The 113,475-nt window shown below is 34.7% G+C and overlaps 18 protein-coding genes and 1 non-coding gene across 22 annotated transcripts; 9 read left to right on the top strand and 10 right to left on the bottom strand.

Moving 5' to 3' along the window:
• Positions 1 to 3,629: 3,629 nt before the first annotated feature.
• LOC18055683 lies at positions 3,630 to 5,099 on the bottom strand. Its single transcript, XM_006450911.2, has 2 exons — positions 4,584 to 5,099; positions 3,630 to 3,791 (listed from the first exon to the last, which is right to left on the bottom strand). The coding sequence occupies exons 1-2, from the start codon at positions 5,097 to 5,099 to the stop codon at positions 3,630 to 3,632; spliced, it is 678 nt and encodes a 225-aa protein (XP_006450974.1).
• A 21,953-nt stretch (positions 5,100 to 27,052) lies between these two features.
• Positions 27,053 to 27,798, bottom strand: LOC18055682. Its single transcript, XM_024177382.1, has 3 exons — positions 27,645 to 27,798; positions 27,440 to 27,549; positions 27,053 to 27,325 (listed from the first exon to the last, which is right to left on the bottom strand). The coding sequence occupies exons 1-3, from the start codon at positions 27,796 to 27,798 to the stop codon at positions 27,053 to 27,055; spliced, it is 537 nt and encodes a 178-aa protein (XP_024033150.1).
• Positions 27,799 to 28,551: 753 nt separating this feature from the next.
• LOC18055681 (metallothiol transferase FosB) lies at positions 28,552 to 29,640 on the bottom strand. Its single transcript, XM_006450909.2, has 3 exons — positions 29,331 to 29,640; positions 29,108 to 29,216; positions 28,552 to 29,017 (listed from the first exon to the last, which is right to left on the bottom strand). The coding sequence occupies exons 1-3, from the start codon at positions 29,483 to 29,485 to the stop codon at positions 28,697 to 28,699; spliced, it is 585 nt and encodes a 194-aa protein (XP_006450972.1). The 5' UTR covers positions 29,486 to 29,640; the 3' UTR covers positions 28,552 to 28,696.
• Positions 29,641 to 36,635: 6,995 nt separating this feature from the next.
• LOC112096049 lies at positions 36,636 to 36,742 on the top strand. Its single transcript, XR_002904207.1, has one exon. It is a non-coding gene; the product is annotated as a small nucleolar RNA R71 (small nucleolar RNA).
• Positions 36,743 to 40,623: 3,881 nt separating this feature from the next.
• On the top strand, positions 40,624 to 45,969 carry LOC18055679 (mediator of RNA polymerase II transcription subunit 17). Of its 2 annotated transcripts, XM_024178144.1 has the most exons (9): positions 40,624 to 40,708; positions 41,045 to 41,143; positions 41,400 to 41,610; positions 42,412 to 42,525; positions 42,616 to 42,701; positions 42,978 to 43,359; positions 43,445 to 43,909; positions 44,006 to 44,308; positions 45,319 to 45,969. In XM_024178144.1, exons 2-9 carry the CDS (start codon positions 41,055 to 41,057, stop codon positions 45,640 to 45,642), a joined length of 1,974 nt encoding a protein of 657 aa, XP_024033912.1. In that variant the 5' UTR covers positions 40,624 to 40,708; positions 41,045 to 41,054; the 3' UTR covers positions 45,643 to 45,969. The 2 variants fall into 2 exon arrangements, with proteins under 2 accessions (XP_024033912.1, XP_006450970.1); XM_006450907.2 differs by lacking the exon at positions 40,624 to 40,708 and having other exon boundaries at positions 40,909 to 41,143.
• A 617-nt stretch (positions 45,970 to 46,586) lies between these two features.
• On the top strand, positions 46,587 to 49,962 carry LOC18055678 (transmembrane protein 128). Its single transcript, XM_006450906.2, has 4 exons — positions 46,587 to 47,592; positions 49,070 to 49,234; positions 49,327 to 49,378; positions 49,456 to 49,962. The coding sequence occupies exons 1-4, from the start codon at positions 47,333 to 47,335 to the stop codon at positions 49,543 to 49,545; spliced, it is 567 nt and encodes a 188-aa protein (XP_006450969.1). The 5' UTR covers positions 46,587 to 47,332; the 3' UTR covers positions 49,546 to 49,962.
• Positions 49,963 to 54,043: 4,081 nt separating this feature from the next.
• Positions 54,044 to 55,438, top strand: LOC112095450. Its single transcript, XM_024177381.1, has one exon. The coding sequence runs from the start codon at positions 54,044 to 54,046 to the stop codon at positions 55,436 to 55,438; it is 1,395 nt and encodes a 464-aa protein (XP_024033149.1).
• A 220-nt stretch (positions 55,439 to 55,658) lies between these two features.
• Positions 55,659 to 56,915, bottom strand: LOC112095449 (ubiquitin-like-specific protease ESD4). Its single transcript, XM_024177380.1, has 4 exons — positions 56,583 to 56,915; positions 56,402 to 56,497; positions 56,175 to 56,303; positions 55,659 to 56,057 (listed from the first exon to the last, which is right to left on the bottom strand). The coding sequence occupies exons 1-4, from the start codon at positions 56,913 to 56,915 to the stop codon at positions 55,659 to 55,661; spliced, it is 957 nt and encodes a 318-aa protein (XP_024033148.1).
• A 1,110-nt stretch (positions 56,916 to 58,025) lies between these two features.
• On the bottom strand, positions 58,026 to 58,805 carry LOC112095447. The gene has a single exon (XM_024177379.1). The coding sequence runs from the start codon at positions 58,803 to 58,805 to the stop codon at positions 58,026 to 58,028; it is 780 nt and encodes a 259-aa protein (XP_024033147.1).
• A 1,680-nt stretch (positions 58,806 to 60,485) lies between these two features.
• On the top strand, positions 60,486 to 64,289 carry LOC18055179 (F-box/kelch-repeat protein At1g55270). Its single transcript, XM_006450903.2, has 2 exons — positions 60,486 to 61,425; positions 62,751 to 64,289. The coding sequence occupies exons 1-2, from the start codon at positions 61,399 to 61,401 to the stop codon at positions 64,008 to 64,010; spliced, it is 1,287 nt and encodes a 428-aa protein (XP_006450966.1). The 5' UTR covers positions 60,486 to 61,398; the 3' UTR covers positions 64,011 to 64,289.
• Positions 64,290 to 64,460: 171 nt separating this feature from the next.
• On the bottom strand, positions 64,461 to 69,659 carry LOC18055178 (probable ethanolamine kinase). Its single transcript, XM_006450894.2, has 11 exons — positions 69,343 to 69,659; positions 69,088 to 69,179; positions 68,856 to 68,962; positions 68,568 to 68,673; positions 68,357 to 68,479; positions 68,113 to 68,204; positions 66,809 to 66,893; positions 65,701 to 65,806; positions 65,525 to 65,591; positions 64,932 to 65,024; positions 64,461 to 64,856 (listed from the first exon to the last, which is right to left on the bottom strand). Exons 1-11 carry the CDS (start codon positions 69,477 to 69,479, stop codon positions 64,716 to 64,718), a joined length of 1,149 nt encoding a protein of 382 aa, XP_006450957.1. The 5' UTR covers positions 69,480 to 69,659; the 3' UTR covers positions 64,461 to 64,715.
• Positions 69,660 to 73,461: 3,802 nt separating this feature from the next.
• On the top strand, positions 73,462 to 77,561 carry LOC18055177. Of its 3 annotated transcripts, none has more exons than XM_006450891.2 (9): positions 73,462 to 73,517; positions 74,376 to 74,472; positions 74,546 to 74,674; positions 74,901 to 75,016; positions 75,142 to 75,223; positions 75,743 to 75,802; positions 75,883 to 75,990; positions 76,649 to 76,694; positions 77,001 to 77,561. In XM_006450891.2, exons 1-9 carry the CDS (start codon positions 73,465 to 73,467, stop codon positions 77,228 to 77,230), a joined length of 921 nt encoding a protein of 306 aa, XP_006450954.2. In that variant the 5' UTR covers positions 73,462 to 73,464; the 3' UTR covers positions 77,231 to 77,561. The 3 variants fall into 3 exon arrangements, with proteins under 3 accessions (XP_006450954.2, XP_024033787.1, XP_024033788.1); XM_024178019.1 differs by having other exon boundaries at positions 76,640 to 76,694; XM_024178020.1 differs by lacking the exon at positions 73,462 to 73,517 and having other exon boundaries at positions 74,455 to 74,472; positions 74,560 to 74,674; positions 76,640 to 76,694.
• A 2,118-nt stretch (positions 77,562 to 79,679) lies between these two features.
• On the bottom strand, positions 79,680 to 80,459 carry LOC112095446. Its single transcript, XM_024177378.1, has one exon. It carries the CDS (start codon positions 80,457 to 80,459, stop codon positions 79,680 to 79,682), a length of 780 nt encoding a protein of 259 aa, XP_024033146.1.
• Positions 80,460 to 87,638: 7,179 nt separating this feature from the next.
• LOC18055176 (uncharacterized protein At2g34160) lies at positions 87,639 to 89,590 on the top strand. Its single transcript, XM_006450890.2, has 5 exons — positions 87,639 to 87,934; positions 88,331 to 88,379; positions 88,635 to 88,697; positions 88,785 to 88,849; positions 89,297 to 89,590. The coding sequence occupies exons 1-5, from the start codon at positions 87,815 to 87,817 to the stop codon at positions 89,390 to 89,392; spliced, it is 393 nt and encodes a 130-aa protein (XP_006450953.1). The 5' UTR covers positions 87,639 to 87,814; the 3' UTR covers positions 89,393 to 89,590.
• A 635-nt stretch (positions 89,591 to 90,225) lies between these two features.
• Positions 90,226 to 93,031, bottom strand: LOC18055175 (adenine nucleotide transporter BT1, chloroplastic/mitochondrial). Its single transcript, XM_006450889.2, has 3 exons — positions 91,942 to 93,031; positions 91,223 to 91,384; positions 90,226 to 91,114 (listed from the first exon to the last, which is right to left on the bottom strand). The coding sequence occupies exons 1-3, from the start codon at positions 92,479 to 92,481 to the stop codon at positions 90,638 to 90,640; spliced, it is 1,179 nt and encodes a 392-aa protein (XP_006450952.1). The 5' UTR covers positions 92,482 to 93,031; the 3' UTR covers positions 90,226 to 90,637.
• A 309-nt stretch (positions 93,032 to 93,340) lies between these two features.
• LOC18055174 (ribosome biogenesis regulatory protein homolog) lies at positions 93,341 to 97,061 on the bottom strand. The gene is made up of 8 exons (XM_006450888.2): positions 96,844 to 97,061; positions 96,402 to 96,552; positions 95,436 to 95,487; positions 95,087 to 95,215; positions 94,802 to 94,919; positions 94,105 to 94,288; positions 93,881 to 93,994; positions 93,341 to 93,766 (listed from the first exon to the last, which is right to left on the bottom strand). The coding sequence occupies exons 1-8, from the start codon at positions 96,930 to 96,932 to the stop codon at positions 93,602 to 93,604; spliced, it is 1,002 nt and encodes a 333-aa protein (XP_006450951.1). The 5' UTR covers positions 96,933 to 97,061; the 3' UTR covers positions 93,341 to 93,601.
• A 903-nt stretch (positions 97,062 to 97,964) lies between these two features.
• LOC18055173 (chaperone protein dnaJ 49) lies at positions 97,965 to 100,373 on the top strand. Its single transcript, XM_006450887.2, has 2 exons — positions 97,965 to 99,344; positions 99,980 to 100,373. The coding sequence occupies exon 1, from the start codon at positions 98,254 to 98,256 to the stop codon at positions 99,328 to 99,330; it is 1,077 nt and encodes a 358-aa protein (XP_006450950.1). The 5' UTR covers positions 97,965 to 98,253; the 3' UTR covers positions 99,331 to 99,344; positions 99,980 to 100,373.
• A 1,564-nt stretch (positions 100,374 to 101,937) lies between these two features.
• LOC18055172 (signal peptidase complex catalytic subunit SEC11A) lies at positions 101,938 to 105,218 on the bottom strand. Its single transcript, XM_024178718.1, has 8 exons — positions 105,048 to 105,218; positions 104,672 to 104,784; positions 104,159 to 104,230; positions 103,721 to 103,756; positions 103,305 to 103,350; positions 102,913 to 103,000; positions 102,383 to 102,440; positions 101,938 to 102,165 (listed from the first exon to the last, which is right to left on the bottom strand). Exons 1-8 carry the CDS (start codon positions 105,124 to 105,126, stop codon positions 102,115 to 102,117), a joined length of 543 nt encoding a protein of 180 aa, XP_024034486.1. The 5' UTR covers positions 105,127 to 105,218; the 3' UTR covers positions 101,938 to 102,114.
• Positions 105,219 to 108,901: 3,683 nt separating this feature from the next.
• Positions 108,902 to 110,950, top strand: LOC18055171 (13 kDa ribonucleoprotein-associated protein). The gene is made up of 5 exons (XM_006450883.2): positions 108,902 to 108,990; positions 109,104 to 109,224; positions 109,350 to 109,453; positions 110,394 to 110,525; positions 110,631 to 110,950. The coding sequence occupies exons 1-5, from the start codon at positions 108,988 to 108,990 to the stop codon at positions 110,655 to 110,657; spliced, it is 387 nt and encodes a 128-aa protein (XP_006450946.1). The 5' UTR covers positions 108,902 to 108,987; the 3' UTR covers positions 110,658 to 110,950.
• Positions 110,951 to 113,475: the final 2,525 nt, after the last annotated feature.

Genomic DNA, 113,475 nt, shown 5'->3' with positions numbered 1-113,475 from the left:
ATTAAATTTTAAAAAAAGGGTAGAAAAGGGAGAGGTGGGAGTGGATTCCCACTCTCCACTCCAAAAATAGGTGGGGCCCACGGAGTGGGATTCTCAATCATTCCCTAATTAGTTGAAGTAAACACTGGAGTGGGAGGAATCCACACTCCTCACTCCCACTCCAGAAAGTAAATACAGCATCAGTTTGTTGCATTAATTGACACATTCAAATTCAATCGTATATTTCTTGTGATGTCAGTTCATAGGCGTGAATTTGTACCGTTATTCGGTTTATACATGGGTATCATTCATTGGTAAATGGGCAAAGCTTACGTTACATTAGCTGTATGTTACAGCTAAAAATTTTTAAACCCTTAAAAAAGATAATAATTATTGAAAAGGTCAATAATTTTTATAGTTTTACTTTACACCCCCAAACTGCAGCCAGGTAATAGAACCGTTAGTCTTTTAATTTTTTTTAAGTTCTCCATTTATATTTATAACAAATTTAGTACTAAATTATTCAACTTTTTTTCTATTTTATTTAATTGAATCTCTAACTTGTTTAATCTTATATCTATTGAGTATTTATTGATTATATTAATGGTCTCTTATTTTAATATATCATGATAATCAATATTGAAGCCTTTTATGAATTGTTTAATTTTATTAAATTCTTTACTTAGTTGATCTCTTAACTTATTAATTTATTTTATATTTCCTTCATTGAAATTATTAATTTCTAATATTTTGTTTACCCTTTCTATGATTAATTTGAGCTTTCTAATTTATTTAATAAATACAGTGACATTTAATTTAATTGATTATTTCTCCACATGTTTGAATTATTGATTAGATCAAATGGTTGAAATCTTTCGTTAAAGGTTTTGGTAATTTATTCACTGTAACATCTTTTTAATAATTCATTAGAATTATAAGATATATATCACATATAATATCTCTTATAATTCAAGATACTAAATTTAGATTAAAAAATCTATGTGACATCACTGATAATATGTATTTAGGATGAAAAATAGATTGAATGTGTGTGTGTGTGTGTATGTGTTTGTTAGAAGAAAAACCTAGTCTATGTCTCAAGAGAGAAAATAAATTATAAATGTAGGTACAAAAATTTATTTAGAATTTGTGATTTTTATGAATATAATAATAATAATTTAAATCTTTATAAAAATATAGTAAAAACTTTATAACGTTTTAAAAATAATTATAAAAGAGATGGATGAGGAAACCATTAATTATAAAAAATTAATGAGGACTTATTTGAAAAAATAAGTAAATATATGATTAGAAATGAAATTTTCTATAAATAACAATTACACATGTATTTCGTTTTAGGTTAAAATTATTTTTATCCATTAGATTTAAGAAATATCAAAATCAATGAGCTATATTTATTGATTGTTTGTTACATTATTTGTAAGGTAAGCTTTGCCTGGTAAATGATCTTTTTGTAGCTTTCAATAAAAGACAATTTCTATAGTCAGTCGTGTGGGGAAGATAAGAGGTTAATTAATTAATAATGTAAAGAGGAATAGATATATATATATATATATATATATACACACATACAAGGAGCATTTAATATTCCTGGATTGTTTTATTCAACTTGACAGCTCACTGCTAACAACCCACTTCATTTTGTTTTCTTGTGCTCTCACCGTTAGATCTATTGTGGGGCTTGTTTCAACGGGAGGATGTCATGGTTTGATAATTAACACTATACTCTCCGTCGTATACTGAAATTTAAAAAGAAATCAAATGTTTTAAAATTTTGACAGATAAACCCAAATTGCTTCAAATTTGTAAATAATTTAAACAATTAAAAAAAATGGGTGGGCTGTCTCAACTTAAATAGAAATGAGTGATGACTTAATATTAAAATTCAATTAATAAATTAACTTAAAAAATAAAACTAGCATGATACTACTAAAATAAAAATTAAATAAATAATTATAAAAATTACGTACTTTATCTTCTTTCCTTATACTTTGGTTGCCACTTAAAATATTTGTAGACTGAACTTTGAATTAAAAAAAATAAGTACAATACAAATTAGTTTAAAGTTGTTAGTTACTCGAAAACAATAAAACTGTAAACTTTATCCATAAATCTAAGCCAATATGACATCAATCACTTCTAACTGATAGATTTAATTTGTTATTTTAATTTATTCAATTGCCACGCCCACAATTGCCATCTAAATATCGAGTTCAAGTTACTATATTTTTTATGGATTGTGATGTGAAAAACAATTGAGGTAATTGATTGATTGATGATATTTTTATTTGAAAGAGGTTGCTGACTAATGATTGATTAATTATTTAAATGGAGAAAATATAAGAATTTTCATTATTATGGTCCACATGATAAGTCACTTATTTAAATAAATAAATAGATTAACTCATATTAATGACCCATTTACTTGCTTTAAGAGATAGTGGTAGAATTTATTAACCACTTCCATAACGTAAGTGATAAATGTTATTAATTTCAATAAGAAGTGTAAAGTCTGAAATAGTACTATAAAAAGGGTCCCCAGCCTATCCAAATTTAATGCTTGCTAAGAACTCTTTCCATCACAAGAGAAACGCTATAAAGTGGAATAGGTTAGAAGACATTTTTATAAAATATAGTGAACATAGAGAACACTTGAAACTTGAACAATTAAGATTGGAGGTACGATCTCTATTGTAATTAATTATTTATTTTGTAAAAATAGGGATAGAATATTTGAATATCGAGGAGAGGAAAAGAAAATGAGAAAAAAAATCATAATACTTTAAATAAATTATGGAAAAAAAAGTAAGGGTTCAAAAATTACAAAAGTAAAGTTGTGGTACTTTAAAACAGTTGTAACATAGTTTTATCCCATATATTAACAACTGGTAATCTTGAATTAAAGTAGACTAGATCAACGGATAGAATATTGTCAATAGGCTGAATCTATGGGCTCCGTCTCCATTTTCTTAAAAATGTGACACTTGACACTCCTCAATAATCAATTCAGCAGCTAAAAGCTAGAAGAAGATCTATATGAACAAAGAAATTCAAGAGTCCTTTGCAATTTTCAAACTCGGTGGTAGCTAGCTATTGGACTCTTATTTAATAATCTTGGAATTGTCAATTGCACATTGTTGAATTCTAAGCTTAAGCGTTTTCTTGTACGGTATATACATTCTCAATTCATTGGCCAGAAAGGACCTGATTAAGAAATATTAACCCCTTATATATACATAACCAAAAAAGAAAAAATATTATTTATAAACCGCCCATTTGTTGCATTTCACTACAACATAGCCAATTAGCCATCAGCAGCAGCCACATGGGCACTCAAATTTTTTTTAAAAAAATTTTCCTTAACGTACCTAACACAAAAAGAAAAAAAAAAGGTTACTCTTAGTATATAAACCGCTTCTTATTAAATCTTTAATGTGAACACGACATGTCATTAATTACATATAAGTGGTGTCATTTACAAGATCATTAATTTGAATAAATAATCATGTAATAGCTAAGTTAAGTATGCACAAGCAAGGAGCAGAGATAAATAGGCATTAGTTAATTAATCAGTAGTGTTTTGAGTATTAAAATTGAATGACGATAAACTATAGTAGGAGATATTATAGTTAATTTGAGTCTAGAGCTTTCTGAACTTTAGTTTGAAACACTAAAATGTACAATTTCTCCATTGAAAAATAGAGGAAACAACCTGTTGAATGAGTCACGTACGATCCGAAACCTGAACCCACGATGCAATGCCAAGCCGGACCATACACTTTATCGAACTCCTGCATTAAGAGAGTGAATTTAATTTATTGTTAACCATATATTATAACATTAGAGCACATGATTAGATGAAGACAGTTATAGACATTGTCACTGTTGCACTTGTACACACATGGGTAGAGAGAGAGAGAGAGAGAGTTTTGATATTAATTAGCTGAAAGCAATTTACAATTATAGCTTCCACTGCTTTTGAACACATGGGTTGTTGGATCCAATATCATTAATTCTACGTTTCAATTTCAATAATAAGATAAAAAAAAGTATATGGTCATTAATTGCAGCTCCCAACTTGAAATATAAAATTTTTATTGTAATTGATACGGTAAATACTGAGTCCTGGTATAAATTACTACGTAGAAGTGAAATAATAATTAAGTATTTGACATATAACAATTTATATAAAAATACGTTATATTATATAAAATTAGAATTCTCTCTCAACCTCAGTTTCTTCTGAAGAAATTTTAATGTGATTAATAAATGAAAATATAATAGTAACCTCGGTCGTACACAAATATTAATGGATACATGAAACAAGGTCTTAAAAAATTCTAGACTCCTCATCTCATGAGGGTAAGATAACTAGGGTCACCATACGTTTAGGATGAATGGCGACCATCTGAAAGAGGGAGAGAGTTCAGAATCAACCAAGAAAATCAAAAATCGAAAATCAAAAACCAAACATGTAGCTAGATATGGCTAGCCTTTACCGATACGTACGGTATATAATGATGTAAATTTGTCGAAAGGATGAAAATCATGCAACAGTAGTGAACAAGAACATAAACACGTACCCTCTTAATGTTAAAAGCAATGTGTTTGGAGCTGAACTTCTCCAAGCTGTCATAAGTGGTTCTTGCACAGCGAAAGGCATGAACCTGCATGAATCCCGGCATATCACACGCCAAGACCTTCACTTGAAGAAATGAAATCACAGAAGCCAAGTTTGTTCCCAAATTGGTTTCTACGTGTGACACTGATTTCCTTGCCTCAGCATAATTATTAATCCCTCTTCCTCCTCCTCCTACTCCTCCTCCTCCATCTACACTTCTTCGGCCGCCGTTTTCGATTTGTTCAAAAGCTCCCAGATTCTTTAACATCAAATTATTGTTTGATCGCAGCACTGCTGGCTCAGTTTCTTGACGATTTTGTAGGTTACTAGCATGTGAATGTGACTGCTGCTGTGGCTGTGACCGTGACACAACAGCAACAGCTGGCTGGGATTTTGGCTTGTGATGGTTTTTAATGCCGGATAATTTGTAGAAAGACGGGAATAATGATCTCTTTTTCTGCTTTTCTTTTGTAGCCATTTCTTCTGAGGGCTAGCTCTTTGATCAATAAGTGGGTACGCATATATATATATATATATACATATATATATATATATATATATATATATATATATATATATATATATATATGTAGTTATATATATACATGCGTGTGATGTGTGTAAGCGAATGAATGCATTGAAAACAATGTTAAATAATGTGGATTAGAAAGCAAACCATGTGTTATTGCCTGTAATCAAGGGATAAATTTAAAAGGTGTGGTGTAAAAGAGATTTGATGCATTTGTTTTTAGTCAATTGCTTGGACTGATGGAAAATTTGATTGGTTATTGGGGCATATTTGTCTGTTACTAGGTTTTGTTTGTGAAAATGCCAGCACACACCCATGACCCCCTACCAGCCACCGCCCTGATCTTTATAAGGTACCCTACAAAATGAATATAGTCTCTCTGTCTTTGTTCTATTCTGAATTATTTTTCTAATTAGGAAAATCAACCAAGGAAATTCATTCTTCAACTTCCTTTTTAAGTCAAACATCAACGGTTGTTCTTTATAGCTAATGAGATTATGGGCTAGGTTTTATTAAGTTATTTGGTAATAAACACTTTTCTTCCACATATTTATTAGTTGAACCATCTTTATCATGTAATAAATATCACTATATATAAACTTTTATTTCCCACATAAAGTTGACTTAATTAATTAATTTCAGCATATTGAACTTGCTTCAGGATTGTATTATATTTTTATAAATGTTGAGCATAGCTTTGATTCTTGAACCAAGGGAGGAGCATGTGGATGCATATTTTCTCTTGACATTTCTTGAAGTTTAAAAGTACAGATAAGTTAATTAAGGTGGAAGGGCAAAAAGTACTTAGCTTTAACCTTTAACAACAATTAATTTTTAGAAGCGGCATGCAGGGGATACCTAAATTTGAAATGATTGAATGGTTTGAGCATGAAGGAAATGAATTAAGATTCTCTCATGATCTGAAATTCTCTTAAGTAAAAATATAAGTGTTAATCGATGATTAATAAATAAAAAAGAAGTTAAATTATATCCGTACATTATTATTAAGTAACATATGACATAAAATTATTGCAAGCTCATGAGAGGATCCTAATCCGAAGAAAATGAAAGGTTTACTGTTGATTGGACTGAGATTTATTGTCTAGTTGACTTTGTAATCAGAATTAAATCAATAATCAGGAATTATTTAACAAGGATTTCATATGAATTTCAATTAATTCATAACCATTGATTGAACACTCGTTTCTGAGCACCAAGTCCTCATATGCAGTGATTAGCCTGAAAATTAACACTGCCAAGAAGAAGAAATTGGAAGCCATAGTTGCTCAAAATATTTGCAATACTCAACACATCCCTTTCTAAGTTACTGTGTATGTGACACAAACCGTGGGGATGGCATGTCTGTTTGAAAGGGCGAGTTGTTGGGTGTATTTAGTTTTGCATTTGGGTTCCTTATCTTTGGAATTAATTTTTGTATTCATTCCAAGTGAGGTTGAAGCTCTATAGCTTTCATGGCCCCCTTAATCATAGGAATTCTGTGGGCTAAAAGCAGAGCAACTGAGCATTCATTCACACGCTCATTGTTTAATGATCTAAGCAGAAACAAGCCTCATAAAACAATCATTTTTCTCAGCTGTTGGCAATTACAGAGTTTCCACAGCATCACGATCTTGATCATGATGTGTGTCTGTGTGTCTGTGTGTTTTTACGTTGTTAAATTTTTACTATGTGAGTATGTGTTCATGTCAAAATTTTTTCCTTTTTATCTTTTTAGAGTGATTGATTCAGTCACAGCCTCCGTGCATGACATGTATTAATCCTTTAGAGTACTTTTGCAGTTGTCTAATAAAAGTGATGCTAATAAACAAAACTTTGCTTTTGCTTGTTGCTCACAAAGACAATGGGAATGGCTCACAGAAGCCAAATAGCTCCATAGTTCACTAAACCTGAAAACCATATAACATTCACATTCAACCCTTCTTTGCACATGCAGGAAACATTTCATTCCCTTCATTGATTAGCAGAAATTTTAAAACATGCAAACAACATTTAATTAAAGGAAAGTTGGAGGAAAATCTTTGTAAAAGGTGAAATTTATTTGTTCAATGTGTATTAATTAACAAAAGTGCACATATGAAAATCTGTTCAGTATTCTCTTTCGTCTAGTGTAATTAAGGATTCAGTTTTCAAGAATCCAATTACAAATAATAGAACATGAGAGATAAAGTCCTAAAAGTAAATTTATGAAATAAAAGAGAGGGATTGCATTTTATTATATTCCTATTTTCTTTTCTTTTTAAAATTTAAAATTACCTTTTTAATTGATTTGTTAACTAGGGATAGTATTTTTAAAATAATTAAAAAATTTTATTAATAAAAATAATTGGTACATATTTTTTACATTATTAATGTTGTAAAAAAAAAAAAATTATGGCATCAATTAACCCATTTGAAAAACTAAGGATTGGAGACAGTTGGACACACACAAAGACGAAGAGAGCAATTGAAGTAGAGCAGCGCCCACGGGTTTAGGAACAAGAGAAGACAGCTGTTAGGATTAATCTTCTATGACTGGTATTGTCTATTCTTCTATTCCTAAAATTAAAAATGTGTAATTAAATCTCTTCTAATATGGTTAAGGATGATATCTAGTTCAGTGAAATAAATTATATTATATTTAATTAAATTCCTTACATGTGTGCTTTAATGTTTATGTTTCTTATTTCATATGTTTAGTTGGATATTATTAAATTTTTTTACGAATTTTGTTATGTATTATTGACTGTTAAGATTAATACTTTACTAAATCTATACTTGAGTCTATAAATTTAAATGTGATTATCTTTAATTATGTGTCTTCATTAAATTATTTACATAAAATGCTTATGAAAACTTTGAATCTTGGTTATTTAGTATGTTTACATAGGATGCTTAGATATTATGATGTTAAGCAAAAAATAACATACATAAGATTAATTTTAAATAGGCTTAATAATTATATCCATGATTGTTAAATTAAATAGTGCTGGATTATGAAATCCTAGTATCTTAAATTTCTTGAATTCTCATGTTAATTTACTAGTCTTTATTTCAGTTGCATTTTTAGTTTAAATCTCTTCAAACAAAATATTTTATTTGCAACTAGGATAAAGTTTTAATTAGCTTAGCTTAGATTTAATTTTTCTAAGATTAACAATCAAATTAGATTTGATTTTTGTAAGATTAACAGTCTCGATAGATTCAACCTCGTTGTTCCGACTTTATACTCCAATAAATTCATGCACTTGTGAGTAATATTGAATCATACTTATTAATCTATTACCTATGCTGTCAACTTGCGGCTCATTTTTTTAATCGTGTGTCACAATGCTCTCACTTGTTTCCAAAATCTCAACTTATGGTATCTTTCCACATTATTGTACCAACAACATAAATTTAACTGTGTAATAATAAGTTTTTAATACAGAGTTGGGCCTTGTAAGTTTGTAAAAAAACTTTTAGCACTATTATACTCAGTTGAGATTTGTAAGTTCTATGTTAGGGGTACATTTAAAATTGAGTACAAAGGGGACGGTGGAGGAGGAATATTTTAATAAGATCTATTTACAGTCACTTGTTTTGTGATGGCCAACAAACGGCGTAAAAGCCCATCTAAGTGCCCCAACAGAATCTCCAAGGTTTGGGCCCTAAATTGTAAATGTCAGAACGTCGTATAAAATGCCGTTGTTGAATCTTTTGAAGTCGCCGTTAGCACAAGAAAAGTGAGGAATAGGCACTACTACAGTCGTTGGAGGAGGCAGCCAACCCAATAACGGAAAATGCTTTAAATGTTGGTATAGAAAATGGGTCATATAGCGTTGCTGAAAACAGCAAAAGCTAAGCCCTAGATGTAGAATAGGAGGCTCAAGGTCGGTGAACAAAAGAGGGTAAAGGCGAATTTAATGTTAGCATAAAGAGACAGATGTGGTTCAGCATCATAATTCATATGTTCATAATAAGCAATGATGGTTAAGGAAGCAATCCCAACTTCATTCTTCTGAAAAAGAAACAAAGTGAACGCCATTACTTTCTTTCCACAGAGGATTTGGACCACCACAAAAGAAATTGAGACCTGAAAGTATAACTATATAGAGACAATTGATAAAAGCAAACTAGACATTACTACATGTCTTGATATTAGACAAATAATAGCTCTGTTTATTACTTGGCCGGCCATTTGCACATTCATGCATTTATAGTTTTGGCTTGGGTGGTTAGAGAGCTTGAATCAAGGCAGGAGCCAAGTCCATTTGCACAGCAAATGTAAGTTTCAAAAGCTGAAGGCATTGCTTTTCACTCGACATATTTAGAAAGCAGCAGCTTTTGCATAGCCATGTCTTGAGTGCTACTTCAGTTCCATTATAAATTTACACTTTTCTTTCGGTCTTTCGTCTCTTAATAAAATTTGCGAAAATGGTAGAAATAGGGGTTCCTTGCGGCCCAAAACAGTTGGCTAACTCTGCTCTTCTCTCTATGTTTTGGACTGAAGGGAGCTCCTAATTCTTCTCTTTTCCTTCCATAATCTTGGCTAATTCAGAGGCCCGGAAAGTTGACGCGGATTGCCATCATTTGTTGTCAGGTATAACTTCATCTCTAAGCCATCTGGTATGAAAATCAACATCTTGTTTTTTTTCCATATTGATGAATGATTTCACAGGTTAAATCATTTAATCTTATATTACAACCATGAGATTGTGCTTTATATATATATATATATATATATACACACACCATGTATAGAATTAGTTTTTTTTTTTTTTAACGACAGAAGTGAAAGCTGGAGCATAGTTGTTCAGAACACCTTATAATACTAGTGATCTTTGCGCTCATTCAGTAGCTAAGTTTCTTGGATTAATTATAACTAACAGTATGATGATCTTTGAATTAACCGGCCAGTGATGGCCATGGCTATGGCTCACGTGTGGTCTCACGGTGATCTTTGTAAGTAACGAAAAATGGACTTGCAATAATTCAATTGTAGCCTGAATTTACATGAATAAAAGTTCTAAGCGCTTGGCCTTCCATGCAAGGTATTTGGGAAAGTAGTAACCTCCTTCCTTTGGAAATATCAGAACCACAAGTCTTCAATGTAAATCTTTCTGTCATGTTTCTTCAAGAGTCTTCTGCTCTTCAGGTAAACATCTAGCCTGCTGCAGTCCTTGTTTGATTGATTTCAATTCCTTGCTATATATGCAATTATATATGTTCGATCCATTTGATCTTTAAGTTTAACCATTTGGGGTAAGCTGCCTCTACTGTCTTCTGTTCATACAAGATGGAACTATTTATTAAGCTTCATGGTTAAAAGATTGAGCCCCTTCGTTATTGATGCATTTTCAGATCAAAGTGCATTTGTCTAGGGATGGTAAAATTTGGGTCTGAGTCCGGATCCAGTCTTTCCGGTTCCAGACCCGGATGACAATTTTGCTATACCGGACCTGGATATAACCCGAATATTTTAATTTTGGGTTCGGACCGGGTTGAACCCGGAAAAATCCGAGTTTCCGAATTGCGGGTTTCAAATCCAGATATCTATTACAATTTTTTTTTCTCTCGATGTTACTTCCTCAAATCTCCAAATCTCAAATCACCAAAATCCCGAAACCATAGCTAAATGAATGTTGAGGGATGATTGCTGAGTTTTCAGATTTTTGGTGGCATTGGTGTTGTCGTCGGTGTCGAGGAGAGCATCGTCAGAAAGTTGCTGTGGAGATTTGGCAGTTTCTGGTGACAAAAAACCAGCAAGAGTGACAAAAAATGAGGATTAGCCTTAATGGGCGCATTCCTCTTTGTCTTCCTTTCAATACAAAGATTTTTCCAAGTCATTTGAGTGAATGAAAGAGAAATTGAAGAAGAAAGAAAGCAGCTGCAGTGGGTTTAATGAAAAGAGAAGATGGAGAAGAAAGAAAGAGAAATTGGAGAAGAAAGAAGCGGTTGTAGTAGGTTAAGACTTAAGGCATTAGGGTTTTTTTTTTCTTTTATACTTAAATTATCCGGGTCCGGGTTTCGGACATCTGGGTTAAGATAAAATCGGATCCGGACCCGAAATATATCCGGGTTCAAAATATCCTTTCTGGATCCGCATTGTATTACCTTCCGGTGTGGGTTAAACCCGGACCGGATTATCCGGGTTTGTCCGGGTCTGATCTAGGTCCGGGTTAATTTGTCATCCCTACATTTGTCAAATGAACATACATAACATGGAATTAATGACTAAATTAAAGAACCAAAAGCTACTGAATCAGATAAAGAAGATCTTGATTTGAACATTGACTGCAAAGAAAGAAGAAGAGCTCAGTACATAGGATCAATTTGCTAATTGTGCTTATCAATGAGGCTAGTTGTTGCCTACTTGATCAACATCAGTTCACTCCTTAATCTTGAAACTAATAGCCTTATCATCTCGTTACTCTCAAAAGAGCCATTGTGACTAAAGTTACAAGTGTTAATTATTTCGAATGGAAGCAAAAGAAGTCTCCACACAGAAATGAAAAATAACACATCTAAATTTCCAAATCTTTTGGCTGTGTTGGAAGAAATTAGATTCCACTCTTTACTACATTCACAAGCAATCAAAATCCGCTTTGCGGGTTGTTGGAGATTTAGTCAATTAATTGTAGATATTTTTCGGTGTATCTTTTCCTTTATTATTTGATTTAGTCAAAATAGTAAAACATATATTAGTGAGATATTGTAGGATTATGTTACATAATTTCGAGATTCTTTATTTTGTTTCATTTTTTGATTGGCTTTCTAAGTGTATATATTCTGTCAAAGTTAATGAGAAAGTGGGAATAAGAATCATTCATTCATTAGTATTCTTGTTTCATAGTATCAGAGCAAGGTTATTAGTCAATGATTTGTTTTGATTTTTTAAATGACTGGAGAACCGCTAAATATGACCTCAAAAGTGTCTTCTACTATAGCAAACCAAGCATCTCTAGGATCCATATTCGGATCTTCATCTATACCTTCTTTTGACAGCCACTCTTTGCAAATCACTCAGCACAAACTTAACAGACTGAATTTTCGAGAATGGTTTCAATATGTTATTCTTGTCAACAGGGGTAGAGGAAAGGTTGGCTACTTGACAGGGGCACTAACACCTCCTTCAGATACAACACCAAATTATAGCACTTGGGAAGCAGAAAATTTGATTGTTATGGCTTGGCTCATTAATTCTATGGAGCCAAGTATTGGACGAACTTATCTATTTTACAAGACAACAAAGGAGATTTGAGAGGCAGTACAAGAAATTTATTTCGATCTTGAAAACACATCTTAATGTTTTGAGATTTGATCAAAGATTCGCAACACCAGACAAGGAAGTCTCATGGTCACTTAATATTACAATTTCTTAATGGAGTTTGTGGCAAAAAATAGATATTTTTTATGAGATGGGATGGTCCTATACTATTGATGTAGAAAAATATAAGAAAATGCTTAAGAAAAAGCGTACTTTTGATTTTTTACAGGGATTAAATCCAGACTTGGATGAAGTACGTGGAAGATTGCTCGGGATGAAGCCTTTTCCAACCCTTCGAGAATTGTTTGCTGAGGTAAAGAGAGAGGAAAGTAGGAAATGTGTGATGATGAATCCTTCCAGCCAATACGCTCCTTCCTTGGAAACACGAGGCGAGGCTCTTGCAGCAAACAAACAAGATAATGGCCATGTATCTCAGTCCAAAGACAAGGTCTGATGTTATTATTATAACAAGCCCTATCACACTCATGAAACTTGTCGAGACTTACACAGCAAGCCAACTGACTGGAAACCAAGGAAACAACGCAAGCAATCTAGATCAGCCCGTATAATGGAATTAGCTTTGGGTAAAGTTGCTGGATTTAACTTCTCAACAGAGCAAGTGAAGATGTTATGGCAACTTTCTAAACCAAAATAAGGTGTCAACAAGATCTGAGAGTCAAAACCCAAACATTCCTACTACAATTATGACATAAATAGGTAAAATAAGTCACACTTTCCGTCAAAGTCATAGTAAGCAGGTTGTTAGATTGTAGATGCAAGGGCCTCTAACCTTATGATTGGGTCAATGAATGTCCTTAAGGACTATCACAAGTGTAATAACAGGAACAATGTGTGGGTTGTGGATGAAAAATGTCACCTGCAATAGCGAAGGGCTTACCGAATATGATTTTAAAATCGATTTACATGTGCCGAAGTTGACATATAATCTTTTGTTATTTAGTAAGTTAACAAAAGATATGAATTATGTTATGGCATTTTTCTCCTCTCACTGTGAATTTCAGGATTGTTCTTTGGGGAAGATGATTGACATTGCTAAGAGAAAAGATGGCCTATACTACCTCTCAGGAGTTAGGGATTCCAGTAGAGTTAAGTCACAAAATAAAATGTCTATGTCTTCTATTATGATATTATGTTATGGCATCAATGCTTAAGGCATCCAAGCTTTTCTTATACGAAAGTTTTGTATCCAAATCTTTTCATCAATAAAGAAAAAGTTTTGTTTCAATGTGAACATTGGGTCTTTTCTAAACAATCCAGAGTTAATTATTCGTCACACATCTACAAACTATCAAGACCTTTTCAGTTGATTTATAGTGATATCTGAGGTCCATCCAAAACAGTTAATTTAACTAGAACTCAATGGTTTTCACTTTCATAGATGACTATACTAGGATGTGTTGGGTGTACTTGATGGAAATAAATCTAAGGCATTTTACTGGTTTCAACAGTTCCATAAATTTATCCAAAATATTTTTTAATCCAATATAAATGTTCTTAGAACAGATAATGGAAGGAAGTATTTCTCAAATGAATTTAGCCAGTATTTAGGGAATAATGGGATATACCATCAAAGTTCTTTTGTTGACACACTTAAACAAAACGAGGTTGCAGAAAGAAAGAATTGACATTTGTTGGAGTTGCTCGATCAATAATGTTCACTAATTTTGTTCAAAATTCCTATTAGGGTGAGGCAATTCTCACATCAACATATTTAATTAATCATTTACCCTAAAAAAAACTTTAATTTAGAACTCCTTTGAGTTTCCTTCTTGATCATTTTCCAACTGTAAATTTTTTTAACATGGTGTCCCTAAAGATATTCGGCTGCACAGTGTTTCTCCATAATAAACAATCCAACCGAAGCAAACTCGATCTCAAGGCTCTTAAATATGTATTTGTTGGATATTCTCCATCCCAAAAAGGGTACAAATGTTATTCTCCTTTTCTTAAGAGATTTTTATCTCGTGTGATGTAAACTTTTTTTAAAATCAACCTATTTATCCCAACACCCATCTCTAGGGGAGAATTCTGATGAAGATGTCATTGGGATCCTACTATATCACTTCCAATATCAAAAGATGTCTCATTTTTACCCATGAATTATGCCCTAATAGAATAAGAAAATGTCAATGTCCAACCATCTCCAGAAAACTGAAGTCTAAGTCCATTTCTTATCCCTAGTGCTGTTCCAAGTCATGATCAATGGGGCAAAGTAATTTCTGAGAGACCACTTCAAGTTTACTCTCGAAGGCCAAAAGCTCCTCAGCAAGACCAATCATTGAACTAAGAACTAGATCCTAGAGTGAGTAGTGACTTGGATTTTCCGATTGCAATACGGAAAGGGGTAAAAACATGCATGAAACATCATATTTCCAATTTTATAACCTGCAAAAAATTATCTTTGGGTTTAGAGCCTTCATAACAAAGATTGATAGTGTGGTAATTCTAAAAAATATCTCAAGACTTTCAAAGATCTAAAGTGGGAGAAAGTTGTGCAGGAGGAAATGAGAGCATTCCATAATAATGGAACTTGAGAAGTAATTGACCTACCAAATGATAAGAAAGTGGTTGGAAGTAAATGGGTTTTCACAGTGATATATAAGGTAGATGGAGAGGTAGAAATGTATAAAGCTCGATTAGTGGCACAAGGCTTCACACAAACATATGGGATTGATAAGTGCATATTTTTCATATATTTTACTATTAATTTCTCCATCTTTTTCTTGTTTTGGTCTTAAATATTCTAGTTATTTTAGTTAATTTTTAAATTATACATATTTTACCCTTAATTATTTAATTACTAGTTATTTTTATTTTTAATTAATTAAATTATTTTATTGAATAGGAAATCAATTGGAGATTATGAATAAAAAGGGCATGAAGAAGTTTAAATTGAGAAGGAATAAAGATTAAATTAAAAGACAAAAACACAGACAAAAATTGATAAAACCGAGTGGAAGAAATCAAAGTAATTAATCCAATTGAGAAATGTTGAATAATTAAAAGATTTAATTATTTCCAATTGTCAATTGGAGTACACGTGCATGGCATTGCAAAAGTAGAAAGCATTTAAACGGGCCCACAATTGACTTTCAAAAGTTGGAATTAATGGCTTTTGGTGGCATTAAATTGGAAAAGGATTTCAATTAGAATGGAAAAAAGGATTTCTTTATTCTTGTTGGAGAAGGATTCGGTCAACTAGCATTATAAAAGGAGATTGCAGCCGTTGGACAGAAAAAAAGGAGGGCAGAGGCAATTCGGCGGCAAGAAGGAAAAAAAAACAAAGGAGAAGAATTCGGGCAGCAAGAGACTTTGGAAGAGGGCAGATCCAATTCGGCAGCAAGAGGAAAATCAACAGCCGCTTGAATTAATCTCCATGATTGGTTTTATCAATTCTCTTATTCCCAATTCAATTATGTTAGGCTAGATTTTTATTTGGTTGAGGGTGAATTCAAAACCCTAAACATGCTATGCAATTAAATTTAAATTCTATCATTCAATTTATTTAATTAAGATTGTTTATGTTCTTCTATAATTAATGTTCATGGTTTATTCTTGTTTTATTTGAGTGGCCAATTAGATAGGACTTGAATAAATTTTATTGCTAGATTAAAATTCTTGATCCGTAATTGTCTTGATATTTTAATCATTAGTAGCAGGTTAGAATTAGTGATTTCAATTGAAGAACATAACCTAGGTTAAATAATCCGAGCTTGTGTGTTTATTGCCTTGATCAACCTAATATCTTTCTCTGTTTAATGCTTCCATTATCTTAATTTTAAAGAGCTTGTTTTAAATTATTTAATGGTTAGAGATTAGGTGAAGAGCTTATTTTACCTAACGACGCACTAAGGAAAGATTGAGACTAGCAGAGCTTATTGTTGTCTATGGTTGATAGTTTTAATATAAATTAATGATAGAATTGATATATTATGTGCATGGTTGGTAGTGGCGAATGATCCTGTAACCAAAGTTTTCATCATTATTATTTCTTTCTCCTTTAATTAGAGTTTTTAGTAAATTCTTGTTCGTAGTTTTAATTTCTTTACTTCTTACTATTTAGTTAAAAATTCATAAACCCCATTTTTTATTTATAATTGGCATTTTCTTTAGTTAGATTAATTTATATTATTATTACTATTATTATTACTACTATTATTTTATTTCTTGCTTTAGAGTTGATAATTAATATAACTACATAGTTTTTGTGGGATCGATCCTTACTCGTTCTGTACTAAGTATTTATATTAGTGGTAAGGTTTTAAATTTGGTGCACCTTAACGACACTACAAAATTTTTAGCGCCGTTGCCGGGGACTAGCATCTAGTTTGTTTATTATCACTCGTTTTATTTTTATTTATTTATTTATTTCTTTTCTCATTTTATTTATTTATTTTATTTTAATTAGTTATTTTGTTTTTGTTCTATATTTAGATTTTCATGAGCATAGAGGACATTCGATTGAAACTCGAACAACTTAGAGCAACCTCATCATATTCAGAACTCGATTTTGCCATCCATATTCCACTCCCGAAGACAGAGCCAAGCAGCCCAGAACCCGAACCAATGGCTCAGAATAACAACCGAACACTTAAAGAGTTGGCAGCTCCTAACTTGGACCAGCAACCCTTATGCATTGAGAATCCAAACCCTCGGGTAAACTTTGAACTCAAATCTGGGATGATTCATCTTCTTCCTACTTTTCATGGTCTTGCAGGAGAGGATCCAAATAAGCACTTGAAGGAGTTCCATGTGGTCTGCTCCACAATGAAACTAGCCGGAGTTTCGGAAGAGCAAGTTAAGCTAATGGCCTTCCCATTCTCTTTGGCGGATTCAGCCAAGGAATGGTTGTACTATCTTCCCTCCGGTACTGTCACTACATGGAATGAGATGCGTCAGTTATTTTTGGAGAAATATTTCCCAGCATCAAAAGCTGGCAGCATTCGAAAAGAAATTTGTGGAATTCGACAGTATAATGGAGAGCCGCTCTACGACTATTGGGAACGATTCAAAAAGCTATGTGCTAGTTGCCCTCACCATCAGATAAGTGATCAACTTTTTATTCAATACTTTTATGAGGGTCTACTCCCTATGGATAGGAGTATGATTGATGCCGCTAGTGGAGGAGCACTCGTGGATAAGACACCAGAAGCAGCCCGAAATCTCATTGCTAACATGGCTGCTAATTCCCAACAGTTCAATACTAGGAACGATCTACTGCCGCCACCTAAGCGAGTCAATGAGGTAAGTACTACTTCTCTAGAAAAACAAGTTTCAAATCTTACTTCTTTAGTGCAACAATTAGCTCTAGGGCAACAAGCGAGACCATGTGGCGTTTGTTCCATGGTCGGGCATGCGACTGATATGTGCCCTACTCTCCAAGAGGGATCACATGAGCAGGCCAACGCAGTTGAGGGGTTCCTAGGCCAACCAAGACAAAGGTATAATCCCTACTCTAATTTTTACAATGAAGGGTGGAAGGATCACCCTAATTTTAGGTATGGGAACCAACAACAAGGCATTCCTAATGTGGCACCATCTCGACCACCGGGCTACCCCCAACAGCGGGTGCAACAGCCTTACCAAGTTCGGCCACCTCCACCTCCTCAAAATCAAGGTACGTCTTTGGAAGATCTTGTAAAAGCTCTCGCTACTAACTTTATACAATTCCAACAGACTACCCAGACACAGCTCCAACATTTAGAGAATCAAATTGGCCAATTGGCCACATCTATGAGTATGATAGAGGCTAGAACTTCAGGAAAGTTACATTCTCAACCAGAAATTAATCCAAAGGAGAATGCTAGTGCTATGTCTCTTAGGAGCGGGAAGCAATTGGAATCATTATTAGCTAAGCCATCAAAAGTATCCATAACATCATCGCCCTCTGTGATCAATTCCTCCCCTGAGGCTCTTCCTTTAATAAGGAAAGATGATTCTCACTCGACATTGCCAGTCGATCCATCTGGCCAGGTAAGTATCCCATCACCTCGAATTAAGACTCTCTCCATTCCTCCACCATTTCCTAGCAGATTTAAACAATCCAAGAAAGAGGAGCAAGAAAAAGAGATCTTTGAGACCTTTCGTAAAGTATAGGTAAATATTCCTCTACTTGATGCTATTAAACAAGTGCTGCGTTATGCAAAGTTTTTGAAGGAGTTATGCAGCAACAAGCGAAAGTTGAGCGGTAACGAAAAGGTAAGTGTTGGAGAAAATGTTTCTGTTGTACTTCAAAGAAAACTTCCGCCTAAATGCAAGGATCCATGTACTTTCACTATCCCCTGCACTATTGGTAATACCAGATTCGAAAGATGTATGCTAGATTTAGGGGCCTCAATTAATGTTATGCCATATTCGATTTATAACTCCTTGAATTTAGGTCCAATGGAAGAAACTGGTATAATTATTCAATTGGCTGACAGATCTAATGCTTACCCGAAAGGAGTTATGGAAGATGTTCTTGTGCAGGTCAATGAATTGGTCTTTCCAGCTGATTTTTATATCCTTGAAATGGAGGATGAGTTGTCGCCCAATCCTACTCTTATTCTGTTGGGGCGGCAATTTCTTAAGACAGCCCGAACCAAGATTGATGTTCACGATGGAACCCTCATAATGGAATTCGATGGTGAAGTGATTCGCTTCAATATCTTTGAGGCAATGAGGTATCCTAGTGATGTTCATTCTGTTTTTGCCATGGATGATATTAATAGTTTGGTGCAGGATTTCTTTGAATAATCCGGTAATGACAGTTTTGAAATTGCCATAAGCAAAATCTTACGAAAGATGATTCTAAGGAACATGCAAATTTGATAAAGTTGGATGATGAGGTAGAGGAAGCTATGGCGATCTTAGATAGAGCAGTCACATTACGCACCAATGGGTATAATGTTTCTTACCTTGAATTGCCTTTATTAAACGAGAAACTTTTACCTTCAATTGTGTAGGCACCTACCTTAGAACTTAAACCACTCCTAGAACACCTGCAATATATTTACTTGGGTGATAATGAAACACTTCCAGTCATAATTGCTAAAATCCTCACCCCAGTTCAACAAGAAAAGTTAATTAGGGTGCTTCGGGATCACAAGACGGTGATTGGCTGGACCATTGTCGACATTAAGAGAATTAGTCCTTCCATGTGCATGCATCGCATTTTACTAGAGGAATGGTCTAAACTAATGAGAGATGCACAACGCCGCCTTAATCCACCAATGATGGAAGTCGTAAAAAAAGAGATACTAAAACTCCTTAATGTGGGGATTATTTATCCCATTTCTGATAGTAAATGGGTGAGTCCTGTGCAGGTAGTTTAAAAAAAAATCAGGCATCACAGTGGTCAAGAATGAAGAAAACGAGCTTGTGCCAACTAGAGTTTAAACTGGGTGGAGAATTTGCATTGACTATCGCAAACTGAATGCAGCCACTCGCAAGGATCATTTTCCTCTGCCATTCATTGATGAAATGCTTGAAAGGTTAAGTGGTCACTCTTATTATTGTTTTCTTGATGGTTACTCAGGTTATAATCAGATTGTTATCGCTCCGGAAGACCAAGAGAAAACGACATTCACATGCCCCTTCGGAACATTTGCTTACCGACGCATGCCGTTTGGTCTCTGTAACGCTCCTGCTACTTTCCAAAGGTGTATGATGAGTATTTTTTCTAATTATGTGGAGAACATCATTGAGGTATTTATTGATGATTTTACAGTTTATGGTGATTCTTTCGATAAATGTTTAGATAACCTTACACTTGTTCTTAAACGATGCATTGACACTAACCTTGTGCTTAATTGGGAACAATGTCATTTTATGGTTAATCAAGATATTGTACTAGGCCATGTTATTTCTGAAAAGGGGATTGAAGTTGATAAATCTAAAATAGATCTTATACGCTCCTTACCACCTCCCACTAGTGTGAGGGAGGTTCATTCTTTTCTTGGTCATGCAGGTTTCTATCGCAGGTTTATCAAGGACTTCTCTAAGATAACTTTACCTCTCTGCAATTTACTTCAAAAGGATGCAACGTTTGACTTCAATGAAGAGTGTCAAAAAGCTTTTAAGAAGTTAAAAGAGGTTTTGACATTGGCCCCTATGATTCAACCACCAAACTGGGATTTACCATTTGAGATTATGTGCGATGCCAGTGACTATGCTGTTGGAGCCGTGTTGGGCCAGCGTGTGGGCAAGCTTCCTCATGTCATTTATTATGCCTCTCGTATATTGAATGATGCACAACTTAACTACTCCACTACCGAGAAAGAACTTTTAGCAATTATCTTTGCCTTAGAGAAATTTCGTTCTTATTTAATTGGATCTAAGGTAATCATTTACTCTGACCATGCAGCTATTAGGTACTTGCTCATAAAAAATGATGCCAAGCCGCGCCTTATTCGATGGATACTTCTATTGCAAGAATTTGATTTAGAGATTTTAGATAAGAGAGGTTTTGAGAATTTGGTGGCAGATCATTTGAGTCGACTTATCCATAACGAAGATGCACTTCCATTGCACGAGAACTTTCTAGATGAGCAGTTATTACAAGTAGATATAGTTACTCCTTGGTATGCAGATATTGTCAATTACTTGGTTACCAGGACAGTACCAGAAGAGATAACCCGTGCACAAAAGGCCAAGATCAAGAGTGATGCCAAGTACTATGTGTGGGATGAGCCATACTTGTGGAAGTATTGTTCTGATCAAGTTATTAGAAGGTGCGTACCCGAAACTGAATTTACTTCTATTCTCACCTTTTGTCATACTTTGGCTTGTGGAGGACATTTTGGACCAAAGAGAACAGCCCTTAAGGTACTTGCGAGCGGTTTTTATTGGCCATCACTATTTAAGGACGCATATTTGTTTTGCAAATCTTGTGATCGTTGTCAGAGAACAGGTAATTTGGGACCTAGAAATCAAATGCCACAATCTCTCATTCTTATAGTTGAGATTTTTGATGTTTGAGGCATCGACTTCATGGGACCATTTCCTTTATCATTTGGTAATCTCTATATTGTTCTTGGGGTTGATTATGTTTCAAAATGGGTGGAAGCAAAAGCCACCCGAACTAACGATTCTAAGATTGTAGTAGATTTTATAAAGAGTAACATCTTTACAAGGTTTGGAACACTAAAGGCAATTATCAGCGACAGAGGCACTCACTTTTGTAACAGGTCAATAGAAGCCCTCTTTCGAAAATACAACATCACTCACAAGGTATCTACATCTTACCATCCCCAAACTAGTGGGCAAGTTGAGGTGTCTAATAGGGAAGTGAAATCAATCCTTGAAAAGACAGTTAATCCGAATAGAAAGGACTGGAGCCTACGGCTTGATGATGCACTTTGGACATATAGGACCGCATACAAAACTCCTATTGGTATGTCACCCTACAGGTTGGTATATGGTAAGCCTTGTCATCTTCCAGTGGAACTTGAACATAAAGCATGGTGGGCTGTGAAACAATGTAACATGGAACTGGACGCCGCCGGCCAACACAGAAAGCTCCAATTGCAAGAATTATAGGAAATTCGAAATGATGCCTATGAGAGTTCACGAATCTATAAGGAAAAGACTAAGGTTTTTCATGACAAGCAAATCTTGAGAAAGAATTTTAAAGTTGGACAGAAAGTTTTGCTATTCCATTCTCGCCTTAAGTTGTTTCCAGGTAAGTTACGTTCTCGATGGGTTGGGCCTTTTGTTGTTATTAATATTTTTCATCATGGTGCAGTTGAGATCAGGAGCTTAACAACAGGTAAAGAGTTCAAAGTTAATGGTCATAGGTTGAAGCCTTACTATGAAAATTTTCAAACACTCAATGTAGAGGAGGCTCCACTTTATGAACCTGCGTACGTTGATGAGTGAAACTTGAGAACCAGGTCAGGCTGAGGACAATAAACCAAGCGCTTATTGGGAGGCAACCCAATGGCTAGAGAAAAGATTTTGAGAGCACGCCATAACAGATTTGATTTTTCTCCCTCTCATTCTTATTTACTTTACCTACGTTGTGTTGAATTTTTGTTTGTTTCTGTTTGTGTGTCTCATCTCATTTTCCCATGTTTAATTCTGTCTTTTGTTAGCTTAGGCTTACATTGAGGACAATGTAAGAATTAAGTGTGGGGGGGGGTGGATTTCGAACTTAGTTTTTGTTGCTTCGTCTTTTTCTTTTTCTTTTAAAAAAAACAAACAAAAAAACAAAAAAAACAAAAAAAAATGTTTTGAATATTAGCTAGTGATAAGAATTTGATTGACAATAAATATGATTCTTAAAAAGGGTTGAATATTACCTTAGTTTATACTTGATTCTTGTGTTGATTTCCTCTTAATTGAGATTCTTTAAACCATGAGCACTAATATCAATTCTTTCATAATTTTGACTTAGAATTTGAGATTGACGCAGCCTGAGTTGAGAATTTTAGATTAAGTAAATGACTGTTTGTCTTGATTCTTATCTCCACAATACAGTGTAGTATACACAAGCACCATAGTCAGAAATAGCTACCTATAACCCTTAAGAGTGAAGCTATCCTTGAGTAATTTGGGCCTATGTACCACCAGTATGTAGAGAATAATCTACCATGAGAAGAAGGCTACCTTAAGGGGTAGAGTGAAAGCTCCTGACTAAAAAAAAAAAACAAAAAAATAAAAAAAAACTTCAAAAGAAAATGCACACAAATGCCTGTAAAAGAAAAAAAATTGGAGATCAAGATGATAAGATTAGTTTGACCTACTCTTTTCTTTGTTCAAGGCAAAGGCTGTGGCTATTGAAGATTTTGGGAATGGATTTTAATTGAATTGATTCACACACACACTATGAGAATTAAAAGAGAGATGTGATTGACTATTGAATTAAAGTTAGAACTTCGATAATATTTGAAATTTTCTTTGAGCTATATGATTTATGCAATCTTTGAGGCTAGTTTTATTTTAAATTCCTTTGTTCTTTTTCTGCTAAAATAAAAAAAAATGCAATGATGTTTGTGGGTATCATCGCTGAAGCCCTCACGAGACTATAACCCGTCCACTATGGCCGCCTAGGGGTTTAAAGGCTTGTTGCATACGCTAAATGCAATCGTGATTTCCTACGAAAGTGGTCTAGTTTAGGTTTTCTTTTTATTTTTGTTCTAGGTTTGCTCGAGGACGAGCAAATGGTAGGTGTGGGGGAATTTGATAAGTGCATATTTTTCATATATTTTACTATAATTTCTCCATCTTTTTCTTGTTTTGGTCTTAAATATTCTAATTATTTTAGTTAATTTTTAAATTATACATATTTTACCCTTAATTATTTAATTACTAGTTATTTTTATTTTTAATTAATTAAATTATTTTATTGAATAGGGAATCAATTGGAGATTATGAATAAAAAGGGCATGAAGAAGTTCAAATTGAGAAGGAATAAAGATTAAATTAGAAGACAAAAATACAAACAAAAATTGATAAAACCGAGTGGAAGAAATCAAAGTAATTAATCCAATTGAGAAATGTTGAATAATTAAAAGATTTAATTATTTCCAATTGTCAATTGGAGTACATGTGCATGGCATTGCAAAAGTAGAAAGCATTTAAACGGGCCCACAATTGACTTTCAAAAGTTGGAATTAATGGCTTTTGGTGGCATTAAATTGGAAAAGGATTTCAATTAGAATGGAAAAAGGATTTCTTTATTCTTGTTGGAGAAGGATTCGGTCAACTAGCATTATAAAAGGAGATTGCAGCCGCTGGATAGAAAAAAAGGAGGGCAGAGGCAATTCGGCGGCAAGAAGGAAAAAAAACAAAGGAGAAGAATTCGGGCAGCAAGAGACTTTGGAAGAGGGCAGATCCAATTCGGCAGCAAGAGGAAAATCAACAGCCGCTTGAATTAATTTCCATAATTGGTTTTATCAATTCTCTTATTCTCAATTCAATTATGTTAGGCTAGATTTTTATTTGGTTGAGGGTGAATTCAAAACCCTAAACATGCTATGCAATTAAATTTAAATTCTATCATTCAATTTATTTAATTAAGATTGTTTATGTTCTTCTATAATTAATGTTCATGGTTTATTCTTATTTTATTTGAGTGGCCAATTAGATAGGACTTGAATAAATTTTATTGCTAAATTAAAATTCTTGATCCGTAATTGTCTTGATATTTTAATCATTAGTAGCAGGTTGGAATTAGTGATTTCAATTGAAGAACATAACCTAGGTTAAATAATTCGAGCTTGTGTGTTTATTGCCTTGATCAACCTAATATCTTTCTCTGTTTAATGCTTCCATTATCTTAAATTTAAAGAGCTTGTTTTAAATTATTTAATGGTTAGAGATTAGGTGAAGAGCTTATTTTGCCTAACGACGCACTAAGGAAAGATTGAGACTAACATAGCTTATTGTTGTCTACGGTTGATAGTTTTAATATAAATTAATGATAGAATTGATATATTATGTGCATGTTTTGTGGTGGCGAATGATCCTTTAACCAAAGTTTTCATCATTATTATTTCTTTCTCCTTTAATTAGAGTTTTTAGTAAATTCTTGTTCGTAGTTTTGATTCCTTTACTTCTTACTATTTAGTTAAAAATTCATAAACTCCCTTTTTTATTTATAATTGGCATTTTCTTTAGTTAAATTAATTTATATTATTATTACTACTATTATTTTATTTCTTGCTTTAGAGTTGATAATAAATATAACTACATAGTCTTTGTGGGATCGATCCTTACTCGTTCTGTACGAAGTATTTATATTAGTGGTAAGGTTTTAAATTTGGTGCACCTTAACGACACTACCAAATTTTTGATTGATTATGAAGAAACATTTGCTTCAATGGTCAAACTTAACTCTATTCGAGTCTTCTTGTCCTTGGCAATTAATCTAGATTGGGAACTACACCAACTCGATATGAAGAATGCTTTTTTGAATGACAATCTTAATGAAGAAGTATATATGAAGATTCCATCGAGATTTCAATCTGAAAAAGAATGAGGTAAAATTTGCAAACTGAAAAATGTTATGGTTTGAAACAATCCCCGCGTGTGTAGTTCACCAAATTTAGCTCAACTCTCACTCGGCTAAAGTACACTCAAGGGCAGATTGATCACATTATCTTTGTTAAGAAGGGAAAAGCTGGAAAAAAAGCCATTCTTATTGTATACGTAAATGATATCATAATTATAGGTGATGACAATGTTGAGATTCACGGGCTCAAGAATCAACTGAAGGAAGAATTTGAAGTTAAAGATCTAGGACCTTTGAAATATTTTCTCGACATGGATGTTGATAGAAGTAAAAAGGGTTTTTCATTTCTTAGAGGAATTACACTCTTGACCTACGAGAAGAAATCGAGAAGTTGAGGTGTAAACCAGTAAGAACTCCACTCGAGAAGAATGGGAAGAGCAAGATTAAAGATGATGAGCCTTCAGTGGATGTAGAAAAATACTGACGCTTGGTTGGTAGATTGATTTACTTATCTCTCACACGGCTTGATATTGTATACGCTGTGAATGTAATGAGCCAATATATGTATTCACCTACTCAAAGACATTTAGAGGTTGTAAATCATATTTTGAGGTATCTTAAAGGAACTCTGGGAAGAGGACTAATGTTTCTAAAAACTGAGAGCAAGAGTATTGAAAGATATGTTGATGTGGATTGGGCTGGAAGTGAAGATTGTAAGTTAACTTCAAGACATTGCACCAAGCTATGTGGTAACTTGGTTACATGGAGGAGTAACAAACAAACAGTTGTGGCAAGGAGTAGTGCCGAAGCTGAATTTTGGGTTATTACACAAGGAATGTGTGAGGTTATATGGTTGGAAAGGTTAATGCAGGATTTGCAAATCACAGTTTGCTCTCCCACTAAGTTGTATACTGACAGCACATCTACCGTTAGCATTGTGAACAATCTAGTCCAACACGATCAAATGAAACATGTTAGAATTGATTGAAGTTTTATCAAGAATGAAATCGAAGGAAAATGTATCAATTTATGCTACAACTCTACTCGTGCACAAGAAGCAAATATCCTGACCAAAAGTTTACCTAAGTCAACTCATGAAAGTCTTCTTAGCAAGCTTGAAATGCAAAATATCTATTCCTAAACTAGAGGGGGAGTGTTGGAATTTAGTGAATTAATTGTGGATATTTTTCGGTATATCTTTTCCTTTATTATTTGATTTAGTCATATTAGGAAACCATATATTAGTGAGATATTTTAGGATTAATTTACATAATTTAGAGATTCTTTTTTTAGATTCCTTTTTTGATTGGCCTTCTAAGTGTATATATTCTGTTACAGTTAATGAGAAAGTACGAACAAGAATCATTCATTCATTAGTATTCTTATTTCACAGGTCTTCTAAATTTCACTTGAGATGTTTGTTTGATCCTTGTCTAATGGGTAACAGAACTTACTCTTGGTCTTACCCTCAAAATTTTTCAAAGGAGCTAACAGTTAAATAAATTATATATGCAAAACCAAATACATTTATCATCAAAATTCAATAACTACTAATGAAGAACTAAATGGTCAAGTTATCATAACCATGGTATTTCTAATACATACATACACAAAGAGCCTATACTACCAGGCACTTGTGATAAATATCCATAATCTATTTATTCTAATCATTTTGCACGACGAAAGAAGCCTTCATTAGAATTAGAAAGGCATTGCTGTTTCATTTGCATTATTGAATCTGCCGCTGCTGTTGCGCTGCTGGATATTGCAGTTGACAATTGAGCATGATCTGATGGTATCTCCAGCTAGTGGAACCACTGGCAGGACGTCACAGTTGCAAATCTCAATCATCGAGCCATCTGGGTCGTGAAAGAACACTTGATCAACGTAGATTCCACCCTCCTCTACCCTGCTTTTGACGTACTCTATCTTCATCTCCGTCAATTTTCTCTCCACTGTCGCCATGTTCTCACACTGCCAACAAGTAAAGTACATATAACTAATCATTTCAAGCACATCGCTCGCACATGCTTTTGAGTGTGCATATCGGAGATAAAAGAGATAATAATAGTGAAAGAAGACAAATACTTGGAAAGAAATATGATTGTCTTTGGGATTAATGATCTTGCTGATGCTGGGCATTCTATCAGGATCTTCACATTTCAATAGATGTATGCCAATGCCATAATTGAATAGCCTTCTTTTTTTCAAATCAAAATATCAATAAGTCAGTATTCAATGAAACTAAACCTAAATTCATCAATATTGATTACTGTTATATTTATACATTTCCATGCACCATGAAAATCAAAAGAACCAGGCCTCCTGATGGGAAGGAAACCAATAACATTTTGGTAGAAATCAAGAGACTTTTCAACTGATCTACACACAAGTGAGAAGTGATTCAAGGACTTGAGACTCAAAGGATTCTGCATGCTTTCCTTCATCTTTGTGTTTGCAAGTGGAAGTTTATTTAATTAGGAACAAGATTAACGGTAGAGAAGGCTGCAAATGTGGATTCATTCTATATAGAGAGACAGAAGGGAGGATCTTTCGGAGGCTTTCATGGCCGTGCTTAATTCACATATATTTATATATGCAAATCACTCTCGTCTCTCCATCCACATGTGCATTAATTTTGCTTCCAGGGTTTGAGCAATATATGGTTGCTTGATCAAGTGTTAGAAATTACTCAAAGAAGAAAAGAAGAAAAAAAAAAAAATTCAATACTATATATACCCTCAATAGATTTTTGACCCGGTTTCTTGCTCCCAGGCCCTTGTAGATTAATTGGTGGGAAAATAAGATTGCAAGAGATTTAACCAGAATTTTTGCTTCACCGGGTTTGTTGAATGCAATAGAAGTATTGAAGAATTTCATCTTGCTAGAATATGAGAATGAGACAAACAGTACACCATGCGTAGGACTTTTGTTTAAACTTAGAGCATAAAACGAGATATCTCTTAAGATATATAATTGCTTGAAAATGAGATCTTGCAGGTTGCAATGCTTTGCTTGAACCTTCATTGAAAATTTATTAAATGACGCTGTGGGTAATGATTCATATTAATGCATAAAAAAAAGTTGTAAATTCACTATCCTTTATTATCAAACTTGAAGTAATCGCTATATCTGGATAGTTCATTTACAACTAACAATTGTCAGAGATAAACTAGTCCAATATTTAATAATCTGTTATATCAATCAATCTTATGACATTCTGCTGATTTCATCCCACAAAATTTCACAAACATACGCACATGACTTCAATTACTTGATATATACTGATATAAAGAATTAATCTAGCTTTAATCATTGTGCTTTTACAAGTCTGTATTTATAAAATCATGAAGCAAAATGAAGAAAATCTTCCTTCGCATGAATAGAATCAGAAAGGCACGACTGTGGATTTATTTGTGGTTCTTGTTGTATCTGCTGCTGATGGAAATTGCAATTCACACTCGAAGTACATGATCGGATCCTCACGGCATCTCCTGCTAATGGCACCACAGGCAGGACGTCGCAGTTGCAAATTTCAATCATCGAGCCATCTGGGTCGTGGAAAAACAATTGATCAACGTTGATTCCACCCTCCTCTACCCGACTCTTCACGTAATCTATCTTCATCTCCTTCAATCTTCTCTCCACTATCGCCATGTTCTCACACTGCCAACAAATTCAACCCCATGTGGTTTAATCATTTATTAATTTCAAGCACATATAGAGATAGAGAGAGAGAGAGAGAGAGAGAAATACTTGGAAAGAAATATGATTATCCTTGGGATTAATATTCTTGCCGGCCTTGGGCAAATTGTCAGGCTCTTCAGATTTCAGGAGATGAATGCCCATGCCATAATTGAACAGCCTGCTTATATCAAAATATATGAATCAGTCGGTATATTATCAAAACATATCCAAATATTCAATAACATCAATTAAGAGTTACATATACGTAGATATACAAAAATAATAATAATACCATGCACCATCAAAATCAAAAGAACCAGGCCTTCTGATGGGAAAGAAACCAAGAACGTTTTGGTAGAAATCAAGAGACGCCTCAACTGATCTACACACAAGTGATATGTGATTCAAGGACTTGAGACACAGAGGATTCTCAACGCTTTCCTTCATTTGTGAAATTCTGACAGGAATACGCACGGACAAGGCAAAAAATGACGGAAGTGAAGAAGATCAAGAGAAGGAAACGGGGATGAAATTAAAAAGCTACAGCCAGCTACTACAAATATTGTTGATTAATTAAATTTCGCAGGCTTTTACGGGTTTGCGCGGCATCTGTATATATAGATATGGACTTGATTGGAGACTGTCTCTCTCTCTCTCTCTCGCCATCTGTACTTTTCTTGTAAGGCTTTTGGATGGATATGATTGTTACACGCATTTCCTATGTATGTCGATGACTTGGATCTAGATTGGCACTAATATGATCTGTTGACAAGTCTTTACATATCTTAATTCTTATATGCAGAGTCAGAAATTACTCAAACAAAAGCAAATATAATAATAATAATGATAATAATAATATCGGATAATATCCACTTCTTTTTTTGTTTTACATTTTTGCAATAAAGTGGAGCAATTGGCACCCCTTGTACATTCTATTAATTAAAACTCCTTTATTAAGGGTACCCCATTAAATAATATCAGAAAATTCATAACTATTAGCATCCTCTTACTCAAGTTTTGAGAAAATAAATTTAAATTAAATTCCTACAATGTGTCTGCCGAAACTCGAACAACTTCCCTCACAAGTGTGAGGGAATGACTCTAGCCACTAGGTCAAACCATAGTTGTTTAAAAATAACCTCATTTCAATTGTTCTAAACAACATCCTCTCTCTAAAAACCGCAAAAACATGCATCTATTTCTCGTACTTTTCCCATTAGTCTTTCCATCTTTAATTTGATTTAAATGTACATTTTAATTTAGAGTTTAAAACTAATCCTCAAGGAAATAATTAACTTATAAGAAAAATATTAAAAAAGAGAGAGAGGAAGAGGATGTTATTAATGTCATACTAACAATAGAGTTATCATGATCCATGAGCTGTTGCAAATTGAAGAATTTTGTTTCTATGTCATAAATCATAAATATGCATAGACCTGCTCGGAGATGCTTCGGTTCTACAACTAGTTGAATATGCTTTTAAATATTTATCATGATCCATTATTTTTTTTAATGCAGACACACTTTTAAACCGTGCAGTTTAAGATAGTTAAAAATTAATTCTTTTAAATTCCGCGGCAGTAGAAAAGGACTCTATATATAGTGCTAGCAAAGATGATGCAACGAGCAGTAGCACATTGTGCCTATTATTACGAGTAATTGTACCAAATATTATTATTTTACCAGGATTCATTTGATATTTTGATCCGATTCTCTTCGAATTTCAACTGCCAGCCTATATTGAAGAGATATCCTGATACTCAGTTTGAAGACATATGATGGCATGTAATATTATAAGCTTGATTTGACATTTGGTCCCGCGGATACAAACTTTGTATTATATCTTAACTTTATAAGTGCAGCGTATTATACTACTAATTTGTTATACCATTCCAATTTGCATGTATAAAGTTCTTACTGCATTTATGGCCTCAACCTTTTAAACATTAAGATTTTTTTTTTTGTATGGTCAAAATTGTAAGAGTTGCGTGATAAAGTTCATATAAATTTCTAACCAATGCATACAACTAATCGATCGAACTTGGCCAACCTGTCATGATTAATAAACAAATAAGATAATGACAGCTGATAGCCATTGCATATGTTTGTAATCAATTACTTTGCAAGTTCACGTACGTCAGCGAACCGCATGATTTTTTAGTGCACGAGTTTGAATTGATCAGTAACTTATAGCAGAATTTTGGGTGACGTGTGAATTTTTTTTTTTTTTCATTTAATTTTTGGGACATTGCCAATCTTTGTATTAATTGTGGGCCACTTTGTACGGCTCTGTGCGTACATCAAGTTCAAATTCACTTCTACGGCTAATGAAAGAGTGAAAGCGTACCTGCAATTTGATCGCTTCTGGGGAAGGCCATGGCTGGAATTTAACATCACGTACCTAATGCAACTTCAAGTAAAAAGAAAAAGAAAATCAATTTTGTCCTCTAATTTACAAGTTCTATTGCAATTGAATTTCTCATCAGTTTTTGGGTTACAAGGCTGACAAAATTATCCATACATTGGAGATTGCCACGTCTATCATCCAACAACCCTATTACGTCATAACAAGCATATTGAAAATTGGTAGATAAATTGCTACCTCTAATGTCACTACTTGAGCCACACTTTAGACAAATTGATAATTCAATTAAATTTATCATCCACCCCCACTAGAATGACAATCATCAATTTATTCTTCAAAAATGTGAAAATCTTAATTTATTATAATTTTCGTTTAAAAGATGAAGAAAAATAAGGAGTGCATTTATTTACTTATTTATTTATTTGTCTTTGTAATGATATATAGTGATAAATTGACATTTTCACATTTTTAAAGATAAATTAAAGATTATCATTTTAAGCAAAGAATAAATTAAGAGTTACCCTAAATAAAATAACACGTGTCATTTTCTCATCAGTTGCTTATACTACTTTTGGTACACGGAACAATATGGTAAGTGCGACAGCTTGGCATAAAGGACCGATATGGATTGTGACTGAAAGTGAGACCCCTAAGAAAAATATGAGTTTAGGCTAAAATTGGACTAGGCGAGTTTCAAAGTTTTCGAAACATATCAATTAACAGGATCAGGCTACGGTGCAACTGTGGTACCGTGCCACAGTTGCATCTAGCTGTTGGATGCATTTGGATTGGTGGGATCCATTGGCATCCAACGGTTGGATGCAACTGTGGTACGATACCACAGTTGCACCACAGGTTCCCCCCAATTAATAAAGACACTTTGAATAGTGAAATGAGATGTAGAGTGAAGATATATTGTGTTAATTGTTTACTTTATAGTTCTACTTCAGTCCCTCTTTTAGTTTTTTTTTTAATTTTTCAATAAAAAAGACTGTCAAGCATGGATAAGTGGAAATGGTGGCTTGGGTTTGGTTGGAATTGACTTGATTTAATAACAAATCTGGTACAAGTAATTGAATTGAATAACACATCGCAAGATCATCTTTATATAATAATTTCAAATTTTTGAATTTACTGTCAAGTGATGATATAAGAACATTGTTTATGGAAGCATGATGAAAAGGAGAAAAAAAAAAAAAAGAGAGTAAATTTTGAATTAAAAAATTTCATGAAATTTAAAAAAAGAAGAAAGAAAGAAAAAAAAAACAGTCATAATAAATGGGACCAAGAACTATCAAAGATCCAACAAGGTCCGACAATCTTGTATCTCTTTGGCCCAAATATAATTTTCATTAGAGAGGAGCTTTGAACACCCCTTTAAATTCTTATAACATCCCATTTAAATTTTAATTTCATACAATACACCTAAATTAAGTTATACTAACCATATATCAAAATCAATTATTTTATCATGAAATTTTCCTCTAAAAAAAATATTTCGTTTAACTTTTTTATTTTAAAAATATAAAATTTGAAATTTATTTTTTATAATTTCTATTTTTATAATTCTAAATTCTTATAAGTTTCTCAAAAAAAATCAATTAAAATTTAAAATATCAATATAAACTTTGAATTGGGATGGATGTAAAAAACTTTCTAAAAAGAAAATTTTTATTTAAGCGTTTAATTAAATTTTCATTAAAAAAGAACTGAAATAACTTAATTTAGATTATTTTGATAATTTCAATTAAAAAAGAGTTTTATGGTGAAATTTTTAGGGTTGTCAAAAGGCCAACTCTTTTAATAAAATCCGAATTTCAATGTTTGAATTTAGTCATTGAAACATTAACTAAAATTCAATAAGATGATGATAACACTCAATAATCATTACAAGCTTGACAACCAAATCGTTAATTTTCTTTTATAAACAAGGACTCACTACGTTGCAACTGCTGCAACGTGCAATACTATTTTTCGTCATTCGAAAATACCGTTGGATTAAAAGTGACTCAATCTAACACTTGGAGTTACATAAATTTTAAATGAGGAGTTGACCGGCAACCGTTGAAACCGGTTATGTATTCATGTGATGGGGAGAGTCAAGTTCACAAAATGCATCGCAATTAGAACGTATTCCGTTTTATTGATGAAAAAAAAAATTGGGGTTTAACGTATCGCAATTGAGAATTAATCTGGAGACACGTAAATAGAAAAAAAAAAAAAAACGATTGCAAATTCTTGGGGGGAAAAGATTTCGTTCATTCACGTATGTTGCAGATTGGGCTGTAAGCCGTATGAATTCAATGGCGATTTTGTTACTGCATCAGGTGTAACTGATTTCGTTTGAGAATCAATTTGGAGATAGCGAAATCGGAAGAAAACAATCATAATTTCTTGGGGGGGGAAAAGATATCAATGGTTCGAATAAAGAACATGGCTGGCATGGATATGAATCCGATTGCAAGATTGGTATTGTAGCGGGCAACTACAACCCAGACTGAGATAGGGTGAAACCAGAGTGAATATCGCGTCTGTTTGCTCTGTTGTTGTGCCGTTCAAAAGTAATGCAGTAGGTAATTCTTGAAAAAAAAATAAAAAGGTTAAGTTCCTTTGAAAGAGTATGGCGTTGGTAAATAGATTGGAGGGCCGGTTACGTTTATTTGTTAAAGTCAGAGAAGGTGAGATTTGTAGCTAGGAAGTTGTTCAACACTTTGAATATCAGTATCCATCTCAGCCTAGTAATGCGGTAGATACGATTTGGGAGGCAGTTTCATGCAAGTTGCCCGTAGTACGATTTAAAATTCACAACGTCCGGTAAATACATTTTCTAATTACAATTTTAGTTATGAAAGGACATATATTTGTTAGCCAATTACAACATTTAGCTTATAACTTAATGCTTTTAGATACATTATTTGTGTTTTAAATTGTTTCCACGTATGCCTGATGTGTCAATGACGAATCTACAAAAATAATTTACCGGGGGTTAAATTAGATAATAGTAAAATATATAAACTAAAATTTTGAATATCTAAAATATTTGCTAATACCTTTATAATTAGTCTCTATGTATTTTTATATTTTAAAAATGTTATGCAATAGACTCATTATCAATATTATTAAATTTATTATTTCCTGTATAAACAGCCAAACTATCACTTATCCCATCCGATGCCAAAGATGATTCTTCATGAGTTTTATTACTGAAAACATTCGTTCTACTATTATTATATAAACTGGAAGAATTAACCATATTTTTTAGAATATAAAATATTTTGGGTGGTGGGCTATCATTATTTTTAATTAAAATATAGGTTTTTATATTTTTTAAAAGTCAAAATTTAAATTTTATGGGGGATTATATTTTATAGTGACTATTTTAATAAATTTAATGGGAATTAGTTAGAAAATTAAAATATTTTTCTCTTTTATTTTTAATTTTTTTTTTGGCCAGTGGGGGTTTGAGCCCCCACTGGTCATGTGCTACATCCATTCCTGGCTGTAGGGGCGGAGTTAGTATATTGATTGATTGGGGGCTTATTCAACGATAATATAAAAAAATTTAAAAAGAATAAATATATAAATTTGAAAGATTTTTCATACTTCAAAATATGTTGACAATTGTCCTTTATGAGTTTTCATACATTGATAACTTTGCATTACAACATCATTATCAATATTATTAAATAAGTCTTTTTCTATGTAACAACCAAACTATCATTCATCCATTGCTCTCTCATTTGGCTTCGTAACCGATTCTTTAAAATGTTTATAGCTGAAAATGCTCTCTCTACACTAATATTAATATTTATGTTTAAAAATTTAATTAATATTGATGTTTTTGGGCTTGATTTTAGTTTGTAAAGTCCATCTCTTTTGATTTGTTTTAAAAATTTGGAGTGTGAGAATTTGAGCGTAAATATGTATTAGGGACTTGAATATAAATTATTGGGGGTTTAAGAAAAATTTATTAGAAATTTTAGGATAATTAAATTAACTAATAAAAGAATTATTATTTTTTCAGTGGGGACGTCCCAAGGGGAATCCGCCCCTGCCTGGCTGTGTGTAGATGTTTTGAGGGAGAGGGAGAAGGAGAGAGATGGAGCAACTAGTTAAAAAACATAGGGAGATGATGATGCTATTATGGTCCTAAATATTAATATTGCAAGATCACAAATATTTAGTTCTAAAATGCAGAAACAAGAGTCACCACACCATTTAGAATTGAAGAAGTCTTTTTCTTTAGAAAGGATAAACTCATTATATATATTTTGTGTAAATATGACAAACGACATCTTCTCTATTGAAAGTATTCAACTATTGGTGTAAGACCTAAGTTTATATAATTCAAGAGACAACGGCTTACAAAATTGATCTATAGCAGCTAACTTTCAGTTGAATAAAATGTTTATTGAGTTTATAAATGAATATTACAAATTCTAATCTTCAAATTCTTTATTGACCACGAGTTGTTGTTCATGGTTGTGTCACTTTGAGGCACTAGCATGTTTGTTTATTCCGGATGATTATGGTTGGAGAATGTCATATTATTATTCCTCTATCACACATATACTGCAATTTCCACTCTGCAATCAGTCATGCAAGAGGAATATAAAAAGTAGTGAGATTGAGGTATTCCGTATTCCTTTTACTCGTTTTTTAATTTCAATTGGTTGTCGTAAATCTATCATCAGTTGGAGTTGGTCAATAAGCATTGTTATATTGATGGAGTGAAGGTAGTGGTGTCGTTTTAATGCTATTTTCAACTATATGGCGTTGGTATATCATTTTGTACAACTCTTGCATATTTTAGTAGTTAAAGTAATAAAAGAGAAGATAAGACTAATATTATGAAGTCTTAATAAGGGTGTTTCAAGGGTTGTCGGATTGTATGACAATTCCATGTTTCCTTTATCTTTTACACGCCAGCATGGTGAGCAAGAAGAATCCACAAATCCGAGTGTTGACCATCAAAGAGATCGATAGACACTTGACTGATATAAGGGAGTGAGTGTAAGAGGTGTTTACATAGCCTTATGGACTCCTATAGCTCTCCTTGCTATTAGTCGCTCTGAAGACTATTGGTAATTATTAGAGGTCATCTCCTCTAATAATTCATAAGCTGCTTTTGGTGTTTTTCCCATTAACGTTCCTCATGCTGCAACATCAATCATTGTTCTGGTATTGGATCCCGAACCATTGTAAAATGTTTGTACCTGAAGCCAAACTGGTAGACCATAATGTGGATATTTTCTCAGTAGGTCTTTATATCTCTCCCATGCTTCATATAATGATTCCATCTTGAACTGATTAAAGGTAGTGATGTCATTTCTCAATTTGGCTGTTTTTGCTGGAGGAAAGTACTTTGCTAAAAACTTCTGTGCTAAACCATCCCATGTAGTCATTGTTCCAGCATGGAGTGAGTTCAACCACTCTTTTGCTTTATCCCTCAGTGAGAACGAGAAAAGCCCAAGCCTAATAGCATTGTCTGAACACCATTTTGCTTAAATATGTCACAAATTTTAAAGAAACTTGCAATATGAGCATTTGGATCATCATTCAGCATCCCGACAAATTGTACTGGCGTATGAATTATCTGGATTTTGGCTGGCTTAATTTCAAAATTATTGGTTTGAACGGTATGGCGTGCAATGCTTGAGCAAGCACCATTAACTATAGGCACAACATAATCTCTTAAAGGTCTCACATCCTCATTTCCTGTAAAGCTTCTCTCCTTTCTCTATTAAGCCTTCTACACGTACGTTCAATCGCTGGATCAAAAGGCAATAAATCAAAACTTCTTGAACATCTCATAAAATTAAACAAAAAAATTAAATTAAATTAAAAACAATAAAAATAAAATTCAAATTAAACTAAGGTTCGTTGGTATCAATACTAATCCAAACAATCACTGGCAACGGCGCCAAAAACTTGATGCGTAAATTAGCAAGTGTACTAGTCGGCACAAGTAATATAATGAAGAGTAGAGTATCGTCCCACAAAAATTGTATATCCTATTATTTACCGAAATTATTATAACCCTAATTTATTTGAATAACCAAATAAGTGAATTTAGATTAAAAATAAAATAAAATAAAATAACTAAAAATTAAATAAATATGCAAGCAGTAATAAAACTCACTAAAAGATTAAGATACTAGGACATATGATTTCACCATAACCAATCCAATTTAATCCTCCATCTATGCTATGAAAGTTTATTACCCATGTTGACAGTGAATTTCCATAATCTATTCAATATCCTATTTGGAGTAATATAAAAAAATACATTCACATATCAACCTTGTTATATCTCTATGTGAATTTAAATACGCAAAGATTCATTAAACTCCATGGAAATTTTTAGAAAAACTGCATGAATCACGTTGACACATCTTTGTCTTTCATTCAATTTATGACATCCATTACACAGAGCAAAAATACATAAATCTCCTCTCGGTTTCATTATGCATTCTCAAATCATCTAAATGGTCGGATATTTAAAAGCATTAAACACAATAATGACCACTCAACCATGGAATAATAAACTACAAATAACATAGATTTATGGAATTAAATCTTCATAATTAGGCTACATTGTAGCCTAGTAAAATAAATTAGTTCATAAAAATATAAAGAGAATCCATAAATTTAATTGGGAACATTTAAGAAAGATAATTGAGAAGAGAGAAAGAAAAGCTCAAGAATTAACGCGTCTTCATCCTCCTCCTTCTTGCTACTCTCGGCCTTTTACTTAAAAGTGCGGCTGCTGCTTCTTTTTAAGTCGGTCCCCTCTTCTTCCTCTTGGCCCTTTTTTATTGCTTCAATTGTGGCCTTTAAATCGTTATATGGAAAGAATTAAAACCAAAAGCCAGGCCGCCTTATTCTTTCATGCATGCACGTGACCTGTTCAATTAATAAGCTAATAAAGATTTGGCCAAAGCCCATCACAAGAATGCTTTCTTCTTTTAATTCATTCTTGGCTCCAAATCTTCGTGCGGCTTCTTAAATTTTCTTTCTATATTGTTGCGCCACCTCAAAATCCTTAAATGAAAAGGATTTAAAACAAGCCAAGCTTAACCAATTTTAAGCCCATGCACGTGCTTGCCATTTAAATTGTCAATTAGTTCTATAATGCTCCCCACGTGCATGCATGCTTAATGGTTAATTAAATCTTCATTGATTTATTTTTTTTATTCCTTTTCCTTTTTTTCTTCCACAATTCGCAATTATTTCCATTAAGCTCTAATTTATTTTCTCTTTTCACTTCCTTTCACTTAAATATTTTCAATATAAAATATAAAAATTAATGTAATAAAATATAATTTAATATAAAATTAAGTTATAGAAGCATTAAAATAATATGAAAATTATTAGCACATCAATAGCCATTGCCGTCTAAAGAAGGAAACAAAACATTGGGAAATAGGTTAATGTTAATCACATTTTGAAGGCAAAGGGAAATGCTTTACGCTAGTAATAGATGCTGACTTTTGGTACTATATTATATTGATGATGAGTAATTAGTAGTGCATGCAATTGGCTATTATATGATTATAATGAATGGAATTTCAGTAAGTTGCAGCCTTGTATAATACATTGAAAGACAACTATTTTTTCTATGAAATTTTAAACATGGTTCCGTGTCATTATACTCACATTTTGGGTGACCTATTAGTGGATTCTTCTTAACAAATTCATTTTTGTACAAAAATTAAAACTAAAATAGTAAATTGAAAATTTTCGGTGAAATGAGTCGTCAAAATAGACTTATTTTGATTTGTCATAGTTGAAATAAACATGTTTCACAGTTGGATTTTTATAGTTTGTAATTTATTCTTTAAAATCCGGATGTTGGAAAATATTGAATTTATTAAAAGAAGAGAATGGACATTAAAATTTGAAAGTTAGAATTTGTCTGCAAATTGAAATATATTGTGATGGGTGTGGGGTTTTATTGGTGACAAATTCGGGGATTATCAGGAACATCCCCCAAGTAGCTTGAATTGAAGTGTTTTGGGTGTAGGACAGGTACGGGGATTCCCTTGAAATTTTGTATGTGTCATGCTGCCTTTTTTACCATTGATATTTGTCAACTGTGTGGCATTGTGAGGGGATACTAATTTGAAATGCAGTTCTTGGATCTATCTTTATAAATCATGTTCCAATATTTCATGTACAAGTTGCACAACCAGAACCTTAAATTAGTCATGGGTGAAGTGTGTATGCTTAATCAATTGCATTTGACTGTATTAGATATCCCACAGAGAGTGTAATGTGACAACTATTGTAAGAAACTAGCAGAATTTGTGTAAAACTATTGATACATTGACTGATACATAGTCCCCAATGTGTTGTGCGACAATATATCTATTGTGTTCATTGCTTCATTTTTCTAAAAATTTGCATCAAGTTTATGTGTATGGTCATTATCAGAGAGACCGAACATATTAATATTAGTGGCGGATCCATGAGCGGGCTAATAATAGAAAATGTTTGGTTGGCTTATGTAGTTCCGAATTTTCTAAAAATGATCGTTGAAAGAAAAAAAAAAAACACGTGTGTATAAAAATACTCGAACAATCAAAGCTTATGTGGCAAAAGAAACAAATGCAAACAGGCTTCCCATTGCCTTTTTCTTCATTATCTTACGTTTTTCAATTTAAGCCATGATACTTTCGAATGAGTATTAAACTTTTTTCTATTATTATTGTTATATTTTTACTAATTCTTATACAATCAAACATTCAAAATAATAAATTAAAAATATATGTAAAATAAATTAATTAGTTCGAAACTATAACACGAAACTACATAAGAATTAATTAATAAATTAATAATTACAAGCTTAATTAGCATGTTTAAATAAATTAAACAATTTAATTTTGTTCATCTTTAATTATTAAGCCAATCAAACAATTTAATTATTAAACAATTAATAATTCCATTTTAAAAGTTGTACAGCTATTAAATTCAATTTGCTTGAGTTTTACAAGGACGTATATGGATAGCAATCAAAATTGAAACTTTACAAACTAATGAATCAAAACAAATTACAGAGCAAATCAGTAAAACCAATCACAAAAACTAAATAGCGAATTAGAAATTCAAAATAATGAATCAAAATAGAATATAGAGCAAACTGGTAAAATCCATCACAATTCACAAAAAAAAAAAAAAGAAGATTTTTATATAAGTTGGGAAAGCATACCAGTAGAAAAATATACAAAGACCAAGAAATTGGAAGACGAAGAAGACGAAGAAGATGAAGAATCATTTTTCTCCGGATGAAGAGAAATAGTATTGTACGTTACAATTGTTGCAATATAGGCGGACACTATAAATAAAATAATTTTACACATCTAATAATTAATAAGTTAATGTTAGTACATTTGATTTTTTTTCCTAAAATTAATTCAATTAGTCCAGTCTAATTTCTTAAATTTTGAAAAAAAAAAAAAGTTTGACAAATTTTTGCATATTTTTAAATCTCCCTATTTTATAAATTTCTCTGTTTAAAAAAAAAATAAAGGAAAAATGGAAAGAAAGCTCGCCGCTTGCCTCTCGGCCTTCAAATATCGAAAGTGAACTCTCTTTAAAATTTTCGTTACTGTTTTTTTATTTTTTTCCGGGAAAATCAGCCAGAGAAAAATGAACGGAAATCTGGAAATCTCCGTCGACAAGCTTCCCGTGAAACGCTTAGACGCCATTGAAGAAACTGGCGCTGAACGATTCCCTCCGTACGTTCCCTCTCTTAAAAACTCCTTTTGTTTCGTTTCTCATTAAATAAATCCTCCAAAATCAAAACAAATTAAGCATTATTCGAAGGTATAATTTTCTATAATTTGTTTCATATTTAATCTGCTGTAGGTACAGGAATTATCCTTAACAAAAGATACATAATTGTTTATAATATATATGTATATATATTTTTTTCATTTTTAGGGTTCTTGAAATGATGTTGATTTAGGGAGTATTTTGCGTGTGATTAATCAGAGATGTAGGTTATGATGAGAAGCGAGAGTCGTTGATACGGAGAATAGACTTTGCGTGGGCAGTGGAGAAAGATGATAACAAGAGGCTGAAGAAGCGTTCAAAAGAAAGCAGCTCGTCGGCCACTACGACGCCATGGCAGTGGCAGAATATGGTGGAGAACTTGCAGTTTGCTCACCAGGAGCTCTCTGTCATTATAGACCTTATCAACACTGTAAGCTACTCAATTGTTGCTTCGGATTGTTGATTGATAATTGGGTGCATTGTGAATTACTATCTGAGTACCGTTGCAACTGTCTTGCTTCTGTTTAGTAGACATTCCCTTTTATTTGGTAACTACTTTCTAGAAACCACTAAACAACCTATACCTGGCAGCCAGTGGTTTCAATTGATATTAGCTGTGGATCAAAAGCCTTAGCTCCTCAATCGCAATATACCCTCTTCCTCTTTAGCGAATTTTATGGTTTCTTTTTAAAACGTTACTGTATTGCTGAAAGTGTGGGTTGGTTTGGTGTGTTTGGATTTTAGATCAGATTGTGAATGAGACAGTGAAAGTGAAAGTGCTTGGTTTCTGTGAAATGAGCTAAATATAGCCAAGTTAAACTTCGTTTATGGATTTTACTGCCCGGTAGTAACTAAAACAGTGAGAATTTTTCTTGATCGAGTCTGATATAACTATTTGCTCCATATTTTCTTCTTGTGCATTGGGATGGGGTTGGGGGAGGAGGGCTAGTCAAAAGATCTTAACTCTTAAGGCTCAAAATTGAGATATCAGTTCTCTGTCTTGTAGTTATATCCAAATGTATAATTGAAAATGGACGGAAATTTTTTATCCATCAAACCTTGCAAGTCAATAATTTAGAATTTTTTTTCTAATTTCCTTTGCTCTAGGTTTGGCTTTTACTTGTTGTAACCGATTCAGATCATTGTTTCAAGTACTCATTGGGAAGTGGAAAGTGCCATTTAAAAGATAAACAGTGAATGTTAACATCAGAAATCAATTTGATGTGCATAGGTGGAAGCTAACGATGCTGTAACGGTGGCTGGCATGACCAGACCAAAGGCATTACCTAATGAAGTTCTCTCTGATCTTTCTGTCTCTGCAGCAACTAAGCTACAGTGCTACCGAGTATTTTCTTCTTTGTTCTTATGATACTGCATCTTCTTTTTCCTTTTTATTATTTTTGTAGTTTCTTAATATGTGTTGCTTCTGTCGCAGCATCTAGGTATATATTTTAAACAGTCTGCCAAATCATTGGAACAGCAAATTGCTAAGGAGGCAAGATTCTATGGTGCTCTTATCAGGTGAGTTTCCCTCATTTTCTTATCAAGTATTGAATACACTGGTTTAATGCATAATCATATTGCCAAATGTAAGCATTGCATCTTTTGTGGATATCATATCAAAATTTTCTTCATTCATATGGAAAATAATATTTGCTCTGAAAAAGTGTTACAATTATGTATTCTCCTGTAAATTTATTTACATCCAGAAACTAAGAAACTAATTTTTACACGACTGTGTCTTTCGTTATTTCTTCAACCCATTACTTATCTAGTTTATTCCTGACAAGCAAATAGATTGCAGCAAAACTGGAAAGTTAAACGGCAGCGTGTGGCAGCTCCAGCTTCAGGAAATGAAGGCTTTACTATTGATCTTTTTGACAATTCATTATATGATTCAGCACCTGTTTCACGTCCATCTTCTCTATCCACTATTCGCATTGACCATGATTCTGCTGGTATGCTGGCTATAAATTTACCCCCAAATTCATGCCGCTCTTTTCGTTTTGGTTTCCTTGGTGTTCAGTCCGGAGATAGTTCTAAGCAATGCAGTAAGGTCAAAAATTCTTGCTCACCTCGTCCATCTAAAGAAGCTAAGGAGTCTGTGAATGATGATGAGTGTGTTAGAGAAAAACATTCACTTCTTCGTGAGGTTCATCAAGCAATTTTTTATGAACAGGTTGAGTTTTTTTCTCTTTGTATTTTGCATCCATTTATCACATTTTGACTCTTGCTTTAACGCTTTGATTCTTCTGGCCCCTCAGGTCTTTGATATAGTGAATCGTGAAGCATTTAAGCAATCATTAGGGGTCAATGTGACTGGAATAAGAGAAAATTATTTACAATTGGGCATAGGTCTGGGAATCTCCATATTCCTATCACTTATACCGTCCAACCAGGGTGATCTATCGGTTGACAGTTGGGTAAACCAGAACGTCGAATCTGGAATTTTACCTCTGGATTCACATGATGGGGTAAAGTTAGCTGAAGAAAAGGATGATATTCTGAGAAAGAGTGGAGGATATCCTAATCCTCTTACTTATGAGATTTATCTGCAACAAGTTTTTCATGAGTATCTTTATGGGAGAGCAAAAAATAAGCCCATTTCCACTGGCACTCGAGTATCTGGTCCACCAACGAAGGATGGGTCTGGTCTTCTTGGTCATTTCTGTCTGTCTCTGGCTCACAGAATATTTTCAAACAAAGTTCGCGTGGAACTAGAAAATGCGGTATGATCCTTATCTCTCTTTGGACGTGTGCTACTCATTTTCTGCTTTTCTTTACTCTCCAGCTTGTCCTTATTTTATTTTCTGTGATGTCTCAAGGTTTGTGGGGTTCCTTATCTTCATTTGGTATCCCATCCCACTTGGCATTCTCGAACATCTTCATGGACAGTCTTCTTAAAAGTTCCTCAGTCCATTCTTCATGCAGAGTCCAATTCGCGAACAGCAGAAACTGCTAAATCACATTTTCGGACTAATGTGGTGGTAAATGATGATTGCATTCATGTCGAGGGGGAAGGCACACCCAATGTTGTCGGTCTTTTTGAAGGGAGATCTGAGGACATGTCTTCTATGAATAAATATGACTGTGACTTGGCAGATCTTCCTGTGATAATTCTACAGCAGGTGATTTGCTGCTTCATCTTATTTCTAGGAGTGGTATCAAAGTTTCTGAGACATAGGTTAGAGATTGATTTAAAGCATGAAAAATTTGTCTTTCAGTTGAGTTGATATCTGTTTGTTCCTTTTCTCTTTCCTTTTTCTTTCAGTTCTTTTCTCTCTCTCTTGCAAGCTGCTGTGTGCTTTTAGGTGGGATAATGAAAGGACTTTACTTAATAGATGTATTCTAGTCTATTTGAGAAATGTTTTAGTTAACTAGCTTTGTTTTGGTTAGTTAAGTAATTAGGGTTTGCATTAGAATGGTTGGTTTATGATTCTATCTTCGATGGCAAGCTCATATCTATGCTGATGCAATGATTTTTTTTCAACTTCATGTTTATTTAAAAGGTGAGATTTTCATTTTACTTGTTATGAAATAAGAAGTAATTTATTAGTTAAAATGTGAATACTTCTGGGCGTGCTTCTGCAGCTTGCTGTAACATTGCCTTATTAAATTGGTTCCTTGCCTTTTCAATTGCATTGTTTATGTCAGCCTTATTAAATTATGGATACTAAGGCTAGTATTAGTATGTTACACTATTATGTTCACGGAGGAAGTATTGGGAAGTGCACATATTTCTCCTTTATAATTGACGCTAGAAGTTGTTTTTGCATGATTCCTGGTTGCAAGCTTGCTGGATGCATGTTCACCCCAAATTTCAGACAGTGTACTGATTTTCTACAAATGTGAAATGGCATATTGAAAACTAACTCTTGGTTAATGGATGAGAATTTGTCTGCTGTGGTTTTCTATTCATGGATATAATAGTTTTGGTAATGTAAGAGCTTTCGAGTAATAAATAGTGGCTAGTGGATTTCAATAACTTTAGGATCTACTGCATTATGCAAATCATATTACTGTCTATGGATGTGCCTCTGTTTTTTCATTCATGTTTCATATTGGTTATGTAGATATGGATAATATTTAGCTTAACAATCTCTTAGATAATTGTGGTTGTCCTTGAATTTTGCAATAGGTCGCAAGCCAGGTAATTCGTTGGCTTCATGAGGAAGCTCTTATGGTGGGAATAAAAGCAAATCGGGATTTTCTATCTTTGTCCTTTGAGCTGGACCAAGGTGAAACAGTCAGCTTGGTTGCTCATGTGGACCCAGAAGACATGCGTGGATGCATTTCATGGTGGTTGGTAATGGAGGATGGTTTTGCAGCGGAGAGAAAACTCAGTATAGACATTTCTGATGATGCTTCTGATTACAAGAAATTCTTGGGCCATTTGTCTCTTGATGTCTTATACTCAACGCTGATGGATTTGGTTAGTTTGTGCGGGGGTGGAAGCCACTGATCATACATCTCTCACACTTGTTTAAATTAACTCTTATTTTCTTTTGTAGTCGGTCATGTTTCATGTATCATTAGTTTTCATACGTTATTTTCTTATAGGAGACGTGATTCTAGTAGTTGATTCTCTGTATCTGTATAGACCGGTTATAGATATGGCTGTAAATGGGGAATTTTTTTTTTCTTTTTTATTTGTGGGGGAGTATTTTAAAGTTAGGACAAAACAAGAGTTGTAGCATTTAATTGTCACAATTCCTCCCATTTGTTGGGATGGTTAACCGTCTTTATCATCTTATTTATTTCCATCAAGTCAAAGTGGGTTTATTGAGATTTTGACTTCTGATGCTAATGGACCAGTCTATGGTGCAGACTCTGTAACTAACATCTCCCACCTGCCCACCATCCGATTTTCCATTGTTTAATTTCTCACTCCACGTTCAACCACATCCAACGGCTCATGCTGCAGTCTGTAACTTACAGATTCTGTAAGCTAGCAAAGTCCTAAATTGAAGAAGCCTCTCATTCTTTTTAACTTTTTGTTTATGCTGAGGTTATGAATCCCTGTTCCACCCTCCAGGTTGTAAATGTGATTCACATAGAAAAGCAAGAGACTTTTTTTTCTTTTTCTTTTTTTTCTGGGTTAAGCTTGTATGGGAAGATGATCACTAATTATTACAAACGGAGTGATGAAAGCGTGATGATCCACCTAACTAATCCACCACCTAGTGCTTACCCAAAATGACACGACACTTTGACAAGGAACAAAATACTCCTTTTCAATTTTACACATCAGATTCTTACCAATCAGCACGTGACACGTTCTGAAAATCCGGTAATCATCAATTCAATGTGATCGATCAATGATCTAAGTTGATTAACCACCGAATCAACATGAAAACCCATAATTAAATTTCTCAAATTTGACAAGAAAAATGAAGAGAAAGATATTCCCAAAAAAAAAAGCTTATTGAATTATAATGTAGAAAGTTCCAAAATAAAAAATCTTAAAAAGGCACAACACGAAAAGTATCCTCTCTTGCCCTCTCGGTTGCTTTGCTCCCCATCAATTCGCTTTTTTATATTCTTCAACATTCCGTTACAAATAATGGTAGATCCCATATCGTCACCAACAAGAAACACGCGCAGCACAAAATAGAAAAATAAAAGGACTTTATTACCCTTGTCGTTTTGCCTCTTTCGCATTAATTAACCGCAGCATACCGGTGAAACCAAAGGAATTGCTACGTGGACATCGAAGAGAATTTTGAATCTCAATTGTGGGGTTTTAAGATTTTCCGGGGCTCTATAGGGGTTTGTTGTTTAAATTTAAGTTTTGAAATTCTTTTTTTTTTTTTTTCAAGTAAATGATCACATTTATGAGCTGGGGTTTGTTAGGAATTTGATTTCTTTAATGGGTTTAAAAATGATGCAAGATTCATTGATTTGATTGATTGAATTCTTTTCTTCTTTCTTCTTTAAGTTTTGCATTCAATTTTTTTTTTCTTTTCAATGAATTATATGGAACCAACGTGATGGTGGCATTGGGTGGTGATTTTCTAGAAATTGAAAAGATACATGATTTATGCTTAGATTCTATGGACAATTGAATTCCACAAGTGGGTTTACAAATTGGAGAGGTTCTATTGATTCTTGTTTTCTTTTAGTCGTGATTCTTTTACTGTGAGTGAAATAAAATGTCTGGCGGGAGTACCCCGGTAGCTGGTGGATATATGAGGCAAAGGCATAGTCAGGGCTATGCCTCGAGTGGTGATGATCTTGAAGATGATGCATGCTCTAGGCCACAGCCTTTTTCACCGTCAATTCCTAGAGCGAAAACGTGGGTTGAGATTTTGGAGAATGTGCTTTGGATTGCTTCTGCATTGTTTATTATCTATTATGGTGACCGGCATTCTAATTTCATCTATCTTTTGTGGCATGACGAGCGAATTCGAAGGTAAATTCATCCTTTGTTATTTGATTCTGTGTTGTTGATTTAATGCTGGACGAAACATGGTTCAGTTGTTTTCTGCTGTAAGTTCTATGTGGTAGTGGGTTATGGGATTCTGTTACTTGACAACTGTTTATTCCCTATTATTGAGTGTTTGTATTGGTTTGTGTTTTCAAATATTTTTGTCGCATTCATGTATGTCAGGTTCAACTGCCTGAAATTCTTCTAGTATTAAAAACTGAATGAACTGCATGACTGGGAAAGAGACTACTCTTGATTGTAAAGCATAATTTGGAATGTTAGGTATGATTATGGAGCGTGAGATATTATCATCATAGTGCTCATCCTCAAGTATGAAATATATTTTTTGAACTCTGGTGATTTTTATCTTGATGTGAGTTTTGATATTTAACATCTGAGGAACACGGCTTACTACTTTTGTGATAGTGTTAAATGTTACAGAGTTATTGCATTCATATGCATGCTTAAAACTGGGTATAACGTAACTTGGGGAAGATTCTTATGAAAACCTATGAATGCAGTTGCACAAAATAGAATTGGCTTGAAACAGTCAATAACAAAGTTAAACTTATATCTCCTACAGGATCTGATCAGAGTATTAAGGAAATATGTCAGTGTCTATTTGTTTCCCGGTCCCACTTTAAGGTTTCGATATTCAAACACCAGGAATTTCTGCCTTCAACATAGGTGTTGAGTCCTGTGGCTTATGAAGTATGAAATTATTGTAGTAAGAAAAGTAGCAGTCCTTCTTGGGGAGCAGACTCAAGTGTTATCTCGTTCATGCAATTCATGTTTATCTCTTTTATTTATTCATGTGTTTCCTTTTTGTTTTGATTTGCTTGAATGTCTTCAATTTATACTGATCTGTTATGGTAGCATTCTCTTACTAGGTATCAGATAAAATTTTCAGTCTTCATTAATTTATAATGATGAAGTTGCATATTTCATGAATGTCAAGTCTCGCCTATTTTTTAATGTCTGTGGAATTGTTTCAGTTACATAAGAGCTTAGGTCTACTCTAGTTAGCTTTACTCTCATTAAAACTTTCTTTTTAACTTTATCACTATAAAGTGGGGAGATCCCATTTAACAAACTCTTTGGCATATTGCATATAATGTATTTTTTAAAAGCTTTGATCTCGTTGCAGTAGCTTTTGCTGTATAAAATGGAGGATTCCAATTGAACCAACATATTGGATATTCTGTATGATGTGATTTCACTTCAGTTAGGGCATCTTTTGCTGAATAGGGTGGAGTATTTCCAATTCAACCAAATCATTGGCTTATTCTCTTCATCAGTTGCTAATTTCATCATCCAGCACTAGTTTGTTATGGCTATGACCACGTATTAGAAGATTCTACTTTCTGCAGTGAAAAGTACAATAGAACTCTTCTTTATATGTTTAACTGCCCAAGATTGAGAAACTGTATGTTTATTTATGTGTCTTTGATTTCTGCTGTAGATTACCTCTGTACCTCGGGATGGTATTAGTTGGGTTGAATGTTGCCTTCTTCTTTTATACAAGTATGTTAGTATGGAACGTCAGGAGATTTGATGAGAAGTGGGAATCATTCTGTATCTCTGCTTTGCCATATGTTACCCTGCTTGGAGTTGTCTCTTTTTTCTTGTAAGAGGAACCGTTTTATTCATCTTCTTTAAAAGCTTATGACATGGAATTTATGAGACTATATCTGCTCAGCTAACTTCTTGTCCAATTAGGCTTTCCTTTGCTCTGTGGCCAATTTGGAGTTTTCTGACCCTTCCTCTCTTGGTACGTTTTGTGAATTTTTATGGGTGTATAATATTATAATCATGGAGACTGCCTAATTACTGTTTATTTTACCGCAGTTCACATTGTTTATGGCTTCCATGGTTATATTCCCCCATTCTATGATTGGGACGTTGAGACCACAAAATGATGCATTCCGCATAGATTAGACTTCCTGAAGATGATGTAAGTAATGATACTGAGTTACTGACTTAGATAAAGAGATAGACGGATGAGGGCGCTGGTTACATATTGAAGTTTTGCTTCCCAAACTGTGATGCATCCAGAGCATTGACTACCATATCATGGTTAACAAAGATAATAGCTGATTGTCTTTTATTCAGTCAGCTTTTAGACATGTTATTTTGATGATGCACAGTTGAAGGTGATCTCACAGTTCTGTTGCTGTCATAGCATGGTCTCTTTTATTTTTTTTTGGTCAGGTGCCTGTGGGAATCATTTAGTTGTAGACACACAGTTGAGTTCGGTTGACATTCTTTGGTAATTTTGCCACACTTTTGTTATACTATATTCTGTCGCACACTGGAATTAATAGTTGTGAAATAAAAAATTTCTTGTTAAAACTACCTCTGATCTCTGGTTTTCTTTTCTCCTTGGTTATTTGGTTGGTTGGGTCACTTAGAACAAATTCATTGCTTTGTCATTGCACAGACATACTCGGGAGTCTAGAATATTATTCATTTTTAAGAGATCAACTAGTGGCTGCAATTCCCAGTTTCAGTGCCGTAGTCAATTATTGTGAGCCATCTCGCTTTACCAGAGCACTGAGAACTCTTTTGTGCAAAAGTAAGAGGCTGGCTTGATTTGCTTGAATGAAACTTGTTTTTCATGCAACACGTGGAGACAGCTCGTGAAATTGCCAGCAATGCAAAGGCATTAGTATACTTAATGACGGACTCTTTATCAGTTATCAGCCGTTTGTTTTATCATGCTGCTTGTGCTTTCGACTGTAGACGACAATACACAGATGCTCATCCATTTGAACGAAGACAACATTGATTAGGTGAGAAATTTGAAGCCAAAGATATCAGCAGTGACTAGAAACTGTACCAACTCCACGTTTCTGGAGTGTCCCGTGAAACTTTGTATTTCTGTTAAAAGAGAAGCAAAAGACGAGCGCCAAAAACGTTAAACCAGCCTATAAAAATTAGCTAAAATTTAATGGTAAGTTTAGTTTTAAAGAAATAAAAGGAGAGGAGAGAAAAAGAGGAGAAAGAAATAAGAGTAGAAAAGATGAATTTTATATTAAACTAAATAATAAAAATGAAATTGATATTTTTTTCTCTCATTTTCTCTCCTTTCTCTCATTTTCATTCCTCTCATCTGCTCTCATTTCTTCCAACCGAATATGGGCTAAGAACTCTCAGTAGGCTTTGCCAAGTTCATGCATGTAGGACATCTGCGCATAGCTAGAGTTTGGACAAATGGCATCAAATTTTAGGCGTAAATTCTGTTGTTTCAAAGTTCTCATGCAGAGGAACATAAATTGCTGTTTTAATGTCTATCAAATTTTGACTAAATGACAGACTCGAGAAGCTGGGATCTTGTTTATCTCTCGCTTTAGGCTTTAGCTTCGTCACAGAAGATTATTTAGGCTAATCCTAGATTTATGACCATAACTTTTCTGCTGGGTTTTGGAGCGTGGGATAAACAATGTTGTGCATGAGAAGAAAGTAAAAGTGAAGCCCACTTGAATGACTTTTATTAAGCCCCACAAAGACCTCAACTATGTCTTGTCCCCCAATTTGAGAAACACACCTCTCAACATTTCGCTTCACAAAAAGAAAAAGTGAACACTTTGATAATTCCAAGCATAGTGCTGAGAATAATTTTGTAGGTTTACATCATTTCATCAGATAACAAACTGAAATTCTCATAGAGATTAACCATTTTCAGATAGTGATGTCGCCCAAAAGAAGAAAAAGAAAAAAAGCATCAACCATTCACCAATCTCTTTTCAAACAGTACTGCCGAGGATAAAGAGAATAATGTATTGCATACGACTATTCAATGAGAGATGCCCCTTATGGGTGGGCGTTCGGGTCGGGTTGATCCGAACTGAATCGAACTTGAAATTTTATTCGATTTTCAGATCGGTTCGGGTCAATTCCAAAACCCGAACGAGTTATATCCTCAGTCTTCAGACCCGATCAATTTTAACTCTTTAATTAAAAAAAAAAAAACTCGTTTCCTTTATTCAATTGCATTACACACAACCAGTTTTAATTAACAAACCCAATCCCCAATTCAAGATTTGACAAACAGAATAAAGGATTAATATATACGTTGGTTGTTGATGCTTGTTTGGTGGAGTTTAATTGTTGCATAATGAACTTATTTGCTTTTCTTTTTGCATAATGAACTTGTCTGCTTCATCATTTTCTGTTTTTTTTAATGGAGAAATGGAGATCATTTTATTTTAATTCAAAAATTTTATAGTTGTTTTTATTTACTTGATTAACTTCATGACTTAGAAATTGGAATTGTAATTTGGAAACTACTTTCTTTATTGTTATTTTCTTTTATTGTTGTAACTTGTAGTGGAATATTTGATTTTGATGTTTAATTTGGTGCACACAGATTTTCATCATAAACCTCTGATTTGTCTAACAAACAGTTTTGAGTTCATGAAAGCAAAAGTCTCGAGACTTTTAAAGGAAACGATAAGATCAAAAAGAGATCGCTTATTTCAATGGTGCACATGGTCTCTTACGTATCTAGTTTTGCATTGCTGTCTTGCCAGTCCGCGATGAGTAAGTTCATTCGCAAATTGACAAACTTAAGTTGCAATTCTTTACATCAATCAATTCCATTAATACGTTTAGTCCATTTTTCTTAATTCAATTAATGAGACAATGACCTCGTTTGTGGAAATTAATTATTTTCTTCTTCCTCAAGTTTTAAAATTCGCCAGAATTTTCCTGATGTTACATTACATTTTTTTTTTCTTTTAAAGTAATATTCTGATCTTTTCATAATAAGCAAATCCGAAGCTGAAAAATAAGAGAAATTTACAAAAATAACCATTAATATTTTATTATTTTTGTAATTAACCCTCTTAACTTTTTTCTATCAACATTAGCCAAACACAAGCCTTTCTTTCCAAATTACCCTTCTTTACATAACAAAACCAACATTGTTTCTCCCATCTCGCCAAACCAAAAGCAGCTTTTCATTCTTGAATCATCAGCCAACGGCGACCGCAAAAGACAACTGTGAAAGTAATATCCGATCATAATCTATCCAGATTCAACACAAATCGACATCACTTACTGGTATGAATTATGTTTTGAACTTACTGAACTCAGTCGGGTGAATCTGAATCTGGCGACAGGCTGCCTGTCGCAGCAAAACTTGGAGATTTATTAAAATTGTATTATTTTAATTAGGACTGAAATAAATTTTTTTTTTTAATTTCAGGCTTAATGGATTCAGTTGTACTTGAATTGTGTTACGATGGTTGGTGGGAGACATTAGAGAATGGCTGTATGGAGTACGTGAATGGTAAAAATCGAGCTTTTTTGGTTGGAAAAAATTACCTGTTTGATCAGTTATTGGCAAGAGTATACGAGGTGTTAAAAATAAATCATAATGACTATAGTATCACAATGAAGACAACTTTGAGGTCTAGTAACACATTATATCGTATATGTGCAATGCCCATGGATATATGTGATGATGAAATGGTGAGGGTTGTGTTGCATATGGCATCTGACGTAGCTAATTTTGGATGCATTCCTATATTCGTGACCACATCACCTCGAGTTCCGAGCGAAGGTATTGAGCCACATGTCGATACAGAAACTTCGTTTAGAGCAAATATGTCTGGCCCCGATAATGATGAAGAGGTGTTGCCAAGGACAATATCGCTGCAGCAATATTACTCTCCAATCCACGACAATTATGACAACATTGATGATAATGGCGTTACGTTACAGGATGTTGGAGCAACGGTATTTCCAATAACAACGTCGTTGGAGCAACAATATTCTCCGTATCACAACAATGATTTTCGGGACAATGATGATTTTCATAATGAGACAGAGGGGGATAATGTTTGTGCAGAACCTTCTAATAATACAAGGCGGGGCACTCATTTCAATAATGATGGTGATGATGGAGGAGCCGGTCCTTCGAATGTTCCGTCGTTTCAGGATGAGGATGAGTGTGAAGACAATACTCCTGTGAATAACAGAGGCAATAGACCTATTCCTTCTATGGTTCGATCGAGAAGGAGAATTGACCCCCTTACAAGTCTTGCTCCAACTTTACCTTCGAACATGGTTGCTCCAAGCTTTGTTAGCAGTTGTGACTCAGATGATATCAGCGTGGGTAAGCTATTTGCTGAGAAGAATGAGCTTATATTACAACTACGCAAGGTGGCCTTTAGAGATAAGTTTGATTTCAAGATTGCACGGTCTACTACGACACGTTTCGAGGCTCACTGTTGTTCAGAATCATGTAAATGGCGTATTCGAGCAACATGTTCCTTGGGTGGTGAAGAGAATTGATAATGTACACACTTGTCATAATGAGGTATTGGTTGATGGACGTCATCAAGTAAGGAGCCGGGTTGTCGGTCATATTATCGCAGAAAAATATATTCAAGATAAGAGGATTTATACTCCCAATGACATAAGAGCAGATATGCAACAGGAATACGGTGTTCAGTTAACATACCAGCAGGCATATAGGGCGAGAGAAGTTGGTCTTGAAATAGTACGCGGCAACCCTGCAGAGTCATACAACTTGCTCCCTAAATACTCTCACGTACTAACTACAGCGAATGAGGGTACAGTCACTCACCTCGAGCAGGATGGAGATGGTAATTTCTTGTACTATTTTGTAGCACTCGGATCTTCCATCAAGGGGTTTATGCAGTACATTCGGCCTGTCATTGCTGTAGATGGTACTCATCTGAAGGGATTATATCGTGGAAGCATGTTCGTGGCAACATGTCTTGATGGTAACAATCAATTGTATCCGTTAGCCATTGGGATCATGGATTCAGAAAATAATGATGCTTGGGAATGGTTTATGATGAAGTTACATGGAGTGATTGGTGATAGACCTGAGTTGGTAATTATCTCTGATCGATGCACTGCCATAAGGAGAGCCGTTCTTAAAGTATTTCACAATGCAACTCATGGCGTTTGTTTTTACCACGTCAAAGGTAACATTAAGTCACAATTTAGAATGTCCAAAGCTCTTTGGGATGAATTTGAACCTGCCTTTATTAATGCAGCAAAAGCATATGGCCACGAGGAATTTAAGAGACAACTTGAAGGGTTGTGGATGATCCACTCGGGTGCGGCTGATTACCTAGAAAATAATGTCGGTACGTGTAATTGGGCAAGGTCTCAGTTTCAAGGTAGGAGGTACAGCATTCTTACCACCAACATCGCGGAGAGTGTTAATGCTTTCATGAGGGAACCTCGAAAATTTCCTGTTACTCATCTTGTTGATCACTTCAGGAAAACATTGCAGCAATGGTTTTATGATAGAAAAATTGTGGCTGAATCAATGACTACTCGGCTAACAACATGGGCGGATGAAATAGTCACTGAGAGGAGAACTATAGCTGAAAGAATGATAGTTCGGCCGGTGTCTCCGCATCGCTTTCAAGTTATAGGCGGTGGGCTTAAGGAAGGGTTGGTTGACTTGCAAAAGAGAACTTGCTCCTGCAGAGTGTTTCAGCTTGATCAGCTTGTGTGTGCTCATGCAATTGCGGCGTGTCTAACACACCGGGTGGATTTTATTAACCTTTGCTCGGACTTTTACACTACAGAATCGTTGGCGATGGCTTATGCACAACCAGTGGAGCCAGTTGGTGATGTGGCTGATTGGGAAGTTCCAGATGAAATTCAGGAGCTGCAGGTATACCCACCAGTTGAGGCACCGCCACCTGGACGTCGTAAAGAGCGCAGAATACCCTCGGCTGGCGAGGACGTTGACCGGCGAACTGTAAGATGCGGCCGGTGTCATGAACTTGGCCATAATCGTAAGCGATGTAAGAATCCTATTGCGTCGACTCGAAGTTAGTTGTATTTTGTGTGTTATTCGTTGGTTAAAACTATTATTGTTTTTGTGTTACGTTGGTTAAAACTGTTATTGTTTTTTGTATTTTGTTGGTTAAAATTGTTATTATTCATAAAACTTTATTTTATTTTAAAGTTCAAAATGTGAGGCATTAAAATTATATAAAATTAAGTGTGGAAATAAAAAAAAATGTAAATTTCAACATTGAAATTACTACATAGGTCTACAATATAATATCGTCATTAAATATATCAACCGCAATCTTCTTTCTAAAGTACTCGACATGACTAGCGTTAAACTCCAACCTAAGCCCGAACATTAAATACATCGTAACCATCAATACAAAAACACCGCAATCGCCAGTGCCTCTTTCTTGTTGCGGCGCGCTCTTAACTGCGATAACTTTCCACGGGTCTTCACTCCGCAACTCAGGTCGTATATTGTAGAAGCCAACATATTCCAACCATCGAGGGAATATAACTTCAAGTGGCTTGAATTTCAACTTGTACCTTTTGTCGTCGCGAAATGTGAGTAATGAGTCATAAATCCAGACTTTATTTTTCCGAAAGTCAACTCGTGCTAGTACCCAATGCGTGCCGTCCAAGTTAACAGGGATGAGTAACTACATATACAAATTAAAAAACATGTTCGTTATATATGAAATTGAAATACAACAAAGAAAAAACAACTCCTCGAATATTTTCAGTATAGAACATGTGAAATGTAATAAAATACATACCATATCGACATCCGTCATTGATTTTGACATTGTGTGCTGTCGCCCACAAAGATAACTATTCAAGCAGTCGTCGAATACCATTGAATCGACTGCACAATTCCCGTTATTCCATAACTGATTCAAGAACACCTAGTACATAGATAACCAAGAAATGCATAAATTAATAAAACTTAAAGGCAATAATTAAAGAAATTAAATAGTATTTATAAGTTTTGTCGGCACGTTACCCAAAAAAATGTGTCCGTATGTGTGACACGTTGGAGTAAGGCATTTGGATACTGCCGTTGTTTCTCGCTAATCAAGCGGAGATACTCGTGAATATGCTGTAGAGAAACAGAAATATTACGATTTAAAAAAAAATTATACACAAATCCACAACAGTATACACCACGAGGAAAATATAAATACCTCATCGCCTAGCCATCCCATCGAAGCTGTCCCCAAAATTATTTGAAAGAATGACCGCGGGTGCTGGACGTTCCGGCGGACTCTGATATCACCAGTGAACCATCGATCAAACTCAGCAAACCAACTAGAGTCCTCCAATCCTCTCAGCGGATTTACATCCACACTCGTACTCATGTCAATCGCATGCTCCATGATTTGGGGTCGAGGTAACCTCCGGACGTTCTGTCCTCGCCTGACCGGAGGAATCATGTAAGGACTGTTATAAACATACGACGGTATGTACGCGCGGCCGAACTTACTAACGCCCGGAGGCACCTCTGTGAACACCTGCATGCTCTCCCCACTAACATCCCCGTAGAAACTAACCAATGACGTGGGCGTAGACAAATTTTCATTGCCCACGTCAGTATACACTCCATAGTCATCCGGGGCCTGTACAATCGCCAAAAAGAACATATTAAATAATTATCAAATTAAAAGTTAAACGAACATAATTATTTAATATAAATTAGCTTACCGCATACGAGCGTGCAGTGGGAGAATCCTTATTTGGACGTTTAGAAAATGTGTCGATGAAGCCAACAACGGTTTCTTTAAAATCTTTTAATTCTGACTTTATTTCATACACGTTACGATCAATCTTATCCAGCCATCGTCGTACGTAATCATTAAACTGCTTTGTCCTCAACTAATACAAAAGAAAAAAATAAAACTTTAGAATAACAATAAAAAAATAATAACAACCAAAGTGAAAAATATCGTATATTATTTATAACCTCAGAATCCTGTGCGTCATCAGAGTTGTCTGTTTGCTGCGGGTGGTCATCAACAGCCACCTCATCCTCAAAAGTGTCATGACGCTGCTCTGGTATTGGGTTTGGTATGTCGTCATGATCGTCATACTCGTCCGATTGTCTTGTAACCGACGTCGCGTTGATTGAGGGTTGGTGCTGTATAAAGTATCATTTAAAATTACTAAATGAAAAGTCAAAAATTTCGATAAAAAAAAATTTTGTACTTACAGTATACCGACCTTATGAACCCAATCTGGAATGCTTGGCAAGTAATCCTTCACAGAGAGCCAATATTTTCTGCTACTCTCCTTTGAATTTGGCTCAAGAGTTTGTAAAACGTCCGTCTGCCATAAATTTAATTGAAAAATTTAAGTAAGTATACCCAACTTAAATTTAGTAAAGTTAAAAAAATAAGTAATACATATTACTTACAAGACGAGATTCGTCGTTGAAGAACGAATAAACCTCCGCAAAGTTGATTCTCGAAGACGCCATAGGCTTCCATTGCAGAATGCGGGGAATCTTAGTCTTCGTTTTGACGACCCATGTTGATGGTAACCCTCCGATTGCTTCATAAATCCAAGCCTACAACAACCAAAGTGAAAAATCAAATAAAACAACTATCAAATATTTAATACTATAAAACTTATTAATAAACAAAAAAAAGCACCTGCACCCCAGACGTAAATCCGTAAAGATTGTATTTTTCAATATTATGATCTGGATTTTTCAACCGAGTCTTCTTAAATTTCTCGTCTTTTTCGAACAGTGCATTGTCAAGACTCTCGTAAATCATTTCCCACGACAATAGACCCCATGGACGCTTTCGGAAGTACTGAATATCATCAACTTGGTCAAGCCAATCGAAATTAATTTGACAGTGATTTTTTCTTGCATTTAGTACTCTGTCCGCAAAATAAAACAGCGCAATCTTTAATGCGTCCATATCGTCTATTTCCTCGAAATTCAACTCCTTAAATACGGCATCAAATTGCTTCACATTAATCTTACGATGCACACCACCAAAATACGTATTCCGTAGCCTCTGCTCCATTTCATCATTTTTTTCATTGGTATCAACACCAAATGAAAGTCCAGTAACCAAGCACCATTCGACAATTGACAGGCGAATCAAATGCTTACCAATTTGAAACCATAACTGATCCTCACGGCTATCTTCTTCATGGGCCACTTGACGCAGTAAAAGATTATGCAAAATTACCCCACTAAATGAAAAACTTCGACACTCCAAGAAATGCCCAAATATATCCTTTTTGAACATACTCAATTGCCGCTTTGTTAATTTTTCCTCAATAGCTTTTACGACCGAAGATAACATACACATGCTCGAAATTCGACCAGGAAAGTGATCAGCATAACGAAAATACATCTTGCCTACTTCAATATCCGGTGATTTTGATTTCGCCATGTATCTGTAATATTTATAAAATTATTACATTATATTTACAGAAATAAAAAATTTACTCATAAAAAAAAAAACTCTAATTTTCTGGTGCGACAGGCAAGCCTGTCGCTCCAAAAAACTGGTGCGACAGGCCCTTTCGCTCCAAAAAACTGGTGCGACAGCGCCTGCTGTCACACCAGATTTGGTGCGACCGCAGGCCGCGCATGGGCGCGCGCTGCTGCCCAGCGATGGGCGCCGGCGCGCGCCCTGCCCCCCTCCCTTCCCACCCCCAAAATTAAGCGCAATCACTCCAAAATCAAAAACAGTACTCCCAAACACCACCAACCACCACAAACATCATCACCACCATTATCAATCTCAAGCTATAACTATTATTATTCTAAAATCTCATTTTAAATTAATGAAAATAAGAAAAATGACTAACCTAGGTTTTGTTGAAGGTTGTGGATCGTAGATCGGATGCCGGTGAGAGATGGAGCCGCCGCCGACGAGGGTTGATGTCGCCGCCGATGATGGGAGTTGGATCGGTTTGGGAGAGATGAGAGAAAGGGAGTGTTGGGGAAGAGATGAGGGAGGGGTATTTTGGACTCAAATGTTGTTTAATGGCTAATGTTGATAGAAATATTTTTGGGGGGTTAAGATGAAAAAAAGCAAAGTTTTTTTGGTTATTAGTGTAAATTTCCCGAAAAATAAATGAAAATTAACATTAATTTTGATGAAAAAAGTTGTTAACATAAAGATGATTTTTTTTTTTTAAAAAAAAGTGGATTTTGCCAAAAGAAAAATAAGAGTTTTTGGACTTTTTTTTTTTTTTTTTCTTTCAGTAAAACATTTACCTACGTTGAAATTTCAAAGTTTCTTACTTTGAGTAGCTGATGGCTACTTGCAAAGTTCTCTTTCCGCAAACACATATTTCCGAAGGAACCGCCCTCGGCAAGAGGGCAATGATTAAAAATGAGTGGTGCCATTTGCAAAACAAACATCTCATTATATGATGCTAACTTTGGAGCAAGATTAGAACTCACACGGAGTTGACTTGCGTGTATGTGTTCATATGAGCAAAATGAGATACTCGTATGATTTTTTCCATTATAAGTAAGATTTTATGAATTATAAATGCACTTTAGGTTATTTTGACTTTAATTTTTAACATTAACTTTGGGCCATTATCATTATAAATATGTGTACTTGTAGGCATATAACACGTTATTTGTACCATATGATAAATTTGATTCATTGAACTTCTGATCTAAGTAACCATATGGTAATTAGGAACATAAAATACTTACTAAAAATAACACCCGAGAATTTACTAACACAATGAAAAACAGAAAAAAAAAAGAAAAAGAAAGATGGGATGGCCGGTGGCTATCATGGTCCAATCACTCAGTAATCTTACTAGCCATCAGTGTCTACACTGACCGTGGCTCAATCTGATCATAACCATTAACCCCCATCGGCATAGGCATAGGATGTTGAAGCCCTACCCGTGTAATGACCGAAATACCCTTTTCGCAGAATCATGTTTACATTTGTTAACGAGATGCGGTGGGTCAACAACATAACATACATCAGAAAATCTTTTATAAATAATATTATATATGTATATATATATTAGTGGAGTTGGGAAGCTGCGGAGCTGCGGGACCCAAATATTTATTTTTGAATCTTTGTCTGTTTTCATTATTTTTCCAATTGTGAGGAAAAAAATTACACTTAGCTGCCTCCGTCTAAAACTTTCTTTCGATACTAATAAATATTTTCTTTAAACTAAACTATCTTTTGCCCAGCTCTCGAACAAAAACTATCTTCCAATCTTCTTGTGACTTGTTCTTCATTCTTTCCAAATAAAAACAACCCACCCACTGTGTCATTTTGTTTCATAACTTCTCTTCCTTTTTAATGGTTTAGGTTTTGCTTTTTCCTTCTTTCCTTGTTGAATTTACACGCTTTTGTTTTTGTGCTTGGTAGGTTGTGCCATTGAATTGAAGTGTGATGGGCCCTCAACTCCACTGAAGAAGATTTATGGTGAGAGAGGGAAGGGTCTCCATCTCCTCTTTCAGTGCTCTCCTTTGCTTTGCCCCCATTTTCTTGCTGTCTCGCATTTGAGCTGTTGTTGTTTATTCTTTCTCAAAGTTTCGAACTTTTGATGACACGATAAGTTTTTGGGGTTTCTGATTTCTCTCTTTGGATACCATGGAAGGTTTTTCTATGTGGGTTTTTCATTTTGAAGATGGGTTTTGGGTATAATGTGGTAATGATGTTGGGTTTGTGTTGTGATCAACTTTGGTTACTGTTGTTCTTGGGTTTTGACTCTTCTATATATTATCACCATTTGTGATTGTGATATTGAACCGGTCTTTGCTTAGCTGTGAGCATCTTTGATTTGGGATTTTGGAAGATTGGAAAGCGAAAAGATCATATTTTTTTTCCTCTTTTTCAAAGTCTTGGAGAATTTTGGATGTAGAGCTATGCATATATTAATTCTGTCTATTATCTGTGAGCGACTAAGTGTGATGACCGGAAGATAAGAACTTGATTTTGAAAGGGGGTTTTGTGCTAAGTTTGGTTTTGGCAAGTTCTTGGAAGGAGATAAATGGACAGAATGATTCAACCTCCTCTGGTAAATTGTTTATCTACCCTTCTCCTAATTTGCTACTTTGAATTTTGTCACACTCATACACATACTTATCCATTTTGATGTTGTTTTTACATTGGGAGCTCCTAGATCCTCATACGTATTTGTGTGCTATATTTTTCTTTCTGAAGATCCTTTTTCTGAAACTTGCTTAGTATTTACCAATAGATGGTGAAGGTGAGCTGTCTGAACTATCCATCTTGAACCTTGGTCTGTCATCTTGTCAAGCATATATTTTCGGAATTGACATAATGGAGTAAGAGAATGATGCCATTTCTATATTTATGATAACATGGAAATAACATGTCTAAGTGATTCCTACTGCATATTTGAATCGTCATCAAACACTTCACGTCTTGAATAATCAAAACATTGCTGATCTCTTTGACTTTACCTGAAGTATCTGTTTTTAAACATAGCTTTTACATCCTGAATTCTTGACACTGGTAAACATTCGAAATGTTGTAGCTGGACACTCAAGCAAATCAAGGGAGTTCTTTTGAGGTCCATTATTGATTACAGTCAAACATCCCCCTTTTAGGTTTCAGAAGAGGAATTTTGACATGGTTTCTAATCTCTGACTTTTGGCCATATTTTTCTCGTGGTAATTGTTTTTATGTTCATTAGCGTATCATGTTGGTTTTCTGCTTTCTTGATCAAGATTGGTGTGACGATTGTCATGTATTTAGGGATATACTGTTTAATGGGTAAAGGAACCAGTGACACTCCTATCTACTAATTTGGTTCTCCCTCTCCTATGTGTAAGTTCTTAGAGTCAGATTCTGTGTTATATTTTCTCTGGTCACTGCCTTAATACAGGCATCATTGCATAAGCTCCAAATCATTGCAATACACAGATCTAGTCGTATTACTAGTCTTAATACCTAATTCATGATATATATATTCTTATTTCGTATTAGTTTTTAACCTATATATATATATATATAAGGAATAAGTTTTTTTATCTGTTTATTAATATATCATTTTTCCAATTTATTTCTTCAAAATATGTTTTAACAAAAAGAACATTTTCAAGTATTGAAGAGATTTTTGTTAGTTATTTTGTTAGCCAGTAACCATAGCATTGGACAATATTGGTTTTTGATTTTATGTTTAAGTTCTGCAAAGATCCTAGATCACAATGGAGCTGTTGTTCTGTTAATAGAGAACAAGGTGAAGAACTTGTGCATCTGCATTCATATAGCTTCACCTGATGCTGACTACAGCATGTTTCATTTTATTCGGTTCCTGTGATGGATTTTGTTTAGTAAAAAAGATGGTTGTTAATCACCATGCATTTATCTTTGCAGGTTGATACAACAGCTTGTTTATGCAGAGTAGATGCTGGCCTCAAAACTGTTGCTGGAGCGAAAAAGTATGTTCCTGGGACAAAGCTCTGTCTTCAACCAGACATCAAACCATCTATTCATCCTACTAGGAGCAAACCAGCAAGTGGCAGCAGGAGCCGAAACCAATCTCCTTTGCTTCCAGGACTCCCTGATGATCTTGCTATTGCTTGCCTCATTCGGGTCCCACGGGTTGAGCACTGTAAACTCCGTCTGGTATGCAAAAGATGGCACCGTCTTTTGTCTGGTAACTTCTACTACTCACTCCGGAAGAGCCTTGGGATTGCAGAGGAATGGATATATGTCATTAAGAGAGATCGAGAGGGGAAAATTTCATGGCATGCCTTTGACCCCATATACCAGCTCTGGCAGCCACTGCCTCCCATCCCAAAGGAATATTCTGAAGCCCTTGGGTTTGGTTGTGCTGTTCTTAGTGGCTGTCACTTGTACTTGTTTGGTGGCAAAGACCCTCTAAAAGGTTCAATGAGACGAGTTATTTTTTATAGTGCAAGGACTAATAAATGGCACCGTGCCCCAGACATGCTTCGCAGACGACATTTTTTTGGTTCTTGTGTCATAAACAACTGCTTATATGTTGCCGGTGGGGAGAATGGAGGGGTGCATCGGTCCTTGAGATCAGCTGAAGTTTATGATCCCAACAAGAATAGATGGTCTTTTATTTCAGATATGAGCACAGCAATGGTGCCCTTCATTGGAGTTGTTTACGAAGGCAAGTGGTTCTTGAAGGGGCTTGGATCTCACCGTCAGGTTCTGAGCGAGGCATACCAACCAGAAACTGACAGTTGGTTCCCGGTATATGATGGTATGGTTGCAGGCTGGAGGAACCCAAGTGCTTCCCTTAATAGACATCTCTATGCTTTGGACTGTAAGGATGGCTGCAAAATCCGGGTTTATGATGAAGTAACTGATTCTTGGAGCAAACATATTGACAGTAAGATGCATTTGGGGAATTCTCGAGCTCTGGAGGCAGCAGCTCTTGTTCCACTAAATGGTAAACTATGCATTATCCGTAATAATATGAGTATATCTCTGGTTGATGTTTCAAAATCCAATGGCGAGAGGGGAGCTTCTGCTGAACATTTGTGGGAAACCATATCTGGGAAAGGGCAATTCAAGACTTTAGTTACAAACCTATGGTCAAGCATCGCCGGCAGGAACCGCCTGAAAAGTCACATTGTTCACTGCCAAGTTCTCCAAGCCTAAAGACTGTAAATTGTATTGGCTTCGGTGATGGGTTCTGTGCATTTTATGCTCTACAATGTCTCTTTGATTTCATGGGCTGAAGAAGCCAAATCTTACTGGGCTGATAAGCTATATTGATCATTGTCGTAGTCCCTATTGAAATTAAGGGTTCATATGTACCGTGAGAAGTGCTGGACCGGTGAGGATGTAATATTTTGCTAGTCGTCTAGTGTTACAAACAGCTATATGATACAAGAGTTACATGTCAAACTGAATAGCCTTTGTTCAACAGTTAAAAAAATGAGCTTTTGTTATTGTTATATTGTTAAAACTTTTCTCATTTAATTAGTAATTAGATTTCGGTATGCCCAACATAAAGGAAGCAAGATAAAGCCCTAATTTGTCTCATTTTGGAGGCACGTTTTCCAGACGAGCAAACTGCATATAAATTATCACAAAAATAAAAATGGATGATAAATAAAGAGGCAGGCACTTGACGTATTGAACAAATCATAGGAACCAAAAGGTTGAACAATTCAACAACACATTTTTTGAAATACAACAGATCAAATCACAGGGAGAGTAAATTGCAGTATTTGTTCATTTGTTTTCAACTTTCTTTATCATTGACGAGAACAAAAGAATATGTTACAAGAATATCTAAGTAGAGGAATATGGGAGCTCTCCTACAACTGCATAACATATAGTAGCTTGCTGACGGTGAGCTTAACAGCAGTGTCCGCCTCTCCCTGATCTTGAGAGGTAAGATTGTGCAAGTGAGACGCACATCTCTTTCTGCTTTTTGTATTCATTGTATCGTAGGAAGAAATAACCAAGATAATCAAAATCTATGGGAGACATCTTTGCCTATAAACAACAGAAAATAAAAGTTAGATATTCTTGTTTCTTGATGTTGAAACACATAGCTCTGAGTAGTGATACCTGGATTAAGGCCCACAAAGCCCAAAATAAATGTGAAGCCAACATGAATGTATTTGCCTCCACATAAAGAACTTCAAGATCTTGGTCAGAGACCTGAGTTAATAAACAACAGTGTGAATAGCTTGGCAAACTCCAAGAAGATATAAACATCGCGTAGGTTATATAGCTACCCTGATCTGATATATGATTCCACCATAAGAATCCTGTCCCAAACCACTGAGGATTGGGTGATAACATTTCGGCAAGTACTCACCTTCCCTGATGATATTACGTTTTTTAATTTCTATTGCATGGATTCAAAGCTGACCATCTCATTAACAAAATGAGTTTGCATGCGTGCACACATACTCAGGTGCCCTTCTCATTATACAAAACCATGTTAAATAAAAGCAATTTTATCAGCAATGCCAGAAGGGTGTAGAATTTGTGGGCCAATAGAGTTACAATCTTTTCTATTCAATCATGCATGCTTAATTCAAGCAAAAACAAAATATACTTTATTTTAGCATAAGATTTCAACGTTGAAACCAATTTAAAGGCAATCAATAATTAACATTTGGTGATGCAAAAGTATAAGCTTGCTACTCACATACCTCTTCTGGTTTGTCAGGTCGTAAATAATGCCTGAAGAAATGATTTTGCTCATCTTTATTTGGGTATCTACATAACACCAAATTCAAAATTCAAGAGATTAATAAATTGTGAACTATGTCTTCACCGTGGTTGTGAAGAAGAGGACAGCTAATAGAAAAATAGGATAGACACATACAAACTATAGTCACAATCATAGCCTGCATATTCACTGAAGTGATTTCCAATGTCATAGCCTCTGTAATTGTATGACCCGTACTCAAAATCAATCAAGTAGAGTTTCTCTGGTAATTCATCACATAAATAACAAAATCAAGAGAAAGGCAAAAAAATGCAAGATAGCAAGAACAAATCGAACATTTTGCATTTCTGAATATCCCTGTATGCATGTCAGAAAACATGGCACAGATTATATTTTCATCCTGTTTGGAGGCCATCATCTTTGGCATTTCACAAGTCAAAACCATGATGGATATCAAAGCATGTCAATTTCCTTGTCTGATTGATTAAGTGTAATATGAAAAGTTGAATGGACCAAACAGAAATGTTTATCAAATTGGCAAAAGTCAAATCAGTCTCAATGGTCAGACACCATCCACAATTCTGGTAAATACATGCCTCTTTGACTATAAGACCATAACTCCACATGATGGCCAAGCCTGATCTCTGATCCATTAATAATGTGCCATGAGAGGGCTTTCTAATAGAAATAGGAATGAAAGGAACGTTGAACAGTTTTAAAAATTAAACCAAAACCGAAGACAAAATATTGCAACCAGCACTTGTAGTTGAACTTTTCCTACACTCTCCCGTATGTATCCTTTCTTCTTAGTCTAAAATTTGAAAATAAAAACTTCAGTTTGCAAAGAAATTCAGATACTTAGTAAATACCTAAAACAAATATTAACACATCTCAATCATAAGTCATCAGAACATAGCTTTTTTTTCTATTCCAAATGGGATAATAGAATAATCAGAAAATGCACAAGACTGACCGGTTGCAACACAGTGACTTTCAGGGCATAAACAACATTATTCGTATTTGACATCCAACTCTATACCCTTAAAAAAGCAACTACAGAATGCAGTGCAAATGGAAGAACCTGAGGTCCATGAAGGGGTGTGCACATATGCATGTATTCATGTGTCTACAAGCGAGAAATTCAGGGCAACTGAAAATCACAGATATATTACAATAAGATATTCCAACAAACACGGTAACAGATAAATCAAAAACTTATCCTGCCATACAAAAGAATATGAAATAGAATCTGTGTCTGTCTTACCTTGTTCATCATTAACCATTATATTCCCAGAAAGCAAGTCATTATGAGAAAACACCACCGGAGCATTAAGATGGCCAGCCAATTCCTGTTCCATTCTCAGGGCATATCTTATAAATAGGATAAAAGTTCTTTATTTTATGAATGAGCAAAATCAGCATAATAAACATATTGTATCATCCATTTGCACAAATTACTCTTCCACAATCCTTTCATGGTTACCTCCCACCCTAAACAATAATTTGGTAGAAAGAAGGCAACGAGTTGTATAGGGGTTTAGACTATTATTCTTGGCTAGTGATATGTGCTTCCTAATGCTGAAGTAGAATTTTCCAGAGTGAGATTATCATTTGGAGAGGAGTCAAGTATGTATCTTCAGGTGGACCAGACCATCCAACTTGGTCAGGGATTAAAAAAAAAAAATACATGATTAAATGCATGTATGCTTTTACGGATATTTATATGTTATATGATTGTTAATTCTTCACATTTATGTTACCATATGCACGCCATGAAGACCTGGGAAGTTATCAAACATCATTACTTCACAACATTATAGAGAAAAATCATGCATGTTTTGCGCTTAGCTACCCAATGAATACAATAATGAGTAACATTAAAGCAAGGAATATTATCATTTTACCGCCTAAAATTTTCTGACATATTACTTTACCACTAAAGTTTTCTAACGATTACTTTTTCCCCACTTAATGTTTCAGTTTTTATAATTTTAACACCAAACTATTAACTACATTAATAAATTGTTGATGTCACAGGAGTATTTTAAGAATTGCAATATATTTAGTGTTTTAGGAATTTCACAAGATAAAATATTTACAATTTTATCAATTAATTGTTTTAGTTATATAAAATACTCAATTGATAAAAGTATTATTTCTTTGTATATTAATATTTTTTTTTTTAATTTTGACGGTTAAATTACACATACGCAATTTAGGAGTAAAATAGACTTTTACTATAATTTCTATTAACTTTAACAGTTTAAGGGTAAAATGATAAAAGATAAAACATTAAGTCGGAAAAAGTAATTGTCAGAAAACTTTGGTAGTAAAGTGATATGTCAGAAAACATTAGGTGGTAAAATGATAGTATCACTTAAAGAAATGTTGAACAATCAAGGTTGAAGTCTTGTTTTTTTAAACAAGGTCCACTAAATATGATACCGCAAAGAACTTCAGGCAGATACCAGTTTAGCGACAGAAAGAGATGCAAGATTCCTCTCATCCTTACATCTCCAACAACAAGGAAGATATAGAATTAACAGACCCAATGAACAGAGAGAGTACCTTGAGCTCAACAATTTCTTTCTGAACTTCTTTAAACGAAATTGTCTCATACATACTCTGCTTCTCAATCTCATCAAATTTAAGGGAAGATGCTGTGAGAAGAGGACAGAATTCAAACATAATATTACTATCAGCTAATGAAGGGCAGTTGTTTTAGCAGAAGAAAACGGAACATTAACATTGAAATTTGGAGTCTAGACCAAATTATATGCAACAGCAGACTAAGCATAAATAAGAAGCAAACCTTTCTCAAAAAACTTGGAGACATCATTCCATAATTGAGGTTCTTTAGAACCAGGAATTTCCACTTGATGGAATCTGCGCAGTTGTTTGGCAATTTCGGCAGCCAGCTTTGGATTTCTCATGTCTACCAGGTATTAAGAAAGATTTAATGACAAGGTCAATACTGTTTTCAAGTATGTGCCACATACATAATCTCATTCTTCTATGCTCACCTGCCGGAGTTAAAGTACGCGCATTAATAAAAGATTGCACCATGCCATTTCCAAAAACCGCAAGCAACTTCGCTCCAAAGCCTGCAGCCGAGAGGTATTTGATGGCCTAAATGCCATATGCCGTGAGAAATTTACAAAATAAAGCATCCAAAAAAGCAATCAAATATACAATAAGAAAACGATAAATAAGTCAAAATCAACTTTAAGCAGCACTATTTAATTTGAATGAAGTTCAAATTAAACAACAGAAACTCACCGGCAAAATATTATAAAAATCAATTTTCTCACCTGCAATTCCCGCTGACGATTGATAACAATATCAGTGTTGGGCCCATACAATCTAACGGTCACAGAAACATCATTTCCACTTTCTTCCTTCACAGTAACCTTCAAAACTGCACCGATTCAAAGCGAGTTTCTAGCTTAGACAAACTTTTATGAGAATCGAGAACCAAAGCAATTACAAAAATATTCATAAACTTAGGCAATTAGATAGAACCATTTGCAAAAATATACTCACGCAGATTTGTAATTCCTCCGGATACTGTATCCACAGAGAAACGAGAATCGTCCAACTTTGACCACTGCTTGAACAGATCCTTGCACAAGGCACTGCCAGGAATTTTAAATCACAACAAGAAAAGAATGTATAAATGAAAAAAGAAAGTTGCATTAAACTCTAGCTCAGCTGAAAGTAATTTTAAGAAAAAAAATAAAAGTAAGATCAAATAGTTTCAGTTTGAAGCAAAAAACGGAGCGTAGAGATGGAACAGACATGACGCGAGGGGTCATGAGAGGAAGAGAGAGAGAGGTGTCGACGATGAGAGGAGATGATAGGAATTCAGTGCTGCCGTTCTCACGAGCTTCGGCTGCAACCTCCATTTCGTTCCAGATCTTCTTCGCTGCTCCCATTTCCGCTTCTTTATCGAACAAATTCAAAAATCAAACGCGTGATATTTGCGGATACTGCGAAACCGGGAGGTTCTTTAAGTTCTTCGTACTGAGTAGCACCAGAGATTGGGATGGATGTCTACGCAATTTTTGAGAGTCGGATTTAGCCTTCCATTTTTCTTATTATTACCAATCTGTCCCCACCAGCTTCCTACGATCATTTATGCTTCTATAATATTATCGATAGTGGGGTTGCCGTGAACCTCTAGATTCGAATGTTTTAATTCTTATATTTTTTTTTTTCAAGGCCAACAACTTGAATGTTATTCGTTAATTTTAAGAAATAAAAATTATTATGATTTATTTTTATTATTTTATATTTTTATCTAATTAATTAATTTATGTCATATTAATTTATATAAAATAATTTTTAAACAAAAATTCAAAGCGCCATCGTCATTCATTTTTATTTACTCAATAGACGTCATAAACTTGAAAAAAATCCAGATTGAGCATAATATCAAGATGGGCAACCAAGTGAATTTTTATTTCCGTGACAATTAATTTTTTTTCCTCAAAAAAAGGTTATACTGATTCTAGCATTCATTGCATGTTGTGCTTCCATAATATTTTTGTTCCGCACAAACTTAAAATCAAATTCTCATCAACAAAGAAACTAACAAGATTCACTAATTGGGATTTTATTTTTATTTTTTTATACCAAGGCAATACATTAGCTATATAATACCAAAAATTGTTCACAAAATCCACACGATAACAAGAAATCAAATTCCAATTTCTTTGAAAAACTATCAATAGATTGCATGATAAAATGTTCTTTCTTAAGACCTTAGCTTATCCTTCTCTTTGAAGAGAGTTAAGAGCTAGACACTAGAGACCTTCGCAAACTTCAACTTGACATTATGAATATCGCCGACGATATATCCCCCTACAACCAAATTCACTAATTGTGATGAGACAATAGTTATTAGAAATTTACAGAGGAAGCTTCGCCGTTATCTTTGACTATAACTTTGCTCTTGGGAGTGTCGTTCTGTGAAAGTCAAACCAAGTTTTTTTTACTATGATAAAGGCTTGACAAATTTGCCAAAAAGTGTTGAAAAAATTGGCACAAAAAATTTGGCATATGCATGTGGAGCTTTAAGGGTTGGTACCGACCTTAACAATTTGAAAGGAGCTCAAGACTTTTGCTTTGAAAATGGCAACCATAAATGGCAAGGCTCAGCTATAAATAGAGGAGCGATCATTCATTGAAATCATCATTAAATTTGTTAAGCTTATAAGTTTCTAAGCTTTGGAGAGTTTTGAAGAGTGTGAGCAATTAGAGAGTGTGTGTGAGAGTACTTTGTGTATTTGGGTTCTGAAAAAATAAAGTTTTTTTACTCAAATTTATACTCAAATAATTAGTAATAATACAATTATTTTTCTCTTGCTCCTATGGACGTAGACATATTGCTGAACCACATAATTCTTGTGTCTTTTATTTTTCTGTAATTATTTAGTGCGCTTGATTCCGCATTCCGCGCACAACACGTTCTACCTCCTTTCGGTTGCAATTTTGCTCAAACAATCATACGTATCCTCACTAATCGGAAAGTAAAGTTAACTTTTGAACAAAGGAATGTGAGAGATAAAAACTCCGAACTAAGAATTCATCTTTTTAAGTTTTAACTAACATTTTTAACCTATTAACAAGCATGTTACAATATTTTCAAATAATTTCGATTTTTCTTTAATACAAAAATTTTTAAAAATAACGGCATCATAAAATTATCCAAATTTTATTTATTATATCAGTTTTATAAATAAAATAATGATATGTATATTTTATTTTCTGCTATAAATGACAGTTTAGTACACCTAAAGAATCTTCACATGCAACAATTTTTTTTTTTGTTAATACTGACACTTTTGTTTAAGATAGATCATTTCTAATTTACACAAAGTCCAGATGTTAGAGGTAGAGATAGTCAATGGGTCGGACGGCAGGTGGCACGACACGACAAGCACTATGGTCGGGCCTGGCATGCACTTTTTAGTCATGCGGGCCTTAAAAGAACGACATGATGAAAAAGCTCGCATTAACCACGTTTTATTTTTTAATAAAAGTAAACTTAAAATTTTATGATTTTACAAATAAGTTGAAATTGAATTTTTAAAATTCATTTAATTCTTAATTTAAAAAATACTATAATTGATTTATATTTATAATTTATTAAATGAATAATTGATATCATGATTTCAATCAATAAAGTTATAAATATCATGATTTTATAAATATGCATTAATATTAATGTTATTGTGAACTATGATTTATAACTCCATATAAGTTCAAGTTAACAATTAAGTTAACCTTTAAGAAAATTTATTATTGTTGTTGTTGTTAAGTATTAAAAAAATTCTAATATTATAAGGTCTTACTATTATTAGTTTATTATTATTGAATATGGACTTGAGTTTTGAATTCTTGATTCTATTAAATTTGAATAAATGCATAGATTTAAAAAAAGTAAATAGACTTGAAAAAGTACATTAATAACTTGGCATGCACTCTTCAAAAATTAAAAAAAAATTAAATGCATATTGGACTTTTTTTCTTAGGTAAGGCACGGCACGACCCACGGCATAGCATGTGTGGGCACGTGCCGGGCCAGGCCTAATCTAAAAAAAAATTAAGAACAAAAAGAGATGGTCATCAGCACCCATGGGTCTTTCTTTAATGGACCATTGGGCATCTCTAGTTAGAGTATATCCATTATAGTCATGTTTGTGGGAGAACCTATCTATATTTAACAACAAATGGGAATAGAGTCTCTTTATTATGGAATTAAAATGGAGTGATAATGTTATGTGGAGTGCATTTTTTGTGTGACTTAGCTTATAGCTAAGTAAATATCTAATTTCAAAAATTATTTTCAAAATTTAAGGTATTATTTGGTTATATTTTAAATAAATTTTTTAATGGATTAAATAATTTTGCTTCTACTAATAAAAACTCATATATTGAATTTTAAACATAGAGGTTATAGATTTTTTTTTAAAGTAAAATGATCTAAAATACTCTTTCTTTGTTTTATAGTGTCCATAATTTTTTTTTAAAAAAATTGTCTATTATAATATTTTACGAACTTTAATAAAAACTCTCGTTCAAAACCAAGCGATAAAATTATTTTTTAGTAGTAGATATACATTAAAAAAATCTACTTAAATAAAATAAGAGAAATTACCCCTCAATTACCTTAAGAATATTGAACATACAATGTAAGCACTAAGGTTTTTTTTTTAAAATAATATCTCCTTTACTACTTGAAGAGTTAAAGATTTGATTTTATATCAACTAACCACTTTTCTTAACTCCGTCTGCCACCTTAAAAAAAAATAAAAATAGGGTGACATATTATTTTATCTCTACATTTAATTAACAGGGTAAAATAATAAATTTGTGCTCATCTTATTATACATGGGTTAAAAAATCTTTTACTTCTTATTCTTTAACGCCGTATGTGGTTAACAAAAAGTGACGATCGATTTAAAATTAAAATTTAAGGTCGTGTCAAGATATTATAAATTTTTTTTTTCATAAATAACGTACTTATATTTTCGATGTCTCACTGTTAGGGTAGCAGTTAAGGGGTAATTTCACAATTCACATAAAATAAAAAGACAAACGCGATATACACGAAACCAATAATTGTTCAAACAGCAACTAAAGAACAAACACGTGCACGTTTATACTAAGAACTGGCATATCTTTGACATGATCGCCAATAATAATTGAAAATTCGGAAAGCTTTTGTCATTTTCCCTCGTACCCACTTTGGTCAAGATTCGGAAAGCACGTGGCGCATAAAAGGCAAAGGTCTGGATTTTTGTTTATCTGGTAACAAAGATCGAATGAATTTTATGCAGAATTAATACAAATATAAAAGAATTTAATGAAACTTTAATAAATCAAACACAAGCCGAATTTGTTGATGGGGAAGAAATGGATCGCTATCGAGCAACATCATTTTCAACAAAGTCAAATTTAAACGGAAGGTAGGTGTACGTAAGTTCTTTTTTATTTTTTATTTTTAAATCCTTATTCTCTTCTGGGATTTACTTTTTTAAAAAAAAATAGTACTTACGTCTTCTTTAATTAAAAAGTCTAATGATTAAATTAGTAAATTAAGGTCTAATTTGGTATTGAGATTGGATAGTACTGAAATATTTAGTAAATATGGATTATTACACTTTAAAAGTTAAGTTGATTTGATTCATCATTTATATAATAAAAAATTTATAATATTTTATTATTTTTATCAAAATTATATTAATTTTTAATTTATAGTTATAACCTTTTTTTTACTACATAAGACATAATTTTAAATTAAAACATCTAAATATCAAGCATGATCTCTATCAATGTGTGTTAGAGTTTGCCTCTTGACATATATTTGATGGGAAGCGAATGGTTAATTCATAGCTATCGAGAGCTGAACGGCTTAAGTAAAGAATTGTTTCGGCTTCTTTTAGCATTTTTAATTTGATTGATTTTTGAAGTAATAAGGGTACATCTGCAAATGATTAGTTTATTAAAAGCAACATAAAGTTCTCGTACGTGATTATTTTCATAAATTGCTATCAATTTTGAAGTGCTCCTTTCACGTCGTGTAAGCCATCACCGCATCATGCAAAAAAATTTAGTAGAAGAAACCAATTTTGAACCACCTGCCAAACCAAACCGGACTTGGGAAAAAGGCCCAAGCCCAACCCGGTTTCTGTAGTTGAGAGATGGGTGGAATTGGAGCCCATTAACTTGTCTTGGCCCGCCCACTCATTATTGAGTTTTGACGATGACAAAATCTTCAAAAACACCACGCTGACGAAATTTGCCTGGTCACTTCTCAAACTCAGTTCAATACTCTCAGTAAAGATGCAGAGACAAATATCGAAGGCAAGCACCTTGAAATCGGCCGCTCTCGGTCTACTCCAGTCCAATCAGCATCAAAAGGTAAACCCATTTAACCTTCTCTGTATCATTTTACTACCTATTTAGTTTTCCCGGGTTTAACTTTAAATTGCAGAGATGGCTACACAGTAGAAACAAAAAGGCAATGGAGTTAATAGCAAAAGGGTGGAGCGCTTTGAAAGAAGTCGATAGGGTCATCGATTACTGCGAGCTTAATGATCGCCGCCTCATCCCTCTCCTCAAGGTTTGTGGTTTTTGGTTTGAGCTTTGTTTTAAAAAATCAGGGTATTAGCTCAAAATGTGTTTCTCCTCATTTTGTTTAGTTGTGAGTCATTAGGAGAATATCTTAATTCTTAAAATGAAGTATATTAGTTTAGATTGCTGCAAGTTGGAGGTCCTACAAATTGGAAATGGATTGTTTTCTTTGTAAAAATTATATAAGATTTTTTCTTTTTCCTTCGTTGTGTCAGACAGCAAAGGAGAATTTTGAGTTGGCTTTGGAGGCTGACAATTCGAATACCCATGCGAGGTACTGGTTATCCAAGCTGCATTTGAAATACCACGTTCCTGGGGCGTGTAAAGCTATGTAAGTAAGCCCTTTACCACGCTCAAGCAGTCCATTTCCGCTTTAGTTTGCTTTTCAAAATATTTTCACCTAGGAAATAATGTCCACTCTTATGATTGATACTTTTTATTCCTTTTTTATGATAGGGGAGCAGCATTATTGGTAGACGCTGCTAATATGGGTGATCCAGATGCACAGTATGAATTAGGTTGCCGTTTGAGAGTTGAGGTTAGACTTCAAATCACTGTATTGCTGCTGATACGCTAGGCTTTGACGCATGAATGCAACTTATGAGTGGTTAAAGCCAAACTTAGTTGTTTAGATTACTGTACAATATTTGCTATTATATCCGACATAAAATTTTAAAATAAATTTATCTTTGGCTTTGCCTAATAATTTCTCATTTAAAGGCCAAGTTACAAGGGCTGTGCCCCACATGTTCCTAACAAAGGCAGGTTTCTGTTATTTGACATGTATGGCTAGTAACTTAGGTTGCTAATTCTAAACATTGATTAGAAGTTCATGGAGTACACTTGTTCAATTACCCCACTGTCTTAAGGTGTTCTGCATGTAGGAACTTAATTTGACACATGTTTGTATGTCATATAAGCTTAATGCCTCCAGTAGTTAGGGTTAATACCAGCAGCATTTACCATCTTCTGCATATATTTACATCAGTATTTTTATTCTTTTTTTTTTTAATTTTTAAAGATGGTAATTCTTTATTTTGATTTTTAATTTGGATAGAATGATTACGTCCAATCAGATCAACAAGCTTTTTACTACATAGAGAAGGCTGTTGACCAGGTATGTTCACTGAAGCAAACACATATTGATGAAGCTTTCAAAACATGTCTCAGAATCTTACGGATCTTATTATATTTTAGCTGCATCCAGGTGCTCTTTACCTTCTGGGTACTGTATATTTGACAGGGGACTGTGTGAAGAAAGATATTGCCTCAGCATTATGGTGCTTCCACAGGGCATCAGAGAAGGTAAAGTTTTTCTTATTGCTTGACATGTTTAGTTATTAGTTACCATTGACGGTACTTTTTGTGGCTGGTAATTATCTTTTAGGACCTTGTACTTGTTGACAAATTGGCTATCAGAATTTTTTAAAAAAAATTTTTCTATGTTTATTTTTTGTAAATTGACTTTCATGGTTTTTTTTTTTAATCAATTTGACTTTCAGATAGTCATTCGTGAAGCTTTCTATAGAAAAAAGATAGTTGTTGGTGAAGCTAGTGAAGTTTTTAATGGGATAGATCAAGTAGTTGGTGCTTTGAATGAGGTCAACTATTTGACGGTTATGTAAAGTTTGAGTATACTTTAGAATGAACAGATAGCTTTAATGTGGTTTGGATTTCAATTGTTGGACATTGAGCTAATTGAGAATCAATTTAATTATTTTGCTTTGAATGTGGTTGAAATAAACAAAGCCTGGTTCAAAAATGATTAATTTGAACATAAATGCATCTTTGACTGTGATATCGAAAAGTTCAAAAAACTTCATGCTTGATCAAGTAGATGCTCTACTAGATGTTGAAAGAATACAACTAAAAGTGCAAGATATTAAAGAATCTTTATGGTTTCGAGATTGCTTAACCAGCGTGTCGGCAACAATCTCACCTTTCAGTCTTCAAGTATGTGCAGGGACATGCAGGTGCTGCTATAGCTTATGGATCTCTTCTTCTTAGAGGTTAGCAACTTAGCACATTCTCACCTTCATATATATTCCTTGATATTTTTGGGGATCCTTGAAATTTTTTGCATTGTCGATTGATTTATTACTATTTCATTAATTGTGTTTACATATCACCCAAAGAGAATGTATCTTTGAGTGAAACTAAAGAGGTTCAACTAAATGGCTGACGTAGCTGTGAGTTTTGCCTGGAAGATTATTTAGGTAGACGGGGATAATTTTGGCAGTCTAGAAAGAAAGTAAATAATATGTCTAGTTTTCCTAGTTTGTGCTTCCCCTTACTGATGCATTAGCATACCTTAGGTGTGCAAGTCCCAGAATGTTTAACAAAATTGAATGCAAAGCGAGTTTCCGCAGCTAAGAAAGCAAGAGCAAATTTGGAAAGCAATTTGATGAATCCAGTTGAGAAGGCAAAGGAACAGTTTGAGGTTGCGGCACAAGCAGGATGTAATCTTGGATTAAGATGGTTGCAAAGAATTGAAGAGGAAGAGAAACGACTACTGACTGAAAGTAGCCGCATTGAGACACTCTAATAAAGCTGAACTGAAGTGTAGCATATTATAGAAAAAACTCAAAAGGACACTGGATTGAGTGGACTAGTAGAGTGTAAAACATGTCATACATCTTGTTGGAGCAACCGTCATCAATTATCTGTGCAACAATCTACAATGGTTGTGTATGAAGAAGTAATTACTTTAAATGTAATTGGATGCACATCCTCTTTAAACTGAGATGCATAGGTTATTGTAATAATTCTTTTAAACAAAGTTAGCTGACTTTTGGTCCAACCAATAAACTTTTGCGCAATGGCTTTTTAGTGTTAGTGTGTGTGTATTTAAGTAGTTATTTTATACGAGAACTCGAGCTAGGAAATTGAAAATTTATTTCATGTTATTTATTTTATTGATATATGATTATGGCTCCGTTTATCTTGTGTTACTTATTTTATTGATGTGATTAAGGTTTTGTTTGGTATAGCTTTCAAATAAAGCTTATTTAAATAGAGTTTTTGACAAAAAAATATAGTTTTTTGGTTGTCAATGAGAGTTTTTATTAAAAATTATAAAATTATTTTAATAGATAAGTTTTTTTATAGTTAAGTTATGAAAAACATAAAATAAGATTGCCAAATAATTAAAAGATATTTTAGATATTTTAAATTTTAAAAAAAGTTTTCTAACCTTTACTCTCAAAAAGCCTAAAAATTGAGCATTTGCTAGTAGAGGTAAAATAGTTTATTTAATCTTCAAACTTTACTATTAAAAAAAAAACAATTATACAAATTTTGATAAGAGTTTTTAAGATTAAATAAACGTTTATGACCATTATATAAGCTATATTAAACAAGCACTAAGCTATTATGATTGAAAAATACTTTTAGGGTTACGTACTTTGAGTTGTCATGACAAAAATTAACCTCACACCCACTTACACACTTACAAAATGCATGTATGTTTGGTTGTGATTTTGGTTCAATCCTAAAACATTTCAAAAGCTTGATTTGGAGGAATGATTTTGTGAATAGTAAGGGCTAGTTCATCTTAAAACAATTTTCTGTGATGAGTAGAGTTGAGACAGTCCTAAAAATAAGAGAAAATAGCAATTAGAAGTGGTGTGCGGTGACAGTGCTTTGACGGTCAAGTCAAGCAAGTGTTGAAGAGGAGAAACCTAAAACAAGTGAAAATTAAGACTTGTGAGAAAGAAGCTGAACCTGTTTCTTTCGTTAGGACTAACTTGACATTATACAAGGAGTGCCTCTAAAGGCATCTTTATGTTTTTTTAGATACATAGTAAGTTGTAATAAACCATTCTCATGTAATTTTACTATTTGACTTGAGTCCTTTAGCCTCTTTAAAGTTGGACTTGTATTAGTTATTAAATTGCCTTAGTTAACAATATGTTTTAATATCTGATTGATTTAATTCAAATGAGCCAATATTTAGAGCAGCTGGCTTCTTTATTGAGAGGTCAAACTAAAGTTGATTTAATTCTCTCACTCACTCTTAGTGCATGTGACCTCTAGGGAGACATTTTGAGAGAACCATATCATGTTGACGTGTAACAATTTTAGTCGAGAGGCTGTCATAATTAAAGTGGTCCTCCATTAATATGTGGCAAGCTTAAAACATTTTAAAAGATATTTTCTACATGTTTTAGATTAATAGAGTGGCTCATACTCTTTTTTTTGAGATATTTTCATTTTTCTTTTGCATTTTAAATTTCCTTTTCACATTTTATAATAGTCTAATGGACATAAAACTATTTTATATGTGTTGCACAACAATTAGATCAAATAAAATTTCCTACTAACACTGCAATTTCTTTGTCTGGTGCAAGATTACGTGAAAGCCCCGAAAAGTAAAAAATGGCATCATCAAATCAAAAAGAGATTTTATGATGTAAAATTATGTTAACGTGATGGTCAAGTAACCCACATGCGACAGGAATGCCAATCCTAGTTTCTGCTGTAAGTTTGCAATCTAGAAGGACATTCTTTTGGAGAGTGGTAGTAGTGGTTTTGAAAATAACCATGTGCTCTGCAAAACAAGAAAACGAAAATGCAAACCAAATGACTACTGAGCCATTTTCACATCTTAATATTACTAACAATGGCACTGAAACTTGTTAATGAAGATGAATGATTGTGATGATAATTTTTTGGAAATTAGTGACTTCTTTGACTTCTTGATGTAATAATCGATGTGTGTGTATAAATAAATATTAAGAAGATACCGAAAATTAGTCAATTAACCATAATCAGTGCGGTGAGCACCCTTGTGGGAGAGAGGACGTTTGAGCCTTAATAGCACCAACACACCAATCGCTTTTAGTGCGCGCATGGGAACTACGCTACACTTGGTAGTAGCGTCTGTTTCTCTTGTTGTTTCATAGCCCTCATGATGGTTGGCATGGGAAAGGAGGAAAAATAATCTTAGTTTCTTCTAAACACTTTTTTTTTTTACAAGAAAATGAAACTTTCATTCAAAAGCAAAAGAGTACATCAGGTGGAAAATTATCCTTCCATGTGACAGTTTCTAAGCTTCTCAAAGCTCTTTTAGCAAGAGAGTGAGCACAACTATTACAACATCTTGGGACATGTTGAATTGATAACGATTGAAACTTCTCCTTGTAGCTGTGAATATCTGAAATTGTCCACATAATCTCCTTCCTGCTACTGGTTTTACTGTTGGCTAAATTGGCAACTTCAATACAGTCTGTTTCAATTATCACTGTTGCTAGCCTTGCTTCCAAAGCAATTTCCAGCCCCCATTTGACCGCCTCAGCTTCTGCTGCTGTGACATTATCTTGGAATTTTGTGCTTTTGACTGCTGCCACTATAATTTGCCCTTGAGGATTTCTGATAACAACCCCCAGGCCTGTGAGCTGCTGCTCTGTGTGGACAGCTGCATCCACATTGACTTTGTAAAAACCAACAGGCGGGGGGAACCATTGGTCTTGCTTGCTGACATCTTCACTTCTTTTGCTTGTCTGCTCTTTCCCATGGACTCTTTGATAAGCCTCTACAGCAGCTTGTGCTTTTGCAATTAAAGACATCGGGTTTACTCTTTTCCCTTCAAAAATTAACTTGTTCCTAGCATGCCATATTTCCCACCAGACAACAGCCACAAATTCTACCTCCCTCATAGACATCTTTTTTATCAAGCTCTGCATAACACTTAGAATGTCCTCTCGCACAACTCCCTGCATTTCAGAAGCAAGATAACTGTATTTCCAGACCTTCCTAGCCACCTTGCACTCCATAAAAGCATGAAAAGCATCCTTTACTCATGATTTATAAACTTGGCAAATGGGCTCCTGCAAAATTTTTTTCCGAAATAAGCTTTCTGCAGTTGGCAATAGATCCTTTGCAGCTCTCCAAATGAAGATTCTGGTTTTTCTTGGAAGATTAAGCTTCCAAATATTATGCCAGCCGTGAGAATGACCTGTTGAACTTGTTGGAGCTTCAACATATTTGAGCTTAAGGGCAACCTGGTAGCCACTCTTCACAGTGTAGAAACCTTTTTTGTCATAGTGCCACACCCGTTCATCGTTCTTGGGGTATCTTGGTAGGGGAATGCTCTTGATCACCTCCGCATCCTCCTTTGCAAAGTGCTGCTCAATCAAAATATTATTCCACTGGTGGTCTGAGCCTATTAAATCTGCAACTTTGGAATTAGCAAGGAGAGATGGGGAGAATATTGGCCTAAAGGAAGTTGGCATGGGAATCCAGTTGCTGGCCATAATCTGAATTTTGTCTCCTCTTCCAACTCTCAATCTTGTTCCCTGCTGAAGAATTTCCCTCCCCCACAGGATGCTTCTCCAAATAAAAGATGGGTTGGAGCCAACTTTTGCCTCCATGAAGTCAGTGTGTCTGTAATATCTAGCTTTCAAGACTTGCGCTACCAGGGAATCGGGATATTGAAGTAATCTCCAGCCTTGCTTCGCAACTAAGGCATGGTTGAATGATGAGATATCTTTAAAGCCTATCCCCCCTCTGATTTTAGCCTGAGCAATTTTCTTCCATTTAACCTAATGGATTCCTTTTTTGTCTTCTGTTGAACCCCACCAAAATCTCACAATTGCTCGTTGAATATCATTGCAAACAGCCGAGGGTATTTTGAAGACACTCATGGCGTATGCAGGGATTGCTTAAGCTACAGCCTTGATCAAAATCTCTTTACCTCCGCTGGAAAAGAGTTTATGCTGCTAGGTCGATATTTTGCTAAAAACTTTGAGCTTGATATCATTGAAAAAGCTGGTCTTCTTTCTCCCCACCATTGAAGGCAACCCCAAGTATTTCTCATGTCTTGAGACTACATTCAGCTGAAAAATGTCTTTTATTGTTGCTATCTGTCCTTGTGGGAGTTTGCCGCTGAAAACCATTGATGATTTTTCATAATTGAAGAGCTGACCCGAAGCAGAGGTATAGCACTCAAAAAGTGCTTTCAGCCGCTTGCAATCTTCTACCGAGGCTCTAGTAAACACCAAGCTGTCATCCGCAAAGAGCAGGTGAGAGATTGTGACAGTCTTACTGAACTTCAGGCCCTGAATTAGGTGTTGTTTTTCTGCCATAGCTAGTAAGTTAGAAAAAACCTCTGCACAGATTAAAAATAGGTAAGGGGATAGAGGGCATCCTTGTCGTAGCCCTCTTTGAGGCTGTACCAACCCCTTAGCAGCTCCATTTATGATTACAGAAAATTAGGAAGTGGTTATGCAATCCATAATGAGATCAATCCATTTATTAGAAAAACCTAGTCTCTCAATTGCTAATTTAAAAAACAACCACTCTACTCTGTCATACGCTTTGCTTATATCTAGCTTTAAAGCTACCAGCCCCTTTTTTGTGCCTTTGCTGTGTCTAATTTTGTGCAAACATTCATAGCCAATAATAACATTATCGGTTATCAGTCTATGTGGTACAAAAGCACTCTGAGTTAGAGATATTACAGGTGTAAGATCTGTTTCAGCCTATTAGCAATAACTTTAGCAACAATTCTATAAACTACATTGCTCAAACTAATAGGTCTGAATTCCGTTACTTTCCTAGGCATTGTGGTCTTTGGAATCAAAGCAATATAAGTGTGGTTGAGTAGTGCTATAGTACCTTACTGGTTTAGAACATGGAGACAAGTTGCAAGGACTTCATTTTTGACTGATTCCCAATGTTTCTGAAAGAATACAGCTTGCAATCCATCTGGTCCTGGGGCTTTTGTTGGGCACATTTGAAAAAGGGATGTTGTTACTTCCTCTGTTGTAAAGGGCTGCTCCAGTAAGTCATTCATTTCTGAATTAACTTTTGGGGTCATCCCTTGTAATGCTGCATTGATATGGCTTTCTCCTGGGCTAGAGGTTGTGAACAACTCTTGGGCACAAAACCTTCTCTCTATCTCGTCTTCGTCATCCTGCCAATTTCCCATGCTATCTTCGATACCTTCAATCTTGTTCTTTCTTTTTCTCGCTGATGCTTTTGCATGGAAAATTTTGTATTCTTGTCCCCTCCCTTAAGCCAATCAGCTCTCGATCTCTGTTTCCAATACGTCTCCTCATCTATTAATATGTTCTGAATCTGCCTCTCAATATGTGTTATTTCTCTTCCCCGGTCATATTGTAAGCCATCTGCCTTAGCTTGTTTTAGCTTCTGTAAAAGCTCTTTCAACTTCTTATCTCTGCCTCTAAATTCTCTTCTGCTCCATGATTGAAGTTGGGCTAAAGAGCTTCTAGCAATTGTTTTGAATTTCTGCACAGGGCTGGTTTCCATGTTTGTGTTCCATTTAAACCACTCCGACTTCACTATATTTTGGCATTCCTCATAGAGGATCCACATATCCTCATAGTGAACTCTACGAAAACTTTTCCTCTCATAGACAAGGCTTTTCTTCCTTTATCTGACTTCCAGCATAATCGGGCAGTGATCCGACTCCCAGTGGACCAAGTTTGTAGCCCAATCATCATGGAATTCGGCCCTCCATTCCTGGTTACAAAAGAATCTGTCTAGTTTTTCCTCTATAAGATTTGGTCCGAATTGACGATTAGACCAGGTGAAGGGATGCCCTGTACTTCCCAAGTCACTAAATTTGCACTCTCTTACAGCATCTCTAAAGTCAACAATTACATTGGCCTTTCTATCTAAGCCACCCGATTTCTCATTCACATGTAAAATCTTGTTAAAATCACCAAAACAAAGCCATGGGAGGGAGAATAAACCTGATAATCTTCTCAATAAAGTCCACGTGTGCTTTCTTTCACTTGCTTTTGGGTGCCCGAATACTCATGTGCACCTCCAGAGCTTGCCGTTAGCTTTCTGGACTTGCATGTCAATGTGGTGTCGGCTGTAGGATGTGATTTGGACAATTATCTATGAGCTCCACATGATGGCAAGGCCACCACTCTTTCCAATTCTATCCACTGCAAAGTAATTGTCAAACATCAATCTTCTACACACAGTCTTAACCTGCCCCGTAGTTAATTTAGTTTCGCAAAGAAACAACAGTTGAGCCTTGTGCAGGTGGAGAATTTTTTCCAAAGCTTGGCGCGTTCGGGGATTCCTCAAACCCCGAACGTTCCAACTTATTATCCTCATGGCTGTCGGCGGGGCTGGTTCCCAGCCTCCGCCGTTATACTTGCTATGCTTGTAGTATGGTCATCTTCTCCACTCTCTGTTGCCTCCCCCGCCTTCTTAGTGAATGAAGATTGTGAGAACCTTAGCTTTGCCACTGGAGCATCGGTATGGCCAAGCATTTTCTGTTTTTTAGAATCTGGGCTTAATCTCTCTTGTGTTTCAATGGGCCGTTTGAGTGAAAATGGCTCATTCTTCTTACTTTCTTTGGTGTCTTGCCTTCTGGCTTGTGATTTCCATCTTTTGAATTTGCCAAGTTTACCCTTCCCAGCCATTTTTACTTCATTGGTTTTTGGTGGATGGGCCATGTCCTTTTTCGAGCCATCTAAGCCCACTGTGCCCATATTCTCATTTTCAATTACCATCTCATTTTCCCGCCCATCTTGGCCGTATGTTCCCGCTACAGTGCTCATTTTCCCAAGTAGCAGCTCCCTGCCAGCTATCTCTGCACCTTTGATGCAGTCTGTACCCTTTTGCAAATCAGTTTCACCCATCTTCATTAATGAACCCAGAGCCGACCCCTCCACCTGGCTTATTTCCATTGGCATTGTACTATGACCCGTTTGAAGTTGGGTTAGCCCATTTCCTCCATCCACGCTTGGTTTCCCCTGACCCGTTTCCATTTGTTTCTGCACTAGCTGTTCTTGGTTTTCCAGTGTTACCGATGATGATTTCTGCCTTTCGATCTCGTGGTCATGATTTATTTTTTGCTTGTCAAAGCCTTCATCCATGCTCCATACGCCAACTCCTCTTTTGGCTGCCCACCATAATCCAGGCACTCTTTGTACTGGTGCCCAATGAGCCCACAACTGAAACAAAATTCAGGTAGTTTTTCATAGGCCACTCTTAACGAAATCCTTCTCTCATCTTCTAATTTTAACAGCAGCCTTTTCTTCAGAGGTTGTGTGATGTCTATTGAAATTCTTACCCGAGCAAAAGAGCCAAGGCACTCCCCTGTTTCATCCGTCTCTACTTCTTCTACTTTTCCAATCTTTTGCCCTATCTCTTTCATTATGTCCTTGTCTATACACATTATAGGTGCATTGTGAATTTGCACCCAAAATGATGTATGAGTGAAGGTTTGCTGTTTGATGTCCCCTACGCCAGTTGGTTCTGTGAGTACCATTAACCAATTGTTGAAATGCCATGGGCCTCCATGTAGAATTCTTTTCTTTTCTCCTTCTGAAGCAAATTTGAAGATGAAAATATTTTCCCCCATACTTTCCACTTTCACTTCCTTCACTGATCGCCACACTTGCTGCATAGCTGCTCTAAGTCCTTCCCGAGAGACCCCACGTGTATGATAGATTTTTCCAATAAGACAGTGTGCTGCTATTTTCTCTCCTTTGGCTTTCATTTTTCCAGCAAAGTCAATCATGTCATCCTCTTCTGATTTTAAGCTTATAGCCTCGCATCTCCGCATTAGTTCTTCGGAATCCATCTGCTTTTTTAATTTCAAAAGTTGCAGTAATGGGGCTCACCAACTTTACCAACCCTGCGAACTGCAATAACACCCTTATTTAGATTAATATTCTTCCTGGAACACAATAACTCTACTGTTGCCCTACCCCGAAAGTGACAAAACCCACCCAACCCGTGAGTGACAAAATGGATCACCAAGGATCCCATTCTTCATCCATTCTAGGTTCCCTTGCGAGAGAGAACTGTCTAGAAGGATAAAAAGCCTCGTTTGCTCTTCTGTACTCGACGAATCTTGAATCAACTAGTTTCTTCTAAACACTTGAGTTTTAATACTTACATCACCTCACAACCTTTACATATTCTCATTTTCTACTTTTGTGTTTTTTGAAACTCAGAGTGCGTTTGAGATTGAAGTGCTATAATTTTTAAGGTATAGTTGCTATAAAATAAAATAGTAATTATGAAATAAAAATTAGTAATATATAATAAATGTAAATTTTAAATAATAATTTTGATAAAATTATTAAAGAGATAATATATTTTTTTATCATATAAGTGAAATATATTATTAACATAACTTCTAAGGTACAACAACTAGTGTTTACCAAATATTTTAATATTATAACTTTTAAACTACAGCTACTTAATCTCAATCTCAAACGCACCCTTATAAGGTCTGTAAAAACTAACAAACGTTATTCATCTTTTTGCAAAATCCATACCTTCGTCGTTACGCTTTCTTCTCTTCTCATACAGAAACCACTACTTGTTTTTGCGTACGCTTCATTTTTAACTTAGCTTAATCTCTTTGTTTTTTGTCACAGCCATCGCCTTAACCATGAGTTGGCCTAACGAACCTATTGAGTCAACCCACCAAACTCGCCGGACTCTGCCAACCGACCTTTCACCGCACATGAGTCCCTCTTACAATGATAATGCCGCCTCATAAGCTCCATCCTATAACCGTTTCAACTCAACCCAATTCGCTAGCTTTCCTCCAACTACAATTATAATAATAAATAATTAATAAATTAATAAAAATAAGAAAAATTTAACAATGTTAATATTAATAAAAAAATAAAAAAATATTAAAACAATAATAATAACAACAACAACAACAACAATAATAATAATAATGATTATTAACGAGTGTATTTTGAAAATATTGAAACCTAAATGAGGATAGAATTGGAAGTTTAGGGAAGGGGAGACTCAATCCCAACCTCCCATGAGAATTAATTTTTCATTTTTTATTCTCAAATTGTAGTAAGTCCCATAATTTCTAGTCTGATTTAAACTTCTATTTTATGAAATAAATACCGTGAATAATTATGATTTCAAATTTTGATTCTTTAATTCGAAAAGTAGGCTCACCGTTAATATTTTCATTGGTAAAAGTCAAAGACATTCAACAGGTAAGCAGAGCTTAACGTAGGGATGGCAATGGGCACCGCCCGCAGCGGGTTTGTCATTACCAAACCCAAACCCGCACAAAATTTGAATTACCAAACCCACCCGCAACCCGCAGCGGGTTTTAATTTTTTTAAAAAAACCCACCCGCAGCGGGTTTTAACAATTACCAAACCCGCAATGGTATCCGGCGGATTTTTTGCGGGTTTCCGTATTTAAAATCACAAATGTTTAATATATAAATTTATAATAATAACCTCAAATTTCATATAACATACTCAATTTTATATTTAAACAATGTAAATGAAAAATTAAAATTTCCACATCAATTCAACACAAATTCTCAAATTTAAGTATAAATTATACAAATCCATTTAAAAAACACAAACTAGTATCTAAAAATAATAATTACATTTCATATTATCATTTAAAACAAGCTCCAAGAGAAGATATTCATTTCATTCACCACCATAAGCACACATCCAACACAATGCCTATAATAATAATTAAGATTAATATTTTCAAACACTAATTCGAAGGGAAATGCCTTTAATTTTCTTTAGGTTATGACTTTAGAATAGGAGATGTGTCACATACACACATATACAACTTTGAGTCTTTAGCTATTTGGTAATTTGATTAATGACATTATTTTCTTTATATATTTTTATATTAAAATTAAATTAAAAATATTTGGAAAAAATATTGCGGGTTTGGTGGATAACCATACGGGTATACACCGGGTATAAGGTTAATACCAAACCCACCCGCATCCATGTGCGGGTTTTAATTTATAATACTAAATCTGCTCGCAACGGATAAAATTACCCACAACGGACGGATTTTGACGGGTGAATTTAAACGAATTTACGGGTACAATTGCCATCCCTAACTTAACGGGAGCAGCTAAAGCCTCATTGGGGCACGAAGTATTTGTCAAAATATAGGGGGTTATTTAATGTATATTACAATTTTTTGGGCGTAGACAGAAATTAACCCTAGGAAAAAGGCACATCAATCTCAATTCTCAAGCTTCACCTTCTCCATATAAAGCAAAACTAAAATAACAAAGTAACCTGCAGGTCTCTGTAGCTTTAAGTTTTGCTCATAATAATTTCACCAAAACAGAGAAATCTAAGAATTAGGGTTTTGGGTAATAAGTTCTAAAATGGAAGAAATTACAGAGGGAGTAAACAACATGAACTTGGCCGTAGATGCAAACAAGAAGAATCGAATTCAGGTTTCTAATACCAAGAAGCCCTTGTTTTTCTACGTCAATCTCGCGAAGGTATCTTTTTTTTTTTTAATTTATTTTTAGATTTGTTTTACTGCCTTTGGATGCTCAGAAACCGTATGAAACGAAATAGAAGCAATTCTTGGCATTTTTGGCTTTAGGGTATCGTGTCCAATTCGTTTGATTGGCCTTGTTAACTAAGTTTTTTTTTTCTTTCTTGTTTTTGAAACATATTGAATATATATATATAAGAAATATGTCTTACTAGGTTTCTGTTGAGACCTATTTGTAGTTTAGGGTTTTACTCTCTTTTTTATCTTGGGATCTGGGTTTTATGTTCTTGATGATGTGTGGGTGCATCTAATTTAGGTTTGTGTGCTATGCTTCAGAAAAATTTAACATTTTATTCAGTTCATAATTCCTTTGGTTCTGTGTTATTTCTGGTTGCAGAGGTATATGCAGCAGCACAATGAGGTGGAGCTCTCTGCCCTTGGAATGGGTATTCCCTTGTTTATCCTGTGAAAAGTTTTTATTGCTCCTGATTTCTTCAATATCATGTGATGTCTTATCATTTACATTTTTCGATAAACATACTTGTGCTTGAATTAGCTTTCATTTGAATGCATTTTATTCCATCTAGTCCATGCCAATGCCATTACTGGGCTCAAACAAGTCTTTCTTACTTTGTTCTGACATAATGTTTATGATGGCTTATTCTGCGCTTAAAGCTTCTTTTTTCTTGTTATTTCTGCAGCTATTGCCACAGTTGTCACAGTTGCTGAAATTCTGAAAAACAATGGTTTGGCTGTTGAGAAGAGTAAGATTTTCTAATTTCCAGTTAAGACATCTTTTACCCCACCGATGAAGTTTCACTTTGTTCAGTAATTAACATGTACTCTTGCAGAGATCATGACCTCGACAGTTGATATGAGGGATGAATCTCGAGGACGACCCGTCCAGAAAGCCAAGGTAAATGGATGCTTTATCTTTTTGTGCTTTCTTTCAATTTCTGCATGGTTTACTAATGTATCATACATGCAACATAAAAACCTGCTGTGGATGGTCCTCTTCATATACCTTCATTTTCAGAAATTGCAAGAATGGACGATATAGCTTTTTCTTTTAGATTTTCTGCTTCTTCGTCCTTCTCCCAGTGTAGTCAAATTTTGATGGTGATTTGGAGGGACTTTTTTATTTAAAGCTGGTGATTTGGAGGATCTTAGGTCATCATATTTTTGGATAATTCTGTGTACATTATATTTGGTAGACGTGGTTTTGTCAGCAATGTTGATTTCCCTCTAGGATGATTAATATTTTGTGTTGATGTTCAGGTCATTGGAATATATGTGATACAGAATTCTTTTTATAATATCACATTCAGGAGCTGATTCTTGCTCTTGTAATGCTCCTTTTCAGATTGAAATATGGCTGGAGAAGACAGCAAACTTTGATGAACTGATGGCTGCTGCTGCCGAGGAGAGGGATGTTGGCGATGGTGAAGAACAGAGTTGAGATGAGTTTGGATTTTAGTATCTGGTTTTTAATGCTCTAGCACTGGTGAACGCTTAATTAGTCACTTTCTTTTATTATTGGGGTATCTTTGGCTTTGCGTTCATGATTCTCCTAAATTTGTTTTGTAATTGTGAATTTTATGATAAGAGTGTAGAAACACCATATTTAGTATTCAAAATTTATTTAGTGATTTTTTTATTCTATCTTTTGTCTCCAATTTTGTTAAGCACCTTCAATGTATGGGTTCTTTTTTGGTATCTTACATAGTGAGTGAAAGACTGGCTTTGTTTCAATCCTCAATGTGCATTCTGTTTAGTCAGAATTGATTTATCCTTCTTTGGTTAATATTGCTTTGGCATTAAGAACACTAGACTATCATTAGTGTCCTTTTCATTTCGAGAAATTCAATGTTAACACGATCGTGGGCTCTGACAATTACTTCTTTTAGAATCTCTTGTTTTTACACTCATCAATGATATGTTGGTCGGCATGGCCCGTGCTTGCTGGAATTTAACTCGCCATCATGTATAGCTTTGCATGTGTGGAGGTTGATTTCTTTATTTCATTTTAGTATTTTCCATCTATTTTACCAATTCTTAACACCTGGCTGGCTCCAGGTGAACCAAATTATTTTCTTGCCTTTGCGATAATTTTCCGCGACACTGGCTCGATTGCAGATTCCGATTGCAGATTTGTGGACTCCTTGACATTATGAACGTTTCTAAATAGGTTGATTAGCTGGCAATCTCGGTAACCTTGGATGTAGAAGAATTAAATTTAAGCAACTGAGGAATAGAACAGAACGGAAGAATGTAACGTAACAGTCAGGTGATTGATGGCTTTGGTATTACAATACGTAAAGAATTTGAAAAGTGGGGGTAATTCAATCACCATTGGCATTGGCCATACAGTTAAAACCCTTTATTGATCATGCAGACATGCAGCTAAAATTTGCTGCTTTAAAGTCTGCCATTTAAAGGGGAATATTGTTTCTTTCAAACAACACCTACCAAGAACCTTCCCATCTGAGTTCTCATACCCGACTGTAACTAAAAAACAAGGCAAAATGTAATATCTAAAATTCTAAATCCCTATAAGCCTCCTCAAGCGATCAGCTTTAACTTTGGTCAAGGAAATCCAAAACCAATAGAATGAGCAAATTACTACTAAAAATATTTTTGCTTTTCTTCTTCCAAGAAAGTGAGCAGAACTTCAAAACTGTCCATTCTCATTTAGGAACTCCCTTCAGGAAATTAAACTCTCTTCTTTCTCGATCAGTATCTTCTTGCATGCCTCGTAGCACATGAAAGAAATCCCAGCTGCAGGGACCAATTTGATGCAGCTGGGCCCCAAGCCTTTGTACAGACCTGGAAGACCTTCCTTCTCAAGGATGCTTGCAAGAGCATGAAGCATGTTCTGGTACTGTCTTCCATTCAGAGCTCCTGCCTGCATGTGCTTCCGAGCCACCTCCAGGGGAAAAGTTGCACTACTTGAGATTGCACCCGCTGCTGATCCAATTAGAAGAGTCACGATATTTCCGATTTCCTCTTTCGTAAAAGCCTTTTTGTAAGCTTTTCGCAGGGTGTCATAAGCAAAATAGTTGGTGGCAGCATATGGAACTACTCCAATTAGACTGGAAGTAAGGCCTCTGTATAGCTCCGCAGGTCCCTCCTCCCGCACAATTGTTAAAAATGCATCTAAGAGATTCTTGTACACTCCTCTCTGCAATCAGATTAAAGTGCCGCAAGTACTTGAGGTGCGGTTGGCTATGTGAAATAAGATGTGTTAATAAATTTAACTTAATTAATCATATTAATGTCTTGAGTTTACCTGAATAGTTACTCGGGTTTTAAGTAGCTCAAGTGGGTACGTGCACAAGGTAGAGCTAAATCCAGCAACAGCACCTGCAATTGACGAAGCAGGAATAGGAAGCTTGGGCTCTTCCCCAGGTTTAGGGGCCAAGTGCTTCTTAACCGTATCATAAGCAAACAACTGCAGGGTACCACCAGAAAACGTTTTTGCACAAACATCAAATGTAACTTCTTAGCCAACACTTTTTAGATTGATCACAAACCAATAGACTTATAAATACCAATGAAATAACAAAGCAAACTGCCAAAAGGAGATTATATACAGGGTAAGTCAACAAGTCAGACAGAGAGAAACAAACAATCAATAATTTCAAGATCACTGAACCCTACTCTTGAAAAAATTATAGGTAATTCTTTTTTCCAAAAAAAATTAAAAAAAAAACCTTTCTTGAAGAAATGGAATGTAACAATAAGAAGGAGAAACAAAATCAACGTCTCCCTACATGGGATGTTGGGTTAAACAACACCAAAAGCAAAATACACCAGACAGAATTTCAGAGCAATTATAAAAAGAGTCCCAAGTCCTTTTTAATACATAGGTAAAATATATGTATATGTATATGTATATGCGTGTGTGTGTGTATCACTAATCTTAGCAGTGTATCAATTAAACAGAATAAAGTATTGGGTTAAATTACATGAATATCAGAAACACAATATCGAAGGCAGATCACTCACCTCAATAGCCTTGCTTGGTGCAACCCGGATGACATTAACGAAATTGCCTCTAAACAAGCCCTTCCAACCGTCACTCTTGAGAATGGCATCAAACACTTCACCGGAAGAATTCCCACAACTCCCCACCATCAAATGTGTCCTTATAGTCTCCAATGGAGCAACAGCTGTGCGAGACACAGCACCTGCTACCGCTCCACTGATCAGCTTCCTTAGCGATGGATTTCCAATCTTAATTCTCATCTTGAAGCCAACCTCCTTCTTCACAACCTTCTCTCCAGCCTCTAATACCTCACCCAATGCTAATTGTGGGATCCTATCAATCCTAAAACTCGGTTCAGGCAGAGACATATGTTTTGAAAGCAAATTAATAAATGGAAGTTGTGCGCTATTCTCCAAAGAATTTGCAGCGTCTCCAATACTTGCAAAGAAGCTTTTGGAACCAATACTCTTCCGAGAACTGCATTGAAGCTTGATGCCAGAACCAGAAAACACAACATCTTTGTTACTATACTGAGCAACTTGTACACTTGTTTTCCCCATTATTAACTGAAAGCCTGAAACACTTGTATTTTCTTCTAGTTAAAGAAATAAACAGAACCACTCATCTGTATAAATACTGTATAGTTTGATGTTTGATGAAGAAAAAAAAAAACCTATATTCCTTGGCAGGAGATAGCGGCCGTGGCCGTGTTCTCGCTCCTAGGATTGCTTTAGGCCAGCCATTATTATACCATTCCTTTGGAAAAAAAATGGTTTTATGCTAATGGGTACCAAAAAGAACAACTTTTGGTTGATGGGAATGGAACAAATTGACCAAAGAACGAATATGAGCCAAGGTGGCAACAAGTTTGAAAATAGAGAATAAAAGTATACGAGATATTCTGTAATCAGAGTTGCAAGATGGCTTCAATGAACGCAATAAAGAAAGATTCTTCTCTCTTTCTGTGCTCACCACAGTTGAGCAGAGAAAAGAGCGAAGTATGATGTTCTTGCTTCACTCTCCGAAAGGCGCCCCTTTGCGGAAGACAAAGTCACAATTACGCTATTGCTTTGGATACTGTCACTTTCTTTTAACCCTACTAGAAAAATACTGAAATACTAAAAAGCCCGCCAGGATTAACTATATCTTTACACGCACGACAATTTAACCCCAATACTAACCGTCCAATTTCAAACCAAATCAACTTCTGGCAGCCTAACATTGGTTTTACAAAGTTGGTTTTCATTACATTAAGAAAAAAATTTGGCCTTGCTTCGGATGAAAGATTGAAAATTTGAAATCACCCATTCTTTTTGTCACTATTTGCGTCTGGTTCTCCCAATTGAGAGAATAACGCTGCAGCTGATAGATACCACAAGGTTCGGATAGAATCGATATTTCTCATTTTGAAAGGTTGTATTAGATTGTCCAGAAGCAGATTGTATCATTTTGGGCCACGTGTACAGGCTGTGAACTGAAGATCGTGTAGCAAATCCTTATGAAACAGCTAATAAACACACTGATTGAAGTTAATTAGCTGGTAAATAAAGAGGATAACGAGCTCTGCCTGAAAATACATAATAAAACTTGCACGATCTTCATTCCGTTCCAAATTGATACCCTTGTAGAATGTAATCAAAAACTCTACAAGCTTACAGCAGTTATCACTAACTATTAACTTCATTTTGCTTTGCCTTTCTTAGAAGATCCCTTCTTTGCAGACTTCTTGTTCAGTTGCTTCTTTGGTTTCAACTTATTTGAAGTCGACAAAGACTTGTCTTCTACATTCTTATTGTGTTTCAGCCTCTGTTTTTTCTCTCTCTTTACGTTGTACGCGGTAACAGCCTATATCCAAGTCAACACGTATTCAAACCGTGAGCAAATTTCCCAAAATGAGTCTTTGAATACTTGAGACCACATCAAAAACCAGAGGAACATTACAAAATGGCTCCAACATACCTTTTCAACATTAAGAATCTCATGTGAATGTTTAGAGAATAGCTTGTTCAAGACTTTATCAGTCTGCTCCTTCTCTCGAGAGCCTATCCCTGACCCTTCCACAACCGGTAGGAACTGAATGAAACCAAAACAGAACAATTGAATAATTCAAGCTATCCTTTGAGACATTTCAGAAAAGGGTCACTTTCTTGAAGCAATTGCAGTAAAGGGCTAGGTGTACAAACCTTGCGATGCTTTCCTTGGTGTTTAGGAGCTTTTTCTCCGGGCACTTTCTTGTCAAATTTACCACCACTAGCTGTTGAAGTTGCAGCAATTCCAGCTACATCCCCTAGCTCATGTTTGGTAAACTTCTTAGGTGCAGCCTGGGTCCCAGTTATGGGCAAAGCTGTGGCAGCTAGTTGAACATGGCTACAAAAAAAAGTTTACTCAATTTTTGTTTACAATACCACTAACGTGTGCAAGGTGCAGCACTGGAAACAAGCCTAAAAATTATCCATTTTCTCTATTGCATTCAGAAAGCAAAAGGAAAAGAAAACAAAAGAATAGAAGAAATGTAACAATTTGGACCGAAAGTTCCATGACCAGCAAAAAAGAGAGCATGGAGCCACTGCCAATGATGCAAGACTATTGAAGCCCAAGGACATAAACCCAACTTTTAAGAAGATCACCAAATCAAAACACACAATCCACAACCTAATAGTTCATTTAACTCAAAGATCACTTATCCTATAAGTACCAATAGGTTCGCATTTGAATAAACAAAGTGAAACCAATTTTAAAATCCAGTTTCTTTAATTAAAATTGACAAGAAAAATCTTCTGTAGATGAAAGCTGTGAAGGGCTTGATGCATTGCAATGCATGAAAATATGTGTACATATTTATGCCACAAGAAACCTTAACAAGAAATGGCAGAGCAAAACCTTGGCAAAGCACCAACTTTGGCAGCTTGTTTCAAGTTCTGCAACCGATTCTTATCTTGCTTAGCAACTCGTTTTTTCTTCTCTTCTTGCCTCTTAGCAAAAGGATCCTCTCCTGGCTCTGAAGGTAAATGTTCAATAAAAGTCTTTTCACGACAGGATAAATTGGTCTGATATGATAAGAATTTCCAGTTCCAAAAGCAAAAAGCATTTAAATTTCAGTTGCAACATTATCTTGGTACCTTTACTTCATATTTAAATTGCAACATGGATCGTTTAACTACTTACCATCAGTCATCTTGGCCTCGATGATGGGCACATCTCTATCATCATCAACACGATCATAACCAAAGCGACGTTTCCAAGTACCAGTTTGCTCATCCCAAACAACCTTGTCTTTCTTACGCTTCTTGATACCTGCAAAATATCTCAAAACCTTTTCATCAGTGATTGACACCTGTAAAAACGATTAAATTATCAAACATAAATGAGGACAAATCAAGATCATCCAAAATATTAAAACTAATTCGATTGATTATCCAAGGCCCAATCCTCATATTGCTTAATTTACTTTGTCATAACCAAAACATTCAGGAAAAAAGGCCATGAATGCTGAAGATGATTACATATAACTGACCTTTCTTCTTGGCGAACAATTCCCATTTTGTAGGAGGTTTAGGCTTTGGTAGCTGAAAAAGAAATAATAAAAAGTTTTACACACTGAACATAAGGAAGCAGAAGACATCATCTCAGAAATTTTGCATTACAAAGCTGTAGACAGATGAACATGCTAGCAAAGTAGCAATGGCCACAAGTGTACTAATCCAGATGATATCACCATGGCAAAAAAGCGATGTACTTTCATCAACCATTTAATTAAATAATAAAACACATGGATAAAAAGAAAAATACATTTACCATATCATTGTCATTGAAAAATAGTTGAAAACCTTGGTTCAAATAATGTTCACCTTGAAGCATCACATTGATGGTCAGAAGGGATAATTAAACACTTCTATATTCTGGCACCGCATTATTAAACCACTGGCAGATATGTATTTCACAGTAGGTAGCAAACAGCACCACTAAATGGCCCTCTCTGCGGGAAAACTTACTATTCTTACAATTTTTTAATGGATTACTGCATTTTAAAAGTGAACTGTTGATTAAGCGGACAAGCAACCTTTCAGATGAGTTCTTCAAACAATTGCATAAAAGCTAAACAGCGCTCCAAACAATTAAGGGACAACCCTTAAAATCATTTTCATGCAAAATCAGGACTGAGTTATACACTTCTAATTTCTGCATCCTTTGTTCCCACTTAATCATGCAAATGCTTTTTAGACGAACCCATATCAGCAAAAGTTTGTGGTACATGAGAACTAATAGAGCATAATATCATACTTCATATTGAGTAGCCAAAAAGAAAACAAAACAAAACAAAAAGAAATGTAAAATCAGTAATTTTTAGCAAAAGCAATAAATATATGCACATGCCTTGCTGCTACTAATTATAAAACAATGAAGTATCTGTAGCCAACCCAAACTGAAGTAGATAAAGAACTACAATTGGGCGATATAACGAATAGAAAGGATAGCTTACATGCTTCGATCTAGGCAATTTAGTTGTAGGTGGAGGCAACGTGACAATAGGGCCATCTACATCTTCTGTTGAAGGTAAGTTAAAAAGACGATCTGCAATGGCTTGAACCAACTTCGTGCCCTCCTCTAGACATTCCTTTACTAGTTCCTCCCTAAGCAAATCAAGATTTTTACATAAAATACAAAATCAACCTCCTAAAACCAAAAAATACAACAAAATCACAAAAACAAAAATATTAAACAGTTGCATGATAATAAGCTTAAACTAGCTGGTATACTTGGAAATACTTGCACACAATATATATGGAAAATAATTAAAGAAAAAACAAAACGGCCGCACACACTGTCGAGAAATCACAGACACAACAGAAAATTGCAAATATGTGAATATATTAAAACAAAAAGAAAACAAATTAAAAAAAGGACGGGTGAAGAAGCCAAACCTTGAAGAGGGGAGGGATGGGAAGTGGTGAGAATGGTTGAAAGCCAAGAGATTACCGAGGTCGACTTCGTACTGATTTTGGGACTCCATTGCTTAGCAGTTTCGAGTTCTCAGGGTTTCACAAACGAGGGCGGCTAAATAAACGACAGCAAACTCACGACGTCGTTTTTATGGAAAGTTTTGTTTTTCATCTGGTGTGCCCTATGAAGCTATGATTTGTTTGTGAAGTGTGTAATTGGGCTAATAACATTGAAATCCTTAACCCTTTAAATATCTCAACAAAGGATACATTTATTTCCTCATTCACACTAGTCCCATACTCCCATTGGGTCAGGACCTAAGGAATTTTTTCTCATTTGGAGGGTATAAGAATAATTTTATCTTTAATTTAGGGATAAATAGAGAGTAAGTGGATGGAGATTGTTACGTTACATAATCATATATGTTACATAATTATATAACATAACAAAAATTAAGTGAAATTAAAGATATCAACAACCGAGTTAAATATGAGATGCCAATCGCTGTTTGTGCGCCCATAAGAAATTTCCTTTTCGACCTTTACTATTTGTGAACATAAATTTGTATGAATTGAAATTTTTTTCCTAAAAAAATATAAATATTTGAACCCATCTCCTATCCCTTATATTCTCTTATTATTTTGATATCCAACACATACTTTAAAAAAATTAAATTTTAAATTAAAGGACGATACAATACCTTCATTTTAATATCTTAAAAATTAAAAAAAATCAATTTCAAGTTTACATGAATATATATATATATAACAAAATTGTAAATTGTAAAAAAATACAGGGATGCAAATGTTATTATATACAATTTAATTATTAAAAGGTTAAAATTGGATTACTATTTTTAAATTGTCATCTTCACTTTTAAAAATCTCAAAATTACCTTATTCTTTTTCAAAAATAAAGAAAAAACTATGTGAATTGATGATTTTTTTAATCTTTTTATGAAAAACTTGAAGGTAATTTGAAATTTTAAAAATAAAGGTCTAATTAAATATAATCAATGGAATAATACGAAATTAATCCCTAACAAAAAATCGACAAAAGACAGTGTTTGGTTACTCCGTAATGTTGACTGCTCTAAGTTGAACAGAAAGTAGGAACCGTCGAGTATCCAAACACATCCTAAAACTCAGCCAACGTACTTTAATCAGAAAGACGATAATTTCATTGACACTTCTCCTCTTCCTTCTCCTCCTTACCCTCAACTTACGACACCACCCCCTGAATCCTTGAACCCCTCAAATTCAAATTCTTATGTCAGATCCATTATATTAACACTATTATGATTCGCAATCGGCAATAAATTAGGATTAGGGTTTGTGATATTTATATATATATTGTGTTATTTGTTCTTGTGTGGTTTTTCAATTTTCATCATGGATGGGAATAAAGATGACGCCTTGAAATGTTTCAAAATCGGCAAAGAAGCGCTAGAATCAGGCGATCGAGCGCGTGCGATCAAATTTCTGTCCAAGGCTCGCCGCCTCGATCCTTCTCTTCCGGTTGACGACATCATCTCATCCATCGAGTCCGAGCCCAACACAAACCCTAACGGCCCGTCCGCAGAGCCCAATTCAAAGCCGTCCGATCAATCGACGATCCGACACCGGGGCCCATCAACTGGCGCGTCTCCGTCAGCTTCTTCTTCGTCCTCTCCGGCGTACACCGAAGAGCAAATCGCGATCGTGAGACAGATTAAGAAGACGAAAGATTATTACGAAATCCTAGGGGTTGAAAGATCTTGTACGGTCGAAGATGTACGGAAAGCTTATAGAAAATTATCGCTGAAGGTTCATCCCGATAAGAACAAAGCTCCAGGCGCCGAAGAAGCCTTTAAAGCGGTATCAAAGGCGTTTCAGTGTTTGAGCAACGATGAGAGTCGGAAAAAATATGATATTACTGGGTCAGATGAGCCCGTTTATCAGCCACGGACTCATACTCGGGCCGCCCGTGGGTTTAACGGGTTTTATGATTCGGATATTGATGCTGAGGAGATTTTTAGGAACTTTTTCTTCGGGGGTATGCCGCCAGCCAGGACTCAGTTTCGGCATTTTAATTTCGGGCAGGGAGTGGCCACGGGAACGGCTGATCGTAATGGCTCCGATGGGTTTAATTTACGTGCCTTGATTCAGTTGTTGCCTGTGATTTTGATAATTCTCTTGCAGTTTTTGCCGTCTTCTGATCCAATTTATGCCTTGTCGAGGTCTTACCCTTATGAGTACAAGTTTACAACGGAAAGAGGGGTGAATTTTTATGTGAAGTCTAGCAAATTTGAGCAGGACTATCCGGTGGGTAGTGTTCAGAGAGTGAGGCTGGAAAAGCAAGTTGAAAAGGATTACTTTACTATTCTTGCACAGAATTGCCGGTTAGAGATTCAGCGGCAGCAGTGGGGTTTTATAAAGGAGACTCCCCATTGTGACATGTGGCAGAAGTTTCAGTATTCACCAGCTTGATGAGTCGAATCAAGGTATAATGCTACTGAATTACATGATTTAAATTATTGTTTTTGATTGTGAATGTCAGTTAAGCTTTATAAGTTATTTTATTCGTTTGAACGATTGAATTGAATGTTTCTTTCACTTTTTTTAGATATATGTCTCTTTCTATTCCTTTTTTCTGTGCTTGTGGGTTGAGAATTGGAATGCTCAGCATTTTGGTAAATCTGACAATAATTCTGTAGTAATCTGCATAAAGGTTAGCTTGATTGTGCTGCTATGATATTCATTATTTAGATAGGAGTAGCAATCATGTTACTGAAATCTGGTTCAATGAAACAAGCTGAAGCAAAACTGAAGTAATTTTCTCCCACATTCAATTAATGCATGTTCAAATCTTTCATAAAGTTGATCCTATCCTCGGGAAATGGAACATTGTTCTTGTGTACTGAAGTTTGAAGCGTTGTTGTAAATGGTTTGTATATGAGAAATTATTTGTTTTAATGCCATAATTTATGTGCTGATTGATATTTGAAGAAATTGTGAGTGCAATTAACTGTCTCTAGGGTCTGTTGATGTTTTAGGCAGATGTATTTTGGCTCTTGTTAAGAGTAGAGCGAATATCCAATTCTGTTTAAAATTATATATTTTAAATTTTCTTTTGCAGATTGCTTATCTGGTCTACTTGTTCAACATTTGCCATTTTGAAGATCAAATATAGCTTTTGAAATCTACACAGGAGGAAGGATAATACTAGTGATTTTTGGAGTTATCATTGTCAAATCTGGTTATTGTCTATACCTTTTGCACCTTTAGTTCGTAATTTTTCAGCTTTAAACTATTGGTGTCATATAAATTGCACTGGTAGAAATACTTGTAACTCTGGCCTTGATGGAGATGAGTGTGGATTCATTCTGCGGAAGTCTCAAAATTGATATTTACATTACATATTATTGATTCTGTAGAAATTTTATTTTGGGTATCATCTGCTTTTATGTATATGAACCAATCAATGTTTCTGGTTTAATCGGTGCACAATAATTCATTTACATTGATATCCTCGTGTTGGTCTTAGTATGCCTATTAGCACGGTTTGTTATTGCAAAGCTTGAGATGATTTGGGTATTCACCTGGTGCCGGCTTGTGTTAGGTTCGCTGCCTAAGAATATTTTCATTTGGCATGTGAACTCTTCTGAGCGGTAGTCTTGGTAACTTACTAATTTTGTTGGTGAGGATTTTAGGTTTTTGTTATTCATTCTATTCCTATCTTTAGAAATGGAGACCCACTTGTACGATGAAGTGTTGGGGGTGGTATGTGGGCTAGTTATGCAGAAAGGAAGAAAGCATCTCTTTACCAATTTTTATTATCATTCTCTGATTGTATCTTGAATCGATTTTAGAATTAGCCTTTAGCCTCACAAATTTGGCCTTGGTGACAGCTGATTCTTTCTCTGAAATTGTGGGATCTGATTATCTGCGAGCTGGTTCTTTATTATATGGATCGGATACTTCATGATGTTACCTGATATGATAGATTATAGGTTAGTGATACACAGATAGTGTTTTGCACCGAACATCAAATAATCAACTGTCTCAAAAGTTTCCCGTGCATCCACAGGGCCACAGATACTAAAGTTAACTGAAACTCTAGTTTGCTAGAATTGACACCGTCTGATTATAACTAATTAATCATCAATGGCTTGGCTAATTGGTAGTCGTCATCCCTGTAACATGATTCAATGATTACTGTAACTGGGTACGTACCTCGACACCCGTCCCAAATAGCAGGCAGCAATTGGGTTTAATTAAGTGTGCCTGTACAAGTAATTAAAGTTATCCAGGCTTATAGCAATTGCTTTCTTTGATCCCGTCTTTAAGCTGTGGGTGGACAACGAGACATGGCATGGTTATGAGAATGAGACCCAACAACTTGTACTATAAACAAACCAAAGAGAGAAGCGGAACCACTAGTAGTTAAATTTAGAAACAAGATTTCAAAATCCGAACCATTGGCAGTCTTGCTGACTTTTATTTGATTTGTTATGGACTGGATGTGGTTCTTCAGATTCCGTCGTGGTTCTTTCCCAAGAAAGGACCAACTGCTGGTGGTTCTGAAGTCAGCTTGCCTTAAAATTCACCTAAATGATGCGAGCTTCTCCCAAGAGAATGCTTTCACTCGGCAGACAAGACAGCTACCGTTGGACAGACGAGACAACAGTGCAACGAAGGTTCAAAAGGAATTTCTCTTCCTAAATATTCAGATTTTCACCACCCAAATGGCAGGAAAGTTGCTTTCGTTGAAACTTGAGAAAACTATCTGACAAGTATTTCTCAGGGCATTATTTGGAAAGGTCAGAAAGGTCAACTTTGTATTGACTACTTGCTCAAATTGCGTTGTGTCAACTTGTGGATGATGCTCCGTGAATAACTTCTTCAATCGACCGATTAGTCTACAAGCTTTAAAGCCGGGGAGAACGAATTACAATTAGTTTAGCGGGCTATCTTGGTGGTGGATCTTGAAGCTCCATGCCAAAGGCCATGAACTCGAAAAGAAGACATTTTCCAGCACAAGATTTATGTTACCAAAAGCAGAAAATCTATCAATAAAAAGCAAAATCCTACCACTGTGGATAACTGTTTTTTTTTTTTTTTTTCAAATTGATGTTAAAAGCTAGTTCACACAATGGCACACCGTGCTGAATCTCTAAGAATCAAGCATTTGTGCCCTTTTTCTCTATTTCAAAAAGGAAGTTTAATATGGTCTAAATTATGAGTCGAGACTTGAAGAAATGTGTTGGATCTCTAATCCTTCGACGTTATGACCAGCAACCCCAGAGCCCCTATTAGTATGTACTGCAAGAATTTAAAAAAAAAAAAAAGTTAATAACCAGTTTGAGAGAGAGGACTTTTGCCTTTTTCCTTTCCGAATTCCAATTAAAATGTTTGTAATAAAATCTTACTACAGATATGTGTGATTTGAAGCAATTTCCTGAGGTTGAAACATTTTTATTTTTAAAAAAAAATTCTATTTGTCATTGTAAGTGCTCTAAAAAGTCCAACAAAACCAAACCTTGATGATAGGCTTTTCAGTCATGATGATTGTCGCCCAACCAACGTAAGGAAGGAACCTGCAGAGGGAAGGCATAATTACACTTCATGAAGATCAAGTTTTTCAGAATAGAAGGGATCCATTACAAAGAACAAAGTCTCTTGAAAATAACAAAAGCAAATTGTAATTTCTAACATTGATATACAAGGAAAATAAGTAAGGATGATAAAATGTAAACAATCAATCTTGTTTATATAGACATTTATTCAACAAGTGATGCAACTTTTGTTATCTAAAATTGGAATAATTCAGTTAGGCAAAATGAATTCATCAGTTATTAATACAGCAAACATAAAAATATACATAGGATCCACATTATGTTATCAAGACCAAAAAGTAAATAAAAGCTATATCTAAAAGTTAATATGCAATGTGTCATATAAACTAACTTGGACACCATGAGATGTTCCTAATAAATGTAAATATTAGTTCAATAGGTCAAATACAGTAAGCTTAGAAATAATAAGTTTCTTAATAGGTGTCAAATTTACCCTACGGCTCTGCCCATGATATGTTCTTGTTTCAACCAAAATTGGCCTTGAGCATACAACATCCTATCATCAACATCATTGTTGTCTCCTGATAGAAGTATCCAATCAAGATATTAGAAAATTAGCCACTGAATGAATAATTAAATCATACATATATAAAAAAGCAAAAGAATATACAAAATATCTGGGAACATTTCCTGCAAGGGTTTATGAAATTTCACGATGACTGCATGTTATGTTTGCTTTCCATAAACATCAAATATACTCATACAAATAAAAAAGTTATGTTCACAAAAAGACTTTAGTGCTTGGCAAGACAAGAATGTTGGAATGAAATTCAGTCAACTCCATATTGTCAACAAGTAACTACATGGACATGAGAAATGTTGTACCTTTTGTGAGGATACGAACTTCGCCGGACTGTCGCTGCTCATGAACCTATAAATGTGTACATAAGATACAATTTTGTTGTTAAAAGAACATCAGTGTATACAGCAGTACGAGCCAAATGTAATCCAATGTTAGAATTTTAAGACACAAACACTATCAGAAGCATAAGTAGCCATAATCTGATGCCTCTTCCACACCCCACAAGAACCCAAAAAAAAAAAAAAACAACCACAAGCTTTAAAGCCATCAATGGTAAAAATCAAAGAGAGTAGAAGCAAAAAGGTATGTGAATCAGAATATCCTGAAATCTGAATTAGATTTCCACAGTAGACAGCCAATAATTTCATAAATTCCTCTCCCCCTTCATTTTGCTATATGTGAGACAGCTGAAAAAATATGAAGCATCCGATATTCTTACCTCAATTACTCGATGGACAATCGGAATATCACGTCCCTGAAAAACATGGAAAACATATAGTTGAAGGACAAATGTTCAATACAATTAAAACAAGTAGCAAGAACAGACTGGATAGAAAGAAGCAAAAGAAACATACAGCAATGTGAATTACAGTAGCAACCTACTAAGTAAATTGAAGTAGCTAATGTTAAATGTTGTATAAATGCTCTCAAATCTTTTTTTCCTTTAAAGATATAACGAATAAAAAATGAAGAAGTAGTGCTAATGAAGCTTAAGTATTTTGTTAATCAAAAGGATGAAGATTAATCCTTACAAGAGACAGTTAATGTTCCATAAATAATGCTAAAGTCAGATGGTCCAAGCAAGATCAAAATTGAATCTCCATTAATAAGTTTTCCACAATATTCATGCTATAATTGCTGGGGATAAACAACATACCTGTATATTAAATACGACAATTTCTCCCGTACGAATGGGGTCCTTGCTCATTTGCAGAAACAAAATGTCACCCTGTATGAAAAATGAAATTCAAAAGGCTCAGCTTCTCGAAACTATTCCAGGCAGAAAGCTGCTTTAGACTTGGTTTCCAAAAGCGAAAAAAATGACAAAGCAGAATACTGGTGACTAAGGATTAAACTTCAGGAACATCTATGCAAATCTCTAAGTTCAAAATTACATGAAGACAATGAAGAGTAATAATACAGCGACCAACACATCAGATGCAAACATGACTATTTGAAAACAGTTATTTTTAGCACACTCTGGTCTATAATTGCTACCCAGACACAAAAGAGAGAGATAGAGAGAATGGCATCAAATGAACTGCCAATAATTGCTACCAGTTTGTTCTGAACTGAGATCCATTGAGTCGCTAAAACAATTTTCGAAAGAGTCACCCATTGATGCTCTTTCAACAATTGTTGTTCAGACAAATAAGTAATAAAAACTCACCCGTTGGAATCCAGGTTCCATACTTTCGGAAAGCACAACTACAACAGGTGATTCACTTCCAGTTATACACATTAACCCTTTCCATATGATCAACGCCGATGAAACAATCATGCCTGTGTAAAGACAGTGCAAAACAAACAAGCCCCTCGCGGGATTAAGCACCTAATACAACTGGAACTGTGCGCCAACACAATTGTACACGAAAAGATCTCGGCAATGCTATCTGTTATTTTATGTGAAATTCGATGTAGGGTTAATACACCAAGCAGCAAAATCATTGAAGACTGTTCGGATATTAATCAAAATTTACATTTGCTAGCATCAAGCTTCTATATAGTATATACAACAATTGATGGTACTAAAGAAGGAGACAAACCGAGAGTTATAAACTGAAAGAGAGAGTCTCTGATCTTCATGGATTTGACGGATTCGATGCTCTCTCCAATCCAACCCATTTTCCTTTTGATTAAATCTCCGAACTCTAAACCGAAGCTCAGCCCTGTCTGTGGATTGCACCAGCTGCAATTTATAGGGAGGCTTGTCAAAATCAGTTGCTTATGTTTAACTACTTGTGCTCCATCTGTGGGCCACCGTAGCGTGGCCCTGTCAATTGTCTTGTGCCATGTGTACTCGTCTCGTATTTTTTTCTTCGTCTTTATGATTTAATTGTAAAATGTGCAGGTTATTTGAATCCAAAAAATCTAGTTACTGAACCCACTTTTCAAAATAATTTTAAATTAAATTACAATTACCAACACTAATATATAACAAAAAAAAAATTATTCTTTGAATCTATCTTTACATTAAATATTATATTTTTTTTAAATCCTAAATTAATATTTTTTATTTTTTATTAATTTATTGAAACATAGTTTGAAATTTTGAAAAAAATTGAACCAGATAATTAATTTTGGGTGTACCTTTCTTTTAGATATAACACCATTAATCATAATTAATACAAACCTATGGCTGTCATGACCTATCTCCTTTTGAGTTAGTACTATAGATTTTATCATTTCACTACTTTAAAAATTATCAAATATCAAATTATTACAGCAAATATTGTCTCCTATCATTTTTTTATTACATCTTTAGAAACATATTATTTTACTACTTTTCCGTTATAACCGTTAGTTGACCAATTAGTTGACTAACAAAATACTAATTTCACCCTTCATGATTAAAAAAAATACTTGAAACTTATTTACAAAATAAATTTGTAATATATTTATTAAAATGGATATACAATACCAACATAATTCTTTTTGTTGGAATTATGATATATGGATTACAAATTTATCTTATTATTTTTTTGAATCATGAAGGGTAAAATTAGTATTTTGTTAGTCAACTAACGGTTGTAGCGGAAAAGAAGTAAAATGATATTTTTATAAAGAGATAGTAGAAAAATGATAGGAGACAATATTTATTATAGTAATTTGATATTTGACAATTTTTAAAGTAGTAAAATAATAATAACCATTAGTATTATTTAGCCAAAAAGATTGTTCACTTAATATGAAATGGTAAGAGTAATTCAGTTACATCTATTACATCAAAAGTTGAAGAAATTAAGTTATGCAGTAGGTTGTTTCATTTATTATTATTATTATTTTTAATACATATGACACTAGGTTAACAAGAGCATGCCATTACGAGGAGAGATAAATGACTAATGCTAGAAACTTTTGAAATATTTTATATTTATTCTTTTTCATTTTTGTTTACTTTTTAAATGTCCCCTTTTTGGTATGTTTTGAGCAAATCTCAGTCAGTTGCATATCATCATGTGGCTCTTAGAAAAGAAGCATGCATGTTAATTCGTTCATTTGCATATGTTTTAGTGTACTGCTAACTTTTTTCTTTTATTTTTCAATCTACATGTGCATGCATACAAGCAAAGTAAAATGAGTTGTGAGGTGAATGAAACAAAAATAAATTCACAAATTTGTATCCTCATGCGTTCATAAGACCTAAATCAATTAGTAATTATAAATGAATTTAATGGGTTTAATTAGTAAAAATATTATTTTTATATAAATTGAGATTATTAAGGGTGTATTGAGTATTTATGTGAGTCTGTTGAGTAAAATTTAAAATTTTTAAATTTTAAGGTACATTTACTTAGTAAATAAATTTAGTGAATAGTTTAGTGGGTTTAAATAATTTCACCCTTAGAAAATTTATGATTTTGTGTTATTATTATTTTTTTTTAATTTTAAATCTAGAATCAGATGAGCAATAGAAAATTTGTGAGTTAAATTGTCAACATTAGAGAGTATAATTCTCTTTATTTTACTCTCACAATTGAGAGGGATTCGAACATTTTATTTTAAAAATAACTGGATGATATGTCAATCAACTCAACTAATAAGTTGTTGATAATTCATACTACTTGAGGCAGGCGAACTCTAAATTAATTTTTACTTACTACTTTTCTCATGATTCGATTTTCAGTGACAAGCCTTAAAGGGAGGTATTTATATATATATATATGTGTGTGTGTGTATGTATGTATGCATGTATGTATGTATGTATGTATGTATGTATTTCTTAGAAATTTAAATATAATACGTTATACACAGTATATAATTAAAATTGAGTCCGCTTCTCTAATTAGGGAATGCAATCAGTGTAATCAAAATTCATTTTATTAAGAGCTTGCATCAATGCATCTATAAACGGCTAAACCCATCAAAAAGCCCAATTTAGATGCTTGTGCCCCAAGGCGATAGGGGTTTGCCACGGATTAGGTTGGTCCAATTGTCCCAACAATTAACCAAGTTAAATAATAATAATGAATCCTTCAATATATATTAGGGATGGCAAAAATCTCCACGGGGACGGGTACCCTCGGGAATTTTCTCCATTCGGAGAGGATATGAGGATAATTTCATACCTAATTTCTTATTCGAGGAAGGGACGGAGAAAATATTTTACCCAATTTCTTATTCGGGGAGGGGACGAGGATGAGATGGAATCTCCATTCCCTACCCATTTCCCCATTTTAAATTTTAATTTTATTTTTATTTTTTAAAATTACTAGTAAATAAATTATAAAATTATAAATATGGGTAAAAATAACAATATCAAAATATTTATATTATTAAACTTTTAGGCCTAATTAACTAATTAAAATCCTAAATTTTTATTTAGGACATTAAAAAGACCGGATAAATTCTATTAGCCCAAAAATTTTGTTTTAATTTTAATATTCAGTAAATATTTTAAACTTAAATCTATTTTTTATTTATTTGTAGATATTATAATTGCCCACAGCGAATCACAATTTTAATATATAATCTAATCTAATATTTGCTCTTGATTTGCTTCGACTTAACTATTGTGCTGTAAAGGGAATAGTCCACATTTATAAAGTGCCCACGCTACCATTGAAAAAGTTAATTTTGAATCTAAATTCGATTTTATTTGTAACAATTTTGTATTAGACTATTAATTTATTCATGATAGTTTGTAAAAGAAGTTTGTATCCCTTACATATTGCGTTACTTACTAATTTAATGTATGTGACTTTTGTCGTGGATATTAATGTAATATATATTTTGAACTTTACTTTTATTTGAATTTTTTATTTTAATATGATTAACTCAAAATTGAAAATAAAAAAAATGTATTAGTTATTTGGGGATCGGGGACTCTCGGGGATCCCCTGTTATTATTCGGGGAGGAGATGAAGATTCTCTCAAGTAATTCTGACGGGGATGGGGAGGGGACATGGACATACGCAAAATATCGGGAATAGATACGGGAAGATTGGTCCCCTCCCCTCCCCTCCCCATTGCCATCCCTAATATATATCAATTGAATCAAAATCATTGAGAAACTCAAACCAATTAAAATCCGTTTGGTCTAATTTGGAGCTCAAAATTTTATTTAATTTCGAAAATTAGCTAATTACTAGCTTGCACATTATATGTGCAAAATTTATTTATGACAAAGTATATTCCCAAAGTAAAATTAAGATTTTAGACCATATAATTGTCAAGAAAATACTTAAAATTAAGGCCTCTCAGATTAACAACTAGGCAACACCCTCTCTAAAAAAAGATATAGCATTAGCACAAAAATATGTATAATAATAACTAGTTATAAGCCTAAATAATCTGAAATAATGTTTTTGGAGGCGACAAAACGCTGCGTATTGGATTTTTCACGTTTGGTTGAGCTTGACCCTCTCTGTATAAATAGTCTCTTTCGATGTTTCGAGCGCCTCTTCTTTCGCTTAAACCCTGGGACTTTTGTACGCTTCATTAGCTGCCACAAAAACCCTAGCCTCCGTCCCCGCCACCACGAAAATGGTACTGTCCCTCTCAGGCACAGCCCGTCTGTAATTGTTCAATTAATTCATTTCTAATACGATCTGTGAAGTGATTTCGTTTACTGATTGTTGTGTTTTTATTTGCATTTGCAGACAGGAGAAGCAGTGAACCCTAAAGCTTACCCGCTAGCAGATTCTAATCTCACAATCACGATACTGGATCTCGTTCAGCAAGCTGCCAATTACAAGCAGCTCAAAAAGGGCGCCAATGAAGGTTTCCTTGCTTTCTCTCTCTCTCTCTCTCTCTCTCTTTAATTATTCTTTTTGTCACTCGTACGGAAGTATTTATGTCTGGTTGTATAATACGGTGTCGTTTTTGGTTGATTGTTGCTATTTCAGCTACTAAGACTCTTAACAGAGGTATCTCCGAGTTTATTGTGATGGCTGCTGATACCGAGCCTCTGGAGATTCTTCTTCATCTTCCACTGCTTGCAGAGGACAAGGTACTTTGACTGCTTGCTTTTTAATTTATTTGGATTTTATGTTTTGTGTTCAGAAGTTATTGTGAAAGTGTTAAAAGAAGGTTTTGAACTTCTTCTTTTTTTGTGTGTGGTGAAAATTACTCTATACAGCGTCTTTATTGCTTTTTACATTTATGATTTGTATATGATCAGCTAGATATTTCTTGTTTGCATGACTAGGATCTTTCTAGGGAGATCCCAATCTCTGTAAAGTAAATTGTGCAAGTTGAAGGTTATAATAGTCATGTCTTAGTTGGTGTGCTTGAACACTTCTTTGAGTGCAGCCTGTCTCTTAAATCAATGCTTAATTTCAGTAAGTGGCATCACTAAAAGCACAAGTTATGTTGGGCTTAAGGGTCATCCCCCCTCCACCCCCCCACCCCCCAACAAAAAAAAGCAGACATTTGAATTTTAGATCAGTAAACTGAAGTTTTGCCTTCGAAAACATCTATGGATTATTTTGAAAAGTTGGAAATGGTTACTTTGTTTCAAAAGGGCTATTATATCTACTGTTTATAATCCAATGGAGAAAGAATTACCATATACAGTAAGGCAAGTTATATTTTGTTCATGCGAAAAGGTTTGACAATATTTCTGTCTATTGCTTGCTGGATTATTATATTATCAGCTACACAAATACACAATACCTATTCCGTTCTGTGGAAATTAGTGTACAAACTAATACGATAAAGTAATTGTAGGAGTTATATTGGTATTTGTTCAATATAATGTTTTCTTGTTGGAAAAGATTTTCAGGGGATGATTCTTTTGAAATAAACAAGAATTAGCTAAATTCCATGATTCTTTTGGAACACTTTCTAGATTAGAAAGAGTCTTATAATTGACTTTCACATTTGCTTTTCATGTGTTTGGATTTACCATGAGCATAAAACTAAATGAACTTCTCATTTGAATTTTGCAGAATGTTCCCTATGTTTTTGTCCCTTCAAAGCAGGCTCTTGGCAGGGCATGTGGGGTCACAAGACCTGTCATTGCTTGCTCTGTGACCTCAAATGAGGCGAGTCAGTTGAAGACTCAAATTCAACAGCTGAAGGTACTCTATTTTAATTTGGTGTTATCAAGAGTTATTATTGTTAGCCACTTATATTTTTTGTTTTATCTTGCATTCTGACTTTTGCTTTCTGTTGTCAAAATGCAGGATGCCATTGAGAAGCTCTTGATATGAATATAATGGGATTCATATTCGGTGTGATGGGCCTCTTTGATGGTGGTTAGAGGCTTTGACTGATGGTGTAGTTGTGCCGCTTGGAAATCTTCTATTATTAATCTTTGTATTTTTGTCTTTTATGTTTTCTTGTCATGCATTATGGGAAAGCTTTTGGAATCATATTTACAAGAACCTGCAATGAATGAATGATGCTACAAACAATGGTTATAACTGTGTTTAATGTGCTCTGTTCTCTGGTTAGATATTGTCGTAAAGATTACCGTTGAATGGATTAAATGAACTTGAGCAAATCTCTTGTATACTTTGCAGACTGTGCCCCGTGAAATTGAGAAACCATTTTGGTTTTTTGTCATTAGAGGACTTGTTCCAAGAGCTTTCCTCAACATATGACATTGTAGTGGTAAGTTACAGTGTTATCAAGTTGGTTCATAGTAGTCTGTGTAATTTGCAGTTGGAAGCTGCTTGTTTGAGCATCACCTTCATCTCGTCTATGTTGACTGTTGAGGTTAATTTTCTTTTTCAAGTTGTTGGTAATCATCAGATCATCAGGGCGGTGGTTAGTCAAATACTTGTATGTCTACAAACACTTTGCCACATTAACGTTTTAATTGAATATCACTATGGCTTGATTGTTGTCTGTCGCGGAAGTGAATGATGCGATTGCGTTAGCGTTCACACAGTATGAAAAAGAGTTGACATGAAAGGTCACCAAGCACAAGCGAGAAGTCAAGCAGGAGAGGGAAAGGAAAGAGAGGCAAAATAAATAGCACCCAGGTGAGTACCTGAATTAGTTAACTAAACACAACAAAAAAAAAGGTCGGCCTAATTACAAATTTAGAGTTTTCACCTGTGAAGTTGTTGACTAAGTTAGCCACTTCTAGGCAATCTGTCTCCACAATTACAGAGTGCATTTTTGCTTGTATTGCAGCCTGTATACCCCATTCCATTGCTTCAGCTTTTGAGAATCTTACCTCTCCTCTAAAAGCAACTGTCATCACTACTCTACTATTGGAATCTCTCATTACAACTCCCAGTCTAGCTATCTGAGCTTCAGCTTGTTTGGTTGCATCGACATTAAGCTTATAAATGCCGCTAGGGGGAGGATCCCACTGCTTCTTAAGCTCATTTGGCTTTGAAACAACAGATGTTTTCCCAGGCTCCAGGCTCTTTAACCCTCTTGAAAGCTTCCACCACTACCTCAGTTTTGGATACCGCCACTAAAGGATTCAGTTTCTTGCCTTCAAAGATCATTTTATTCCTTTCAGTCCAAGCCACCCACCAATACGCCACCAATAACTCCATTTGAGTTCTTGACAAATTCTTCCCTAACTCCTGTATCATGCCTAAGATATCCTGATGTGTGATATCTTGAAATTCTACTGTAAAGGAAATTTGCCTCCACATTTTTTGAGGGCCTTTGCACTGTAATAGTGCATGTGTAACAGTTTATACATCTCGTTTACAAATTTGGCACACTAAGGTTGGCAAGATCTTCTTTTTCTAAAGGTTCTCTATTGTTGGCAACAGATTCCTCACTGCTCTCCACAAGAAGATTTTGATTTTCTCAGGTAGATTTAAGGTCCACAGATCATTCCAGCATTGGATACATTATTGGAATAGCTTGGGGAATTATAAAACTTTAGTTGAAGGGCTATTTGATAGCTAATTTTCACATAATAAAGCCCTTTCCTGTCAAAGTGCCATAGCACTTCATCATCCTTATCTTCCTTTGGCAGTGGAATTTTAAGCATTGCCTCTGCATCTTCTCTTGAGAAATGCTGACGGATTAGACCTTCATTCCATTGGTTTTCCGGACCAATCACTTCGGCAACTTGAGCTTCCTTATGAAGAGTTGATGGAAAGACTGGTTTAAAGCTCATTGGTTTAGGAATCCAATTATCTTTGAAGATCTACACTTTTTCTCTGTTTCCAACCTCCATCTAACCCCTTTGTGTAAGATTTGTCTACCCCACAATATGCTCCTCCAAATGAATGAGGGGTTGCAACCAGCCTTGGCATGAAGGAAATCAGTTTGCTTATAGTATATTGCTTGTAAAACCTTAGCTACTAACGAATTAGGATACTGCAATAGCCTCCACCCCTGCTTGGCTCCTAGAGCCTGGTTAAAGTTAGTGAGATCTCTGAATCCTAGTCCTCCTCTGGTCTTTGCACAGCCCAGCTTCTCCCACCTTGCCCAAAGCATCCCTTTTCTGTCTTTTTTAGAGCCCCACCAAAATCTGGCCATTGTTCTCTAGATATCATCACAAATGCCAACTGGGATTCGAAACACACTCATGGCATAAGCCGGGATAACTTGTGCCACCGCTTTAAAAAGCACCTCTTTGCCTCCACTAGATAAGAACTTATATTGCCAGCTTGCAATTTTGCTTCCTACTTTAAGCTTTATTTCATGAAAGAACTCCATTTTTTTCCTCCCGATCATGGATAGAAGACCAAGATACTTCTCATGCCTCGAAACCACTTTGAACTGGAATATGTCTCTTATTGCTTCAACTTGTTTTCCTAGAAATTTTCCACTAAAGAACATGGAAGACTTGTCATAATTGAAGACTTGTCATGAGGCTAGAGCATAACATTTGAGGATGGCCTTTAGATGCTTGCAGCTTTCTACGGATGTTTTTGCAAAAATCATGCTATCGTCAACAAAAAGTAAATGAGATATGGTTAAGTCTTTGCTGAATTTCAGGCCTTGAATAATCTTCCTTTTTTTTGCCTGCATCAACATATTAGAAAAACTTTTGCGCAAATGATAAACAAGTAAGGAGATAACGGACAACCCTACCTCAGACCCTTT

The sequence above is a fragment of the Citrus clementina genome, unplaced genomic scaffold, assembly GCF_000493195.1.
Source record: "Citrus clementina cultivar Clemenules unplaced genomic scaffold, Citrus_clementina_v1.0 scaffold_1, whole genome shotgun sequence".
NCBI classification, from domain to species: Eukaryota; Viridiplantae; Streptophyta; class Magnoliopsida; order Sapindales; family Rutaceae; genus Citrus; species Citrus x clementina.
This window is presented reverse-complemented; position numbering and strand designations above follow the sequence as displayed.

What these genes read in the sequence shown, in the direction of transcription:
- LOC18055683 (XM_006450911.2), bottom strand. Translation starts at nt 5,099, where the DNA reads ATGGCTACAAAAGAAAAGCAGAAAAAGAGATCATTATTCCCGTCTTTC. An exon ending in TTGCTTTTAACATTAAGAGG is followed by an intron (nt 3,792 to 4,583) that starts GTACGTGTTTAT and finishes CTCTTAATGCAG; the next exon opens with GAGTTCGATAAAGTGTATGG.
- LOC18055682 (XM_024177382.1), bottom strand. Translation starts at nt 27,798, where the DNA reads ATGAAGGAAAGCATGCAGAATCCTTTGAGTCTCAAGTCCTTGAATCAC. An exon ending in TTTTGATTTTCATGGTGCAT is followed by an intron (nt 27,550 to 27,644) that starts GGAAATGTATAA and finishes TGAAAAAAAGAA; the next exon opens with GGCTATTCAATTATGGCATT. An exon ending in ACAATCATATTTCTTTCCAA is followed by an intron (nt 27,326 to 27,439) that starts GTATTTGTCTTC and finishes ACTTGTTGGCAG; the next exon opens with TGTGAGAACATGGCGACAGT.
- LOC18055681 (XM_006450909.2), bottom strand. Translation starts at nt 29,485, where the DNA reads ATGAAGGAAAGCGTTGAGAATCCTCTGTGTCTCAAGTCCTTGAATCAC. An exon ending in TTTGATTTTGATGGTGCATG is followed by an intron (nt 29,217 to 29,330) that starts GTATTATTATTA and finishes TGATATAAGCAG; the next exon opens with GCTGTTCAATTATGGCATGG. An exon ending in ATAATCATATTTCTTTCCAA is followed by an intron (nt 29,018 to 29,107) that starts GTATTTCTCTCT and finishes ATTTGTTGGCAG; the next exon opens with TGTGAGAACATGGCGATAGT.
- LOC18055679 (XM_024178144.1), top strand. Translation starts at nt 41,055, where the DNA reads ATGAACGGAAATCTGGAAATCTCCGTCGACAAGCTTCCCGTGAAACGC. An exon ending in TTCTATGGTGCTCTTATCAG is followed by an intron (nt 42,702 to 42,977) that starts GTGAGTTTCCCT and finishes ACAAGCAAATAG; the next exon opens with ATTGCAGCAAAACTGGAAAG. An exon ending in GCGTGGAACTAGAAAATGCG is followed by an intron (nt 43,910 to 44,005) that starts GTATGATCCTTA and finishes TGATGTCTCAAG; the next exon opens with GTTTGTGGGGTTCCTTATCT.
- LOC18055678 (XM_006450906.2), top strand. Translation starts at nt 47,333, where the DNA reads ATGTCTGGCGGGAGTACCCCGGTAGCTGGTGGATATATGAGGCAAAGG. An exon ending in GGAGTTGTCTCTTTTTTCTT is followed by an intron (nt 49,235 to 49,326) that starts GTAAGAGGAACC and finishes TTGTCCAATTAG; the next exon opens with GCTTTCCTTTGCTCTGTGGC. An exon ending in TTCTGACCCTTCCTCTCTTG is followed by an intron (nt 49,379 to 49,455) that starts GTACGTTTTGTG and finishes ATTTTACCGCAG; the next exon opens with TTCACATTGTTTATGGCTTC.
- LOC112095450 (XM_024177381.1), top strand. Translation starts at nt 54,044, where the DNA reads ATGCAACAGGAATACGGTGTTCAGTTAACATACCAGCAGGCATATAGG.
- LOC112095449 (XM_024177380.1), bottom strand. Translation starts at nt 56,915, where the DNA reads ATGCAGGTGTTCACAGAGGTGCCTCCGGGCGTTAGTAAGTTCGGCCGC. An exon ending in TGGGATGGCTAGGCGATGAG is followed by an intron (nt 56,498 to 56,582) that starts GTATTTATATTT and finishes GTTTCTCTACAG; the next exon opens with CATATTCACGAGTATCTCCG. An exon ending in ATACGGACACATTTTTTTGG is followed by an intron (nt 56,304 to 56,401) that starts GTAACGTGCCGA and finishes TCTATGTACTAG; the next exon opens with GTGTTCTTGAATCAGTTATG.
- LOC112095447 (XM_024177379.1), bottom strand. Translation starts at nt 58,805, where the DNA reads ATGGCGAAATCAAAATCACCGGATATTGAAGTAGGCAAGATGTATTTT.
- LOC18055179 (XM_006450903.2), top strand. Translation starts at nt 61,399, where the DNA reads ATGGACAGAATGATTCAACCTCCTCTG. An exon ending in GAATGATTCAACCTCCTCTG is followed by an intron (nt 61,426 to 62,750) that starts GTAAATTGTTTA and finishes TTATCTTTGCAG; the next exon opens with GTTGATACAACAGCTTGTTT.
- LOC18055178 (XM_006450894.2), bottom strand. Translation starts at nt 69,479, where the DNA reads ATGGGAGCAGCGAAGAAGATCTGGAACGAAATGGAGGTTGCAGCCGAA. An exon ending in CTCATGACCCCTCGCGTCAT is followed by an intron (nt 69,180 to 69,342) that starts GTCTGTTCCATC and finishes AATTCCTGGCAG; the next exon opens with TGCCTTGTGCAAGGATCTGT. An exon ending in CGGAGGAATTACAAATCTGC is followed by an intron (nt 68,963 to 69,087) that starts GTGAGTATATTT and finishes GAATCGGTGCAG; the next exon opens with TTTTGAAGGTTACTGTGAAG.
- LOC18055177 (XM_024178019.1), top strand. Translation starts at nt 73,465, where the DNA reads ATGGATCGCTATCGAGCAACATCATTTTCAACAAAGTCAAATTTAAAC. An exon ending in CCTGGGGCGTGTAAAGCTAT is followed by an intron (nt 75,017 to 75,141) that starts GTAAGTAAGCCC and finishes TTTTTATGATAG; the next exon opens with GGGAGCAGCATTATTGGTAG. An exon ending in TGGATCTCTTCTTCTTAGAG is followed by an intron (nt 76,695 to 77,000) that starts GTTAGCAACTTA and finishes AGCATACCTTAG; the next exon opens with GTGTGCAAGTCCCAGAATGT.
- LOC112095446 (XM_024177378.1), bottom strand. Translation starts at nt 80,459, where the DNA reads ATGGAGTGCAAGGTGGCTAGGAAGGTCTGGAAATACAGTTATCTTGCT.
- LOC18055176 (XM_006450890.2), top strand. Translation starts at nt 87,815, where the DNA reads ATGGAAGAAATTACAGAGGGAGTAAACAACATGAACTTGGCCGTAGAT. An exon ending in GCTCTCTGCCCTTGGAATGG is followed by an intron (nt 88,380 to 88,634) that starts GTATTCCCTTGT and finishes TTATTTCTGCAG; the next exon opens with CTATTGCCACAGTTGTCACA. An exon ending in TGGTTTGGCTGTTGAGAAGA is followed by an intron (nt 88,698 to 88,784) that starts GTAAGATTTTCT and finishes GTACTCTTGCAG; the next exon opens with AGATCATGACCTCGACAGTT.
- LOC18055175 (XM_006450889.2), bottom strand. Translation starts at nt 92,481, where the DNA reads ATGGGGAAAACAAGTGTACAAGTTGCTCAGTATAGTAACAAAGATGTT. An exon ending in CACCAAGCAAGGCTATTGAG is followed by an intron (nt 91,385 to 91,941) that starts GTGAGTGATCTG and finishes GGTACCCTGCAG; the next exon opens with TTGTTTGCTTATGATACGGT. An exon ending in AAACCCGAGTAACTATTCAG is followed by an intron (nt 91,115 to 91,222) that starts GTAAACTCAAGA and finishes ATCTGATTGCAG; the next exon opens with AGAGGAGTGTACAAGAATCT.
- LOC18055174 (XM_006450888.2), bottom strand. Translation starts at nt 96,932, where the DNA reads ATGGAGTCCCAAAATCAGTACGAAGTCGACCTCGGTAATCTCTTGGCT. An exon ending in CCATCCCTCCCCTCTTCAAG is followed by an intron (nt 96,553 to 96,843) that starts GTTTGGCTTCTT and finishes TGATTTGCTTAG; the next exon opens with GGAGGAACTAGTAAAGGAAT. An exon ending in AAAGTTGGTGCTTTGCCAAG is followed by an intron (nt 94,289 to 94,801) that starts GTTTTGCTCTGC and finishes TTTTTTTTGTAG; the next exon opens with CCATGTTCAACTAGCTGCCA.
- LOC18055173 (XM_006450887.2), top strand. Translation starts at nt 98,254, where the DNA reads ATGGATGGGAATAAAGATGACGCCTTGAAATGTTTCAAAATCGGCAAA.
- LOC18055172 (XM_024178718.1), bottom strand. Translation starts at nt 105,126, where the DNA reads ATGGGTTGGATTGGAGAGAGCATCGAATCCGTCAAATCCATGAAGATC. An exon ending in CTTTCAGTTTATAACTCTCG is followed by an intron (nt 104,785 to 105,047) that starts GTTTGTCTCCTT and finishes GTCTTTACACAG; the next exon opens with GCATGATTGTTTCATCGGCG. An exon ending in TTGTCGTATTTAATATACAG is followed by an intron (nt 103,757 to 104,158) that starts GTATGTTGTTTA and finishes CATGTTTTTCAG; the next exon opens with GGACGTGATATTCCGATTGT.
- LOC18055171 (XM_006450883.2), top strand. An exon ending in CAAAAAGGGCGCCAATGAAG is followed by an intron (nt 109,225 to 109,349) that starts GTTTCCTTGCTT and finishes TTGCTATTTCAG; the next exon opens with CTACTAAGACTCTTAACAGA. An exon ending in CTCAAATTCAACAGCTGAAG is followed by an intron (nt 110,526 to 110,630) that starts GTACTCTATTTT and finishes GTCAAAATGCAG; the next exon opens with GATGCCATTGAGAAGCTCTT.